The 125,937-nt window shown below is 37.5% G+C and overlaps 4 protein-coding genes and 1 long non-coding RNA gene across 5 annotated transcripts; 4 read left to right on the forward strand and 1 right to left on the reverse strand.

The window, feature by feature from the left end:
* Window positions 1-9,784: 9,784 nt before the first annotated feature.
* LOC129244456 (alpha-tubulin N-acetyltransferase 1-like) lies at window positions 9,785-11,364 on the reverse strand. The gene has a single exon (XM_054882095.1). The coding sequence runs from the start codon at window positions 11,039-11,041 to the stop codon at window positions 10,391-10,393; it is 651 nt and encodes a 216-aa protein (XP_054738070.1). The 5' UTR covers window positions 11,042-11,364; the 3' UTR covers window positions 9,785-10,390.
* A 7,258-nt stretch (window positions 11,365-18,622) lies between these two features.
* LOC129246371 (extracellular serine/threonine protein kinase four-jointed) lies at window positions 18,623-20,791 on the forward strand. The gene is made up of 2 exons (XM_054885130.1): window positions 18,623-20,202; window positions 20,257-20,791. The coding sequence occupies exons 1-2, from the start codon at window positions 18,671-18,673 to the stop codon at window positions 20,789-20,791; spliced, it is 2,067 nt and encodes a 688-aa protein (XP_054741105.1). The 5' UTR covers window positions 18,623-18,670.
* A 44,698-nt stretch (window positions 20,792-65,489) lies between these two features.
* LOC129244457 (uncharacterized) lies at window positions 65,490-66,669 on the forward strand. Its single transcript, XR_008582369.1, has 3 exons — window positions 65,490-66,158; window positions 66,232-66,349; window positions 66,447-66,669. It is a non-coding gene; the product is annotated as an uncharacterized LOC129244457 (long non-coding RNA).
* A 5,750-nt stretch (window positions 66,670-72,419) lies between these two features.
* Window positions 72,420-105,106, forward strand: LOC129246373 (uncharacterized). Its single transcript, XM_054885139.1, has 19 exons — window positions 72,420-72,701; window positions 72,790-72,899; window positions 75,814-75,964; window positions 76,028-76,211; window positions 76,303-76,489; window positions 76,548-76,683; window positions 76,917-77,053; window positions 77,122-77,468; window positions 77,534-77,594; window positions 89,602-89,881; window positions 89,961-90,073; window positions 99,907-100,057; window positions 100,121-100,304; window positions 100,385-100,571; window positions 100,644-100,779; window positions 103,969-104,105; window positions 104,181-104,370; window positions 104,463-104,619; window positions 104,680-105,106. Exons 1-19 carry the CDS (start codon window positions 72,434-72,436, stop codon window positions 104,750-104,752), a joined length of 3,189 nt encoding a protein of 1,062 aa, XP_054741114.1. The 5' UTR covers window positions 72,420-72,433; the 3' UTR covers window positions 104,753-105,106.
* A 6,524-nt stretch (window positions 105,107-111,630) lies between these two features.
* Window positions 111,631-121,068, forward strand: LOC129244455 (proton-coupled folate transporter-like). The gene is made up of 9 exons (XM_054882094.1): window positions 111,631-112,014; window positions 115,941-116,091; window positions 116,158-116,341; window positions 116,415-116,601; window positions 116,678-116,813; window positions 117,620-117,756; window positions 117,842-118,031; window positions 118,084-118,240; window positions 120,948-121,068. Exons 1-9 carry the CDS (start codon window positions 111,631-111,633, stop codon window positions 121,066-121,068), a joined length of 1,647 nt encoding a protein of 548 aa, XP_054738069.1.
* Window positions 121,069-125,937: the final 4,869 nt, after the last annotated feature.

A 125,937-nucleotide genomic window follows, 5' to 3' on the forward strand; every position in this document is an offset into this window, starting at 1 on the left:
AATTGTTGTTTGTGCTTTATCTCATTTTCAACGAGTAGCAAGTACTCAATATTACCAGAGCAAAAAAAAAAAAAAAAAATAACCCAAATATGTGGATGAATTCAAGCAAGCATTAAAGCAAATGGGTTTCTATAGAAAAAAGTTGCATAGTTTGTGCTCAGTACTGTATGCATGTATGCATGTATATGTGCACCTCTTTCGTAATAAGTTGTTATTAAATCAAATTACACATATTCGTCCAATATTCACACATACACATATGAACCCTTTATGTATGTCACTCGCTTAGACTATATTTTATACAATATCTTGACACTAATCGCTACTGCATTGAACGAAATCGAAGTTTAGTAAAATTATTACTATTAGGTTTTTATTTTTGTCTAGTATCTTCATCCGTGTAATATGGTAAAAGTCATATTATTACCACTATTTTTTTTTAATCGTCAATTTCCGTTGCTCGCAGGCAAATAACATCGCTTTCCTTAAATCACAAATTAAAATATTTTTGTAAAATAAACACAAAATTTTCAGAAACTATTGTGTGACCCAGCAGGATTAGTTTATTGAGGTTTGTACAAAGGGTTGAGTTAAAGTTCAGATAATTTCTCTATAAAAATGGAGAGTTTGACTATTTTTATCATCTTCGACTTGCAGATGTTTACGATGACAAAAAGCTTTTTACATTTGATTGCCGAGCGGCAACCGCTGTTTTGATTGGTTACGGCGTAATGTCTTGCATGCCTGGGGGAAGAATTAGATTTTAAATTTGAAGTTTCTCCCTAACCGCTTAGCACATGCGCGGGTAGGGGACGGCGTTAACTTCCTTATGCGTACAAGTTATTTAATTACGATGTCGCAGTGGGCGAGTGAACAACGTGCGTTCGCTATCGAAGCGTATTTCAAGGACATTCATAACTGGTAAGACGGGGAGCGCACGAAGCGGTAGAAATAGGTCGTCCTCTCTCGCTATTTCAAAAGCAGATCATGGATAAATGGACTAACTCAAATACCTGCAAAATAACTAAACAAACGTGGCCCAATTTCAACAAATCCAGAACTGTCGAGTTGTTAACCGGCCACTGGACTTTGGGAGACCATGCCAGGAAAATGGGGAAGATAGATGCAGAAGCTGCAATCAAGAAAAGTCTAAGGAAGCAGTCTTTCACTATCTGTGTGAGAGCCCAAGTATGGGTGTTAACTTGAAATAAATCGCATAAAAGAAAATAGACGACATATGCAAATTCATAGTCAAATCAAGATGGTTCGATTAATAAAAAGTAGTGGTTCAAAAGTACTGTATCACCACTTCCCTTCATTTGTGTGCAACTGCTTGTCGTAGATTTAGTTCACGTTAATTGTAACGAATTCGAAGTTGACGTGAAGTAAAGATTTGATTTATTTCATGGGTGCGAAGGTTCCGGGCAACAACAACCCACGGCCGAGGTCCAGCCGGATAACGAGAACAATTGAAAATATTGAACTCGTCGCTACAAGTTCGCACGGTAATCCGCGTCAGTCCGTGCGCAAGTGGACAAATACCCTCGGACTTCCAAAACTATTGTGCATGAAATATTCCCCTCTTCAAAATTCAAATCATGCAATATCTAGAGACTAACACTTACAATTTGCTTATAAATTTTTGCGAGATAATGTTGGAGCGATTTCGTACGGTAAACACTAACTTTTAGAGCGCTGAAGCCCATTTTATTTTAAATGAAACTTCAGCCACTACAAAGTCCCAAAGAGATGGTTCGGTGTGCCAAGCAGTGGAGTCTCAGTTTTTTTAGTGTGGCCAATGGCTGACATTTCAACGTGTCTTATCAACGCATGCTGAACGATTATTTTTTGCCGATAATGAAAGAGAGAAAACATCATTCCTACAGTACACATGTTTCCTCAAGGTACCACCACGCCGCACACATCCAAAGAGACGATAGCGTTACTACTTAAATTCTTCCCTTCTTCTTAATTGGCGTGATAACCGCTTACTCGATTTTGGCCGAGTTTACCAAAACGCGCCAGTCGTTTCTTTCTCCACCTGATCTTTCCAACGCAGAGGAGGCCTTCCTCTTCCTTTACTACTACCAGCTAGTACCACATCGAATACTTTCAAAGCCGGAGGGTTTGTATCCATTCGGACGACATGACCCAGCCAACGTAGCCGCTGGATCTTTATTCGCTGCGCTATGTCTATGTCGTCGTAAAGCTCATACAGCTCATCGTTCCAACGTCTGCGATATTCGCCGTTGCCGTTGCCAAAAAATCTTACGCAGAATCTTTCTCTCGAACACTCCAAGCGTCGCTTTATCTTCTCTACAAACTAATAAACAGTTTCGGTGGCATATCCGGGGCACTCAGGTCGCCCGATCTTTCTTGTATGGACGTTTTTCTGCGGGGGTACCTCAAAAGTAGTCTCAGCACTAAAAGAAAATATCGTTCGCGAGATTAAGGGCATCCCAACATCATTTCTTCAGCGACGTAACGGTCCCCTTGTTAACCGGAATTCGGAGTATGCGTTTTCTGGGTTTACAGTTTTACGAGGGGTGCCTTTTATATGTCGGGATTAGAGAACAAAAACAAATTTTAATAATCGAAAATCACTTTGTCGAAGCACTTTTGCCACTCTGAATGAGGTACCTTCAAAACATGCATTCTGCATGCCGCAACCGCTTCTTCAGGTGTCGAAAAACGTTGACCTCTCAGTTTGTTTTTTACGTACGGGAATAAAAAGAAGTCATTTGGTGCCAAGTCAGGACTATACGGCGGATGACCCATTAATTCGATGTTTTGGGTGCTCAAAAATGTAGTTGTTTGAGCCGATGTGTGAGAGCTCGCATTGTCCTGGTGAAGAGTAGTCCGTCTTTGGCGATTGGTTTTTCTAATTTCTTGGAAGACAACTGGTAAACAAATGGTTGTGTACCACTCAGAATTTACTGTTCTGCGTTGTTCTAGTGGTACGGTTGCGACATGTCCAGTTTTTCCGAAAAAACAGGCGACCATTTGCTTGGAAGTGCTTCGTGCGCGAACAACTTTTGTTGGATTTGGCTCATCTTGAAACACCCATACAGTCGACTGCTGTTTACTTTCTGGCTCATACGCGTAAATCCATGATTCATCACCTGTCACGATGTCATAGACGTGTATTTTTTGAGCATTTCCTTCGACTAATTGACACAAGCCTTTTTTTGAGCGATTAACAAATTGTGTGGGATCCAACGCGAACAAATTTTTTTGACAGTCAAATGTTTATGCAATATTGAATGTATGCTGGTCCCACTAATGCCTAAGATTGTCCCAATCTCACGATAGGTCACATGACGATCTTGCAATATCAGTTCGCGCACAGCATCAATGGTTTTCGGAACAACAACTGATTTTGGACGACCTTCACAAAATTCGTCTTGGAGTGAACTACGACCACGATTGATTTCACCATACCATCGATAAACACTGGTCCTTGATGGAGCTTCATCGCCAAAAAATGAATTAAATTCATCCATGCAGTGTTGCTGAGTTAATCCACGTCGAAAGTTGTAAAAAATAATCGCACGAAAATGTTCACGATTTAATTCCATTTTTGGACCGAGAGGAATCTTTTAAGTTACTATAAACAACACAAATAGCGCTGGTATTTCAAAACGTTCTGAGTACGTAAAAGCCAAAAAATGTCAAACTTTGCGATACAGCTGACAGTTGCCAAATTGCAACACCAGGGTTGCCAAATCCCGACATATACAAGGCACCCCTCGTATAGGCCACCCATTTCTTTATAACAATTCAATTTTTTCAAGTTTCAAGCGACTTCAAAATAGCGATGATTTTTGCTGAAGTGTCACGTCACGCCTTTTCTTCCATAAAAAGTATTTACTCGATGGCGGGCGATTATTTGCTCATGTAAGATAATCGTCCAGCAGAGTGAACGCCGAGAGCAAACTTGTGCACTTTTATATATCAGCTGCTCTAGGCATACCAAAATTCGATTATCTGCGTACTTTGCCTTACATCGCGCCGCCTGGGTGAAGACATCACTCAGTTAGATAGAGACATCTTCCCCGTTAAATGAGCCAGGCATTATAGGCGTATGGTCTCAAATCATAATTCTTTAAATGCGCTGAGTGGTTCGCGTTTCCAAAAATATAGTTTATTATATACATTTTTTCATTCGGAGATTCGAAGTGCAGTGTGCCGTCAACTGTCGAACAAGCATCCACGGCGCTTTCTCATTATTTGGGCTAAGAAACAGAGCAATGGGAAACAGTTTTCAGGTATTTATTTCTAATACTACAGCTGCAAGACCCTCGAAGTTGTTTGTGTATATTTTAGATTTCTATTTGAAAAAGATTTCTTCGTTTGTTTTTTGTATTATTCGTACATAAAATAATTTAGCAGCAAAATTATTAAAGTAAACTAAGCCTACAATCGGAAGACTTAAAATTTTATCCACATTTGATCCATGTTTATATAAAAAATTTACTAAACATAATTAAAATATGTCGGTACATACATATAAACCATTCTATTCTGATTGTTCCATCCTGTATTTGCATTGTAAAGGGCGCGGTACCTTTCCTAAAGGCTTAGACAGTTATGTTGGGCGTATTAAAATGTAATAACTCACAGATTATTTATTTCACTTTAATTATCTCTCTCAGCAGCTCGATCTTTAAAATGTTATCAGCACGTCCCAGGTTCAACTCGAAATCTCAATTTGGGGTTCTGATTACTTAAATTTTATGGACCTTATAAACTGCGCGTGTAATAAAAGTTATGAATGTGGATTTGGTTGTAGGTACGCGATCTCATTTGAGAAGATGGGCAATATTGCTGTAATTTATAATCTTTCATTAGTACGAGTATCAGCCAGGGTATAGCATACAAGATTACAGGAACACCTCATCATTAGACAAAAATGAAAATTTTATTACATCCCATACACACTCATCAGACATCATAAAAAAGACACCTTTTATATACGTATGCAGTGGACACAGTTCGAGGTTGGTTAGTTGGCTGACTGGTTGATTGTCTGCTCGGCTGTTTGTTTGTTGCCGGTTTGCTCTGTGGCTCACTCGATTGTCACAGCAGTCGCACTCATTTATAAACGCCTCGAAAAACACTTTTGAGTAATCAGCAGTTGCATCGACAGGCGAGTGGCGAGAGGAGACAATCATTTTTATTAAGGTAGCAAAAAAAAAAAATATACACAAATTGTGAGGACACATGAAACTTTTGAAGAGATGCAGTCTACGAGTATGCGAGTAAAGAAAAGGGCTAAAAAGAGCGATTAAATGGCATGCGGCGAGTGTGAAGAGATAAGTCATTGGGTGCTCTTTGTAAGTGGGAGTTATGTCGGGCTCAGAGATAAATAGTGCATATGTATGTATGCACGTATTTATTTGTATTTTACAACTGTAGCATAGCGCGGATTCTCGGAAGTTGATCAGGCCGTACTTAAAGTGTAAGCGAACGGAATAGTTTGAACACAGTAAAATTAGCTTGGAATTTTAATGAGGAAATGTATGATTTTCTATTGTGGAAATGAAAACGGAGTCAGCCAATGAACTGAGCTGACTTTTAGTAAGTGCGGTTAGGGCTAACAAAGTTAGCATCGATTTTATATATATAATTGGCGCTTACACCCTTTTTGTGTGTTTGGCCGAGCTCCTCCTCCTATTTGTGAGCTGCGTCTTGATGTTTGTTTTTAACAAATGGAGGGGCCTACAGTTTTAAGCTGACTCCGCACGGCAGATATTTTTTATGAGGAGCTTTTTTATGGCAGAAATACACTCGGACGCTCGCCATTGCCTGCCGAGTGGCGACCGCTATTATAAAAGACCTTTTCTTCATTTTGGTGTTTCACCGAGTCTCGAATCTACGTTCTCTTCGAATTCCGAATGGTAGTTACGCACCAACCCATTTGGCTACGGCGGCCGCCGTTCGATTAGATATTCCTAATCTGAGAGGGCGATCAGCACAGATTGCGCCCATCATGGAGGCGTGACGTCACACTGGCGTAGGTGGTGATAAGAATGTAAGAAAAAGAAATTACACAAACATCATACGATTAAACTGCTCAAATGTGACGTCATACACGATTCTGTCAAATTAAGAGCCAATTTACACGATAACTTTTTACCCTGGGTGGAAAGTTATGCATGTCGAGCTTGGTGGCAAAAATTGCATTGTCAACTAGGTAGGCATGTACGCATGGTTAGCGAAATCGGGGGGTTTTTTTGACATTTCGTTTTCATTGTATTCTTATTTTCGTATTTTTATTCAAGTACACCAATATTCAAGTGAATGATCAAAGAAAATTGCTTAAACGTCAAAAACACGGAAGAAAAGACGCAAAAAAGTCATCGGGTCAGCCTTGGAATGTAATGGATAACTCTGCCTAAGTGCTTTGGAAAACGCATCAATTGTACATTAAATACCTCTTTAATACTCTCTATAAGTTTTACATAATGCTGGCTTTAAGTAATTCACTCGTTACTGACGAGAATAATGAAAACAGATACCCAATTATTACGTCAACAAAGTTAGCTAAGTCTGTCAAATTCACTGAGAGCGGGAAAGCGGTTCGAGAATGTCTCTCCAGCGCGCATCGAATGTGACATAAAATGCGATCCTTACGCAAATAGTAAATGTAATCCATGAGCGTCATCACGTAAATGGCGGCCAAAGTACCAGGTTTGAGAGTATTTGATGCGGCAATAGCAATTCAAGATTGCTTTGCTGGCTACTACTCAGTGATCTAGTTGACTGTTGAAGTTCCACATATTTTAAAAGGCTTCAGATGTTCGACCTTGAAGTAATAAGATCTTTATTTATTTATATAATGCTCGAATACATATTCTATAAGACAATCTATCATGGCACGCTAATTCTTGGAGTTTTGCCCGAGGGATACCTGTAATAATAATCACCAGTTTCATTTGTCGACTCATTTGTCTCTCTTACCAAAAAGCTCTATTTCCATTTTCACTCGGTACAGTAAAATAATAATATAAAACATAGAGTATTTTTAGAAAACTAAAATGCAAAAGCAAGAAATGGTTTCAAATAATTGTTCAGCGAATAATATTTACATATGGCTTGTAATTGGCGCATATTTGATTCACTAGGTGATTGGCTGGGTTTCTCCCTCATTAGAAAGTTTACTGAAAATGCAGACCCTTGCAATTTTATGATACCTTCTTATGACAAATATATTGCTTTTATCAAAAACTTTTCTAAAGGTCCATTTTGTGACCCTGAATTTGTTTTGGTCAACTAACACAAATGTTTTCAAGAAGTTAATAAAGTTCAAAAAACAAATTATTTTTTTTTATTTTGCAAAAATTGAATTATAGTGTAAGAAATATACAAGGTGGCGCAAAAGTAACCTTGTAACCTTGCGATGTTTTTTGGCTGTAATTAAAAAAAAAATGAAAAACTTTGATTCTTCTTGTGGATTATTTTTATTTGGTCTTTTAATTTTTTTTACATCAAGTCGAGAATATGATGTCATGTAAATGGCCGCCGCCACAGTTGATTTGAGCCCTTTTTATGGCATTTTCCATCACTTTGGCCAAAACTTCCGGCGATAGGTCCTCACAGTCTTGACGGATATTGTCTTTAAGAGCTGCAAGAAACTGAGGCTTGTTGACATAAACCCGCGACTTCAAAAAGCCCCACAAAAAGAAGTCTGGAGCGGTCAAATCAGGCGATCTTGCTGGCCAGTGCAAATCGCCAAAACGGGAGATTAAGCGCCCGGGAAATGCATCCTTCAGCATATCGGTTGTGGCACGTGCAGTGTGTGCCGTTGCACCGTCCTGTTGGAACCACATGTTTTCCAATCCCAATTCATCAAGTTGCGGCAAAAAGAACTCGTTGATCATTGCTCTGTAGCGCTCACCATTCACAGTAACCGTTTGGGCCGCGACGTCTTCGAAGAAAAAAGGTCCGATGACTCCTCCAGCGAAAACAGCACACCATATAGTGACTTTGAGCGGGTGTAATGGCTCTTCGTGGGTTACACGCGGATTTTCAGTGCCCCAGAAGCGTAAATTTTGCTTATTTACGTACCCGCTAAGATGGAAATGGGCCTCATCACTTATGATTATTTTTGATGAAAAATCATCTTCCTCTTGGTCAAATAAATAGTCAGCAATATTCCGCGTTCTGGAGCAGTATAGCGTAACATTGTTTATTAACGTGTATTTCGCATGTGTTTAGTACACAAATGTCAAAACAGAACTGACATTAGGGGCTAATCGCAAAATTTATAGCATTTTCTGATAGGAGGATTACTTTAGCGCCACCTAGTATGTACATATGTACAATATATATAAAGAAAAAACTTCCAATTAATTTTTTTTAACAAACCTTAAATAAGGATTTTCGAATGTTTGTAATCCCCAACTTTCTTCGACAAAAAAGTGGTCCAATTTTTAAATGTGTCCCATATACTAATTTTCTTACATAGCATGAATGTTGTTTTTGCTGTCAAAGTCAAAATAACCACAAACCAACAGGTTTTGAACTAATAAACGTCTTGCACTTACCAATTTTGCACATTTTTTAAACACCGATTTCGCAAAAATAAATACATTTTTACCCATTTCTAAGGTGTCAAAACCCACTACTCAATAAAAAAAATAATACACTCGTTCCCCCTTTTATTTGTGGTGTGCGTCTTGATTTGTTCCACAAATGGAACTTCTCACAACTTACCGAAACTTTTAAAACTGAATCCTCCTTTTGTAATAAATATTGATTTACTTTTTATTTTTTTTATTTATTTGTAAGAGTAATAATTATAAAGAACCTCGTTACTAAGGCCTTCGTCATTAAGTATGCACAACTTGGTGATGTGTCGGATGAAAGGTAACAATAAATTTGTACATTTAGTTTAGCTAAGATTTGAAAGTTTAGCAAAGCGTTAATACTATCTGAGTTTGCTGCTTTCAGATGGTCAGAGGGGTTGCTGCTGCCAAGAACTGTTGTTCGGATCTGACTTAATCCAAAGCATTCCTCCAGGAGAACAAATATTTATTTCGAAAAATTTGTAAACGAACTACAATTAATTAGAGAATTTTTTTTGTACTAACAAATTAAAGCCAAATTTACTTATCCCACTAATTGACTGCACTCACTGCGACTGACTAAAATACCTTGCAACCTAACTTACATGCATACATACATCCATACAAACCTCCCTCTTCGTTTTACATAACTCACCACGTGACTTCCCAACCAAAGCGTTTATATTTGTAAAGCACAAACGCCGCTCAGCCGCTGCTCAGTGCAAGACAGGATTGTTGCAAGCAAACTCATATTTGCTTGTACAAAAACTTGTTCCAACGGACAATTTCAATCTGTGACAAATTATTATTAAACAAAAAACACAGCTAGCAGCCGCCACAGTCGAGTCAATGCGAGTAAAAGCACAGGTTGTGTGTGTGTGCGTGTATGTGTGTGTGTGTTGAAACTGTGCATTGGACTCTTTCGACTGTGTTGTGCTCTCTTTCGGAAGTCGAGATTGAGCTCTTGGTATCTTGGGAGCACTCTTTAGCAATGAAACTATGAGGCTAGCACCGGTCAATGTTAGACTGGTTGGGCTGGCAAAAGGTAAATACAATTGAGTTTGGTTAAGGTTTCTTTTCTATTTTTTGCTTCCTTGTTTCAACAGCTCAATAAATTTTTATGTCTTTATTGTTATTGACTATTGTTTCGCTCTGAGTTTACTAAAAATGTTGTTAACACTTTTCACGGCTACGTAAAGAGTTTTTAAGGAAAGTTGGAATAGAACATTTTTTATTGAACTTTTTCGCTCGAATTCAGTCAAACGACTAACAAAACAAAGAGTCTTTTATAGAAAAAGAAAGCACAGACGCTGTTAACTCTCACATTGTTTTTTAATTATTGTTTGTACATATTCGCATGTTTGGAGTTAGTTAAACACGTATGGACATACAAGCACACATACACGCACACATACATATCAGGTGTTCGCACAAATTTAAAGATTGACTAAATCTACATATAAATATACACAAGTGCTAAAAGGTAAAAAAATGTAAGATGTATGTATGTATGTGTGTATGTGTGCATGCATTTACACTTCGAGCCTCATCAAAAATCAATTCTTCTATTCACATTTGCTTCATTTTGCATATCACTTCGTTATTGGTTCTCATAAAATTTGTTGTACAAAATCTTACAATATCCAGCATTGTGAAAAATTTTACTATAAATATATTTATGTAGATTGTATACGATTGGTTAAAGTTAGTTTTTTTATGTCCGTCGCTTAATTTCGCGACCAAGCGCAGAAGCGATTTTTTTTTTCAATTTTGCTTTTCGATTTCACCTACGCATTTCACACAAACACGTTCAGCCAACTTCATAGATATCTATTGGCCATGAGCATTTTGTGCGACCTTGCCAATTCATTTGGTTTTCCATTGCCTGTCTCGTGCTCGAAGAAGCCGTCATAGAGCACAAAGTGATTGGCCTGTGGTATAATGCGTTCCAAGCCGTAGTGTTTCTTTAGAAAACCCAGCAGTTTTTCCGATGGCCGATCCACCGAACATTTGACGGGCACCCACTTTTCTTCGCTTAACATAGTTTGGAATAGTTCTTTACCCAAACCTGTGCGCTGTCGTGCATCGTGTATGTAAAAGTCCAGTATGCAGGGCGCCTTGTCCACTTTCCGAGTTTGACCCAGTTCATCGAACAAATACAAATCTTTAGTGCCGATCTTAAGCAAACCGATGACCTCATCGCCATGCCCATTGTGTTCGCCCACATCGGCCATTAAATAGACGACTTGATTGTCGGACATGCGGAGTTTTTGTGCAGTCGTGATGGGTTTAGTCAGTTTCTGCGCTTTAGCCGAGAGTTGTCCCAAATGATCGATGATGGCCGACATCTTGGCAGTGGCCTCCATAGCTTGACGTTGATCGCCGCGGAATGTATGCGGCAATAGGGTTGAGTTCACTTTCACAATCGGCTGCGCGAAGAGATTCCGTATGTCGAATTGGAATACCGCCATTATTACTGTTGGATTTGCTTTCAAATTCTATATTGTGGCCAAGTTTTCTAATGGCACAAACATTTGCACAATGCACGTAGCCACCAAATGACAACTAATTTAAAATTTTCCGCTCTCAATCTACGATCTACAATTTTTCGAATTTTAATTTTGATTTTTCAAGCAATACAGTTTGCTATTTTTATTCATGTAAAAATGAAATAGTTTTCCAGATGCGTATAGCAAAGTTACGATTATTTAGACACAAATATTTGTATGAACATAGGTAATTTATGTAGCTTATTATTGTATTCCTTTGATCAACAAAACAAAAAACTGATTTAAAATTGAAAGGACGAACATTTGTGCCAAATTCGTGTACGTTTTGTTTTACGCTATTTTTGTTGTCATGACAACTGATGAATAGCACAACAAGTGTCGAGTGAGTCATTTGATATTATTTGTTTATTTGAATAGTGCGCTGTCCTTGACCGTGACACTTTGTGACAACACCGTTCGAAGAAGATAAATTATTCAAGGCAGGGTTGCATAAATTAGCACAAATCAAAGATTTTCAACCCGAACCTGACCAAGGTTTTCATAATCGTAGTTAGTAATATATCCGGTATAACAACTCTACGGCCATTTTAACCCTCTTGAAAGCACAAAAAGTTCATTTAAAAGGAGGATATACGAAAATATTTGATATAAAATTTCAGTGAAGTTTATCAAAGGCACAGAATCCGCCAATATAAGCGATTTGCCGTAATCGACAGGAATTCTCACCGATAACACTGGCTCAGAACAAAACAAAAACTACTTGCATATTGCGTTTATGCTTCCATATTTACTACATATGAAGCAATAATTAGAGGTCGTGTAAGATGTCTACTTTCCATCCTGTTTCAGCCATCTTGAGCTACTTAATAAATGGTGTCCTCTTGGGATAGCTACTTTTTATTTCAAAGCAAATTCAAAGCAAAAATTACTCACAAGCATAGAAATAAAAAGTTTTGCTAAAAGGGTTAGCAGGCAATACGGTTTTTGTTGTGCCACAAAACGTGCGCAAAAGAGGGCGTTAAGTTTATTCACGTCCCAAAAGACAAAATGAAGAGGAGAGATTGGGTGAAATCTTGCAGTACTTCATGGAAACAAGGTGAAAAGGATTTGGTATCAGGCGGAAGAGCTGGTATCTAGTGATGCTCTTCTGATGCCTATCGAAATTTTGCATTGCTGGATTGAGCCCGGTACGACCACTCTCTTGGTTAACGCTTCTTTGTAAGCAGAGTAAATCCTTTTTAATTTAAGGGGGTAGTGGTAGTGAGAATTAAAAACAAATTGGATTTTTGTTTGCATTTTCTTAAAACATAATATCTTGAAAATATTGTGCGAAAATTTGAAGTGAATCCGACAAATACTTTTCGAGTTATTCAACAATTAACAAAGGGAGCTCGCGAGCTCCGGACGATAACACTCGAGAAGGTAGAATGCTACGTAGGCTACAGCAAATCGATATTTTGGAAGCTGATATGACGGCTGAAGAGCTATTATATAGCCCTGGAAAAGATGACACAGTGTAAGTAATTAAATAATTCGTATAACTCTACATAAATCGATAGCAAAACTTTAAATGCGTTTTTCTCAAAACTATGTTTTTTGAACGTAACTAATTGGTAGATTACAATAAAATGTATACTGCTTTTGAAAAACATAAAAAACTCGTTCCTGATCGAAGAATTTTTTTTCCGAAAATTTCGATTTATTTTTAAACAATTAATTGAATGTTTTTTGTTTCTCGAAAATCTGAAAAATAATTTCCTGAGGCCGCCATATTGTTAATTTTGAAGAAAAAAAGCTTCGATCAGGCACAAGATTATCCATTAATAAAACTAATTTTTCTTGTCCGATTGATTTTAAATGAATTTGCAAGGACTTGTGATGATCACCGCAAGGGACTGGGCTCCTCACAATTATTATTTTTTTTGTTTTTTGAAATTTTGCTAAAGTCAAGTCGAAACATGATGTGTTAATGCTATGTTTTTATTTTTGTAAAATAAAGCAAAAAAACAATATTGAAAATCATAATTTTTCCTCTGACTACCCAACCCAAAACCATTCATTGGGCTTGGGACGATATACCAGATGATATCCAAAACTCGTGCCTGGACTTAGGTCTTCTGAGAATGGCAAAGAGATCTTTTTTGTGGCGAACTTGTAATAGAATTTTTAAAATATAGGTTATCAAAGCTTTTGTGAACAGTACCGAAAGCTGCAGAAATTGTTAAAATCTAGAAACTAAGTTCAAAACACTAAGTTTAGGTGTATTTTATTTCTGTATGATTTTGGTTATCACAAAAAAGCATAGCAGATTTGAGAAAGGTTAGGTTAGGTTAGGTTATAATGGTTGCCCAGAGAGTAGGGCCCACTTGGACGAAATAGTTTGGTTCGTCCTTTGTGATACCATTTAAGGACAGAGAAGGGGGAGGAAGGGAAGGGATGGGGGAGTGGTGAGTGATTGTGGACTACGAACGGTGACTAGTCCGCGGTTGTGTTAACCTCATTATGCTGCTGATGTAGTTCATCAGATTTTTGTTATCAACACCTGCTATATCAGCAGGCGCAGAAAAGAAATGAGAACCAAGATACTTGAATCTTAGTCCCGCGAAGGCAGGGCAGCTAAGGAGCATATGCTGAGATGATTCCACCTCATCCTCCATGCAGCTGTCGCAAAAAGGACTCGAAGTGATTCCGAGTCTCACGGCATGTGTACCTCGCGGACAGTGCCCCGTGATGATGCCCACGAAATTTGAGAGATGACATTTTGTCATTCCCAGGATATCCCTCGAACGCCTCCTATCCAAACGTGGCCAGAAGGACTTCGCGACCCTACACGTTCGTGTACTTGCCCAGCGTTCGCTGAGTTGGTGCATAGCCCAGCCTTCCAGGAGTAGAGCGCAGGTTGTCAAGGGGATCCCGATCCTCTCCTTTCGCGGGCACATTGCCTCACAGGTCCCCTGTCTGGCCAGCTCGTCGGCTTCGCAGTTTCCTTTATGTCGAAGAATTCTGATGCAATCGAGAGTGAGACCAGGCATTCCCTGACCAGCTTCGAATGCACCATAATAGAGCCTAGGGCCCTGATGGCCGCTTGGCTATCGGAGTAAATATTTACCCTCTTAACAGTTGTTACGCAAGTAAGTAGCCAGTCAGCTGCTTCTTTAATTGCGGCCACCTCTGCTTGGAACACACTGCAGTGATCCGGTAGCCTGAATTTGAGTTTGATGGGGAGCTCTTTGCAGAATACTCCTCCTCTAACCCTACCGTCCAACTTTGAGAAAACTTTACAAATAATACACCATGAAATATAAAAGGAGTATATAAAGTCGAAGAAGATATAGACACAAATACATATGCATATGTGTGTATATAAAAAGCTTAGAATGAAGAAAGGAGTCTATTTAGCCATGTCTGTTCATCCGTCCGTGCGCACTGCAGCTCGAGCAAAACTTGGAATATTCCAATGAGACTAAGTACATACATTACCTATTTGTCCCAAGCATATATTATTATAACATATAAAGAGCTCTCCAATAAGAGGTGTTATTTTGATACTCAAAGAAAAATGCTATTTTTTAATGTAAATGATCGGATGTTTATTTCATTATAAAGAGGAAGGTATGCCGTTAATAGTGGAAAATAACATCAAGTAAATCACCACCACGATCACGCTTACAGGACAATATCCTTTTCATGAAATTTTCCATAACCGAATTGCAAAGTGGCTGCCTTATGTCCTCCATAGCCTCACGTATTCCATCTTTGAGGTCTTGAATCGACGCTGGAAAGAAAAAAGGCTTACGGTGTTAAATCACAAGATCTCAGTGGCCAATTGGTATCACCTCTTCGAGAGATAACTCGGTCCGGAAACTTTTCCCTTAACAGATCAATGGCTTCATTGCTTGTGTGGCACGTAGCGCCGTCTTGTTGAAAATAAACGTTGTCCAGATCAAGAGCATCCAATTCTGGCCATACAAAATCGTTAACCATCTCTCGATCGCGATAGATAACACCTTTTATTGGAAAACCTTTTATATTTTGTATCCTTTTATTCCTTTATAGAACCCAGGGCCTCAACAATTGTTTCTGCTTCTCCCGATCTTGCGCTAGTATTTTAACCTCACTCCATGTTTTATTCGTTCTTTCTATCTGTGCCTCAATAGACCTTCTCCGAAAGTGTTAGACGGTCTTCCTCTGCGGCGGCTGTCCTCCATGTTCCATTCAACTGCGGCTCTGGTGGCGTCGCTATTAGGTCATCGTAGTGCGTGCCCAAGCCAGTCCCATTGCCGTTTGGTAATTTTCTGGTACAATAGGTTTCTGCCTTGAAGCTTGCCAAAGCAAAGAGCTTTGAACGGTATTCGGGCAGAATATGTGCATTATTTTACGCAGACAGTAACACATCAAAAGTTCTTACTAAAGAGTAGGGCGGACAGTACGCCTTTTCAGCTCGGACTCTTTCGCTGCCCATCTGCCCCTGAATGACTTTGCACGCCAACCTTATTAGTTTTGTTGTTATGCCTCCCAGTGCTTCCCGAATTGCGCTGAGTTCTACGTCATGAAATGCTTATCAAAATCAATAAATATTAGGTAGAGTGGGGTTCGCCAGTAGTTTGGTGATAAAAATGAGCAAAATAATTCAGTAACCACGCCCTTGCAGCGATGAACATTGAACACTCCATTTTTTGGAGTAAAGATGGGGAAATTAATTCAGCAGAACTTGCGCCAACTTTCAATTCTTTGCACGATTATAGATATGGCATATCAAATTAAAATTTATGCGCTGCAAAACTAAATATTATCGTTTTTTCACATTTTTATACAAATATTTTTTATTTCTTATTTCTTTGAATGAAATCATAAAAGCAAAACAAAACGAGACTGAATTGTTTGCAAACGTCAACAATGCAAAAACTGCCTCGTAGCGGTTCCACCTTCCTATATTTATATCCTGATTTTGTCTTACGTATAAGTATAGGTTTGACAAGAAAGAGTTTTACTTTGAATAAACCAAACATAACCTCAAATATAAAAAAAAATCGTGTTACTTGCACTTAAAGCTAGGATATCGAAAACTCGTAGTGGCGTTCCTGGTGCTAAGTTATCTTTGTCGGATCTCTAACTCTTCTAAGAATCAATTTTTTCAATTAAAGCTTTGTGGCTATAATAAAGTAGTGCCTTCTTATGCATATATATCTATCTGCACAGAAACTCATATGACCTCGCCTTTGAATAGAGAACGTTTTTGCGCTTTTTCTCAACTGGGAGGGAAATTCGTTTAGCGTTACATTTCAAAATAAGTTTAAGTTTTTTAAGTTAATATTTTTAAATACATAAATACGATAAAAAGTGTGCTACTTAGCTCAGCGCATCCGAACTACTGCCACTGTATTTTTGTTCTTGTATTTTGCATCACTTAGAATAATGGAAAATTTTTCTTTGAGTCAACCATTATTTTGCTTCCATGTGCACAAAAGCAAACTTTACAAGACATCAGTAATAGTTTTACGTTTGAAAGTAGATTGAAAAGAAAGATAATTGTTTTATATTCAAAATGATTTAGTGTGCCACCGTCTTAATGGCTTTCGAAACAAAAGACTTAAAACACAAACTTGAAATAAAACTTGGCAAAACACTTGCAATTTCGGTCACTATCGGTACTAAATTTTAGTTCTTAGCACAACTTTTGCATTACACAGTTAAACAATACATGCATACATACGAGTACATGAATGTGCATGCACATTAGACATGTAACCCGCAACGATTTAAATCCAAATTTTAGAATACTTCACGCAACAGCTTAATTAAGTCAGGGAACTTTCAGTGTGAATTGTCTGTTTAAACCCATAAAAATATATTGTATAGCAACAGTTAAACTTACAACAACTAAAGTGGGGGCAAAAACAAGAGCAATTAGTTAATATTTACGGACGTTTATGCTCTTTTTAACACATTCTTAATTGTAGCAGCGACGATCGCGTTCACCGATCTCAATACACCAACACAAGTGCGCTGCGTTGATCTCTCCGTATAGCATGTGCAAATGCGCGTGTGTGTAAGTAAACAGTGGCGCACGTTGCACATATGCACACCCATACATTTTAACAATATTAACAAACAGCAAATATTTGTAACTGTCCCCAGACAGGCAGTGTGGCCCGACTGATTGTGACGCGCAATGTCCTACCTTCTTCAGGTGGCTTGCTTACGTTCAGGTGGTCCATGCTGGTGTTTGTGAGTCAATGAATGAATGAAAGAGCGAATAGGCGAACAAGCGAACGAGCGAGTACAGTGAGCGCTGGTTGGATGTGAGTGAAGAGTGGTGGTGGCGCCCAGTGCTTTAATCTTGTGTTGCGAGCACTTCTAAGTCAGTCTGCAGTTGGATTTCATTGCGTGCGATACACTAAACGGACAAACATTTGTGCGGTGGTAGTTACAAAAATGTATTGGCAGAAATATTGAAAAATTCATGAACTGTTAGTTACTTGATTGTGAGAAACTAATATTGCGAGGCTAAAATAAATTACGAACGGATTTCGTTATAATAAATATTTGTAAAAACAAATGTACGAACAGTCTGCAAGTGCACCGTGGTCGATGCCTGCTTAAGTACTTTGTGTGAGCGATTTGTCTTCTGTGCGAGCTTAGGAAACGTAGACGCGAAAATTGCTGTTGCTGCTAAACTTCAAATACGTGTCGGTATCGGCAATCTTAATGCTATTTTTGCACAGATTAGTGAATGTATGCACGTTCATGCATGCTTACCTACATACGTACGCGGCATAATTTTATACAATTTTAATGATTGTTACATAGCTTGTAAACTGCTGAAGGAAAGAAAAATTGCTTCATAATTCGAAACAATTCTTACCCAAAAAAACGAGGTTCGCCAAAAACAAACCAATAAAAATCAATTTGCGCAGAGCCCCTGAGTTCACTAAAAACCATATGTGAAAAACATTATTTACGGTAGCGGATATCCTTTTATTTGTGAAACTTTGTGACGTATATTGCGAAATGTCGCGCTCGCCGACGGCAAATAGTGAGCATCTGCTGTAAAAATGTCCAAATGCGGTGTTCAATGCTGAGCTGCTAGGTTGGTTGCGCAAAAAGCAATTATTCGTAAATCACCGGCTATATGAATTTCATGCTAAAATTAATGAAAATAGTTACACATTTTAATGCAAAAAGAGTAATAAAAAACAAAAGGCCTTAACGCCAAATCGAAACAAAACAAAACTCAATCCATCCATTCGCTCAGCCAAAACTATATGCAGTGAGAAAGCTGTTAATAACGGCATAGTTTAATGAAAACCTTTCTAACCGCACAGTGAAAAATATATAAATTTTATATGAAAACTAAAATCGGTGTAAACTAACGAAAAAAATTTTACTACAAATTATTTCGCACAAAAACAAATGCCTTTCGTATCATGAAAACTTTTCAAATAAAAGACGTAGTGAAATCTTAATAGCGCATCATAATAAAAATCTGATTAAGTGAAAGGGCCATCTCGCTATTTTCATTTAAAGCATACAAATTCAATCAGCGCAACATTCCCCAAGCGTATCTTAAATTTGCACAATGGCTCCAGCATGGCAAGCTACTCGAAAGCAAATTTAAAGAACATTGAAAGTGCTGGCTTTCATTCAAGTGGTTTTAGAACTTTCACCGAATTCAAAGCCAAAGCTTCCGACCACTTTCAAAACCAATATAAAAACATGAACGACAGATTTAAAATCGACTCAGAAACCAATGAACACTCGTTTAATCGCACCTGCCAAGCATCTAGCGGAATCAACGAAAATCATTTGAATTCGCCGTATTCCAAAGCATATCCCGAAGAACTCGTCATCAATAGCGCCGCCTACATTTCCCACAGTCCACACAACGCAGTCGATCCACCGCTGCAACACAGTCTGAGTGTCATGCCGCCCTACCGCTATGGCAGCAGTGAGTCATCGGCATCTTTATCCCTGTTGCCGCTCAGTCGACGACGTTGGTTCCAGCGCCAGACTTGCTTACTGTGCATAATGGTTGCTTTTATGTTCGGTCTACTGCTGGGTGTCTTCGCTCCAATGCTTGATCTACGTGCTGTATTTGCAAATTTGTCAACCGCGCAAAAAGTTGCACCAGCAGCGATTACGCCTCCAACTTCCGATAGCCGCCTAGCGGCGAGCGTAACTGATTTAGTTTGGAAACCTCTGCAATACGACAAGCCACAGAGAAATCGTACACCGGCAACAGCAACCGGAGACCTTAGCAATGTACCACTCAGCCCGTTCTCGGTAGCCTTCATCAACGAACATCATGCGCGAATCGATGCTGAAGAAATATTGAGCGACAGCGTGCCAAATCCTGCATACGTAGGATACGATGTTGCACCTAACGAGGACTATCGTGCACAGCGCAAAGTGGAAAAGCCATTAGCGCGCACAGCAGAGAGACGTGTCTCAAAAATGTTGCACGAGGAACGCGAGCCGCTCAGACTGCAAGCAAGCCATGCCGGCGCTGCGTTAACAAATATTATACTACAGCGCCCCACAGTGCAGAAGCTACCTAAGACTGAGCCCCGTTTGCCGGGTATCATAAACGCCAACATCTATTGGGGTGATCTGGTAGAGCGCGCACTGCCCAAAGGCTTTGGCGCGGAAGATACACGTGATTGGAATGCCTATGTGGCGTCACAAACAGTAGTACAGCGTCTTGAATCAGGCTGTGGGCGCATGCAAAATCGTCTTGTGGTATTTAGCGATGGCACGCGTGCCTGTGCGCGCTACCGCCAAAACACAGATCAAATACAAGGCGAACTCTTCTCCTTCTATTTGGGACGCTTGCTGAACATGACTAATCTTGCGCCGAGCGCTGTGCTAACTGTAAATGTGGAGTCTGAGAAATGGTCGGAGGTGGTGCGCGACATAACACAAGCGCAATGGAAACAGCAACGTCCTGTGGTCTTGACGCGTTGGCTGCCTAATCTCGAACCCGCCGGTATACCACAACCATTTCAACCGCTCGACCGACATTTAAACAAACACGATGTATGGAATATTACACTGACCTTGACGTCTGCAGCTCTACCTTTGGGGTCCAGTTTATCAGATGGCGCACAGCACACATACAATACGTTGGATTCTGGCAACGCTGCACTTCAAGAACAAAACTCTTCAGGATATATTAGTTCAACATCAAATGACTTAGACTCTTCTCCAGATATAACAATTACGCCCACTTCACTCGCACTTGAACGCTTAGTTGAACTCGCTCAATGGTCGGATTTGATTATTTTCGACTACTTGATAGCGAACCTCGATCGTGTCGTCAACAATCTCTACAACTATCAATGGAATGCGGAAATTATGGCGGCACCTGCGCACAATTTAGCACGCCAATCTAATTCGGACTTACTGATCTTCCTGGATAACGAATCTGGTTTGCTGCACGGCTATAGGCTGCTCAAGAAATACGAAGCCTACCATGGACTCTTGCTGAACAATTTGTGTGTTTTTCGCAAGCCCACCATACGCGCCTTGCGACAGCTACGTGAGGCGGGTGCGGGGCGAAAGCTACGACAGCTTTTCGAGCAAACGGCAAGCGAAGAGGTGCGAGATGTACTGCCCACTTTGCCGGACAAATCAATTAAGATACTCATCGATCGCATTGATCGGGTGCTCGAACAAGTGGATAAATGCAAACAGTTGATGGACGATAGATAGTGACTTCTGCAACTAAATTGTCTTAATATTGCGCGGGGAAGCAAAGTGGTAACCCTTAGGAGGGGTGACTTAAGAATGTTAAAAGAAGATGGGTAGAAAACTTAAATGATTTTTGAGGTGCTCTATGTAAAAATGATTGTAAAATAATTATGCTTTAAATTTTAAATATTTTATGAATAATTGTATTTTGTAGTAAAATAGGCGACCAAGCGAGTCAACGAGGTGGAAAAGTCATTGTAAAGTCATAACTTTTAGTTTCTGCATGTGATGTGATTGCAATGCATTTCGAAGTCCAGTCCAAAAGACATTTGCAAATCAGACTGATAAGAGGTTAACTTGTACAGTAAATATGTAAGTTCAGTGTATAATAGCGTTTGTATAAAATAACTACTAATAACTACTAAGATTTAAGGTATACGAGAGGCACATGGTTCTAATTTCACTTTATGCCACTTTACTTTCTCAATTTTCACTCACCTTTCAATAAAACATTTTTGTAATTACCTCGCAATGGAGCAAATTCCTGGAACTCTTAATGTTAGCCTTGTAATTTATGAATAGTGATAATTTCAAAAAATTTACTGACGTATTCAAATCTGAAATAAGTAAATGAAATAAATTGTTAAACCTAAAGCACTAAGTCTATAAATGTATTTCATGCTAAAATCCTAGTTATGAAGTACGAAATATTAGCGTACCGTAGAAACTCGATTCTTGCACATAATGAAAACGGGGCTCGGTGCAAACTTCGAGATTGTCGCAAGTACTGAGGGGTTTTCCATACAAATTAAAATAGTTTTTTTTAACTGATAGCAATCCAAGTTTATTTGTTTTTATTATATTAATTCAATACACTTTCAAGCGATAAGTTTCTTTTGAGATTAAGAAAATTTTTGTTTTTTTTTTGGTTTTTTAAAGCTCGCTTGTTCAGAACGACACCTTTTCTGAGCCCCTGCAGCGCCACATCGTTTAAGTAAGCATTGCTTTGCTCTGCCCAATCCAAACATATCGCACCCTAAATACAAAAGGGCCACAACTCAAAATGAGCAGAAGCTCAAATATGACCGAGACGTTATCAATAAAACGGTCCGCGGATGACATATGGCAAAAATAAATTTTTTGTTTTTTGGAAGGACTGTTATAAGCTTACATGGCAAATTTCAGCGTGATATGTCACATAGTTTGTTTTCTGTGCTACTGTAAACAAGTCAAGCTCGAGTGTGGAAAATTTTCAGTTGCGCCCCTTTTGTATTTAGGGTGCGATATATTGAATGCTGATATTGCCTCCTCCGATTTAATTTTATTCGTATTTAGCATCACGCCGTTAGTTCCTTCACCGACTGTTTCGTCGTCTTCATTACAGTATTCCTCTTTTAAAGCTGTGTGTTCCGAATGAGGTTCAATAATTCCTTACTTGGTTTCAGATTGGGAGACTCGTTGCGCACAAAGGACCTTTTTTACCTCTTTATTTAAGCAAATTTTGATTAAAATGGGATTCTTTGTTTGCACAATAAGCGAGCATACCGCTGGAATCAGTGTTCTGTGAAACCATATGTGTGAATGTTAAGGTCATCCAGGCACTTTACTTCCGTTGTAGACAACAGACATATCAGTAAACTTTCTTTATGAACACGGATTCGCCGATTTCCCAATAACCATGATTTTTATCAGCATTTGTACAAGCAAGGGGGGTTTTACTGATCTTATGCCCAGGCACCGAGGTTTCATTTGACCTTACAAGAGTTTTATCGGGTAAGGGCTACCAAAATAAGCCAGACTCAGCGGCTTTGTGCATCTGCTATTTTGTCAAAGTTTAATTCATAATTATTTTGTTAAATTTGTCCAAAAATGTTACTCTTATTTGACCATTTTTCTCCTTTTACTACCTCTTTTTAATGTTTGCAACCCAATCATTGCTAGCGTGGAAGCATCCGAACTTTCCCCCATTTTGCCATGTAATAACTTGGTTTCTCTTTTAGCATATCACTTTTGAACCAATTGAACAGCGCCTTTTCCATTTTTGAAAACTCAGAAATCTTAAGAGTTTTCCTTTTACCTGGACCGGATTCAGATCGCGTAACAAACTTCTTTATAGACTGTTCATTTTTTTAATACGAGTTATTGTAGCTCATTATGAGACCACTCCATACAAAAGTTAACGCAAAACGGTCATTTCGCCAGCAAATGAATTAGACGGCACTTCCCTAAATTCATTCAGCTGATTCAATTCAAAAATTGTCATTACCAGAATGACTTTGACGGTACTTCCGCGAGCTTTATTCTCAACGTAATACAGCGTAAAAAGAGCAAAAGCGAAAGACAAAACAAAAAATTTTGCAAGTACTGAGTACGCAATCAAAATAATAATTGTGCCGCAAGTATCGAGATGTGCAAGCATCAAGTTTCTACTGTATGTATATCTACTGATAAACTGGAAATGCAATCATATCGCTTTCTATCTTTTAATATAAGTCAGGAGTAATTCGTTTTATCACAATTTAGCTGACAAATCACTTCTGTAAATATTTTAAATTAAGTTACATTTTTAATAATAATAATAAATATGTTGTGTAATCAGGGTTTCACTAACAATCAATCAAGCAATTTGTAATACCTACGTGCGTATTTAAAATTATACCTAAATATTTAAATAATTATATTTAGTTTAAGAAATCTTCTGAGAGATCTTCTGAGAGCTCAATACGCACAGTTAAATGGTGACTATTAGTAAATAGTTAATTTCTAAAAACTTCCCACTTGGCTGGAACTTTAGCATCACTTAATTTTATGGCGTAATTTACAATCAGTTGAGGAAGTTTATTCTAGGCAAACAATTCCAAAGAGGATTTTATAAACCATTCGGGAGGCGATTTTATTTTTTACTTTTCTTCACAATTGTAGGGTTTTCTTTTCTTGGAAAAAATTCCGTCTCATTACATCACAAAATTAGGAAAAAATTGCCATACGAGCCGCAGAAAATATTGAGTATTTCATATGAGAATAGAAGTAAAAAAAATTAACACAAATTATTTATTGAATATACCAAGTTATTATTATAGGTTTTGTACTTCGATAAGAAAAACACAATTTTATGATTTGAACTGCATTTTATTATTCAGTAAAGTCTCCATGAACATCAATACACTTGTTCCACCGAGATTCCGACTTATGAATTCCAACCTTAAAGTGAGAGTCTGAAAGGCCTGCAAAATACGCTTCCCCAGTTATTTTGACCTGATCATTTGATTAAAAACGCTTTCCACGCATTAATGTTTTTAGGTTTGGAGATAGCTGGAAGTCACTAGGAGCCAAATCTGGTCAATTCAAACTTTAATTCATAGATTTTAGTAATTGTTAAAATGCTCTTGTGGCACGGCGCCTTGTCCTAATTAAAAATAATTTTTTGCTTTTGCATTCGGATCTTTTTCACGAATTTTTTCCTTCAGCTGGTCTAAAATGTTACCATAATATTCAGAATTTATTGTTTTACCAGTTCGCAAGTAATCCACAAACAAAATTCCTTGCGCCTACCAAAAAACTGATGCTTACACCTTCTCGGCCGATTTCTGGACACGAACTCGTTTCGGAGCCGAAAAACCAAGTTCACACCACTTCTAAGTCTCTTGTATTGATTTAGGATCAAAGTGATGGACCCAAGGCTCATCTATAGTGATAAATCGACGCACAAAATCAAATTTATGCTTTAGAAAACTAAATGTTGCTGAGAAAGTCGCATTCGAATGTGTTTTTGCTCCATTGTTAGCGAATGCACAGCTTTCTGAATCCCAAAACTTCAGTCAAAATATTTTGTAGGCTGTTCAATGAGATGCCTAGGAGTTCTGCTAAATCTCTTTCAGTCACTGGACGATTTTTCGATACGATATCTTATATTTTGTCCACGATTTCTGGTGTTGTTGCCGGTTTTGGACGTCCTTGACGTGGATTGTCTTTTAGACTTGTACTACCACGTTTAAATTCAGACACGACTTCAGAAAGATTGGGTTAGTTGATCTGTCACCTTTTTAGTTAAAAAACTTCCATTTAATTCGCAAAAAATCTCAATATAGTTATTAAATCAATGTTTTACATCGTAGTCAAAAGCCAGCTTTGAACGCACAGAGGATATTTATAACTTTTCGAAGCTACTGAAAATCATATTTACCCGTAAACACTTTTGGAAGCGATAGGCGGAAAAAACTGCTCGCATACCAAAGGAAAACAAATATTTCTCATTGAAAATTTTATTTTACCTTTAACTCAATTTTATTCTAAGCTTGAAATTTGTGATTTCGAAAAAATTTAATTATTTTAACTAAAGAATTTTACTGGTCAAAGTCACAAAAGTAAATTTTTACACTATTAAATTGTTCATTGCATCAAATTACGGATATGTACAGTTACAATGTCACAAGTTTTCAATTTTAGCCTGTACTGGTTGTAAAAGGAATTTGTTAGTGTAAAAAATAGTATTTCAAAAATGTTACGTGTAGTTTTGTAAGCGCAGAAGAATAGTAAAATAGTTCTAAAAATCGTAAATGCGTCTAAGAATTTGTGATATAATATTTAAGCATAATTTGTAATTGTTTAATAAATTATTTAAATACTAATCGAAATATATATGGAAAAAATTATTGGAAAAATAAAAACGATGGTTTACATAAATAATCTGTTTGAAAGACTTTTGAATATTGGGAACATAATTTATTTACCAGCTGTGCTAAATTTCTAAACCTGAATACACAGAATAATAAACCTTTTCCCTAACCCCCAAACAAGGGAAAAAGGAGCCGTATTTAAAGATGGAAAGTTCTTTGAGCGAATTGTGTATGGTGAACCAGCTGTGTGTTACAGCATAGCAAAATAAAGGTAAAAAAGAGAAAATTCTTCAGTATCACTACCGCCCAGGTGTAAGGTTAGAGTAGGCGACCAAAACAATCGTCTTCGAACCAATTAGCATGGGCGATTCGGACGTGCATACTGACACCAAAGTAAAATATCTGGGCATTACGATCGACTCAAAATTAAACTGGCAGGAGCACATAAAGAAAAAACGAAATGAAGTTAAAAATCGTTTTCAGAAATTATACTGGCTACTTCGACTCAATCCAAATTATCATTGCAAAATAAATTACTTATAAAGGGTCATCAGATTGGAGGTACTTTTTCCAATAGGGTTTTTTCGACAGATTACGTGTGACTACTGTCAAACTAAATACATCATTTTTTTCAGTATTCATTGTAATTTCATCGTGGAAAGACTTACGCTACAACAACGTTTACAAATCGTAAAATTCTATGACGAAAATCGACGCTCTGTGAAAAGTGTTCATCGCGCGGCTCAGGCCAACTTATGGTGTTGAGTGATGATTTAGACTTAATGACTACGCTAATAAGAAAAATTGCCATATTTGGGCTGAAGAGCAGCCCGAAGTAATTCAAGAACAGCCATTGCATCCATTGAAAATAACCGTTTGGTGCGGCTTACGGGCTTGAGAAATCATCAGCCCATATTTCTTCAAAGACGAGGCTGGCGCCAAGGTAACAGTGAATGGCATGCGCGCCATGATAAACGACTTTTTGATGCCGGAAATTAAAGCTCTTAATCTCCACAACATTTGGTTCCAACAAGACGGCGTTACTTGCCAGACAGCCCGTGAAGCACTGGACTTACTGCGTCGTCGTTGCGGTGAGCAATTTATCTCTCACTCCGGACCAGTGGATTAGCCACCAAGGTCGTGTGGTATCACGCAATCGGACTTTTATTCGTGGAGCTATGTAAAGTCTAAATGCTTTGTAGATAAACCAGCTTCGATTGAGGCATTGGAAGAGCCAACATTACTAAAGTTATTCACGCGATACTGACCGAGGTACTCCAGCGAGTCATTCAAAGTTGGTGTTTACGGATGGCCGAATTAGGGCGTAGTTGCGGCCAACATCGAAAGGGATTATCTTTGAAAAATAAATGTCATGAATGGTTCTACACACAATAAATATTGCCCAATCAATTTGAATTTTCGTTGTTTTATTTCAATGTAAAATCTGATACCTCTAAATTGATTACCCTTTATATAAACTCTGCATTTCTTTTGCCAAAATGTCTATCAGAATTAGTCTTTCAATGACGAAAGAAGCGTAATCGGACATTTATAGAAGCCACAGATAGTCCGCAAGGCTCCTAGCTTTAAGTCGGCTGCTAGTTTTCTTGCGTAGCCATTTATTTTCAATGCAACAGCCCAGACCGATGCGGCGGGCAAAAGCACCGAGCTGACTACTCTACCATATAGGATTATTTTGCTATGGCTAGGCTCATCACTGTTCCGCATTATTTATGACAGGCAGGAGTCCAAGCTCAATGCTTTGTTCACAGCATATTCTAGGTGCGTTTTAAAGTTTAAACGGCTATCAACCATTACTCCTAGGTTTTTGCTAGCGGGTTTTGAATTAATATTTGCACTCCCAAGATTTGCATTCATAGATTCCACTGCATTTCCGCTGCTTGTTAGAACTACATCAGTTTTGTGCTCAGCTAATTCTAGATTCAGGGACATCAACCAAGTTTTGATCCTGATTACTGATTCGATGACGATCCTCTTAATTTCTTGAATATATTTTGCCGCCATTAAGACCGCGATATCATACACGAATTCAATGATTTCGATTCTAGAGCATTGACGTATATTAGAAAGCGACATCGGTCTGTCTGTGGTATACGCACCCGCAATAGCCATGACTCACAATTCCCCAACTTCCCCTACAAATATGGTGTAGGCATTATTGGTTTTGAACCGCAAACAACTTTAGTTACACTGCTGGATATGGCGTGGGAAAGTCTCTAGCCTTACTGAAAAATAGAGTTTTTCTACCACTGCCATCAGCTTAAGCTCTGATCGGGAAACGTCGTTAGCCCAAATACATTGACTTTTATCTCAACTCGGTTCCCCGTTCACCCATGAGTGCTGAAGTAAAGGTAATTTTCGCGTATGGATTAAGTGTCATATGTCAAGGTATTGTCTTTCGTTTTGAACTTTCTTGTGAAAAGTTTGTGGTCTACCATTTCCCTTGGTACTCGCCGCGTACGAGCGCTTACAGAATCAAATATTTATATTGCTTAAATTGGGTGTTGCTCTCAGGAACGCTCTTAATAACTTCTCATCTTTGCAAATGAAGAGAATTTCATGAAATTTTAACACATGTGTTTTCAAGGTGAGTACTAACTGAAAAAGAGGTGAATGTAATAAAACCAGTGCCATCTATGTGTTAAGCCGCGACTTTCAGCGTTATTCTTTATGGAAACTACGTTGATGAATAAAGCTTATTTTGAACAAAAAAAGTGTTTTCTTTGTTAAGCCCGGGACTTTTCAGCCCATGTGTGATAATTAGATGCCTGCATAGCCAGTTTTTCCATTTTCGCAAAATATTGTCAAATATAGAACACTTTACAAAAAAATGGTGTCTGTATCAAATAAGGTGTGAGTGACTGTATACATATTGTACGAAGGTAACGGAATGTATGTGGTTCGTAGTCGGCTTAAACTGTAGGTCCGTCCATTTGTGGAACAACATCAAGACGCACGCCATGAATAGGTGGAGGAGCCCGACCAAATACCTAACAGAAGTGTACGCGTCGGAAAATTCAGCCTGCACAACGAAACATCCGGTAACGGACAGATACTGATCGACTTCGCCGGGGCCCGAAACATGGTAGTCTGCAGCACCAGATTCCAGCATAAGAAGATTCATTAAGCCACCTGGCTGTCTCCTGATCGAAAAACACGAAACCAGATCGATCATGTTGTGATAGATGGAAGACACGCTTCTAGTGTATTAGATGTACGCACGATCCGAGGACCCAACATCGACTCTGATCATTACCTTGTTGCAGCTAAACTGCGCACCCGCCTCTGTGCAGCAAAAAACGTACATCTACCTACGCAAAGAATGTTCGACATCGAAAAGTTGCAATCACAACAGACAGCCAGAATATTCGCCACTCGACTCTCACTCCTGCTCTCTGAGCAATGGAGCAACATTTCTCGTTCCCTACGTACCGCCGCCGAAGAAGAAATCGGATACCGGCGAGCCCAAAAAAACAGTTGGTACGACGAGGAATGTCATGCTGCCGCTGAAAGAAAGAATGCCGCCTATAGAGCCACGATGCGATCGGGCGCAAGGCGAGCCAAAGAAGAAACTACAGACCGAAATACGTGAGTGCGAAGAGCTTGAGACTCTGGCCAACAAGAACAACGCCCGAAAATTCTACCAGAAAGTTCGGCGGCTTACAGAAGGTTTTAGACCGAGGCGTTTTCCTGTAAGAACAAAAACGGTGAACTGGTGACTGACGTACAGAGCAATCTTAAAATATAGAGGGAACACTTCTCGAACCTGTTAAACAGCGACAGCATTAGCTTCTACGCAAAATATGGTCGGATGAAAGCGTGCCTGCAGATTAGAATTTAAATGTGATCTGCCCAATCCATAAGAAGGGCGATCCTGCAATCTGTGGGGATTACCGCGGGATTAGTCTTCTAAATATCGCCTATAAGGTTCTAGCGAGCGTATTGTGTGAAAGGCTGAAGCCCACCGTCAACCAAGTGATTGGACCTTATCAGTGGGGCTTTAGACCTGGAAAGTCTATCATCGACCAATTATTCACAATACGCCAAATCTTGGAAAAGACCCATGAAAGGAGAATCGACACACACCATCTTTTCGTCTATTTCAAAGCTGCATTCGACAGTACGGAAAGGAGTTACTTGTATGCCGCCATGTCTGAATTTGGTATCCCCGCAAAACTAATACGGCTATGTAAGATGACGTTGCTCAACACCAGCTGCGCTGTCAGAATTGGGAAGGACCTCTCCGAGCCGTTTGATACCAAACGAGGTTTCAGACAGGGTGACTCACTGTCGTGTGACTTCTTTAACCTGATTTTGGAGAGCATCGTACGAGCCGCAGGACTTAATCGCTCAGGCACAATATTTTATAAGAGCGTACAATTGCTGGCGTATGCCGATGATATTGACATCATCGGCCTTAACAACCGCGCTGTTAGTTCTGCCTTCTCCAAACTGGATAAAGAGGCAAAGCGAATGGGTCTGGTGATGAACGAGGACGAAACGAAGTACCTCCTGTAATCAAACAAACAGTCGGCGCACTCGCGTATGTCACCCACGTCACTGTTGACAGTTACGATTTCGAGGCTGGAAAAGACTTCGTTTATTTAGGAACCAGCATTAACACCGATAACAATTTCAGCCTTAAAATCCAACGTAGAATCTCTCTTGCCAACAAGTGCTACTTTGGACTAAGTAGGCAACTGAGCAGTAAAGTCCTCTCTCGACGAACAAAACTAACACTCTACTAGGCTCTTATCATGCCCGTCCTAACTTATGACGATGAAACGACGCTTGGAGTGTTTTGAGAGAAAGATTTGGTCATTGGCAACGGCGAATATCGCAGGCGATGGAACGATGAGCTTTACGACGACATAGACATAGCGCAGCAAATAAAGATCCAGCGGCTACGTTGGCTGGTACATGTCGTCCGAATGGATACAAACGCTCCGGCTTTGAAAGTATTCGATGTGGTACCAGCGGTAGTAGTAAAGGAAGAGGAAGGCCTCCTCTGCGTTGGAAAGATCAGGTGGAGAAGGACTTGGCTTCACTTGGTGTGCCCAATTGGCGCCGGTTAGCACGTTAAACTCGTTGTTAAACTCGGCCAAAGTCGCATAAGCAGTTATTGCGCCAATTAAGAAGAAGAAGAAGAAGTGTACGCGTCGTTTATGTCTTTATTTATCTTTTAATGGAATATATACATTTGAGTAAATACATTAAATAAATACATGCACAATAAATATATAATATAATATTAAGTAAATATGTGCATACTAATCGCTTCCAATATTCTCCTCTTATATTCTTTATGCAATAGAGGCAATAACTTATCATCTTCCATCACCGGCTTCACATGCCACTATACATTAGTGAACAAAAATTATGGCCCAACAAGTAGGTGTCAACGCACTGAATGCCATATTGCGTTTGGTACAGTGCTGCCAAGTTTTAATGTCAGAAATACTTTTCCACGTCGTACGCCTCTACAATTCCCCCCCTATTATTTTAAAAATTAGTATTTACATTTTTCTGCCGTTAAGCGCATAAAAAGACATATTTATTTCCTAAATAGTACAACAAATCATCATTTTACCAATTATGAACTAAGACCAACTCACACGGATTTTCTACGCCTTTCATAGCGTTCAACCTATTCTATTTCATGCTTTTTAACGCCAGAGCTGGAGTTCTCTGCGGTTTGTAGGTGAGCTGCGCACAACCTGTGCCATTGTCCTCACCTTTATGGCGCAATCAGTAACACGTCTAACTGGGACCCCACATCGTGTTAATGTTTTATTTTGATATTTGGTAGAATTCTCTTTAGCTGGCCTACGTTCAAATAAGTTATTAAGCTGAGGGAATATAAATTCGAATTTAATGCAAATTAACTAATGCGATTGATTTAAATCAATATCTTGAAATTATTTTGAGTAAATAAAGTGAAAAGAAACAGAACGGTAATCTTAGTGCTTTGTTTAAGAAACTTATGGGAATTGGTAATATGATCGCTTTTGTGCTTAAAACGGCGCTTGCCCACCAATTTGGAATTTGCTTCCTTTGTTAAATTAATTGGAGCCGAAGCACTTTGAATTTTTTTGTAATTTTACTTAAATTTATATAATATGACGTTTGTACAGAATTATAAAGCTGTGAATGTTTTATTGCGGTTGCTGTTATTAATGACCAATTTGCACATTTTGTCCATTAAAGCAGCAACAAGAAAGCCATAAAATATTTGAAGAGTTTGCTAGTGTTGCTACCAACCTACAGCGCTCTAAAATGATTCAATCAGTGTGAATTTAATTCGGCCACAATTAATTTCAAAATTGTGTGCTTGACTTTAATAGGTTAACGTTTTAAAATAATTGAGATATCTAAGTAAAAAATCTACGGGACGTCATTGAATGGAAGAGAAGCATTCAGTAGAGATTGTGAATGCCACGGAATCATTCCCGATTATGAATTATTGCAAATTTAGGTGAATGCAATCACTCATATCTAATACTTACCCACCTAATACTACCCATCTAATATGTACCGAATGGCTGGCTAGCAATCGGTTCCAGATCCGTTGTGGGTGCGAAACAACAAATTGTGCAATAAATATATTTATTCGTTTATGAAAGATTAACTTTTTTAGCAACGCCGTGAAACGAGTAGCTCAATGAATGAACGGTTTTGAATGGACCCAGTAAGTCAAGACGGGAACAAGAATGGGTCAAAGATGATATATTACCAGGTTTGGCCATCCGCGGCTAAATTGTGAGGGCAACTGTGGTTGTAGCACTAAAGCGCCGTTTTGATACCGTTAGGACACCCCCAACGGGCAGATATCTACAGCGAACCAGACCTGTTGACATATTGGAAAAGATTGATGAGATTTATTGTAGCTTGGCGCACTGCTCCAGGCTGTCGAAGAAAGCAGCAACCAGTGACCTTAAGGGGTTATATACCTTGTGCTGGACTAAAAAATCGAAAAATTTGTTATGGCATATTCTAAAAGTCATCATCTTAAAAATATAAATTCAAAAAATCATAAAGATCGGAGCACTAGAGCGAAAATTACAGACCGTGGAAGCACGCGACCTTATCCATCAATGAAGTGCACGCAAAACTTTAGACGCGATAATCTCGAAATCGTGTTTTTTGAAAATTACCGTCGCGGTGATCATTATTTATCGAAAACTATTTGACCGATTTGCGTAAACTTTTTTTTTAATTACAAGTTACAACCTCGTGAATCGGAACGGTTCACTTTTTATAAATATTTGCATAGTTCACTGGAATTAGTTTTTTTTTTTAATTTTTCAACCTCTCAAAAATCGTTTTTTTTTGATGCAAAGCGGTTTTCATATCGAGAAAAAATTTTTTTGGGTAAATAAACCGTTCAGATTCACTAAAAACATTTTTCTACATACAATAATCATTTAATTTTTTTGATTTCAGTTGAGCTGCTCATGCGCTACGGTGATCACAGCAAGCCTCTTCTCAAAAACGGCGATTCGGGGGAGGGGCGATATCAACAATTAATAATAACATTTTTTAAAATAAAAATACCAAGATGTATTCTTCGAGAGTTATCTTTCAGTGGGATATATGCCTCATTTGAGTAAAAGTTCTAAAACATATTTAAAAACAATTATGACAATCGTCCATTTTTTCGGGCTCACAAAGTACATAACTCCTTAATCGTATAGCTACCAAACCCGGGCATTTACAGAGAAAGTGCTTAACTGTGTCCTTCACTAATTTATTTTCCTTACTAAATTTGCTTGTCTTTTTTTATTGAAAAATTCCTGGAACTTAACTGCCACGTCTCGTTCTGCAAAAACGAAGTCTTCGAGACGTAATCAATGATTCTTCAATGGCAAACTAAGGCTCTGGCGGTATGGTTCTGCTTACTGTACGGCTCTCGAAGTGCAAGAAGTGTTCAGCGTATTGATTATATCCAGAAATGGGCCGAGTAATTAACCTAAAAAGTTATGCGATTTCACGTTTTTGGGCTATTCTGTTGTTGTTGTTTTCAGTTTTCGGTCTACGCAAACAAGTCAACAACTTCTTCAGTCTTGGACACCTTAGTGCACACCATTCAGTCTCAAATGCTCCAAGAAAAATTTTTGACTATTAGCCACATACTCGAAATAATTATCCATTTTTATAACTTAAATGAATTAGGATTTAAAAAATTATCTCTCATACCTAACCTTTGCGTAATTTATTTCGATTTGCCATTCTAATCCTCTTGAAAAACACCCTTTACAATAAAAATTAATTTTGGTCACCTTGAAAAAAATCTCAGAGAATAATATTAACGCTAGAACTCGTCTATGTAAATATGTGCTTACTTTTTTTTAAATTTGGCAATACGTGTAACATAAATATCTGATTTACTTAGCAATTCGACGTATTTTCATTTAATATTTCGTAATCATCGGGTGTCGATTGGCGGCCTTGAAATCCAACGAAGGATCTCCCTTGCCAACAAAAGCTACTCTGGACTAAGTAGACGTTGAGTAGTAAAGTCCTCTCTCGACGAACAAAATCAACACTATACAAGACCTTCATCATGCCCGTCCTAACGTATGGCGCAGAAGCTTGGACAATGACATCCTCCGATGCGGTGTCCTTTGTAGTGTTTGAGAAAAAGATTCTGCGGAAGATTTTTGGACCTTTGCCCGTTGGTGACGGCGAGTATCGCAGTCTTTCTTCAAGTTCATAAGCTAAAGAGTCGAGTGGATGTCATTCCGCTCGTCAAGCAATGTCTGCGCCATCGAATGGGTCATACTACTCTCTATTCCAGTCCAGGCAATCATCAATGAACAGATCTTTGTGGTCATCCATAGTACGAATGATTTTTTTTTATATAAATATTAGTACATACATAATTGAAATAAAAGTAACCACACCTGTCAAGGGTTAATGCACCCAACATTTCATTGTCACCAAAATAATTCTAAATATGGGGAGCCAACAATTTGACTCGCCGCCTTTGCTGTCAGTCAACTGTTGTCAGTCAAGATTTTATCACCGTTTCTTTTACTTGTACCAGTATTTGTTGTTTGTATTTGGTTGTTATTTTTCTCTTGCCGGCGCTTAACATTTGCGGTGACTCTTCTGATTGGTCCATACAAAACTATACATATGTCTGTATGTAAGAATGTGGCATTCTTTCGACGAAATGATTGGACTGGCAGTGACTTAACGACGTTGAACTTTGCTTGTTTTATTTCTTTTGCTTTTGACTCTTGCCGTTGGCGGGCCAAGGTTTAGCAACATAATGGCCATTGCGGACGAATGTTACCTAATAAGAAGATACATTGTGAATTATTACTTGTTTAGCTGAAAAAATGCATATCGCAAAAGTTAATGTGCAAATACACCCTCATATTTTCATTATTATTGATACTTTTTATCGAGTTATGACTAAATCGAATAATGACTAAACAAACCCGCACGCATACATACATGTTAGACAAAAACAAATTTATGGAAATAAACTTCGTCGTTAACGACTTTATAGCATTTGCGAAAATGAAGCTCAGCCGTAGCCATTTAGGAACTATTTCACACATTGCTTCACATTATTATCTCATCAAAAGTGAATCCAGTATATGACTGCTTCCAACTAATCTTTGCATGTTTGTACAGTGACATTTGACATTTGATATTTCATGAGCATTTTCCACATTCATCGAGAGATGTCGAGGTTCCTTTAGGCTATGACAAATCATCATACAGATCTCTTGCCTACTAAAAAATTGCATTTTGTAATAATGCCCAGAATTTATGGGTAATATGATACGTCTGAAAAAATAATTTATGTGATCGTGCATGCTTTTCCAGCTCGCATATTAACCCCCTTAACATTTAACTTATCAACTCCCTGCTCTCTCGAGTTGCTTACTCTAATCACTCATGAAGTAAACATTTGCCACTCTGTTAAATCAAAGGGAAATTTATAAAGATGCAAACAGATAAAGAAATCATAAGAAACCTGTTTCCTATCTTCCTGAACTAAAATTGTATTATCAAAGGGGGAAATGTAATGTTGCGAAATATTTCTATTTTTCCTGTTTAGCAAAATCTAAACCACTACTAATTGTCTTCAGCAGAAATCATGAATAGACAACCAGTTTCTTGAAGCCCATTCTTCATTTCATACTTTTATACACAGCTCTGGACAGAGAAAAAGCGCACTTCCCAACAGTAGCATTATAAGATGACTATTTTTATTGGATGACGTAGTAAAGCAGTTAGTTTTGCACAGATTATTACTGCAATCTCTGTATCAACAAAAAAAAAAACCGCTAAACTAAATAACAACTCAATAGCTATTGGGTTGGCAACTAAGTAATTGCGGATTTTTTAGAAAATCAAAAACCATTTTTTCATGGAACTAAATAACTTTACTCTGTAATGTATTGCCCATTTTGACCAATGACATTTTGGCATCATAATCCCACGTTCATAAAACTTCTGGTTTTTATTAGCGAAAAACTGAATCAGGTACGATTTGACATCATCATCGATTTGTCAATTCGGGCCGATTTTCTACAACTGCATTGTTTAATTTCGTTAATTGTTTGCATTGCTGTTTTCATTGTTTGTTTTCATTAGTTGTTGTTGTAAGAGTTCGAAGTAGACCATTCCTTTGTAATCTCACCAAACTGATAACAGAACCTTCTTTTGATGAATATCAGCTTTTGATGTTGTTTGAGTTGGTTCACCTGGCCTGCTCCACGATCTTTTCCACTTGATATTGTTGTTAACAACCCATTTTCCATCAGCAGTTATCAGTCGTTTTAAAAATGGACAATTTACATTACGTTACTTTAGCAAATCGCAGTTGTTTTAAGTGATTTTCAACGCATGTATAGTATGTGATCCATAAAGCTTCTCTGCAATCTCACGTGTTGTATTGTGACGATCCGAATCGATTATTGTTTTGATTAGGGCGTCATCAGCTTCAACTGGACGACCAGAGTGTTTTTCATCTTTGAGTGAAAACCCACCAGAACGAAATTTGGCACTGCCGTTCTTTTAAGGCTTCGTCACCATAAAGAGCGCATAACTTTTTATGAGCTTGCGATGCGGTTTTCCCTTTGCGGAAATAAAAAAGCAAAATGTAACGTAAATGTTTCTTTTGATTTTCCATTTTTATACGAACGCCAACGTAAACTACGCAACCGGTCAAAAAACTTTTTTTACCGATTGACAGCTGAGTTGCCAACTATCAAATAACAAAATGTGTTCTACATTTGTACTACGTCTGCAAACCTAAAAATTCAACCATCTATGAGTGAAATCCGCAATTACTTAGTTGTCAACCCAATACAATTATAAGGAGCTCGAAAAATCGAAATTTATCACCTTCACACTTTATTAGCGCACTTCCATAGATCTGCAAGAAAAACAAAAAAAAAAAAATTATATATAGATATTCTGTTAAATTCGTTAAATTTGTTTATTTAAATTTGCTTGGTTTGTAAGACTGCTTCCCACCTGCGAGGTAAACTTTCTATTATTCCAAGATGGAATCGGGAGTCGGAGCAGGGGTTTTCTCTAAATCAGCCAAGTTATCTGTCTCCTTTAAACTGCCAAACACTGCTAGTGTTTTTCAAGCAGAAGTCTTTGCGATCTTGCAGGCATGCAAAATGCTTAGGGAAGCGGGAGCGAGGGAGATATTAACATTTTTAACACTCCGATAGTCAAGCCGCGATTAAGACTCTGACGAAGCCATGGTGCAGAACGAAATTAGTAAACTCCTGTAAGGAGGAGATCAAATCTCTTGGCTGTGCAGGTCATATTTCTCTGATCTGGGTTCCAGAAAGGGAACTGAATTGGCATCCCCCTGACAGTTATTAAAAGGGAACTGCACAAATTATTTCACAGGAAAGCGCAGAAAAGATGGAGCTCCATTTCTTTATGTACTATTTCGAAAACCCTTTGGCCCAATACGATATACGAAGGTCTCAGAAAGTCTTTTGGACTTCTCGCCATTCAATTTCCAAACTCGTAGCTGCGTTTACCGGTCACTCGACGATCGGCATACACGCGGAAAAGCTAGGGTTAGCATTTAACCCGTATTGCTAAAGCTGTGGGGACCCTTCAAAGAAGGAGACTGTAGAGCATTTTCTCCGTAAATGTCCGGGTTTGGCAGCTAGACGACTAAGGTCACTGGGCGCTCCTTCTTTCGACAGCCTGGGGCTGTGCGCTCACCTAAATCCCATCAATCTTCTCCATCTCTGGATGGCTGTAGATATCTGCCTGTTGGAGGTCTCATAATGGCATCAAAACTGCGCTTTAGCAAATTTGACAATTTAATCAAATGAGTAGCAAAAATCAAATGAGCTGCTCTGCTGACACTGCCTGTTCAAGATGCTTGATACAAATACATATATACCTATTACAACTATTTTTCTAGTATTTAACAATTTAGAGTAATTAAAACAACTCAACCGCGTCATATATTTTATATTGTATCTGAGATATGTGCCAAGTTCAAAATTTCAAATCCTTAGCTAATTGGGAAGCTCTCTTAAAATCGATTACAAAATGGAACAGATGAGTCCGAAAGTAACTTAAGGAAAGATTTTAAACGTATTCACCAGTTCTGAACTCGTGTGACCCTTTCATTTTCACAAAAGTAAATCTACTGAGCACATAAAATATACTTTATAAATTATAATAAATTGAATACTTTTCCGGAAAACGAATATAAAAAATATTTCAAAACGCAAAGATACTTTGAAGGTGGCAATAAAATTATGATTTTCTAAAGATTAGCTAAAAATTGGTAAACTTTATGTAAAATTCATTTATTACGTTTTTTGAACATAGACATTTTTGAAATAGAGCGAGTGCAACTTTGAATCGTCCGGTTGTATCCAGAATATAATTAATTCGCGCGTTAGTTAGGCAATTGTCGATATTCTTCTTGAAAAGTTACCTAACTTTCAAAGTAAGCCATAAAGTGTATACATTTCCATAGAAATGGAAACGGTAATCAGCCAAATTCATTTGCATGTTCTGGTGCAATCAATAATCGGATTAGAAGACGAATAGGATGCTGAAGGTGGTGTCTTTCCAAAACAGTTACTTTATTTTCCCCGATTTGGCAAGTCTGCCGTCAGGCTCCTTTCCAATAAAAAACTCACAAAAGGAGGAGAAATTACATGTTTGTGGGAATTCAATGAATGGCTGGTAATATTGTGATTTATGAGATTTAAACTAAACAAACTAACGGAAACGAAGTGCTGCGTGCGAAATTGTGAAAGTGCAATAGCCTTCAAATGCAGTTTTTTGTGTTTTTCTATGCGTATAAGACCTTGGCAAGAAAGTGTAATTTAATGTATAATTTCTTGTATTTGGTAGTTTATATTGCTTTTGACTACTCTTCTTCTTCATAAGCAAGTAATTCTTCTTATTTTTGTTTGTTCATTCATGGGGCCTGACGACACACTTGGAAGGCGCAACCTTGTATTCTATCATCCTTGGCAACGTTCTGTATTCTCTCAACTCTCAACTCCATCTGTTTTGAAACCGTGACACTACTTTAATATTTGAATATTCCTTCGTAAATATAATATTTATTATTCGATGTAGGACGTTTTTTAAGCCTGGTGAGAATGGTTGGTCATTTGAAATCCTTTTTTTAAGTAACATAGTTTTATTAACTTAATCGGTGATAACTAAATTTAAGCCCCCAGAGTAAGTTTTTAAATCTTAATAGACTTCATATGCTTGTTAGCGCGTTGCGTGAGCTCTTTTCAAACTATTGTACGTACATCCGTCTAACTCGCGGTGGCCGATTCGTTCTAGGCGGGATATGCCGAGGGTTCGGGAGGGTCTGTAATTTTTTTTTTTAGCCATGGATATTTGAAGATATCTGTATAAGTTTCCGGTTTTGTCGGACCACGGCACTGCTGAGCCTTTTGAGCTTTTTCTAAGTGTCGTGAATTGTACACTTTCTATAATAGCGATGTTAGTAGAACAGGTGGTGCGACACAGCTGTACACTTTATTGACTTCATAATCGCATTTTATACTGAGACTTGAGGTGAAGAATAAAATTCTGTTTGCATACACGAACGGCAGGGCTTAAATATCCCTTAACCGCCCAATTATTTAAAATGTAATTTAGCGTCATCAGCTACGAAAGCAACTCATCCATATGTATGTGTGTACTATATGTACAGGGTGGTCTATACAGTGTTATTTTTTTTAATCAAGTGCTATTTTGACAGTGACAACTCTCTCCTACTGGATATTTTAACAAAAAGTCAGTAGCATATCTCCGCGGTACGAAATAAATCGCTTTCCGCGAGAACAACATTGGAAAATATTGCACACTTATTTCATAAGTCAATTTTGTGTAGCCCAAACAGTGCGTTTATTCAAAAGAATGCGCCTAACAAGCAAAACTCCCACATCTGATGATCAGAAAACCCGCACGTGATCATCGAGAAGCCAATGCATCCTCAGAGGGTGACAGTTTCGTGTGAATTTTGCAGCGGTGGTATAATTACTCATTTTTCTTTGAAAATGCCGCTGGAAACGCCACTTTGGTCAACGGTGAGCGCTACAGAAACATGATAACCGTTTGTTATGACCGATCCTTGTTTTCAGAAGGATAGCGTGCCATGCCACAATCGATATTTTGCCCGCCAAGTTCCATAATAGTGTTATCAGCCGTCTCGGTGATGCCAGTTGATTACCTCGGAGCTGCGGTTTTTTTTGGTTGGGTTGCCGTGAAGGACCGATGTTATGCAAACAAACTGTCTACGATTGAGGTCCTTAAGGCGAATATCGAAGAAGCCATTCATGAGATACAATACAACCAGAAGCGACACCAAGGTAGTGGAAAACTTTCTGGCGCAAACAAACAGAGGCAGTCACATTAATAATAGAAATGTTTGCCCTTTCAAATAATAAATACAAGTAAATAAATAATTGGCGCATACACTTTTGTTAGCTGTTTGGTCGAGCTGCGTGCGTCTTGATGTTGTTCCACAAATGGATGGACCTACAGTTTTAAGCCGACTCCCAACGGCAAATGGTTTTTCAAGAGACGATTTTTCATGGTGGAAACACACTCGGAGGTTTACCATTGCCTGCCGAGGGGCAACCGCGATTAGAAAAACCTTTATCTAACATTTTGCTGTTTCATGCATGGAGATTCGAACCTACGCACTCCCGAATGGCAGCCACGCACCAACCCATTCGGCTAGAGTGGTCGAACAAACCAGAATTATATCGAAAGAAATTGAATTTTGTAATTTTTTTTCTAATTTTTAAAAATAAACCAGCATGTGGACCATCCTGTATGCAAACATTTTATGCTCCATTTCAACAGTATTAAACAAAGAATTCCATTACTTCCGTTCATATGGGCGATATTTAAAAATGGCTTGTTTATTACACGGCTACAAATTTACACTCGTGTATGCATACACACTGGCGCATACATACATACATACGCTAGTACATGTGTGCCACATCATATCCACAATCAACAAACTGCTCGTACAACATACCTACTTACATGCGTTGCAAAGATACTCGTTAACATAACTGCCAACAATGATGTGAATGACGGTGCCCGTTCTTATGCGCTGTGTATGCGTTGATGATGGAGGTGCTCATTCGTAACTATCAGAGTCAGTGGATAAATGTAATGACGGTAATACGGCAATGGCGGCGACGGTAGCAGTGACCACAACCTCTTTTGCTGGCTGGCGCTGCCAAAGCGACAAAGTGGCCGCGGCCAACGCTGCTAATTGCACTAATATCCAGCGCAGCGGCAGCCAATCGAAAGCTCTGGCAGCGATGGAAAATGCAAAAACTACAATAACATCACGGGTAAATTGCTCTTGCCACAAGTGCCACAAGTGGCAGCGAGAAACAAAAAGAAGCCAGTTGCAAAACATGGTTGCGGCGCGGCGCTTAATTATGCATTTATGAACAGGAACAGCGGCTGACACAATCGCAGCAAAATGAGCGGCAAGAGAAAGCTGCAGTCGAGTCGACAACTAGTAAGTAGCAAACGGCAAACAAGCAGACAGACCAGCTGCTTGGAAAAAGAAAAAAAAACACCGATCAAACGAAGCAACTGAAGAGGAAAAGGCAAAATGACGAAGACAAAATGGGAATCTAGGAGCGATTATAAAAATTGCAAGCGGACCGCGAGTTTAATGTTGTTAAGTATGTGGCTATGGAGTAATGGTATAATGGCCTAGTGGAAGGAGTTCATCTGTATGGCGGTCGTTTGTAGAAATTCTTGCATGTAATCTTATGTGCCTAAGAGTATGAGTACGATGAGCTTGTGTTTGTACTGCGTAAATGTGTGTGTGTGTATATATATAAGCGAGATTTCGCCCAGCCAACCACGGCACAGCAAAAGTTCTTCAGACAGGTGGTTGAAGTGCTGATGACTGACGACAAGGCGGATATCGTCGCGGCCATTTTATCGACACTGACATTTTTTCCACGGCTGTCGGTGTGTGGATATCTTTTCTACATACTTGTAATAGCTGCTTTCGATTCGCCACTTCTCTACGCGCGGAACGCAAATTTTTATGGGAAAGCAACAAAAAAATTAACTCAACGGTAGCGACCTTAAGCTAGTTTGTTCATAGCTGGGGAATATTGCACGAGTTTTGTTTCTTGTGAGAAGTATTTATTCATCATCTCAAATATCAGTATGCATGTGCGCTTTCGCTTCGGTAATACTCCGGATGCCCTTCTACAAATCAGTTAGGGACTCCAATTTATGCCTAAGTGAGACACTGCCACAGATTTTCGTGACCACAACCAAATTTGGTATTGTTCTAGCATGCCAATCTTTGCCTTGCCAAACGTGGGCCTGGTAAGGTAATAGTGAGCCGTGCCTCAGTAAGGTCTGCCTAATTCGGGACTAACTGATTCTTCGGCATGCCTCACTGTAATTTTAGTCAGGTAAGACTCACGTCTCTTTTATTTATCAGAACACTCGATTATTAGTCGATTTGCATGTATAGCAACTGCACAACTCTTATATTAGTTTGGGGAAAAAGAAATCCATTCTTTTTGCGTAACATTTTTTACGCAAATGGCTTAAAACTGTTTTATGGTCGATCTTTTCGAAATGGAGCAGGAGGATTAAACTTATTTTGAAAATATAGCACCAGAAATAAATTAAGAAGATGGACGAAGTAGGATGCGCGAGGAGTCCGAAACGTGTTATCTCGAAAAGCTGAATATGAACACCTAAAACAAAATAGCAGCACACATATGCCACTGTGTTGGAGATCATAGTGTCCTTGAGCCTTCTTTTTTTGCATTTGAAAATAACTTCCTTATGTTCAAGGATGAAACTGTACATCAGCATTTTTTTCATTAAGGCCCTAACTTGCATGTTTTTCTCGAAATATTTAATCAATCAATCATTCATAGCCGCAGATTGAGTCACCACATTAATAAAAGTTGAAGAAATTACTAAATTTTTCTATGATAGATCAGAATTTCTTGTCCTTAACCTCTTCAGGGACATCGGCACATAGGTATGTGTACGTTTAGGTTTTTTGAAATCTTTCTATTCATAGATGAACTCTACGCTAAATGGCCACATATGTGGACATTATTTTTTTTTTGTAAAAATTACTATTTTCTAATTTTTCTTATCTTACTGAATTGTTATAAATGTAAGCTGAATAATTCGTAATAAAATGAAAAATAAAATTAATGTTTTTTCACTTTAAAAAATTCGTCCCTGAAGAGGTTAACGCAAAACCTGACTTATGTCAGTGGTCAGGTTTTGCAAAAATGCCACATAAATAATTACTAAATTTTCAATAGAATTATTGATTTTGTTTAGTTTCCCGCCAATTACATTTTGCTAATCCAAAATCGAATAATCGTTCGAGACGGAGATGTCAACTGGCCGCATATAAGCTGGGATTGGGCTCCTCTATTAGACTCTTTTGTGGCCCGCATTAAGAATAAATGATATGCCTACCATTCAGAGGCAAACTACGAGTTGAAGCATGAAATCGAAATTGCCATGAGTGAGATAAATGCCGAAACTTCTGAAACAACTTTTTAATTCAGAGATAAACGGTCAGATCTGCAATCAAATTTGGACCAGCTCAGTGCTGTCGCAAGCGAAGTTGGCTTTAAAATAAACGTAGCAAACTGCAATTCATTTGCACGCAAAACGAGGTCCCCCCATCTAATGTGTATGTGTCTTAAGACGCAATTTTACTACCTCAGGAGTAAAATAGCACCAGCAGGTGGAACGATTCAATACACCGTATTAACAAAGCTCGTACAGCGTTTTCCCAGTTGTACAACATATGGATTCCAAACTCCATATCAGTCAAAACTAAAACGTATGAACTTTTAATTCCAACGGTGTTGCTATATGGCTCGCTTACATCCACGCATATCCGAATGCTGCAAACATTCGTGAAATATCTGCTTTCGCTAAATTTTGAAAATATGGTGGCCTCAAGCTATATCAAACCATAATTTGCTTAATTCAACCAACGAACTCCCAATCGAGCTCATCATGCAACGCAGACGATTTGGCTGGATATGCCACATTTTCTATAGTAGAATTCGCAAGGTGTTGGGGCCCGTGGAAGACTAAAAACCTTCTGGCGACGGATGTTGGATACAGACTTATCAAACTCAAATACAACCTGGAATTCTTTAAAACAACTTACTCACAATCGAAATGACTTCTTTTTGTCTGGTTCTACGCTCCAACCGCAGTTATATTTTATTTTCATTTTTTAATTCTTCAAATCAAACAATTTAAAGTTTATACTCTTTGTCACGGTGACATTTCACACTAAAAAATTACTTTGTTACTTTTTCTTTGTTCCATTCAGTTGTGAGTTACAGGGGGTTAAAAAGTCAAGGAACTCAACAAAGATAAAATTCGGATATACAACTCGCAATACTTAAAATTGGATTGGCGCTGTAAATGGGCCGTCGAGGTAATAGGTAGTCGCGTTTTCCGAGCTTGTTTTAAGTAGGCCAAATAATTTGCTGTAGCTTTCCCATACAAATCAGTTCGTTACTCTTTGCTCGCTTAGCAAAAAATTTTTATGAGAAATTGAGAAGAAGGGATCGTACTGTATTATTTCTTTTTTGGTTAGAATTTAAATTTTTTTGACTATTCTTTTTTATTTTTATTTAATTGTTTTTTTATATTTCATTTAATTTTAACCGTAGCATTTTATTTCATTTTTGGTTTTTCATTTATATTTTATTTTTTTCTTACTATTATTTTTTATTTGTTTGCTTATTTTATTTAAGTTTTACCTCATTATTATTTTAGTTTTGGTCTTTATGAATTTTTAATTTTTTAATTTTTATTTTTTATTATTATTTTTTTTTTGTTTTGATATTTCATTTAATTTTTACTTATTTTCATTTTTGGTTTTTATTTATTTTTTTTCTTATTTTATTTAAGTTTTATTTCATTTTTAATCTTTAAGAATTTTTTATTTTTTTAATGTTATTTTCTATTTTTATTTTAACTTCTTTTAAAATTCAATTTAACATATATGTAATACAATTTTTTTTTTAATTCACTTAGCCTACACGTTTTACTTCTTTATTAATTTCTATGACTGAAAACACTTCTAACTTTCTATGAAAATTTCATGTCAGCGCATACGCACATAAATACATATGTATGTATGTATGCCCAAGTCTTTACTTTTGTCCCTTCAACCTGTTTCAATTTGCATTTCTTCGACATTAAAATTCTTAATATTTTTTATTTTTGTGCATTCTTAAGATGTCTCTTCCGTTGTTTTTTTTTTTGTTTTTTTTTTTTTGTTCTCCATGTCCCCGCGTCGCGTTTGACATTCTCATTTCGATTCTTTAGCTTTTCAAAGCATTTTCTACAGAAATCATCAATATCGCTTTTCATATGGTAATGAGTACTTCCACGAGTAAACAAATTACAAATAAACCGTGAAACCACTTCTCTTCTCTCTATTCAATTCAGATTTAACTGATGGGCTTAACATTTGTTTGGTCATCTCAATTGGACGCACCTCGATTGGTAACGCGTTGGTATTTTGACGAAATCTATTCGTATCGTTGAAGAATTCATAATTTTTTCACTTTTCTGAGGAGGTTTGAGAGATTTAAATAATTAATCATAATCTATTGTGCCCGTTTTATTACAAAAGAATATTTTTGAGATTTACGTTAAAGTAGCGAGCTTAACTGGAAAGTGAAAAATATGATTAATTTCAAAATTTATTGAAGCGAATAAAGCAGAGAGAACTAAAGTCCATTAATTTTGGTTTGTTTAATTTAAAATTTTTGGACACCGAAAAATAAATTGAAGCTCTTTTTCATCGATTGTCAATCCGATTTCGTTTTTTTCTTTTTGTCGAAATATTTGTCTATGTATAAAATATAACACCAAATGCGCAGCAAGACAAGTGGAATTGATGTAGCGATGTATATACATATGTCTATCTTGAACACGAAAATTCGACCAAAAAGTTAGACGCAATACAATGCTGCTGTGGTAGTTTGTGTGAAATTAGACACCTTCTATTGATAATTTTCTAAATTGCAAAAATTCTGCATTTCGGTATTTAATAAAGAAAATTTTTACGAGAATTGTTCTCTGTATAGAAAACCGAAAGTAGATTCGAATCTCGGTGAAACACCAAATTAAGAAAAACCTTTTTCTAATAGCGGTCGCCCCTCGGCAGGCATTGGCAAACCTCCGAGTGCATTTCTGCCATGAAAAAGCTCCTCATAAAAATATCTGCCATTCGGAGTCGGCTTGAAACTGTAGGTCCCTGCATTTGTGGAACAACATCAAGACGCGTACCACAAATAAGAGGAGGGGCTCGGCCAAACACCCAAAAAAAGGGTGTACGCTCTATATATAAACAAATATATAGAAACCCGACAATTTTAAAAATTTTAGAATCAAAAAATGTAGTTACTCAAAACCACTTTATCAAATTAGACAAGCATTCGTTTTAATTAAACCAAGGCGAAAATCTCTTGTGGATCGCGTTGATCCTGCCCTCGTAAACCACTCCATGAGTGGTCAATCAAGGGAGCTTTTCCGCATCTTTTACATAGACACGAGTGGTCGACATAGTTGTTGTATTTGTACACGTTTTACAATATCTGTGTATGTCTTATAAAGCTTGTTCATCTTTCCATCTTTTTCGGTAGCTCGTCACCCACGCAGACAGCACCATAGTTCTTTCAAACGCTCGCTCTTAGCTGCTTCATATTTGTGTTTGGAATCGTTCCCTTTTCTATGCGATCTAAAAGGATGAGTGACTTGCAGAGAGTGGCATTTTTTCTTGAATTTAAAAGCAGCCCAATTATTAATCACTTCATCTCAAAGCCTAGACTAATTTAACAAAATCTATAATATTTTCGAAGTTTTAGCTGACAACAGTGGACCCTCTTCCGATATCTAGGGACTGCTTGCGTATTGCTTAAAGAAAGTAGCTCCTTTCTTTTCCCCGCATTATTGTCACAACGAACGCTTTCGAAGAACAAATTGAAGAAGTGCCACGGTTGGGAGTATCCTTGTCTAAAATAGATTCAAATGGCTTCGTATTTCTAAATTCTAACGACGCTGATTGTTTCCCAAATAGTATCATTTTATATAAGCGAATGAGTTTCACGTGATACCAAGCTTAGAAATTTCATCATATAGACAGATTACTTTCATGATATAATAGTATAAGCAATCCAACGGAGACTATGGGACGCTGGCTGTCGGTTCATTTTGCTAGGGTTTTTTCTCGGATTAGACATACTGTGAATATCTAGCCTACAATGAGCTTACCAGATCTGAAGAAATTTTATAAGGCTCAATAACTTGGTTTTTGGCTGGCCAATGCTTTTTGAATATTACTATCGATAAGATTGGGCTAGCGATATTGAGATGGCGAGATCATAATGCAAATATAACTTATGACATCACTCTTCTTATGAATTAGAAAGATTGCATTTAGATTTCAATTGGTAATCCGACCAAATCACGCTTAACAGCTGGTGTGCTGTCGGCCTTCTTTTCGTTCTAGAAAGACTAATCTTTAATGAGTTGGAAGACCTTAGCACTTTGGAATTTAGGGATCTTCTAGGATTGTTGATCAGTTCTCATTGGCCTTAGGAGAGTTAGGAACAAGTTCTTCATGCGGCACTACAACCTAATATAACCTACACCCGTCAGATGTCGCTGATTGGATTTAGCATAAATTTGGCAGATACATACAATATTAGCTTGGTGAAAATACATACAAATTACACCCTTTTTGGGTATTTGCCGAGCTCCTCCTCCTATTTGTGCTGTGCGCCTTGATGTTGTTCCACAAATGGAGGGACCGACTCCGAACGGCAGATATTTTTATGAGGAGCTTTTTCATGGCAGAAATACACTCGGAGGTTTGCCATTGCCTGCCGAGGGGCGACCGCTATTAGAAAAATGTTTTTCTCAATTTGGAGTTTCACCGAGATTCGAACCTACGTTCTCTCTATGAATTCCGAATGGTAGTCATGCACCAACCCATTCGGCTACGGCGACGGCCGATACCTAGTCGAATTTTTTTCAACATCGAGAATGGCACTGAAACTGTGGTCCTCAAAATACTGTAACGTCTCGTTTTATGCAGTGGATACCTTCTATAGAAAAGCGCTTATAAAAAATTCGCATTAAAAAGACTTTGCTTGCCTTGAAAAAGCAGGGTACGTTCCGTAATTTTTTAAAATCGCATAAAACTAAAACAAGGAGTTAAAATTAACTTAGAACCACATAAACACGTTTGCAGAAATTAAAAGAAATAGACTACTTAATAAATTACTTCGAATGTCCGAAAGAATTTCATATAAAAGCTTCTACTAAACTTGAATTCAGAGTTAGTTTTACATTTTTTAATCATTATCGCTATTTGGTAATGGTTTGCACCGTTTTCGAAGTGGTTCCACATCACCTTCGTCGTCAGAAGAGACTGTATCTGCAATATATATTTGCGGTAAGACCGATGGATTTTCAGAAACTTTATTCTCTTTCTTTTGATTGTCCAAGGAATTTTTGGATGAAATACAAGCCACATGCCTTCATTAATCGCATTAAAATAATCCGCATAAAACGAGACTTTACAGTAAATGCAGAAAAAACTAAAATATCTGAAGATTTCACGCATGATGGAGAGAAGACAGCCATGGACACATGGTAATCGGCACTTACCGCTTCGAGAGCGTACATTCGTTGAAGTATCTGGGTGGCCCGATGCAAAACAACAATAGCTCACACAGAAAACAAAGCAGATTTCGCTCATTCCAAACTAATAGGACTATGAATAAGTTCGTGCGGTTTTACAACAGATGGCGTAACTTGATTATTATTCCATCGATCCACATTTCCAAACATTCATTGGAGAGCTACTGTCGTAAGGCACAAACGTCAGTATAAGTTTTTTATTTGAAGCGTAAACAACAATATTTTTACCACACTTGAAAATGTCGAATTTCGTGCCAAATAATGTGTTTTTGCGGGGAATTCTTCTTCATTATTTTAATATGAAGAAAAAAGCAGCCGAAAGTCATCGTATCTTGGTGGAAGTTTATGGTGAGCATGCTCTAGCTGAGCGAACGTGCCAGAAGTGGTTTGCACGCTTTAAAAGTGGAGATTTTGGCTTGGAAGACGAAGAACGCGAGGGTGCGCCGCCAAAGTTCATGGATACCGAATTGGAGGAATTGCTCGATCAAGATCCGGCTCAAACGCAAGAAGAGGTTGCAAAAACTTTGGGAGTTGATCAATCAACCATTTCCAAACGTTTAAAAGCCATGGGAATGATCCGAAAGGTAGGCCATTGGGTGCCGTATGAATTGAAGCCAAGAGACGTTGAACGCCGTTTTATGGCATGCGAACAACTGCTTCAACGGCACAAAAGAAAGGGTTTTTTGCATCGAATTGTGACTGGCGATGAAAAGTGGGTCCATTACGACAATCCAAAACGTCGGGCAACGTATGAATACCCTGGCCATGCTTCAACATCGACGTCGACGCAGAATATTCATGGCCTGAAGGTTATGCTGTGTATCTGGTGGGACCAGCTGGGTGTTGTGTATTATGAGCTACTGAAACCGAATGAAACGATTACGGGGGATGTCTACCGACGACAATTGATGCGTTTGAGCCGAGCACTGCGAGAAAAACGGCCGCAATACGCCGATAGACACGACAAAGTTATTTTGCAACATGACAATGCTCGGCCACATGTTGCACAAGTGGTCAAAACATACTTAGAAACGCTCAAATGGGATGTCCTACCCCACCCGCCGTATAGTCCAGACCTTGCGCCATCCGATTACTATCTCTTCCGATCGATGCAACATGGCCTGGCTGACCAGCACTTCCGTAATTACGATGAAGTCAAAAAATGGATCGATTCGTGGATTGCGGCAAAACCGACCGAATTTTTCACAAAGGGAATCCGTGAATTGCCAGAAAGATGGGAAAAAGTAGTAGTAAGCGATGGACAATACTTTGAATATTAAATTTGTAACCATTTTACGTCAATGGAAAAAACCGCACGAACTTATTCATAGTCCTATTATTCAAATCTAAACTTCTTATGGGAGACTGCAAACTACGTCTATACCAGTCAACAATACGGCCAGTTCTTGCATACGGCTGTGAATGCTGGACAATGACTTCTAAAGGTGAATCGTGTCTAAGCGTATTCGAGCGAAAAGTGCTGCGATGGGTGTTTGGTCTGCTACGACAGCAAGATGGTATCTATCGGACACGTTACAATGAAGAATTCCTGCAGCTATATAGTGCCGAGGACATCGTGCAATATTTCAAGTCGCAAAGACTTGCTTTGGTTGGGTCATATTAGGCGCATAAGAGATGACCACCCGCAGAAATTAATCGTGTCATTCAAACCTGTAGCGCCCGAAGCAGGAAGATGTCCAAGACTAACATGGTTTGGACAAGTTCTAATGGACTTGAGAAGCCTGGGTGTTAGAAGCTGGAGAACTGTTACCGAGGACCCAGCTGCATAGAATCGAATCATAAACTGTTGAGTCCAATTTAGTATTAGTTTAAAGTACTTTAATGTTTTTCAACTCTTGTTATTCGTTATAATTTTCTGTGAAAATAAGTAGGTTTTGTTTGAAATAAAAGTGTATATATAGCGAATATTTTGTAATAAATTGTGTGTGAGAAAAATTGTAATTTTGAATATGAAACAACTAGTTTTAAATTGGGAATTTTGCCGCAACATCATCGCTACAATAACCAACAGGAATTTGTGTTCATCATTAGTGAGGCTGGATAATTTATTGCTTCTATCAACTTGGTCCTCTTGCAACATATTAAGGATTCTGCCCGCAACATAATCGAAGCTAATACTCTCCCCGAGCTTTAAAGCTGCCCAATGATGATGATGTATTTGTAATCCGTTTTTTCTTAAATTTACAATAGGAATTTTATGTTACTTGAAGAAAATTAATAATTGACGCTAGATGGCACTGGTACTGCAATATTTCGGAAAACTGTATGATGTGCTTCGTCAGACCTGAGAGCATAAAATCTTGTCCAGTTGTAATGCAAATACGAACAAAAAAAGGTGGAGTGTGCAGTTATAGTGTCTAAATGACGGTTTATTTAAATCGAAAAGTATTTTTTGTTAAGAAATAACACATAGGCTGAAGAGTTCCGGGCCTAATAAAGAAAACACGTCTTGGTTTTTGTTCAAAATTAGCTTTATTCATCAACGTAATTTCCATCAAGAACTACGTAATCATTCCAGCGCCGCTCTTACATTTCAATACCACTTTTTTAGAACGATTTATACTTTGCCTCAAAATAGGCCACAGTTTCAGCGATGACTTCTTCATTCGAACGAAATTTCTTACCGGCGAGCATTTTTTAGGCCTGCGAATAGCCAGTAGTTGCTGAGAGGCAGATCTGGAGAATACGGTGGATGTGGGAGCCATTCGAAGTTCAATTCATGTAGTTTTGCCATTGTTATGAATCATAAGAACGTTCTTGTTTTTGGTCAGCAGTGAACAAACGCGGCACTCATTTTGAAAAGAGCTTTCTCATAGTCAAACGCTCATGCAATATAAACCCAACACATTCTTCGATATCTTTAAGATGTCAGCTAACTCACGCATTTTCACTTTTCGATCGTTCAAAACGATTTTGTGAATTGTTTTGATATTTTCTGGTATTACCGCCTCATTTGAACACATCATCGGTGTCTCTAATCGTTTTATTGTGGTTTCTGATGAAGCGGAGTCCCTATAACACTTTTCAAGCCATTGCTTCGCTTCAAAGGTATTTTTCCCCATCAAGAAGCAGTGTAAAATTAAAAAACGAAGTCTATTTGATCCATTGTTTTGAAAACAGCAAAAGTAGCGTCACTCTTAGCACAATAACTCACGACCTAAAGAATAGAATATCATGAAATTTTAACAGCTGTCTTTTTAAAGTTAGTACCAACTGAAAAAGAGGTGAATGCAATAAAACCAGTGCCATCTTTGCAATAGGCTCGGGACTTTTCAGTTCATGTGTTACACTCTTGGTTTATATGCTAAAATTTTATTTCGTTCTTCGCACTCGCATTCGGCTTTAACCACAAAATTTACACCTTTATTCTGATCATAATCAAATTTTGCACACTTGACTCTTATTGTTTTCACTCACTCCCATTAAGGCAAGATTTCATTCAGAATTTTTCACTTATGAGGCGCCCCAAAGTATAGCTTCTGCCTTCACACTTCATCTGCAATATTTCTTCTACAAATTGGAAACTTGAAGCCATTAAATCAAATATGTAGTATGCAAAGGAGTAGGCAAATAATCTATACAAATGTACATATATCCCATTTCATACTTTTCTGTTGAAGCAGAACCAACATTTATCACCGCCTGTGCAGCCACCTCATCCTCCTCTGGTATATTACCCCGTGGCAATGGGAAACAGAAAATCAAGCAAATTACACGTAAAGCCATTACAGGGTATAACTTCATTAGAAAACCGCCAGCACATTGTTAGAAAATGACACGTCAGCAGAAGCATTTGTTCAAGTTCAAACATAAAATTACGCGCACACACACACACACACACTCACGCGCACAACATAAATACAAATACTAAAAATCATAATTCACTCGCATTTGCAAAAGGCAAAATGCATAAGCGACGAATTTTATGCGCACAAAAGGAGTAAATTCAGGAGAACGCAAGGAACAACGCAACGCCTGTGCATTGTGCATTGCCTCCGACAGCATCAGAAGCTGCTCCAACGCATAGGTACTGGAAGTTTTGTCTGCGTTGCTGCTGCTGCCGCTGCTGCTGCTGCTTTTTGTGGCTTAATTCATAAACTCAACAATGTTGCTGCAACAGTTGCAGCGGCCGTTAAAACTTGGCCAAAGTTATTAGCATGGCAGGCAGTGGCGGTTGGCTGTGGTTAGCGGAGCGGAGTTGTGCTTAGCCGTTGTGACGCGCCGCTCCAACTCATAATGCGTGCATTGTTGTTGCTGTTGCATATTTACATAGGTGCATACGTAGATATATAATTTTGCTATTGCTGTTGTTGTACGAGGTGGCACATGCATCTGCATATACATACACACATATGCATGTATGCATACATGAAAAGTGCATGTGCCCAGCAATCGGTGTTCTGCAATTGTGCCGCGGCACTGTTCGAAGGCAGTCGAGTAGGCACTGCGAAGGACATTATGGAAATTATGCCCGACGGTGATGAAGCCATTACTCAGTTGAACCGCGGTGGCTACGCCCAATCGATCAATGTTAGCGATACAAGCAACTGTTGCAGCTTCAACTTTTGATGCTCCTGCTGCTGCTGCTGCTTGCCGTTTCCAACCGCCATCGCAACCACCGTCGTCGTTGCTCGCATATTGGCGGCTGCACTGCTACGTGTTATTGTTTAGCAACCATCTGGTATTGCAGTCAGTTGAAGAGAGGCGGAGAGGAAGAGAGTGCGCGCGCTGCCTAAGCTCGCTCGATTGTTCGCCAAAAACGAAAAAAGCGAAACGCATTCTAAAAATATGAGTAAATTGAAAATAAGTTACTCGCGTTGAAGTTTGTCGTTCGTTGTGCCTCTGTGAGCGCGAACTGCGACAGTTCCTGATTGACGCACATGCGTTTATTCCAGCTGCTGTCACAGCAGGGCGAACTGGCAGCGGCGGCAACGGCGGCACCGATATGTGGGAGACCACCGCGGTTATGCTATGATATTTATTTTGACAATATAGCAATAATTATGAATCGCTGTAGCCAATTTCGCACACAACGCAACTCATATTCGCAATCTACTTAGATTCCACTCACGGAGCCGCTCTGCCCGCGCGGCTATTGCACCCAAGCGCGTATGTGCTACCACTCATAATTGTTTCATAGCGCATGTATGTGCGCGCGCGTGTGTGTGTATGTGTGCAATACTCGCATGTGTGCTTGAAGTATGAGCGTGCTGAAAATACGATATAGATGATTGTGATCTTCAAAACAAAACTATTTTGCATAGCTTGGAGGGATGGCAAAGCAGCAACAGTCACCGTCGAAACGGCAGCTGCTGCTGCTGATTCCGCCAATATTGGCTGCCACGGCAGTAACGACAAATCATGGTGGCGCAAAGGAGCAACAGAAATTCGCAAACTACATGCGCACACATAAAAGTGTACGCATACGTAGGTATATGTGCGTGCGTATTCACACAATGCCATTTCACACTCGTGTGTACGTACGCATATATATGAATGTGAGTTAGCGCTTCTATTTGCCAGCTACTAGCAAAACCCATTGCAGTCCCTACAGCCGATCGAACGCTGAGTCGCACCACAACGTTGAAGAACAATTTATGAATGACATTTACGGCGAAGATTTTATTTCACCAGAATAAAATACAACAACGAGCTGCAGACCAAGTCGGCAAGCAACCACCAACCGCTAGCCGCCAACAACTAACAGCCTTCGGAAGAGCGCATGTGCGAAAGCGCTCCCGATAAGCCCGATAGGGTGGTAGTGAACTCACAAAAACAGGATTGACGACAACACTAAAACTAAATTCAATTGCGCACTGCGCCCCGCACGCTGTGCCATGCTATGCTACGTATACATACTGCATAACGCGGCCAAGGCAATGCGGCAGCCGCTTCGGATGGCAGATGAAAGCTCGACGCACTCAGCAGACAATAACTACAGCGAGCGCCACGCCTAGTTTTTACACTATCAGTCATAAAAAGGCGAAATTTATGCAAATAGCAGACGATCCCAACCGTGCGAACATTGTATTATTGTTTTTGAGAGGCAGGAGTGGAAGAGCACCTTGTTGCGCATAGGAAAAGTGTAAAGAACGGAACGGCAAGTGGCAAGTGGCAAGCAGCAAGCGGCGGCCTGTCGCATTTTGCGGTACGCAGTAATTGTATGAGTGCGTTTGTCGCGATGCGTACGTTGCACTGCGTTGTGATTTGCCGTTTCTGACCATCCTCCAGCCGCAGCCGCTATGGCAATGCACGGCAGATCAACTTAAGAATAGGCGTTTATATTTACATGTATGTATGTATGTATGTGCTGTATGTAAGAAGTCACATTATTCGCATGCATAGATGCATTATTGGCTAATTTTTCTCTTACTTTCGAAAGATGTTGCTTTTTGCCTCGCTCAGCAACGAGCAGTTCTATTTTCCAGCTTTCAATGACGATCTCCCCATATTCATGTCAATTTGACTTTAATATCATGACAGTTACAAGTTTTTATAATATCAAAGAAATCCGGAAATATAGAGATTCTCATTTTTTAGTCTTAAGTTCTTAATCGCATAGTTGTTGTTCAAGAAGTTTGTGGCTGTGTGAATGAAAAACTTTGTGCAAATATTTACAATTATCTAATCTTTATTTCTCTTTTGCAATTAGGTTCTTGACTTGGATTTACCGAATCTCCTATGAATCGTGTTGACCGAAAGAAATCTGACTACGATACTCGTCGTCGCCAACATGCAAAAGGCCAAAACAGAAGAGGAAGGGGAGGGCCTGCTCTACGTTGGAAAGATCCGGTGGAGAAGGACTTGGCTTCACTTGGAAATTGGCGCTGGCTAGCATGATCGCGTAAGCGATCACCAAAATCGCGTAAGCGGTTATGGCGCCAATCAGGATGAAGAAGAAAGAAATCTGCTCTGGCATATATTCAACGGGTCAATCAACTAAATTTCATAGTTTATATATAGGCTTTACTGCATAAATTGATGCCTGTCCATCTCTCTTTCGGCCCTTGCATTCAACTTCCGAGAGAGTTTGTCAAATATCCGAACTTACTATTCTTATGCGGCTCTATATTCGTTGTCGGTTTGGTCCAAAATCAAATCTCCTTTTGCGAAGTTGCAATTATCTATTCAAACCCACCCACAATTCATCAAGGGAGGAGAGGACTCGGTGCAACATTTGGTGAACTTGTTCACGGATGGCTCGAAGTTGGACGGAAGGGTTGGCGAAGGAGTATTCTGCGAAGAGCTCCTCTTCAGACTCGAATTCAGGTTACCGGATCACTGCAGTGTGTTCCAAGCAGAAGTAGCCGCAATCAAATAATCAACTGATTGGCTACTCACTTGCGTAATAACTGTCGAGAAAGTAAATATTTACTCCGAAACTGGTGCATTCGGTGCATTCGAAACTGGTCAGGGAATGCCTGGTTTCACTTTCGATCGCCTCTGAATTCTTTGATATAAGGCTCATCGGGGTGCCTAGTCATGGCGACTTTGCGGGAATGAGCTGGCCAGACAAGAGACCTATGAGGTAGATTCTTCGCGAAGGGAGAGAATGGGATCCCCTTGACAACCTGCCCTCTACTCCTGGGACGATGGGTTTCGCGTCAATTCAGCTAGCGCAGGGAAATGCACGAACGTGTAAGTTCGCGAAATTTTTCTGGTCACATGTGGATCGGAGGCATTCAAGGGTTCTTCTGAGGATAAGAAAGTCTCAGCTCTCAAATTTCGCATGCCCTGAGACTTGGAATTACTTCGAGTCCTTTTTGCGTCAGCTGTATGGATGAGGTGGAATAATCTCAGCACCTTCTCCTTAGATGCCCTAATGTCGCGGGTTCTCACATCTTTTCTACGCCTTTGGATATAGCAGGCCTTGATCTCAAAAATCTGATGAACTTCAATCACCGTTCGTAATCCACAAACACTCTTTTCCTTTTTCCTTGTCTTTGCCATTGCATAACTCGTATAGAAGCTTAGTATATCAACCAGATAGGCGTTTTTTTGCATCAGTACTTCGCTGCTGTGACTGCAGCCCCTTCCACAATCCTGCCCCCTATTTACATGTAAACTCCACTAAAGTGATTACAATTTTCTGTTAGATCAGTAAATTAGCAGACTCATCAAATACAGGTAAAGTTTTTCATAGGGTTTATATATCAAAGCGTTACCTATCCCTATTGATTCCTATATTTTTAAGCTCCTGTACTTCCAGGTGAACTCGTGTATCCTCATTCAATTTTGATCTATAGGTAGCAAATATCTCGCTTAGCTAATTGCTCAGAAAAGGGCAAATGTGCGGTAACAGCTAACAGTCCATACAACCTTGTTCTTCATTAATGTCCTCTGTTCTTCTGCAAATTAGTGATCGTACTTGATTCGAAGTGTACATTTATTCATCTTGAAGCCAGCCGCTCCTTTCTATAATAGAAGCCGAGTTCAAATTAATAGACTGTATAGACTTTTTCTCAGAGCCCTAAAATTCCGAATAGAAGTTTTAAATTAAAAATTCGAATAGCAACACAAATTATGATAGTATGGATATCACTTACATTTACATTTAAAAAGGGAGCCCTTTTAAAGATTCGTTAATTGACATAGCCCAAAATGGTGATGGGAAAACTTATTCATAAGTAATCAATGGAAGAATCGTTGGGAAGCTTGGATCATGATTGACTCAACATTGAGTGACATTTGTAACGCCATAAGAATAGGCGACAGCTTTTAGGTAATACACTGGTGGTATTGAGATACCGCATTTTTAGAAAATGTAAGCTTTAAGCATACGAACGGGTGGGCACAACTTTTATTCCCAAGGAAAAGAATAACCGCAGAATTGCCTGAAAGTTGTGAAGCCTGTGAGGGTAGGTAGGCAGGTGAAATTTTTGAGGTACCACTCTGGCACTTCCCAAGTAGCACTAAAGCGTCGTTTTCGTACCACTTTGAGACCTTCAACAGGCAGATATTTACAGCTAGCCAGAGCTTTTGATGTAATGGAGAAGATTGATGGGATTTAGGTTGGCGCACTGCACTAGAAGAAAGAAGAACCCAGTGACCTCAATCGTCGCCAATCCCGGATATTTACACAGAAAGTTCGCAACAGTCTCCTTCTCCGAAAGGTCCCACAGCTTCTGCAATGGGGATTAAATGGTAAACCTAGCTTTTCCGCGTGTGTGGCGATTGTCCAATGACCGGCAAACACAGCTATGAGTTTGGAAATTGAATGACGTGGAGTCCCCAGGAAGCATGTGAAGTTCGCAAAGAGATGCACCGACGGCGGACACTTTTCATGCGCTCAGTAATCGCATTGAGAGAAAATTTTCCTATATGGAACTTATGCTTAAAATATTGGGATGCCGAAAGTCTCTCTCTTCTGTTATTTTTCTCTTAATAATAAAAAATTATCAAATATTTGGCACTTCGAGTTATATTTCAGCGCAGGCGCCAATCACCAATCAAAACTTCGACGTGCAAAAAAAGTGCGTAATAGAACTGATCCAATTCATCAAAAAAAATGTAGAGCCGCAATAAGCCTTTATTTTTCATATTTGCGTAGATATGTATGCCCGAGATTTAATTTTTTTATTTAAGATTTTAAATAACCATAGGAACATACATATCTGCATACATTAGGGTGGGCCAATTTGAATGGAACGATTTTTCGCGACATCGATCGTAGCAAATTCTACTTCTACAAAGAATTCTAGGAAAATACAACCATTTGTGCTTTGCGTCTCCTATTTGTGGAGTGCGTCTTGATGAAGATAGTTGCAAAAAAATTCACTACTTCTTGAGAGTAAAAGGACTTAAGACCAAAATAATTGTAAAAAAAATCATGTTTAGAAAAAAAAAATATTTTAAATGAATTTTTAAACATTGTAAAGTGTAATTGTTTTTTCGTTTTTTGCGAATTTTATTTTGATTTGCAGGTAAAAAGAGAAATGCGATACAGTCACTTTTCCTATTATAATATTAAAAAATCAAACAATTTGAAGCTTATGCTCGTTGCCAAGGTGACATTTCACACTAAACATTTTTTTTTTGCTGAGTTTTGGTTCTTCCATTCAATTGTGAGTTACAGGGTGTTAACAATGGAAGTCAAAAAAGAGAAAATTCGGTATATTTTACAGTTTTTCTTTAATAGAGAGGAAAATGCAAGCCAGACCGCTGAAATTGTAAAGGGTGTTTATGGCGGCCGCCGTAGCCGAATGGGTTGGTGCGTGATTACCATTCGGAATTCACAGAGAGGTCGTTGGTTCGAATCTCGGTGAAAGCAAAATTAATAAAAAACAAAAAAAAAAAAAACAAAAACAATTTTCTAATAGCGGTCGCCCCTCGGCAGGCAATGGCAAACCTCCGATTGTATTTCTGCCATGAAAAAGCTCCTCATAAAAATATCTGCCGTTCGGAGTCGGCTTGAAACTGTAGGTCCCTCCATTTGTGAAACAACATCAAGACGCACACCACAAATAGGAGGAGGAGCTCGGCCAAACACCTAACAGAAGTGTTCGCGCCAATTATTTATTTTTTTTTTGTTTATGGTGTCTATATTGTAACAGGTAATTACGTGCAATTTTGGTTTCGTCTATTCCATTCAGACATTTTTGATGTTAAAGGAAATATCGAAAATGTCGCAAACATTTTAGGCAAAATTAAAGGACTTCTTTTTCGCCAAAGAATATGAATCTTCATAGCTACTTTGCATTAATTAAAGATGGCTTCTTTTCAAATTTGGGGTAATCGAAATCGACTTTAGCACTATGCTCTAGTGGAGTTTTTTCTTAGAATATTATGTACATAGATTCCAAATCAGCTGGGAGCAATGTCGAAGAAAATTGGCCCAGCCTAATATGCATATCTCTTCGTATGTATGTAAAAAAACCTTTTGTGCTCTACTTCTTCATTTTGCCCGTAAACACGGTCTGCTATTATCACCTATTGATTTGTGCCCGAGCTACAACATATAATATATGTGTATGTATGTATGTATGTATGTATGTATGCATTTGGACATACCATGAAATACCACGCAAGGCACCAATATGCCATGCCGAGGTAAAGTAGTCGTCTTAATAGAAAATATTTAATCCTATTAAAGCACATTCTATTCGATTTTAGGGCACAATTTCATTGGCACTGCTTAATCACTGCACCAATATTGTAGCTAATCGGACGCAGACAAGGTGTGACAAAATTGAGCTTTTGTGATGGACCTTACGCCGCTTACATTTCAAATATAATTTATTAAAATACTTTATAACCGCATTTATGGTGCGGTGCCAAGTGGTGTGTAAAACCAACACAAAAAATTAAAATCAAAATCAATGATGAATATTCAAATTATAAGTATAAACACTCCAGCGAGTTGTTAAGCTGAAAAGTAAGAAGGAAATCACATCGAAAGAGAAATGAAAAAATCAATTATTTATATATTTCTTAATCCAATCTAACGCGGATTGTCATTTATTTCAAGGGTTTACTAAACATGCACTTACGTTAGGGCGGGTTAATCTTTTTTAAGAAAACTCAATTTCGAACCGCCTAAATTTGTAAAGAAGCAATCTTTATTTAATACGAAATTAATATGAATTTTACTTACCATTTAAGCTATGGAGAGCAACGAATGAGGAACTCATCCCATGGCAAACCCAGCACAGAAAGTGGCAATGCATAGAAAACCACCAGACAGCATCACGAGAATGGCACTGGACTGGAACCCGCAAGGGAGCAGAGATCGCGGTGGGCCAGAGATTACTTGGAGAAGGTCGATGTTGCGCAAGCCAGCAGATGTCGACATTACATGGGACGGCGCAAAAGCAACAGCCTAGAACCGTGTACAATGGAATAGTCTTGATGGGACCGTATACCGCCGAGCAGAGTGAACAAGGAAAAAAAACTCACCATTTACAGCAAGTTTAAAAAAGTATACTTTTTCTTTACTTCTGTACTATGTATATTTGAACTGTCTTTTCGAAAAGAATTTGGAAAATATTGGCAATAACTTAAACATGGTTTTCAGTGCCGAAAAAAAAAATACCGAATGATGGTTCCAAGAGTAAAGCTGATACTTTAAGAGTATTTCCTTTTGTGTAATTAGTGATAGAAAAGAAGAAATCGCGATATTTTGTTTTCCAAGTTTTCACTTTTTATGAAAATAATGATTTATCGAAGGCCAAAGGTTAGTTTAACTCTTTTAAAAACTACCGAGTTCTATCGAACCTGAATGTTGGTTGACTGGGCTTTTCGGTTTCGCTTTATTCTTTTCTCACCATCGTTCCTTTGGCAGTTCATTCCGCATATTTATTTTACACGGCATTACAAACATTTAGAAGAACATTTGTAATAAGAGAATTTTAATAACTAAAAATAGCTTTAACTCAAATCTTGAATTAATAAAGAGTGTTTATAAGGGAATATTGTTACTTTTCTGTGTTTGTATTTATAAGTAATATAAGCGCCTGTAATGGGGAATTTTTTCAAGCTTATGCAAAAATTATGCATTCTTATGCATTAAATATTGCGATTAATTCTTAATGATAATTTATAAAAAGTACTATAAATCAAAAGGCTGATATAATGCCTACATTTGTGTATTATAATTTTTAAATTCAATCAGCGCACTTACTCATTATAAGCAAATTTATCGTGGTAGCAATGGAAAGCCAACCCAAAAAAAAAACAAAATCACTTTGCTCCATCGACCAATTTTGAAATTTTTACAACGAGTTAAATAATTACCGAATTGAGTTTATAATCGCGTCTTAGTATTTCTGTTTAGATTGTTGCGGTGTCTGGGTTGTTTTTTGTGTAATATTCGGCTTCCGTGAGCTTCACAAAAACTTTTATAATGCCAACAAATTCTACTATATATTTTTTATTTTCTTAGAACTCACGGACGGATTTTTTAATATGCATAGAAATATGTTTATACATTGATTTCACCATTTCTAGCAGGAATTAAAAAGACTTCAACGCTTATTTACCATCTATTTGACAATTTGAATTGCACAACTTAACGGAACCTGTATATGAGAGTTTTGCGAAAATAGAACATTAATATCCGCATTTCTTTCAAATAAGATTTTGACAGTACATTCTGTCAAAAAATATCGGGAATTGTTCATTTAAAAAGCGCGCGTTATACATACATATGTCTAAATTTTTTTTGCTGGAATGTTGGTACAACTGCCTTCGATAGTGTCGCAGAGTTTGAGCGTGAGCTGTCAATTACCTTGTTTTTGGCATTTAATTATACATATATATTAGTCAACCAGAGGTGTGCTCTGCGATTTTTACTAGGGATAAAAGTATCGAACAAAGAATTCGTCTTAAATGTTGTGTTTTGAACGGAATTTCGTGTGCCGAATCACTGGAAATGTTACAGAAAGCGTATGGCGAGTGAGCTTTATCAAAAACACGGATTTACGAGTGGTTTAAGGCTTTTACAGAGGACCGAGAAGTCGTGGAAGATTTTGCCCGATCTAGTCGCCCATCAACGTCTTCTACGGATGAAAACGTCGATAAAGTCTAGGGAATGGTGCTGGGAAACCATAATTTAAGTTCGAGGAAGGTAGCTCGTGACCTTAGCCTGTCTCACGAATCAATTCGCAACATTTTACACCATCAATTGGGCATGAGACGCGTGGCTGCTCGACTCGTTCCTAGAGAGTTGAAATTCTTTCAAAAAATTCATTGGAAGAAGGTGACGGAAGACATGTTTGAGCAAGTGAATTCGGACCTAACGTTTATCCAGCACATCATAACAGGTCATGAGTCATGGGAGTTTGACATGCAAACCGTTCAACAGGCGCGTGAATGGCGCTATCCACATGAGCCGAAACCCAAAAACCACGTCAAAGTCGGTCAAAAGTGACGGTCAGGCTACTCGTTTCCTTTGATTATCATGGTGTTGTGCCCTCGGAATTCATTCCAAATGGTTCTAGAGTAAATAAAGAATATTATTTGGAAGTTATGCGACGTTTGAGAGAGAATATGCGTAGGAAACGGCCCGTCCTGTGGAAAGAAAACTCATAAATCTTGCACCAAGACAACGCACCGTCTCACAAGGCGCATATTGTGAACTCTTTTTTGACCAAAAGCTCGACAAATATCATCGAACAACCACCGTCTTCACCGGATGTACCCAATGTGACTTTTTTCTTTTCCCAAAACTTAAATTGTCACTCCGCGGACCCCGCTTTGAGTCGATAGAGGCCATTGAGGAGAATTCGCTGAAGGAACTGAAGTAGATCTCGCGAAGAGCACGCGTTTAAAAGGTGCTTTGATGACTGAACTAATCCTTGGAATATGTGTATTGCCTCAAATGGAGCCCATTTTGAAGACGACAAAATAAATTTTGATGATGACGTCAAATTATTTTGTGTTTTATTAAACAATTCCCGATACTTTTTTGACAGAATGTATAAAATCTCATTCGAGACGAAAGCTGTATTTCACAAAGAATAATTATTAAAAAAATTTACTGCTTTTTGCTACTAAGGGCTTCCTTTGAATTGTTAATAATTTCGTAATTTTTTTTACGAGCTTAAACGTTCTTGCATTGGTACAATTTAAAGTTGCTTTATTTGCACTTAATCCTATATTCCGTGCTGTTGCTACAATTCGATTGTGTGACAATTAAAGCTCGTAATATAGCAATTTTGGTAAAAATTAAAAAATTTGAGAAAAAGAGGTTGTCTGTAAAGTCGGTTTACTGACGATGGCTTAACGTGATAACGTCATAAGAAAATACTGATTGAATGGTTGCATTTTTCAAAAGAAAATTTTAATTTTATTTGTTTGATAGATATTTTGTATGGATATAGAGAATGAGTTAACATTAACATAACATAACATAACATAACATAACATAACATAACATAACATAACATAACATAACATAACATAACATAACATAACATAATATAACATAACATAACATAACATAACATAACATAACATAACATAACACTACATAACACAACATAACATAACATAACATAACATAACATAACATAACATAACATAACATAACATAACATAACATAACATAACATAACATAACATAACATAACATAACATAACATAACATAACATAACATAACATAACATAACATAACATAACATAACATAACATAACATAACATAACATAACATAACATAACATAACATAACATAACATAACATAACATAACATAACATAACATAACATAACATAACATAACATAACATAACATAACATAACAAAACAAAACATAACATAACATAACATAACATAACATGCTGTTCAAGCAAGGTAACGACGCATGAGCAAGATAACGACGCATTTTTTGGTGCGTGCAGCCGGCTACATAGAATTATAAGACGTTATCACGTCAAAAAATAATAATAACATTAAAACAACAGGTATTATTAAAAAACTTGGTTTTATTTTAAATTCTTCAAGTAAATCAAATTAATAATAATCAATAAGAAGGCATATGCAAATACAAATACGTGAATTTATATATGTACATATGCGCATATACATACACATATACGCTCACTTAAGTAGGAGAGAGCAAGATGTCAAACGTTGCCGTTCGTTTGCTTTGTTTGCTTTGTCGTTCGTTCCGCGCTTTCGCTTGCAGTTCATTCAAGGTAACGGCAATGAGCAAGGTAACGACAAATGAGCAAGTTAACACTAATGAGCAAGGTAACGACACATTTTTTCGTGCGTGCAGCCCGTTAAATCGAATTATAAGACGTTATCACGTCAAAATTCTAATCTCCACCAATCTACTGTTAACGGCTGTAATATTGATGGTTTTATTTGCTTAGCTGATCAGCTGTACACGCAAAGGTTTAGGGCACATTGTAAATATTTGTGTTGTTGCTAACAATCGGCCAACAAAGGTAACGAAAGTAATAAAAAATTCAAAATGCAAAACTCGAAGGTAAGTAAGCATTTTCGAAACTCGACAGATTAGGAGACGGATCTGTGATTCTTCGGAGCCGAGTTAATACGCCCATTTCATACCATCACTCATGAAAATCACAACTTTTCTTAAAATTACACAAATCGAAGTAAGCTATAAGAGAGAACTGAAGATAATATGTCAAAATAGCCAACACTTGTAAACAAACTTCAGACAGGTTATACTAATGTAAAGACGAAATATACTTGAAAATTTATTAAAAAGAGTTACATGTAAAAACAATTTCGCAATATGCGAACCCTGTAGTTTTATAACTATGAAGCTATCCACATATGTATATATAATTTTTTCACTTATTTTTTAGCTTTACTTTATTGTACTTAAACTTATTTTATTATATTACTTCATCAATATTTTTGTCTACTACGACAAAAGACTTCGTTATGAATAGGCTTAAGAGATTTCACAAATCCACTGCTCCATATGCTTTTAATTTCCCTTAAATGGCAGCACGATTGGCATACATTTTTCCCTCTATTTCAATGATGAATAGCGGGAACACGTGTCATCGCATTCTTTTACAATTACTTAACTCTCAAATCTATTACGTGTGATGAACAGCTGTTTCTTAATTTAGGTTGTTGGTTTTGTTTATTCCCATTTATCAAATATATTTAAAAGTCGGTCGCCCCTTGGCAGGCAATAGCAAACCTCCGAGTGTATTTCTGCCATGAGAAAGCTCCTCATAAAAATATCTGCCTTACGGAGTCGGCTTGAAACTGTGGGTCCCTCTATTTGTGAAACAATATCAAGACGCACACCACAAATAAGAGGAGGAGCTCGGCCAAACACCCAAAAAGGGTGTACGCGCCAATTATATATAGAATGTATAGAGCAAAAGAAGAACTGAAACCGCAGAATTATCAATATGAAACAAAAAGAGCAGCAATTGTTCACCCCATTGCAAAATAGTGGTGAAAAATAACTCAATTCAAATCGGTTAAAGTTCAAAATGGTGCTAGAAGCAACAAGTCTCCGCCGTATCTGGAAGAATTGTGATTGCCTGTATAGATACGTTCCATCGAAATGAGAGTTTTTTCTCACAAGAGTAGTATCGGGTAAAAAGGTTTGAGCCAAGGCGCATTTATTAAAAGTTGTGACATAGACCAACAAAAATGAGCACAATACAAATTTTTTTCTTGCAAGCACTTAAACAACAAATGATTTGTTTACAAAATTCTTCAGTTTTTTAACACAAAACTACTAATGTGTCTAAGGTAATTATCCAGTTTGAGGGTCACATGAAAAAATTGGTCACGAAGAGTCAAGAGACATACCAATCCATGCGTATTAAACCCATTATGAATAATGTGAAGGAGCAAAACGACTTTTTCCGTTCAAAAATTATTAATAAAATAAATAATAATAAAATAATGTATAATGTTGCTCTTATCTATAACTAAGTACATGAAAGTAAATACACTTAGAGGTCAAACTTCACTTTCTAAAAACTAATTCAAAAACGGATTGAGCCAAGCTAATTTACCCATATCAACTGTGAGTTTTAAAAATGCTTTGGTTGCATGAAAAAACAGTTTTTAATCTTTTTCTCTTTTTAATAAACTGTAAGCTGGGCGAAATTTTTAAAGCAAAAAGGTCAATTGACTCAGAGGTTGTCTTTGATAATGAAACTTTGAATGATATCAGCGATTTAGTAGATGGCATAGAATTAACACCAGCTACCCCAGGTAACTTGTAAATTTAAATACTCCTTTCTTATACTTATCTTTATTTCATCCGCGGGTATTTAAAAGAAATGATTTCATTTGCATCTTCAAATTCCAGATGAAGGAGTACGGCACTGGACTTGAACGGCACTATATTGATGGGAAAAAGAGTTCCGATGCACAATTTTATAAAATGCTGAGGAAAATATGAAAAAAGAAGAAAACACAGAACAGAAAAAGCAAGCGGAACCTAAACTAAATAATATTTCATAAAAAATTAAAGTATTAAAATTGAACATACACATATGCATATTTCTTTACCAATTGCTTAGGGATATATGTATGATACATTGAAAAATTTGCTTGATTCGCATTTCTTCTGTTATATAGGCCATTAAATTTGGTGTCTCTCTGAAGTACTACGCAAGTGGTAGTGAAGTACTACCCTGCGAAAGGTTAAATCGGTCAGCTATATCTCTGTAGCAGCATGCTTCGTATGGTGCGAACCACAGAAACACCAGCCAGTGTAGCTTATTGGAAAGTCAGCTGTCATTTCTTAAGTTCTTATAGATAATAATCCGAGAGGGAGAACTTCCGACTTAAACTTCCAAACAATGATCTTCATATTTGGAAATGGGTGTAAAACTCTCACACACCAAGAATGTTATTACTTGTAATTTTGTACAATGATTGCGAATAAGGTTCGGTATTTGGCCTCCATACCTTGTTGATGAAACTTTTCTATTAATAAGAAATCAATTTTTAATAATTCCATGATTTTTTGTATATATGATGAAAATGACCGCCAATTAGCAACTTAAACCAAACAGTCAATTAAACAAACCATTTAAATTGAATAGCAACAAACAACGAATAAAATCCATCATGAGCAAAAGCAGAAGATAACAAAAATTCCAAGCAAAAAATAACAACTCAAAAAAAAACCAAATAGATATTTACGAAAAGTACCCAAACTTAAGTCAGTGTGCAAGAAAGAGATAACTAGACAGCATCAGGCGTGACTGTACTGGCGAAATTGAACAAATTCACTACGATAACAGAAACTGTTATTTTATTATCGTTTCACACTCCGTGCGCGTTTTATATATATTTACACACATACATACATATTTATATACTGCATGTGATGGAGAAAATGACTCATATTTGCCACATTTAAACACGTTGCGAATATCTGAAATGGCCGTTATATTTTAAATTGACACGCAACATGCAATCTGAACACAAAGGTTCAGATGGAATTATATTCATGTTGCGAAGAAAGCATTTGGTAACCATTTTCGTTATTACTAATTAGTCATACCTTTGCATGTGCATACCATATATGTGCATATATAAGTACACTTTTAACAAAATAAGTTAGCGGTTCTTACCCTCAAAATGCCAAATTACTGGGGCTTAACCTATAATATTAATCATTCATATTCGTAGCAAAAGAATTAATCGCAATAAAAAATTAATGTTTCTATAAAAATCAGAATACATTCAACTAAAGCATCATCACCTAATTATTTTTTTCGCATGATTTGTATATAGTTGCACAAATATATGTACCTATGTACATACTTTGAACGATTAATATTTCTTTATTATTAAATATGAACATAATTTATTTGTTATATTTAGTTATACATGTATGTATATAAAAAGATGAAAAATTGTCTAATATTTAATCAAAACTGCAGTAATAACTTTTGGAATTGAATGCCGAAAAAGTCAAGGCAACAAAGAAACCATTCACTGTTGTTGTTTGCGCTCAGAGTCTGCTTTGCTGTTTTGAATCTCAAGTTATTGATGTACTGTCTGAGTCTTTTTAGGCATTTTTAAGATGATTTTTTAGTGACCTTATCTAAAGTATATATTTTTTTAATACATGTACATATATTGTTTTCCTATAAAAGACTTATAAATATTAATCCTTAAGCCTGGAGTCAACTGAAGAAGATCATTTTTCGTAGACAAATTTTGCTTATTTTAGAAAGAGATCTTCTTTATTGGGTATTTACATAAATAATCAAGAAAAAGCGGCCGCCGTAGCCGAATGGGTTGGTGCGTGATTACCATTCGCAATTCACAGAGAGGTCGTTAGTTCGAATCTCGGTGAAAGCAAAATTAATAAAAACATTTTTCTAATAGCGGTCGCCCCTCGGCAGGCAATGGCAAACCTCCGAGTGTATTTCTGCCATGAAAAAGCTCCTCATAAAAATATCTGCCGTTCGGAGTCGGCTTGAAACTGTAAGTCCCTCCATTTGTGGAACAACACCAAGACGCACACCACAAATAGGAGGAGGAGCTCGGCCAAACACCTAACAGAAGTGTACGCGCCAATTATTTAATTATTTTTTTATTTTTTTTTTTAATCAAGAAAAAGTGGTCGAAGCTGGTTTCCGCTTGCCAGTAATATTTTTTTTTTTTTCAATTCGGCAGTTAAGAGGAACTAAGCAATATTTCTATTTATTGTTGTTATTTCTTAAGGCAAAAACTAGATACTGTATGTATTAAAAAATAAAATTTTATATAATAATTTAAATAAAAAACGTGTGAGGTGTGCTTTGATGTTTTTCCACAAATGGAGGGCCGACCCCGAACGGCAAATGGTTTTTATGAGGAACTTTTTCATCGCAGAAATACGCTCAGAGGTTTTCCATTGCCTGCCGAGGGGCAACCGCTATTAGAAAAAATTGTTTCTATCATTTTGCTGTTGCATGCACAAAGATTCAAACTAACACACTTCGGAATAGTAGGCATGCACCAACCTATTGGGCTAGGAAATTAAACAATATTTATATAAAATTTCTTGTACATATTGATAGATTCAACAGTATAAGTAAGTTGACAGATACCTGTAAAATTTCGAAAAAAAATTTTTCTTTTTTTTTCATAAAATGTTAATATCATATAATCCTTTAAGAATATGTCATATATTTCTTATATTATAGATCGTCAACCGAGACGACTCTATTCTTTGCGTTCGAGCGCTGGGAGAGGTATAGTTACGTTGTATTCAAACTTTAGACGCGTTTTTCTCAAAACTATATTTTTCGATAACTCTAAAAGTTATTTACCGATTTCCCTGAATCTATGTGTTTCAAGTTTTCGAAAATTTTCAAAAAAAAAATTTTTTCGAAGGAAAAACAGTAGGAAAATTCGTCCCAAAATTCATTTTTTTTTCAAGCATTTTATTCCGCGAATTTTTGTTTTTTCCATTTCATTTAAATTCATATAGAAATTATGACATTAATAAACAAAACAATTTTTGATTTTTTGTATTCAGGTCAATGACGCCGATGCTACAATACCCGCCCATTGAGAAGCCCCGCTACGACCTTCCTGGATATTATATTATTTTAATGTATAAATAAACAGTATGCCAATTAAAAAAAAAATATATATTGAATTCTTCATTTTAAATAATTTTAATGAAAATCAGGGAAAATATGGCCGTTTACAGGTATCTGTCCCCTTAACAGAAGGTAAAAAACTTTCAGCAAACATTATCATTTTGGATATTTAATACTTACTTATGTGGCGCCAAAACCGTGTGTCGGTCTTGACCGAATCCAAAATAGCGTGCTAGCTGGATCTGTTCTGCGCCCACTGGTGCCAGTTAGAAATATCGAGTACTGACAGGTCTTGCAGCACTTGGTCTTCCTTCTTGAGGTACCGTGTCGTAGATTCGCCTTGCTGGAGCGTCTTTTTTCATACGCGTGACATGGCCAAGCCAACGTAACTGCTGTATTTTTATACGCTTAAGTATATCCATGTCCCTATATAGGTCATACAACTCGCTGTTCCGCCGTACGCGGTACACCTCATTAACACGGAGGACATTTGATACTGGACATTTAATACTCAACTAAAAAATCTGCTAGCGCACCTTTTAAAAAGTAAAATACAAATATAAAAAATCACTTACGTCGGTACACAAGTACGAATACTAAGACTTTATTAGAGAAAGCAAATGGCTCCATTTCTTTATTTCACGTATTTATGTGACTAGTTTAGCTGGGTTCGTAGTAGTGCATCCTGACACCTCATTTTATGAACGACTCGGATTTAGATCGTTTCTGGACTGTCTAAAGTCTTAGATCACCCCAAAAGTCGTATTATTTTCAGTGGGGTGTACCGGATGTGATGTGCGTATAACCTCTTCATTCAAATACTAACCTCACCTGTTCGTGGTGCATTAATGCATTTAATTTCGCAAGCGTGGCTCTAGTGAACAAGAAAAGGCAGAATAACCTTAACAGCTGCGCAGAGGAACTCCTGATGTAATAGCCTGCTTTGAGACTAGATTAGATTAGATTAGATTAGATTTGTGGTGGTTGAACAAGTCCAAGCATTCAGTCAGGAGACCATTGTACTTCACCCGGATAGATTTCAGTAGAAAGAGTAGAGATAGGAAAGATAAAAAGTGGGTGGTAAGACGGATAAATTAGTTTGAGGTCACTCTTCCACAAATCTCTTGGATTCATTGATGAATCTTAAGAGATCCGGAAGAGGAAGAGTATGGACTTTATATCGGGCTGTCGACGACCCCCATAGCAGCCATATGCTGATCACAGGCGTTGTGCCCTGTGATTACACCCACCAGTACTCCCTTGCAGAGTCTCCATTAACCAGTTTATCAGCAAACTCGTTCCCTGTAATACCACAATGTCCAGGCAATGTGTTTTGCACCACAGTTCAGTTTTGTCTTACATTCAGCGACTAACTTCGAAGAGCAGCGTGGGTTAGCAAGGGCTTTCAGTGCAGCTTGACTGTCACTACCAATACTGCTACCGCGCCACTTTTTCTCAATTAGCCAGTATGCCACATTCAAGATGACATAGCTTTCAGACTAACTGGCCAGTACTAGGATCGAATGCAGAGGTCTAAACTGTCCCTCATCTTGAAAAATGCAATTAACGAAATCGAAGCTTCGGTCCTTTGCACCTGGTCTATGAAAAGGTAACTTACGTGTCAAAAAATTGTTTTTCTCTTTTTTATTGATTCGAATAGTGTGTGAAGGGCTCTTTAAAATGGTGAAAACCAGAAAGTCATAATTTGTTTAAAAGTTTGTTAAAAGTAAAAAAAAAGAAAAGTACAAATACGAAAAAGACTGATTTTTTTGTCATGATACAAATTAGAATAACGAAGACAATAATTTGTGCAAATTAAAAACTGAACCATTCCTGGACAGTCTGAGGTGTAATGAATGCGATACTGAAGTCTGTTTTCAAAAAATTTTTGTCACCGGCTCTTATAAGTTTTTTTTGGCATAGATGTCGGTACAAAAGCTAACTTATTTTTTAAAACGATTTCTGCGATTTGCATTAACTTTTTCTTATTTATTTATATATAAAAAAATGTTTTTCACTCCTTCTGTGATTTTATTGATACTGTGATCTATGCTGAAGAAAATAAGCCAGACCGGATTGAAAAATATTAATATTTAAAAAAGTTACAAGGGTTTTTAGAAGTTTAAACTTTAACTGCTGTTTTCTCGAAAACTTGTTTTCGCACGTAAGGTAGCTTTTCGTAGACCAGGTCACATATAAGTATATAAATAGTCATATATTATTTTCAGTGCAAAATTTTATATGATTTTCTTCTTAAATTTTCTAAAAGTACCAACTTTTGTTATACATTCCCTAAAATCCTTACCCGCCCAACTGATTGAAATTTTACTTCCCCTGGCATTAGCTATTCTTTCGCATTGGCGCTATAAATTTCTTATCGAATATTTGCGTAAGGGAATCACCTTCAGAAAGTGCGCTTTTACGCTGACCATAAAGTAATTCGATATAAGTGGTGCGGGTGTTGTTATCAATACCAGTTGGACATTGATTTTTATGATAGTCGGTTGTGTTTTCCATCTTTTTATTGTGGCGCTCGAGTCGGCAAACAAGAACCAAAATATTAAATTGCATATATAAATAAAACATAATAATTAAATGGTAATCGGGTGATACAAACACAAAAACAAAACAAAATCAAAACGACACTCGCATACATACATACACATACATACTCGTATACTCATCCATACATAAGTAGCACCTGTTGCGACTAAGTGAAAGGCGATAAATAAACGAACGAAATATGGGTAGAAACGAGTTCGAAAATAATGTTTACATTGCACAAAATAGCGGCAACGAGCCACGCTACCCTGACTATGCACCAAATTCAGTTAGCGATCCCGCACTCGATCCATACCAGCACGTAGAGGTGGAAGAAGTGAATAGCAGCCAGGCCATTGTGGCCAATTCGGATGCAGGAAGTAGTGCAACACAGCAGTTGAATCCGCTCAGACGACATTTTATATTAGAACCACCAATATTTCTAATCTATTTCGCGCAATCTTTAGCATGTACGTATGTTTGCTTTTTGAATTATTTAAGATTGTGCAGCTGTCAAACAGTAAACGGAAATAATGTATTCGTTTTTTCTACCTCCAGCGGTGGTCTTCACCAATCAATTGCTTTATCAATCTTGTAAGGTTATATTTGGATATGCCGAAGCAGAATGTCAGCCAATGTTGGGCATTACGAATGCAACTACAAATTCGGTAAGTGCACAAAACGAACCGTAAAGTGGTGGTGGCGAAATTATTTGTTGTTATTAATAAAAAAAATTGTTCATTATTATTTATCCCACTACTAATTTTGCATTAAATTTGTTTGTATAGGGTCCGCCATATAACTTTACGGAATTAAAAATGCTATAAAAAAGAAACTACTCAATATTTTTCCAAACTGTTTTTTTTTATTTTGAAGTACAATCCTTCCGGTTAATGATGGAACACAATTTCGTTCATATGGCTGCCTTGGCTAGCCATGCACCATCCCATACGATCGATCCAATTTTTCAACACATTTTCGATTGTATGCGGCTGTATTTCAGCTATGACATCGCGTATGTTGGTCTTCAGTGCATTAATTGTTGCTGGTTTGTTGGCATAACACAGGTCTTTGATGGCACCTCAAAGATAATAATCGAACGGCGTCAAATCGCTTGTTTGTCAATAAGCAACGCAGTTTCTCTTACTTTTTTCGCAAAGTAACGCACATACGCTTCATTCGGTGCTTTTCTTCTTCCCATTGCCGTACGTAAATTTCGTACACATTCTGCAACATTATCATGATTTTCTAAGTAATGTCGCAATATTTCCCGGCGTTCTTTGAGCGTATACACAACCATTTTCGTTCAGCTGAAGAATAAAACTAATTTTCTGTCAAATCAGATGACTATTAAGTGTTGCCATTCTTCAAATAATATTATACAATACCTAGTTCAAATCCGTAACGATAGATGGCGGGCCCTGTATTTATTTAATTTTATCTTTATTTTATTTTTTTTTTTTTATTTAATGTTGTTATTACTGTAGGGAATCGCCTTTGGAATATTGAAGGGCTATTAAGCGATTAACACATGTCCCATACTTATCTTTAGTGGCATGAACATACATATATTCATATTAATGCATATACCACCTTGATCAAAAAGTTCACAGAATATATTCAGAAAATTCAAACACAAGTTTATTTCTCAAAAGTGATATTATCGCCCTCAGAGTACTTCCCATTAACTGCAACGCCAGCGTTTGATCCAGCACGCGAAAGATTTCTGGAACTCTACTAGAGCTGTCTTCGATTTTTCTATTACTTCCTTTTGGCTGTTAAAAGGCGTTCTCTCTAGTATGTTTTTGATTCGATCAAACAGAAAAAATCGCAAGAAGCCATATCAGGTGAATTCGATGGCTGTTGGATGGTATTCATTTCGTTCTTGGTAAAAAATTCACGGATAATGATGGCACTTTGCGTCGGTGGGTTATTTGGTGCACAATCCACGAATTGTTTTCCCACAAATCCTTTCTTTTTTGGCGTATTGCTTACCTAGACGTCTCATAACGCTTAAATAGTAGTCCTTATTAACTGTCTGACTTCTGACAAAATTTCAGAGTATACAATGCCGTTATAATCCATAGAAATCGTGAGCATCGGTTTCTTTTATGACAGAAAATGACGTGGTTTTTTGGTCTTGGTTCCTTTGGGGGCCTCCACACACTCGTTTGGTGTCTAAATTGAGTTTCGTACTTATAAACTCATGTCTCGTCTCCAGTAATGATGCGCAGTAATGAATATTAGGTCGGATTCAGTCTTGGACATCATATATTTAGCGATATCAACGCGGCCCCTTTTTTGCATTTAGCATGAAATTTAACAACACAGCGCAAACTCAATTCATAAGCAATGTTCAAGTCCTCTGCAAGCTCTCTGATGGTTAATTTGCGGTTGTTGATCAACTTTTCTTTCACTTTATTGATGTTTTCATCAGTTTTCGGTGTTGATGGACTGCCATTATATTCGTCTTCCTCGATAGACTCATGATTTCTTCTGAAGCGCTCATGCCACTCGTAAACGGCTGGTTTCTTTCATTACAGAAACAGTTTCCCAACATTTTTAAGTTTTTCGCACCATTGAGTCCATTTTTAACGCAAAATTTAATACAAACTCATTGTTGCAAATTCAAAATCAAATCCATTTTTAAAACTGTCAAAATCGAAAACACGTGCAGAATTAGATTTACTCAAGACGGCGTAACTTTTACAACTATCAAGCAATGGCGATAAAATGTTAGTAGGAATGTTAATCCCATATGTGGCTGCCTCGAATTAGTTGATCAGGTATTGCTATGGACCAACATGTTCTCTGCGTGGCCTCGACCAGCCAGTATAACCCAATCTAAACTAAATGAGTTTAATTTAGAGCGCCTCCTGGCAGTTGTTTCGGGAACTTTTTGATCAAGGTCGTATTTATGCACTGTTTTTAATAGTAATTGATGAGAAATTTCGCATATGTTACTGCAAATATTGATAACATTGTAGTCTGCCCCTCCTTATATTTAATTACCCCCTTCTCGAGTCGGCCCATTCCAAAGCACGACGAAGTATTTCATGCACCAATTATCTGCATACATATACGATAGGGCGGGTCGATTTAAAAATCGCTCATTGCTCTGTGAAAATCGTATTCTAGGGATCAAAATAAGAAACTTTGCCGAAGGAACCATACCTCTAAAACGAATTCTGATGTCCCCCAATTTGGGGGAAACGAACGAAAAATCCCACTTTGACCCATTTAGAGTGCTCCAATCGAGTCCAAATGTATGACCGACCCCCACTAACTTTGGACAGCCGATTCACCCATGCCAGTGGCACACCCCCTGGAACTCCCCGGGGGGGTTCCCCATACAATCATTTCAAAATATCACCATTTTGGGCCTTTACATGAGAAAAGAAACTAAAAAGTTCGACCCAACATCAGAATTCGTTTTAGAGGTATGGTTCATTCGGCAAGTTTCTTATTTTGATCTCTAGAATATGATTTTCACAAAGCAATGGGCGATTTTTTTTTGCCTCCCCACAAATCGACCCGGCCTAATATACGAGTATAATATTTAATTTCTGTTAATTTTTACAGCAAATCGAAAAGCAAGTGCAACCCTACGTTTCGCGCATAATATTAGCCAATTCGTTGATCTCCAGCATCATCCCTGCCATATTGGCGCTCTTTATTGGCGCTTGGTCTGATCGTTTTGGCCGTCGACCGGTGCTGATAATTTCACTAATCGGTATGTAAATACTTGACCAAACAGCTGGTAAATTATATATTTATATTCCCACTTATTTCTTAGGTATGTGCGTGGGCTACTTTATCGGTTTCATTTTGGCTATGGTATCCGCGAACTCTCCCACGAATCCTTGGCTGTATGTTATTGCTCAAATCCCAGCTGCGGTGACTGGATCAACCTGCGCTTTCTCGATTGTATGTTACTGTTATATAGCTGACGTGGCACCACCACAATTGAAAGCTCTAAAGTGAGTGGCTTCACTAAACAAAAAACCTAAGAAAAGAATTTCTACATTCTTACTTACTAATCACTAAATTTTCCTTAATTTTCCTACATAGAATGGTTTTGAATGACGCCGCTGATGGTGCTGGCTCTGTTATCGGCACACTGGCTGGCAGTGCGCTCTTCGCGAAAACTAGCATGCAAGTCGTATTTGCGGTGTCGGCATTGGCGTTGCTGGTAGCTACGCTCTATGTTTACTTTGTGAACGAGGAGAGTCTGAAGGTCGAGCACACCTCACTGGGAGTAAGTTGACATGCTTGCGGAATTTGAACCATTTCTAATCGTCTCTAAATACTTGCAGCATAAACTATGTCAGTTCTTCAGCCTTAGCCATGTTGTTGAGTTAGTGCGCACCTGCGCTGCCAAACGGGCCAACCACATGCGCACTTTCATCTGGCTTACTATGATTGCGCTGGTTATTACCAATTTCACAACGGGTAAATATGCTTCTCGGCTTTATTAGTAATTTGTGTGTAATTGTTGAAAAAGGTGTGTAACATCTCATGAGGTTATGCAATAATTCCGACCTTTCATTGTATGCGAAATTTTGATGATCAGTTTGAGATTTTTGTCTCAAAGAAGCCTACATTTTCATATTACACAGAAAATACATATGTATACATATATGCAGTCGTATTTTTAACCGTTAACATATGTACATATATTACAGCTGGCGAAAGTAATGTCTTCTACTTGTTCGTACGCGCCAAATTCAATGCGACAGTCAGTCAGTACAGTGATTACAATTCTATCAGCGACGCCATTCAAATCGTTGGTGGCATTATTGCAATTGTGGCATTTAGAAAGGTATGCAACGCAATTTTTTTAACGAAATTATTTTATCTAATAATTGTTTATTATTTTCCGAAATTTAGTATTTGCAATTCTCCTTCGTTACCATGGCTATGCTCACGCTGCTCTCTGCCGTTTTCGAGAGCACAGTGCGCGCTGCCGCGCAACAGTTCTGGCAAATGTACCTGGGTACAGCGCTTGGCTTCATGTCTGGCATCATTACTCCGATGTTGCTGACAATTCTCGCCTTTGTTACACCTACAAATGAAACTGGGAAGGTTTTCTCAGTAAGCACTTCCCTCTCCACAATCACTCCATTGGGTGCGTCACCACTTTACACCTCCGTTTATGATGCCACGCTCTCCTATTATCCGGGCATGTTTAATATTATCAGCGCGGTGCTTTATTTCATTAGTTTTGTTCTTGTTTTGTAAGTCCATCCTTATGATAAATGTGTGCCTGTACTAATATATTTCACAATATATTTATTTACAGTGTCGTATTCTTCGTATCGAAACGCAAGGCGATAACTGTTAGTCCACCAAGCCCAGCTAGAGCATGATTGTATCTACGAACGAATTCGGCGTATCGACGAAACTTAACGAATGCATTAGAAATGCTAAAAAAGAAAAAACCCACGTACACAGCATTACGAGACATTTGTTGTAGTAATGCCTGAACTGATACAGTTTTTAGTAAAGTTTCTAATGGATAGCATGAATTGCAAGTTTGTATATCTGTGCATGCATTTTTGTATGAATAAATATGAGCACAAAATCTAATTATATGTACTTGAAATAGTTGAATTTGCGGTACATTCTACAAATATACTTAACTTATTCTGACGCGATATTTTTAAAAGTAGTTGAAAAGGTAGTCATAGAAGTATAAAATTTGTTTAATACTTAATGATACAATTACTTGCTACGAAAAGGAAAACCTTATTTTGTACTGGCGAGATGAGAATAAAATAAAAGAAAGAAAAAATAGATAATATACTTCTTACTATTCTTTAATATTTTGATAGCAGGGTTCCCTCTTGCATAGAGATGAAAATAAATTAAATTCTAAAAACGCATTCGCTTACTCTGCTAATTTATAAAATTAAAAAATTATTTAATGGATAGAAAAAACTTTATCTAATGGCGGTCGCTCCTCAACAGCAATAATATGCCCCCGGACAAATTTCCGCCCTGACAACGCATATCGTAAAAACAATCAGCTGATCGGAAGCGGGTTAAAACTATAAAAACGAATCCATACAAGGTGATAGTAGTAGTACAAACACCAAACTTGCATGTGTTTTGCGATTGGTGATTTGAATGTCAATATTTCAATCGGAATGTAAACAAACAAAATAGCAACAAGAAAAAATACGAGGTGTGCTCAAAAAATATCGCGAATTTTGAATTTTCGCAGGTTACGTATATTCGAATTTCAATTTTTTTTTTTGTTGATATGTTGGTACTCATGTCTCTCACGAGTTCGGCCATTTTGAATGTTCAGTTAATTGTTGGCAGCTGCTTTGCTTGCACGTGTTTCGGCTCGTCTTCGATTTTTACCTATTCAAAAAGATGGATCAAAGAATCTGTATCAAATTTTGTGTGAAAAACGAAATTGAGTGCGCGGATGCATTACGAATGTTGACTGTGTCATACGGCGAAGCTACTTTGGACCAAAGCAACGTTTATCAGTGCAACGCAAAATTCGTACCAAAACTGCTCAACTTCGACCAAAAGCAGCATCGCATGAACATTGCTAATGAGATGTTGGACTCTGTCCGCGACTACCCAAATTTACTCCAGAAGCAATCCGCCAGAAACGCCCGGATTTGTGAAAGAACAAAAATTGGCTCCTGCATCACCATAACGCCCCTGCTCACACATCATTGCTTGTGCGCCACTTTTTGGCCAAAAACAACACACTAATGATGTCACAGCCACCGTATCCCCCAGACCTGGCATCCTGTGACTTTTTCTTGTTCCCGAAACTGAAGAGGCCCATGAAAGGGCCACGCCACGCTACGATTGACAAGAGAAAGACGGCATCGAAGGAGGAGCTGAACAAGATAAAAAAAATTAATTTTTTGAAGTACTTCGAAGGTTGGAAAAATGTTGGCACAAGTGCATACTATCTCGTGGGGTTAACTTTGAAGGGGGCAAAATAGATATTAATGAATAAATAAATAATTTTTATAAATAAAGTCCACTTCCAATTTGTTGACGCCAATCTACTGCTATATAACTCGTACACGGACTCAATTTTAAGCCAAAAAGTTGTTGGATGGTACTTAGATTGAATAAGGAAATGAGTGCTCATCTTAATATGAAGGAATGTCTGCAGGAATGTCTGGGGTAAATTTATGAGCATACGAGTAAATTTTATGGCAAATGGCTTTAATACCAGCGGCTAGAAAAATTAGTTTTGTGTATACATGTGTATATGCATTTTATATATAGGTGCATTAGTGTGTTGCGTGCATGTGTTTATTAGGATGTACTGCCTGAAAGTATGCTAAGATTTGATTAAACATTTGCAACCAGAGGGTCTGCTCTGTAACCAGAGAATGTTAACAGAGAATGTTAATGGAATGCGAAGGAGCAAATGTTATTGCTAACTATTTTTAGTACAATTGAGATTTTAAAGGTTTGTAATAAGGGATTTTAGAGCACCGACTCTATAGACACCACACCGAGTTTTGCCCACACAAAAATTGAAAACACAACACATTTCTCGACATTAAACCAATTAAATTTTTACTATTTTCTTATTTTTGAAATAATAAGCAAATGCGTAAAATTTATTACACACTTTTTTTCGATTACATTAAAAAAAAAAGATTTATTTAAAAAAAAAATTAAAAAAAAAATGTGGCATTTAGAAAGGTATGCATGCAATTTTTTTAACGAAATTATTTAAAAAAAAAAAATGCCGCCGAGAGTTGATGTCAAGTCATACATTTAGCGAGGAAAAATACGCGATGTGTTTATTTCTGCGACCGCTTATTTTTTTACTATTTTGTTATTTTTGAAATAATAAGCGAATACGTAAAATTTATTACACCAAATTATTTTCGATTACATTAAAAAAAGAATAAATAAAACAAAAAATTGAACATTCTCTGATTTATACGCTGACGGCATCATCGGTCCTTAATTCTTCCGAAATGGGGAAGGAGCTGCCGTTACGGTATATGGCGAGCGCTATCAATCCATGCGATTGAATTTTGTTTTCCAAAAATTAATCAGCTAAACATCGACGACATTATCACCCCGCAAGAAGTGATAAAAAACGTCACCATAACCTTCTAAGTGTATGTAAGTGTACGAGTATGTGTGGATAGTTTTGATTAAGGGGGGATTCTACTGTAAAAATCAAATTTTTATGGATTTTGTTTTCATACTTGTATTAATTTATTTAGTAAAAAAAAGTTTAGGGTTACATAAACACAGGTCTTGAGTGTACAAAAAAATTTTTTTAATTTATTTTCATTTCAAAATGGCAGCTGTACAGCCGCTCCCCCGAAACGCCTTTTGAAATCTGCCCACACTGTCGCGCATTTAAAAAAAATCTGAAATGAAAAAAACCAAATTTTTTTTATTATATATCATTATTTTTAGTTGTTAAGCCTATTACTTGCAAAAAAAAAATTTTTTTGTAAAATTTTTGAAGTTTTTTAAAAAATCGACATTTTTTTGTTGTCATTTTGTTATTAAAAAAGGGGTTATAAATAATAAATTTTTTCCCACCATAGCTTTAAAAACTAGTAAATATTGTTAAAAATATACTATCAAAGTTTGAGCTTGATATGTTAATTTTTCACGGAGCTGTGATGTGGGCAATTTTGAAAACGTGGTTTCGAGAAAAACACGCATATGACCGTAAACCGCTCGAGCGCTCAGTTTATACCTGCTTTGCTAAAATTTTTATAACTTGAAAACTATTCAAGATTTCTTTTTAAGATTTTCATGGAACATTCTGGAGTTGTTTCTGAGTATGTTTCAACAAAAAGTAAAAAATCGATTTTTTTTAAGTTTTACAGTAGAGTCCCCCCTTAAACGAATTCGGATATTAAAACATTTGGTAGAGATGGAGACAATATTGCTTCAATCCATTTGTTCTGAAATAGAATGAAACTAATTCTTTGGCCTTTTTTTGGTAGGTTACTAAAAACCAACTTTGACGCTTCAGCAAAATTGAAAGAATAAAGAGGATTTTGTGCATCGATTCATCACTACGGATGAGACTTGGGTCTATCACCATGATCCTAAATCAAAACAAGGGACTAAATACTGGTGTTAAATTGGTTCTTCGGCTCCAAAACTGGTACGACAATAAATTCTTAATATTATTGTAACCTTTTAAATCAGTTGAAGGAAAAAACTCTTGAAAAAGACCCAGTGTAAAAGAAAAAAAATCTTTTTCATCAGGACAAGGCATCGTGTCACAAGAGCATTTTGACAATGCCTAAAATCCACGAATTAAAGTTCGAATTGTTGGAATGATGCTCCCCTAGCGACTTCCACCAGATTCCAGACCTAAAAAAGTGCATACGTGGAAAGCATTTTTCATTAAATTATTTCAGCGATGGGTTTCATAAATTGGACTCTCGTCGGGAGATATTATATTGATGATCAGGGAGACTATACTGAATAATAAAGTATATTGCAAACCATAAAGTCATGTTTTTCTTATCGAACCGTGAAACTTATTAAACAACCTAGTAAGTTTAGGCAAAGCAAGAAGCGCTACGCATGTAAAATTAGTCTCACGCATTATTTTGTTTAACGAATGCATGAGAGCATCATTTATTTTTTTTTATTGCGTCCTCTGGTGTACCCCAGGGAAGTATACTGGGTCCCTTACTTTTTATACTTTTTGTTAATGACATTTCTAGTTATTTTAATAACGCAAATTTTCTCTTGTATGCCGATGATGTAAAAATATACTCCGGCATTGCAAGTACAGTGGACTCTTTAAACCTTCAATCTGATTTAGATAACATTTTAGCTTGGTATAAAAGAAATAAGTTAGATTTAAATATAAGCAAGTATTTTCATGTCTCCTATTCTAAATCTTGTTCTCTTATACCCACTTGATACCACATTTGTGGTTCTAGTTTATCCAATCGAAGTGAAATTATTGATCTTGGTATGACATTTGATTATAAATTCTTTTTCAAAAACATTTAAACTACACCATTTCAAAGTCTTATTCCGTACTTGCGTTTATTCGACGTTTTAGTTCGTACTTTGTTGATCCATATACTATAAAGTTGTTATATACGTCTCTGGTGCGTTCATATTAGTAGGCTTGAATGTGTCCAGAAAGCTTTTGTGAGTTATTCTTTGCGTTCTTTAAATTTCAGTGATCCAATTCCATCCTATAAAAGTCGGTGCTTGCTCATAAATCTAAAATCACTAGATATTAGAAGGACTATTACTTTCCTTTTCGATTTGATAAATTGGGTCATTGACTCCCCAGTGGTACTCGAGAAAATAATTTCAATATTCCTCAGCGAAGTTTACGGAATCATGAATTTTTCTGGTTAGGAATAATAGAACTAATTATGCATCCAATGTTCCGATTTCTAGAACTCTGGGAGAATTTAATTCGCTTTCAAATCATACTGGCCTGGATTTTTCTTCCACAAAGAACCACTTCAAATTAGTACTAAATGAATTGTTGAACTAAATTCTTAGAATTATCTAATAGTCTCCCTCTGTAAATTATAAGAAACGTTATCATTTTCTTTCACTCACTACAATTGAAACTATGTAGTTAATTATAAGTTCAATATTATTTTGATTAATTTATTTACCATTAATCAGTTTTCGTAGTCTGTAATAAATACTGTATTTTTTACACTATTAATTAAATAAATAAATATAAAAATATTTCATATATTTTAGTAGCTAATAAGGACCCTGGCTTCGAAAGTATTCGATACAATGGCCAAGAGTGAACGAAGAGGAAGCGAAAAGTCTTCACTGCGTTGGAAGGACCAAGTGGAGAAAGACTTGGCTTCACTTGACAACTTGACACTTTTAATTGGCGTCGGTTAGCGCGTGAAAGAAACGACTGGCGCGCTTTGTTGAACTCGGCCGAAATCGCTTAGGCGGCTACTGAGCCAATAAACAGAACAAGAATGAGGAATATTTATTCTACTTTGGTGTAAGGGGTGATATAAAAAAAAGTAATATTTACGATTCAATAAAACATATAAAATTTACGTCCGACCCAACTAAGACATAATTTCTTATATCAAGCGAGATAATCAAGCAAAAATCACACAGTAAAAATGGCTTCTAACTTTCGACAGATTACTCAAATAAATACATACATACATAAATATTATATTTATAGCACTTAAGCAAATGTGTATGTATGTCCTCGGCTATTATCTATGATACGTTTCATTAATTACTACTTAAGTGCGTAGGTATGTGCAGGAAAATTAGTGAAACCACCGCCGAGTTTTATATGGTCTGATGTGAGTCACCTAAGAATTCGATTTTTTCTATTATTTATCGAACTGCTGAATAAGGGTGTGAAATTTTTGACATTGTACGTATTTACATTAAAATTACGATAAATTTGTTGTGCTATTATTCAATTTGTTCAGTTTTTGTTACCGAAAAATAATTAAACAATTTTGCACCCATGTCGAACTTTCACAAATTTTAATACAATGTTTGTGCCCACCAAATGGCACTAGATTCAAAGTTTACGTCAGGCCTTGGCTCGAATCGTTACATCCGTGTTCGTATCGGCAACGAAATTACGTGAAACGTCAATCGTATTATTATCTGAATCCCATTCCCATGGCACAGGAATGCAAACGCATCGTAATGTCTTTTCAACTCACAATTATTTTTACGTTTCACTGCGTTTTGGACTCTACTTCTGAATTACAACAAATATGGCATTGTCAAAATACCATCTTAATCAAAAAGTTCCTCGAATATGTTCAGAAAATTCAAAGATGAGTTTATTTTTCAAAAGTGATATTATAGCCCCAGACTACTTCCCATCAACCGCAACGCACTTATGCCAGCGTTTGATCCAGCTCTCGAAGCATTTCTGTAAATCTTTTTCGGTATAGAAATCTTCTATTTGTCCATTACTGCCATTCGCCTGTTGAAACGCGTTCCCCGTGATGGTTTTTTGACTCGATCAAAATCACAGGGAGCCTCATGAGGTGAATTCGTTGATTGTTCGATGGTATTCGTTTCGTTCTTGGTCTCATAACGCTCTACGCAGCCTTATTAAGTGGCTGAGCTTCTGGCAAAAATCCATTAAAGCTTTTTTTGTGACTGAAAACGACGTAACTTTTTTGTTCTTGGTTAATTCGGAGCTCTCCACTCACTCGCCTGAAACCTAGATTGCTTGTCGTACCCATAAGCCCACGTATCGTCTCCAGTAATGATGCGTTTGGTGAATGTTGGGTCGCCTGATGAATGTACTTATTTTATCTCTTTAAGTGCAACTGATAGTGAAGGATATGCAAAAATAATGAGGCAGAAGCTTAGACAGTCTTTATAAACTATTTATTACATATTTGCAACACGTTTTGACCCTTTGACTGAAGAGTCTAAGGAGAGTACATTCTGAAGGAATTAAATTAGAAACATGTAAATGCGCAAGCAAATCTGCTCAAATTGCCACGGGATAAGCCTGCTTTACATCGCATATAAGGTCCTGTCGAGCGTATTGTGTGAAAGAATGAAGTCCATCGTCAACAAACTGATTGAACCCTATCAGTGCGGCTTCATACCTGGTAAGTTCGCCATAGCCCAAATCTTGACAATACGCCAAATCCTGGAGAAAATCTACGAAAAATACTCGACACGCACCACCTCTTCGCCGATTTTGAGTCCGCCTTTGATAGCACGGACAGAAATTACCTCTAAGCCGCTATGGTTGAGTTTGGTATCCCCGCAAAACTAATACGGCTGTGTAAGATTGCGCGCTACCACAAGCGCCGTCAGAACTAGAAGTAACCTCTCAGAGCCGTTCGATACCAAGCGAGGAATCAGACAAGGTGATTCTCTATCTTGTGACTGAATTTTTCAACCTCTTGATGGGAAAAATTTTTCGCGCTGCCGAGCTGAACCGCACTGGTACTATCTTTCATAACAGTACCATGCTACTAGCATATGCCGACGACGTCGACATTATCGGCGAAACCAACCGCGCTGTATGCTCGGCATACTCCAATTCAAAGAGAGAGGCGAACAATGTGGGTCGTGCGGTGAATAAGGGTACAACAAAGTACCAGCTGTCAACACACAACCAACCATTCATTCACAACCAACAAAAGTTGTGAAGGACTTTGTCTACCTTGGGACCAGTATTAATAACAGAAATGACGTCAGCCTGAAGATCAAACGGATAATAACTCTTGTCAATAGGTGTTACTTTGGGCTCAATAGCCAACAGAAAAGTAGAGCTCTCTCTCTCGAAGGACTAAACTGGCACTCTATAAAACGCTCATCCTTTCCGCTCTGATATATGGCGCAGATATATATATGGACGATGTCAATAGCGGGTGAAAGTTTTGGGAGCCTTCTTTGGCGCCCTCCGCGTTAGTGAGGAGTACCGTGTGCGGTGGAACAGCGAGTTGTATGAGCTATGTAGGGACATGGACATAATTAAGCGTATAAAAATACACCGGCTACGCTGGCTTGGCCATGTCACCCGTATGAAAGAAGATGCTCCAGCAAGGCGAATTTACGACATGGATTCGGCCAAAACCGATACACGATTGTAGTGTCACATAAGTAAGTAAGTAAATGCGAAAGCCGCGCGTCCGGTACTACGAGTACAATTAACAGCCATTAAGTGGGAAGTGACTCCTTCCTTGGAATGGAACCGAGCTTAGTCTGTGGAATAATATCGACCGTTCTGCAACTCGTTTTCCAAATTAATTTTAAATTTAATTTTATTTGTTTGCATTAATTTCAGTTAACTTAGATTTTTTCCGCCTTAATTGTGTATAACTTTAGTTCCGATAAGTGCCAAACTTTTAAATTTGACAACTTTTGCATCCACCTGACCTGAACTCAATTTTGCAAATAGATGACAGTGAGAAGCATACATTCAATGATATGATCACGGATGTGGTAATACCGAAACTGGTGAGTACTTCCGCTTGGAAGACGCTGCTGGTATTAGGGAGACGCACAGATTTTTCAATTCCAAGTCTATGAGAATACCATGCCATCTGTATAGACTGTGGTATCGAAGTTGTTTAGAGAGAACACAAGCAATACAACAACACAACGGTTCGACAGATCCAGACGAAGAATTAGTTCTCTCCCTAGTGACGATTCCGGAAGAGTCCAAATCAACCATGCTCACGACATTGCCTCAAAAATACTCGAATCTCAACAAGCTATTGGCAGTCACATCTTGGTGTCAGCGTTTTCTTGCCGCACTGATGAAGCGACCCCATGAAACAACTCTATGGTGCACTGTGACTGAAAGAACCACGGCCTTGCAATTCTGGATAAGGTATGTTCAGCAGATTCATTTCGCTAATGAGATCTCCTGTCTTCGTTCTAGCAAACCGATTTGCCAGAAGAGCAAGCTCCTCAAATTGAACCCAGTTTTGGATGACGATGGCATTTTGCGTTTAAACGGTCGGTTGAAGAACGCAAACATGCCTTTCTATGAACAGTTTCCATGCTTGTTACCGAAACAGGATCCTCTGTGCACGTTACTGATCAGTCAAGCGCATGACTATACGTTGCATGGCGGCGTTTAATCGACTCTCAACTTTATAAGAAGAATATACTGGATTATTGACGCTCGTTCGTCAATCAGACGATTCATTCATCGTTGTATAAAATGTTTTCGTCACCGAGGTGTTCCCTCGACCCAAATCATGGGAAGTCTTCCCACGCATCGCTGCAACGCAGCAAAACCTTTTAGCCATTGTGGTCTCGATTACGGTGGACCGTACCAAATTCGCAGCGCGAAAGGCAGAGGCCATCACAGTTACAAGGGCTATGTTGCCCTATTCGTATGCTTCAGCACCCGAGCAATTCATCTGGAGCTGGTTAGCGACTTGAGCACTGCAGCGTTTCTAGCAGCCCTTCGAAGATTCTTTGCACACCGTGGATACAGTTCGGACATATACAGCGACTGTGCTACAACGTTCGTAGGAGCCGATGCGGAACTAAAAGCAGATCTGGCCAGCTTTCGACAACAGCTTGAGGCGGCAGCACGGTACGTGCCAACTTGGGGAGTAACATGGCATTTCATACCACCTGGATCTCCAAATTTCGGAGGCATCTGGGAGGCGGGTATAAAAAGCATGAAACATCATTTAAAGCGCATAATTGGCAGCGCGAAGCTAACCTTTGAAGAATTTTATACTCTTTTAAAGCAAGTGGAAGCAGTGCTTAACTCGAGGCCGATCTCGGCACTAACAGAAGACGCAACGGACTTAGCTGCGTTGACCCCTGGCCATTTTTTGGTGGGCGGTCCGTTAGTCGCTACTCCCGAACCAAGTTTACTCCCACTCAGTGGACGTTGGGTCGTATAATAGACGTGCATCCAGAAACTGACGACGTTGTCAGAGTGGCAACCATTCGTACGCCAACTTCCATTATCAAGCGAGCCATATGAAAGTTAGTACTGCTGCCTATGGAGGACACCTGATGTCTTTACGGTGGGCGGCTGGTCCCTTATTTCGTCGCAGGACCTGGACGAGGTGGGCGGAATGTTACGACTGAATGCAAAGCTGGTCAATAAAATGCTAATATGGCAACCCCGTTAATTTGACATTTGCTTTTTCCCATATTTTGCGCACCCTCATTTTCCCTCTTTTTTTTTCTTTGACTTTTGCGTGAACGGATGTGCCGCTGCAGCGATATTGACAACATACAAAATTATATACTCTACAGTAAAATAAAATAAATTAAAATAAAATTAAATTTGAAGAATATACTTTGAGCAATCCCTTATTCCATTCTTTTTTAGATGGAAAGAGTGTGGCAAAATTCCTATTGAACGTTACCATCGGGACGATGTAGTCAGTCCTCACCGAGGTTAACTGAGTTTGTCGCAATAATAGACTAGCGTGACCATCAGTTTTTCCTTTCCAGCGACCCGCTTCATTTAACCTAAATGCACTCATGGGTGTCGTCTCCTTTATATGTAGGTCTATTGGAGTAACGTGTGTCAGTGCATTGAGAGCCTCTCTCGGACATGATCTGATAGCACCGACCGTTATTGCACAGGCTGATCTTTGTATTCTACCGAGTAATTTGATATTGTCCTCTCTCCCTAGAGCTTTCCACCAAACTACCGAACCATATGATAAAATGGGTCGTATAACCGCCTTATACAGCCATAATGTATGCTTAGGTTGAAAACCCCATCTCTTTCCAAGCATACATTTGCAGGCATACAAAGCAATTTCTGCTTTCCTTACCCGTTCTTCGACGTTTACTTCCAGCTAAGTTTGGAGTCCAGAATTACCCCTAAAGTGCATAGAAAGGGAATATTATTAGATAGCCAAAGAAGTAAAAAGTAGACCAAATAATTTGTTACCATCAGAAGATTTACAACATCGACTTCTTAATTTAGATAGAGAGGACGGTTGTTATCTCAGTCAATTCACCTGTTCTATAATTTTACCGCACTCAAGATATAAGAGCATATCGGAAAAAAGAACAAATGTTTCATGTATGGCGTTCTGCCAACTCTGAAATACCACTGGAGTGTCCGTTTACAAGACGCTGGAGTGGACGAGCTGGGTAACATGGTACACCACAAATCCTCATAGTGGATTGGATCTTTTATGGGATCCAGTACATCCAGTGCCTGTTTAGATTGTACCAGTTCAAACAGAGCAATGGCTCAGGTATCTGAACAGGAGGGCCACTGGAATACACAGAATGTAAAGCGACCAAGATTTATATTTTTACCCATAATTTAGTTTGATTGAACGACAATTTAATAAAAGAACACTTAAGAGATGCACAGTTTTTATTATGAAAAAAAAATCGATAACTGGAATCGAAATGAAGAAAATACTTTTATATACACAAACAATTTCGTTCAGCATTTATTTAATGTGTTTTTCATTATCCTGTGATTTTTTCTTTTGTAGATAAGTTGGGTTTTTCAAATGCTTATGCTTGAAAGGCATTTGCTATTTTTGATAAACACCAACACTTATGTCCCATACATAAATAGCCATAGCTATAGTTTGTACATGAAATTAGTTCAATCTTACAGTGAATGAGACGCCCAAAAAGTACCTGCCGATAGTGACTCAACACATTGACTATTCCGTATGCTAGCAGCGGCTGAAATCGTGCTGCCTATTGACTGAGGCATCGTTATCTCCTCTTATGTTTGAGCAGAGCAGAACTTAATTGTTTACTACTTATATTTAACTCAAAAAGACGTTCAAAATGATATAGTATCACTTAGGATGTGAACCGGAACGGATTGTGTCTAAGGAATCGAAAGTTTTTATGTGCAAAAAATCATAAAAAAATTATATTGAATATTTTTAATTAAATTGATAAAAAAACTAATAACTTAATTTAAATAATAAAAAAAGAATAAAAATAGAAATGGTTTCTTTTGAAATGAAAACACCACCTGCTCAGGACAAGTCGTCCATACAACACACTTCACAAGCCGTCGAAAATGTTATTGCCGAAAAACCAGCCGAAGGTCCCGCACCGTTCCCTTCCAACAATGCAATGCAGGAAACTGATTCGGAAGATTTAAGTAACAAAACAGTTTCAGCGATATCACAAAAAAGGACTATTGTGGAACCCGCAGTGTTTCTGATATATGTTGCTACAACAATTGCTAGTGAGGCATTTTACTCATACATACAAATATCTTTTAAATGCCTCACATAAAATATTCCTTTCTTCATTTTCTAAAAAAGGTGCCGTTTTGCAAAATCAACTACTTTTCCAAACCTGCGTCGCCGTTTACGATTACGATGAACAAGTCTGTGAGCCACTCCTGGGCGTTAAGTCAAAAAATGAAGAGGCTATTGTAAGTAACTTTAATTGTTTATTGCTTATTTAAAAAATCAAAAGACGCAATTTCGGGCAATTCGATAAAGTTTCAAGCGTTGAATTACATTTCGGGAACTGACAACACTGCATCGTTCGCAAATGCGTTCGATGTTTGGAAAGCGGGTACCTTTCTTTAGTTCCAGTCGTAGAGTGAAGTCAATAGTGCTGTGGTTTGTGTTTTTCGAAAGTAACTTTTCTGGTGGCATCGTGAAAATGAGTGAACCACATTGTCAAAAACGTGTTGTGATACAATTTTAGTCAAATTTGGCGGAAAACTCACAGAAATTCTCGGGAGCTTCAAATCTTAAAAGCATAATAAGAAATAGAAATAGGTTGAAAAGAACTTTTTTTTATTAAAATCAGGTAGATAATTGAATGGCATTTTTGAATATAACGATAAAATAAAAATGTTTATGTTATATTTTAAGTTTAGCCAAAGTCAATTCATTTCATTTGGAATAACAGATAAATATATTTATATATAATTGGCGCATACACCCCTTTTTGGGTGTTTGGCCGAGCTCCTCCTCCTATTTGTGGTGTGCGTCTTGATATTGTTCCACAAATGGAGGGATCTACAGTTTCAAGTCGATTCCGAACGGCAGATATTTTTATGAGGAGCTTTTCCATGGCAGAAATACGCTCGAAGGTTTGCCATTGCCTGCCGAGGGGCGACCGCTATTAGAAAAATATTTATCGTAATTTGATGTTTCACCGAGATTCGAACCTATGTTCTTTCTGTGAATTCCGAATGGTAGTCACGCACCAATCCATTTGACTACGGTGGCCACCAATAACAAAATAACAGCTAAAGCTAGGTTTAATTTTCAGCACTCAAATGTTTACTTTCAAAACAGCAGCTTATTATTTTTAATATATAATATTTAGCACTGCGACCTGAAAGATCCTTGTGCCCCTTTAATGAATTCAGAGCAGCATAACTTAAGACTACACAAGGAATAAGAGCTAAAGTCGAGATAGGAAAGCAAAAAATGATTGACTCTTTGTTTTGTTCACTCTCATAACTGTTGTTTCACGCATTTAATTGCAAATTAAAGTATTAGACAATTGCTAATTGAGCATACAAATATTTACTTAACCGAAATTCCCTGATTTTAGGCAAATACTTAACATTTCGAATGCTCTGATGAGCACTTGCCGAAAACGAGTTTACTTGTTATTTCTTATGGGCACAGAAAATTGTGAATATTGCAAAAAGATGAAGTTACATATTTATTTTTAATAGAACAACATACTTGGGGCCAATTTTTTTCGTACAAAATATGTATATAAATAGAAACATATTTATTCACACCAATGTAAGGGGTGTTTTAGTTTTGTCCATTGAATTTTTTGCAACTATGAACTACTTTGTATTAAACTTTTGAAAAAATAGGTCAGTGAATATATAGACAAAAATGAAATGTAAACAATTTTTAATTCTGATTTCATTGTTTTGAGAAAATCTGCAATCACAGAACCCACACTAGGGCAGTGCTATAGTTTTGACCAATAATGGAATAGGGAATACAGAAATCGGAAACAAAAAATAGAAAATTAAGTCGAAAGCAGAAGTACAACAAATAACAAAATAAATAAAAGCATTGCCTATCTGCACAAATAAATAAAAGTACCTAATATGCTAATGGTAATTAATGAGATACCAACGCCGGCTTGTAAACAATGAAATGAATGAGAAATGCACAATTTTGTTTATCTCCTAATCCTCGATTGCTGAGAACAAACAACGCAGATAAGCGAAATGACTCAATGATTCATTGACGCCAAATATTTTCTCTTCTTATATGCAGTTGTATATACAGTGAACTTGCGATATAATGAACCTTGACAAAACGAAAAACTGCATACAATGTAATTAGGGCTGAGTGCCATAAAATACTGTCATTATTATGCAATTTTCCATACAAAAATGCCTTAATGAAGAAATTTTGAGCATGAAAACCTTCGGAATATATTGACGGTTAGAGTCGTGATAGCAGGAACTTGTGCATAACGAAGTGTAGTGTATGAAGTGCACATTGTTAGTCTTGTTTTGGTTGTTGTCAAATTGAATCAATGATAATAGATTACCAGGTTCGGCCATCTGCTATGGTGAAAAACAAAATTGTAAAAGTAACTTCTACTGCCAGGTCATCGGGCAAGATGATAGATTACCAGGTTTCCTATTTCGCTATGGTGAAAAAAAAAATTGTAAAAGTAACTTCTACTGCCAGGTCACCGGGAAAAGATGATAGATTAGTAAGTTTGCTATTTAGCTATGGTGAAAAAAAATTGTGAGCGGATCTTCAGCTGCCACATCCCGAGAGATTCTGCACGATCATTTTACATGTATTCGCACACTCATCCAATGAGCCGCTGTTCAGATGGCAAGTAACATTAACGAAGGTAGTGTTGATTATTTTCGCATATCACCAACACAATCTCAGTTTTTTCGTGACCAAACCATTCTCATGACAACGGTTACATCAGCCAATCAACTGATTCCTTCAAAATTGCTGAGAGCCGTTTAACGGTCTGATATTTGTCACCTTCTGAATTATTTTCACTATGAAATTGAGTTCTCCTAAAGCGTAATAGACCCGTCACATCACAATGGGTCTGTTGTGTCCGTTGCGGCAACGAATTTGACTGACAACTAAATTCATATGTATGTGTTTTAGAGTCGAAAGCGCCACATAGCGGTATGCGCAAAATCTGACAACTTTCTACTTTTGCCGTACGGCGTTTTTTTGGTATTTTTGTATAAATAGAATTTAAGTTAACTGTGTCACAGCACCCTTATATTTTCGATAAAAGCTTGAAAGAGAATAGAGCAGTCCGGACTTAACCAAGTTGAGAGGCGAAATCCAAAATTTGTCCATAAAAAATCCATATTTAAATTATTATTATCCACTTCGATACAATACTCAGTTAAATTAAAATTTCCTAATCATTTTGCACCTTGTTTATAGATAAAAGCAAAGCCTGCGAAATTTACTGCAATAATAACCTTTCTGATTCATTCAAACTTTCCTGACTCGTAGTTAAAATGTGCAAATACCTAATGACTGCCTCTTCGTGGCACCCCAATTAAGAAACTACTGAATTACTTATTCGAATTCAAAGGTAAATTCCCCGAGAGTCTTTCATATACGTCCAGTGCACTTTCAATAACTAATTGATAAGCACCCCATTGAGTTCTAATGTTAGGTGTCAACACTACAAGTGATTCAGTTGAATTTCGATTGCGCAGCGCACGCCAGCACCACTCAATACGACGCGAAAATAAATTATTTCACTCGTAAACGAATTTTAATTGAATCAAAACTGGAAATTGTGTAGAATCAAAGCGATTGTGCGAATAAATGCGAGTATTGCTCGCTCGTGATAATTAAGTTTTTGAGCAACAAATAAATTGAAAACACAAATATGCAGCAGCAGAACAATGAAGAAAGACAAATTTTATTTTCGCCTTCAAATGAGGATAACAGTATTTTTAATACGCCTACACTTGTGCCGAGTAAGTGTAGGCGCTTGACAATCATTGAACCGGCAATTTTCTTAATATTTACTGCCTATATTCTTGCCGGTAAGTTTGTTTCTAAAAAAATTAAATCCACATTTGAAAGAACAATTCGACAAAGTATGCACAAACGCGTATATTTTCCCAAAAAGGAGCAGTACTGCAAAATCAGATGCTTTATCAGGCTTGCACAGTGGTTTACGAACACAATGACACCGAGTGCCAGCCGCTGATTGGCATTATTCCGAAAACTAATCATTCCAATGTGAGTACAGTATTTACAAAGATTGACGTAATGAATATTAAGCTTTTATTTTTTGAAAAGTAAAGATTTTATCATCATTTTTACATTATTTATTATATCATGGAATTGTTTGCTCTCATTTATTGTCATGCAATTCTTTAAAAGCAAATTAGGAAAAAAAATTGGGCAATGGGCTAGCGAGCTTTGATTATACCTACCTCTTAAAACTGGTGTAACTCACTATTTTACAAACAAATGCAATTTACCAATTTACGCTGCCAATAAACACATCGCTCATAAAGTCTGCGCACACCTTACAAATATTTTTAAACTGATTAAAAGCACAAAAAAATTATAGGACTGTTTTGAGCTATTTTAGAGCGTTGCATGACAGCCAAAGCTTAAGGGGTTAGGAGTAGTCAGAGGCCCGAAAAAATTATGATTTTCAATAATTTTTTATTGCTAGTCAATTGCTGTATTTTACAAAAATAAAAACATATTATTAATACATCATGCTTCGACTTGACTTAAGCAAAATTTCAAAAAAAAAAAAAAAATAAAATGTATAATTGTAAAAGTTATCGTTGTTTGCGAGGAGCCCGTTTCGCCAGAAGTCCCTTGCGGTGATCACATTCCCGGACACTCGGACCACATTCCCGAGGACAGCCGCCGCAAGTATAAATACATATCTTTACATTGTAGAATGGAATTTTCGCTTCTTAAACAAATTTTATTGCCAACTACTTTTCACCACACTCCATACCCTCATAGACGCACAAACAAGCCTCGAACGCTCACACCACGTTTTGTAAATCGCTCCGTTGGTTTGCGAACTATGACTTTCACTAGACTGGCACTTCGTGTGGCACTAGCCCAAAAACCAGACAAAGTGGCCGGTCAAGTCACGAACGTTGGAATGAAAATCAAAGGAATTAAGGGGGGGTAGGGTTAATTTCACTAAAAATATGCACTTATTTATGAATTTTTTTTTGGAAAGATGATTCATGTAAATTTAATATTTATCCAATTAGTATACTGTGGACTCATATTTCAAAAATATTTTCAAAAATTTTCACAAGAAAATATACAAAATTGAGCCGTTGACAGCAGATCTACGCAGACGTCTTGAAAAAAAGGCAATTTGCCGTGGACAGTTTTTCTCAGCATTGGATCATCTGAAATCAAAAAATCAAAGAGTTTTCATTAGGTAATCAATTGTCCGAGGTAACCCTGTCGAGTTTTTATTAAAAAAAAATTTTTTTTCAATTTTTTTTTTAATTTTTTTTAACATTTGAAGTAGAAGTGCGATTTTTAGACGATAAATCGCATAATATTGTTTATTGTAAAATAAATAAAAATTGAAAAAAACCTCCCAGGGTTACCTCGGTAATTATGTAGAGAAAGTGTGTACAAAATTTCAGGAAGATCGGTCGAGTAGATTCAGAGAAAAAGTGTCCACCGACTTGAAAAACGTCGTTTTCCAAAAAATCGATTTAAAGTTTTCTATAGCAGGTAGCCGAGTCGAGTTTTGCACCGATTGACTTAAAATTTGGACACAACATTCTTGAGATTATGTACATTCATTTTCTCAAATAAACCAAAATCGATTTTTTTTGGTAAAAAGTAGACAAAAGCGGTAAACAATAATGATTGAAAGAGAAAACAATCATCTAAAATCCATCGGACAAGAGAAATTATATTAATAGATAATCTTGTGCCTAATCCAAGCTTTTTTTTGCTTTCAAAATTAACAATATGGCGGCCTCAGGAAATATTTTTCAGATTTTCGAGCAAAAAACCGACATTTAATTGTTAAAAAAAAATCCTTTGATCAGGCACGAGTTTTTTATGTTTTTCAAAAGCAGTATAAATTTTATTGAAATCTACCAAGCGGTTTTTAAGTTACAGTGATCACCAGTTCAAAAAACATAGTTTTGAGAAAAACGCATTTAAAGTTTTGCTATCGATTTATGTAGAGTTATGCGAATTATTTGATTACTTACACTGTGTCACATATTCCTGGGCCATATAATATTATATCATAGTTCTTCAGCCGTCATGGCAGCTTCCAAAATTTCGATTTGTTGTTGCCTACGTAGCATTCTACCTTCTCAGTGTTATCGTTAGCGCGCTTATCTGCCACTTTCATACGTGCAGCATTGGTCGATTGCTTGCAGCTACTAGCTCTCGAACCCTTCGGAGCGCCCGAGCGCCTTTTGTTAATTGTTGAATAACTCGAAAAGTATTTGTCAGATTCACTTCCAATTTTCACACAATATTTTTAAGTTATTATATTATACTTTAAGAAAATGCAAAAAAAAAAATGTTTAATTCTGACTACCCCTACCCTTTAACATTGTCGGATGTGGGTATTTGGTGATTATCTTGTTGGAATCAAAATGTTCTTGGTAATCCAAGATTGTGCGGCACTCTGCTTCAAATTAGCTTTTAAAATGTTGAAATATCCCCATTTATCCATTGTCGATTCAATGCATGCATCCCCACACCATAATTCCCCCACCGTCGTGTTTGACTGTACCAACATGATTTTGTTTCGCAAGAGCAAAATTTACTAGCGTCTGAAAAAATGTCTAGTTATTTATATCATCATCATCATTCACAGCATTAACACGCGGGGTGCGTCAAAGCTTCCTTCACAAAACTGCTCCAAAGTGTTCTATCGCTTGCTTTTCCTTCGCAGTTGCGAATTCCCATTGCTGTGAGATCGCTTCCTACTGCGTCTATCCATCGGTTCCTCGGTCTTCCCTTCGCCTTCGCACCAATTATCTTTCCAGTCATGGCTTTCCTTACAGCGGATTCAGCAGTCATACGGAGCACGTGACCTAGCCACCGCATACGCTGCGCCTTTACAAAATGCACAGCTGTCTCGTCTTGGATAAGTTCGTTCAATTCCGAGTTGTACATAATTCTGTAGCTGCCATTTATATAATTATTAGTAAATGCAATGCGCTTTCTTCTGTTCAAAAGTGAAATAAACGGCTTTCTTCGAGTGACTCTACCATAATATTCAGTTTTATGTAAACTTTTTCTAGCACTTTCCGCACAAATACCTTTTTTAAATGTTTGGTTAACGTTTTTAACATTTTTTTTAAGAAATAATTCCGGAGTTAACTTTTGCCATATTCATTATACTGCGTTCTTCACGGACCGATAGTGTTCTTGGACGCCCAGACCTGGGCTTAGATGTCAAAATTCCTGTTTGCTTGCGTTGAGCAGAGGAAAACGTTATCCTAATAGTTGCTCCAATATTTCAGAAACTATTTCGACGGTGGCCACCGTAGCCGAATGGGTTGGTGCGTGATTACCATTCGGAATTCACAGAGAGGTCGTTGGTTCGAATCTCGGTGAAAGCAAAATTAATAAAAAAAAAACATTTTTCTAATAGCGGTCGCCCCTCGGCAGGCAATGGCAAACCTTCGAGCGTATTTCTGTCATGGAAAAGCTCCTCATAAAAATATCTGCCGTTCGGAGTCGGCTTGAAACTGTAGCTCCCTCCATTTGTGGAACAACAACACCACAAATAGAAGGAGGAGCTCGGCCAAACACCTAACAGAAGTGTACGCGCCAATTATTTATTTTTTATTTCGATCTTTCTACAATTTTATAATTATTTTTCTTCCCGACACACTAATTTATTTTCCTTTGGTTTCCGTGTTTTCTAATTATTACCACTTTTAATTGATATAAATATAAAATGTGCAACTGGGTGCTATGGGATGATTTTGTTTTTTTGTTTTTTGTTTTTTCCTTGTGCACTCCTCTCGGGACAAGGGTGTCGACAAGACATTTCTCTTGCGTTGGTTACGTTAATCTATTTGATTTCTGACAGGGTAAGTCATTAGACTGCCGCTTTGAGGTATGAGATGTAGGACCTACTATTAAGAATATTTGTCGAAATAAAGTAAAGGTCGATGTTAAATTGAAAATGAATCGAATGCTCTGTTAACTAATACTCCCCTGATAAATTATGAGATTTTAATTTTGTAGTTAATTATAATCAATAAAATAAATTGAAAATTCTAAACAAGAGAAGGCACGCGTCTCAAGAAATCCAATCAACCTGAAAAATCCATTGGTGAACAAATGCGAGAGCAACAAATTTATTATAAACAAAACACTAAAAAAAAAACATGGACGCGAATGGCACCTATCAGTGTTTTTTTATTCTATTATTATTATTGTTTTAAATTATTCATTGTTTAGAAACAGTGCAAGCAATGATGATTAGCAATGCGATCGTTGATATCAAGTCGCTTGACTTACATTTTGTAGACTGATTAGAAAATGCTGTGTAATGGTGATTTAGGCAACATTATTCATACTTTTAGATATACTAAATGAGAGGCAAGATAAGTGGGTGGTACATTTAGCAATGGAGCACATTGGACTTTGGTTTGTTTATCACAAACGGGGCGTTGTTGTAAAAGAGGGTGCTCGAGAACGCACCTATTTTCAAATCAGTATAACGCTATTTAAGTTGAAAATTCTATTTATATATTTCGGTCTCAGAAAGGCATCAAAAAACCACCTTTAAATTTTTAAATTTACTTCGCTGTAAAATAAAGATACATCATTTTCCCCTAACGAGATACCCGTTGATAGATATTTATTTCGATTTGAACTTTCCGTTTAGCAGGGTTAACTAATGTCAGATGTTCACTACATTAAGGACTCGTTTTTAAACGAATTAACTTTAAACTTTTATGGCATTTGATTTCTTCATTTTTGTACAAATAAAAATAAATATTGTTCGTCTGCAGTAGATATTTTCCGCGAAACTCAAAGCATATTCGTTCAAATGAATGCGCCACTGATAGTATTGCGCGCCTTTTTTCTATATATAAAAATATTGGGCATTTGTTATATGCGGAAAATGCACAAGACCGGCGAATTATAAATATTTTAGTTTTCTCCGTAACGAAAGTGGAACTATGCTTTTGTACCGAAAGCTTTAGACCAAAACCATATTCGTTTGTATAAAAAATAAATTCTTTTAGTGGAACAAACGCCAGCAAAAATTTCAAAAGTTTCAACGCAAAACTAGCCCCGCATTCAACAAAATGCCGTAGTCGTTTCCTGCTCATTCTTACTGACGCACACCAAGTCAATACAAATCATTCTCCACTTGATATTTGCAACCCAAATGGTAGGAACAGAAAGACTAAAGGACTTTGAGAACCCACATAACAGTGTCAATAAATATGGTAGTAAATAAAGCAATATATCCGCCGTAACAGAATGTTTTGGTGCGTGACTACCATTCGAAAGTACGCAGGTTCGAGTCTGCGTGCATGAAACACCAAATTATAGAAACAGTTTTTCTATTAGTCGTCCCTCAGCAGGCAATATCAAACCATCGAGTGATTTCTGCCATGAAAAAATCCTCCTCCTCATAAAAAAATATCTCTCGTTCGGAGTCGGCTTAAAACTGTAGGCCCCACCATTTGTAAAACAACATCAAGACGCATACCACAAATACGAAAAGGAGCTTCTATGAAAAATTACATCATTTAAATGTTCACCATGAGCACGTCTACAGGTAGAATCCGCCAAACAGTGATATATCGCTGTTGAAGGTTGTTCAGCAAGTCTTTGCGCTACAGCAGCAAAATTCTCAACAGAACGTCCAGCTTTTGGTCTGCTAGTTCTTTTTCTATCCTCGACGAACCAGTTTCTTAAAATTTATTCACCAACTTTTGAACTGCCGACCCATTCAGACGATTATTTACACCAAAAAAATCACGAATTTGCCGATATGTTGTCCTTAAAGACCGACCGCGTTCGTTCTATCGTGTAAATTTGTATATCTGCTAACTTGACAAATGTCGGAAAAGGAAAACGTACCGTCTCGAATTCATTCACTACTGACATCTAGACGTCACTTTGAAAGGATCTTTATTAGAATAGTCGGTTTTATAGTATTTCTAATAAATAATTTTATATATATTTTATTTCAAGGGGTACTAGTTTTATTTATTCCATAAGCATATAAATATTTGAATTTGTTTTAATTTTTTTTTAGGTCATCGAAACTAAAGTGCAACCGTATGTGGCTCGCATTATAATGGCAAACTCATTGATCAACAGTATTTTACCTGCACAGCTTTGCTTATTTATTGGGGCTTGGTCTGATAAATTTGGGCGTCGACCCATACTCATAGCAACTTTTTCAGGTATTTATGCGCAAATATAATTTAAAATGCATATTAATTAGTTACCAAATTCTCGCCTATTAGCTGCGTTACTGGGGCATATTATAATGGCATTCCTAGCCGGCATCTCAGTGGCGACGCCAATAAATCCCTGGGTTTACATTATATCGAGCATACCGTTGGCAGTGACTGGAGGCACATGTGCCTTAATAACAATGGTGTTTTGCCTAGTTTCCGACGTGTCTGACGAAGTGGGCAAAGCTAGACGGTAAGGCGGTTATTTGCATATAAATCTCTTAAAAGATTTTTAATTTCTTAAAAATCATAAAATCGTCATTTTGCCAACAGGATGTTCCTTGTGGATGGAGCTTTGGGCATTGGCACACTTGCCGGCAATCTAATTAGCAGTTACATTTTGTCCGCAACCGGTACCATCGGCGTTTTTGGCATAGCCGCCGGGCTCGACTTGGTTGCGTTACTGTATTTGCTGATATTTGTTGGAGAAAGTCTGAAGTTGAAACACGAACGAAAGGAAGTGAGTATTTTTGCATTTTAAAAAATTGTGAGAGCAGAGTTGTAACGCATGTTTTTTTTCTTTGCTCATCAGTCGAAAGTACGAGAATTCTTCAAATTCGATTTAATAAAGGACCTGGTAAAGAGTTGTATAAGACGCAGACCACACTTTGATCGTGGCGTAATTTGGTGTATAATTTTCACCTTAGTCAGCACAACTTTCGTTACGCGTGAGTATATATTCATTCACACCTATTTTTTCTTGAATTCCTTCGAAAGTATGATTCACATAGCCATCTGTCATTTTGGTAATTTCTCCGGTTGGTCATTTTGTCTTGGTCAAACCTTTCTTCGTCAAAAAAAACCATAATGTCTCAGGCGCTTTAGGGTGTTTAATTTTGTTTAGAAGGCGTTTTGATCAGATAACTCGTTGTTTTCGTTTTTGCTCCGCCATAAACTGTCTTCTGCGCATAACGTAGGATATATAGCGGGGATCTTAATGGACAACTCGACGGATAAGACCCTCAAAACATTAAGCTCCCTAGCAAGAATCCTCATTGATTTTGAAGGGCTCACTTCAATGATCGCTAGCACCTGTTGAATAAATCCTGCAGATCGTACAATGTCAGAACATTCCTTGTAGTTTCGCGTTTTGCAATAGATTCTGCACAGCTCCCCGACGCTTCCAATTTACGGCGAATCTTATGAACTAATAAACGGACGGACTTGGGAAAATTAGAGATTTTTAAAGCGGTGTGATTTGTAAAGATAGCGACTATAACTGCATGTCTCTTCATTTCTTGAGTTAAGTTTTAGTTCTCCATGTCTTATCTGAAAAGGAGCAAAAAAAAAAAATAATGGTTTCGTGAAGTTGTAGCCACATATACGCACGTCCTCAAATACCGTATGCACCCGGAATTGCTAACTTTTCTCAAAACTGTATTATTATTTAAAGAAGACAAGCAAAAAATAAAAGAACCAAAAACTCTCTTCTCCTTCACTTCCTTCCTAGAAGGTCTAGCGATCGCCTATATCCGAAGTTTTTATGAATTGTGAACAAATAATCTCCTGCCATGTTTCTTGTTTCGAAGTACTCGTTCATACTTTTCTTCACAGTCTGGGGAAGCCTCGCTCTTTTCGGTTTGCTACCCAAACTGCTTAGGTTCCATCGCTTAATTTTGGCAATCTGGCTCTCTATATCTTAGATGGAATTTAAACTTTGAAGATCTCATCCTAGACTGATGTGGACTGGACCGCCTTTCGATACATTTTTAAGAAGTGTCCCATCATAGCAACTCCACTAAAAATTATTTTTGATGAATCACTCGCAGCCGGAGTCTTCATTTATGTTTGGAAAGTGACAACACTTACTCCAATTCTTTAAAGTGGCTATAAGAATGATGTGAGTAGGTAGGTAGGTAGGTAAGATGGCAAGAGTACCCCAGGCACACTTCAAGTAGCACTTACGTGCCGTTTTGATACCAAAATGTGGACCCACTACCTGTGCAAAGAAAAGTTTTGGGAAGAGAAAACCTTCTACAGCCATCCAGTGCTGTTGATGTAGTGGAGGAGAGAAAAGGGATCTAGGCTGGAGAATTTGATGTGAATAGTTATAGACCAAATCCAAGGCTGTCCACAACTTCCAAATTATTTGAAACTATTATTAAAGAAAAAATTATTCTTTGTACGAAGTGTCTAATTTCTTTTAACCAGCGTGGTCTTGTAATGCGTAGATCCATTTTTCCAACCTGACTTCAGTGAATATTGGATTGAATCATTTTTGTGTGGGCTTCAAGTTGATTGCATCTACCCTACTTTATCCAAGGCCTTGGACACTGTGTCACATAGAATTCATTTGTGTAAACATTGACTCTTGGCTTTCACTCGAATTACCTTTTATGGTTAAAATCATATCGAAATGAAAGAAATTGTGTTGCTACAATTGAGAGTGAATCTTCTGCCTTTTTCATCGCCACTTCAGGGGTAACTCAAGGTAGTTTTCTGGGCCTCCTACTATTCGCTTACTTAGCAGATGCTTTTCATTTCTCAGGCACCTATTATACGCAAACGACTTTAAAATTTGTGTCTCAATAATAAGCACAGAGGCTGTGCTTATGCTCCAGGTAGACCTTAATGAACTCGTTTGTTGGTGTACATGTTCATGTACATATCTCTTTAAATTAAATTAAAAATGTTTTCAAGTTACTTACTCTAAATCTTTTTATATTCTTCAATCGTCGTATTATATCAATAATAATGTCCGTCCTCCAATCTGTGGATGAGATTAAAGACCTTGGAGTAATTTTTGACACGAACTTTTCATTCTCAAGTCATACCAATTATATTATCTCAAAATCATACTCGATCTTGGGCTTTTCTAGACGTAATAGTACAAACTTCTCAGACTCTTACACGATGAAATTACTGTTTACCGCGCTTGTTCGATCTAGATTCGAATTTGCTTCTTTTATTTGGAGACTTATCACCAATTTGCTATCAGAAGAATAGAACGGGTAAAAAAGATGTTTCTTAAATATGCCCTAAGATCTCTCAATCGTTCGATTAAAGTCGCTTAAGTGCGGAAGAACGATTATATCGCTTTCTTTTGTGTTTAATTTAATTCAATACGGCATTGATTGTGCGTTTCTTTTGCAACGCATTCATTTTCTTATTCCGGCGAGAACTTTACAAAGCCCTTACCTCAAGATATTCAAAAAGAATTTCAAGTCCAATGCACCTATTGCTCGGACTCTGCGCGCATTTAATGAGATCTCGTTAGATTTTACAATAACTCTAAATCAATTCTTCTCTTTGTTGCATCATTCAATTCGCCAATATAATCGTATTATTTTTAATCAGGTTGTATTTTAGTTTTAGCTCGTTTTTTTTGTTATTCTTTCAATGTATATGTCCGGGCGAGCTCCTCCTCCTATTTTTGATGTGCGTCTTGCTATTTTTCCACAAATGGAGGGACCTACAGTTTTAAGCCGACTCCCAACGGCAGATATTTTTTGTGAGGAGCTTTTTTACGGCAGAAATACATTCGGAGGTTTGCATTGCCTGCCCAGGGCCGACCGCTATTGGAAAAAACTTTTTCTTAATTTTTGGTGCTACACGGAGATTCGAACCTACTTTATTCGAATGGTAGCCACGCACCAACCCATTCTTCGACTCCGGCGGCCGCGAATAGAATATTAATTCTATTAATATATATTTATATTAGCACTAAGTAAGCTTTGTGTTTTTTGACTAAAATTAAATAAATAAATAAAGTTGTGTGATGTGTCGAATGTGGAGCTTATTTGCCACTCATAAAACATCAATATGTATTAAAACATTCAAAGCCTGTAAGCTAAAGATTTGCATAGCTGGTTACTGACTTTTAAAATCCGCTCAAATATAATTTCTTATTTTCCTAGAGGGTGAAACGAATGTGTTCTATCTTTTTCTGCGCAACAAATTCAACGTCACTCTACAGGACTTCACCACCTTTAACGCTGTCGCGATCGTCATCAAAATGGTTGGATGTGCCATCGTTTTAGTTTTACTGCGCGTGGTGAGTGTCTACCCAAAATTCATTCATTCAAACAAAACAACACTATTCACTAATTGACACATCCGTTATTTTCAGTTATTTAAGGTGCCAATAACAGTAGTGTCCATGTTGGGCTTAGCTGGTTGCTTTCTGGATAGTGCAACACGCGCACTCGCACAGCAGTTTTGGGAAATGTATTTGGCCGCCTTAATGGGTTTTATGGGTGGAATTAATAGTCCTATGCTGCAAGCGGTGCTTGCGGGTTTGGTAGACGCTACTGAAATCGGTGAGTTGAATCGACAATTTCACTGTTAAGCCAATATTGTATAAATCACATTTGTGAGTGAATTCTATTATTATTTAATTATTCCATTTCAGGTAAAATTTATGCAGTCATCTCTTCCTTGCAAACACTTTCACCTCTGTTATCGGCACCAGTTTACACTGGCATTTACAATGCCTCGCTGGAAACATATCCGGGTGCCTTTTTCGTTCTGAGCAGCGGGATTTATTTGATATGCTTCTTGCTTATTACGTGAGTGTGGAGATGAAATATTTTGAAATGTATTCGCAAAAAATATTCATATCATTTCAGTGGCATGACCATTATGCAGCGATATGGCGCTAGAGCACACAGATCCCAATCAGCCGCTGCAGTGCAAATTTGAGAGAATCACTGCTAATTGAATTTATGTAGCTAATCGTATTATACACTTTACAGTTATCAAATCGAGTGACCTGCAACGAAAAGCAACTATGTTGTGAGAAATTACGTATCTGATATATTTGGATGCTGTTGAGCCTAGAAAATTTAGAATAAATGTTAAGCATGATTTTGTTGTTTGGTTGCAACATGATTGATTTGGCTAACGAGTAGAATAATTATGCAGTAATATTTGTATTTAGCAGTTAGTCTTAGCTCATATTTGAACACAGAAATTGTATGTAGATGTATGTACAGTTGCGAACAAGAAAATAGAAATACCAAAGAAATATTAGATTTTTTCCAAAAAAATTTTATATATGATGTGGTTAGAAAGTTTTTATTATTATTTTGAAATATTATTCTTTTCTTAAACTGAACACATATTGAAATCAATTTTATAACGAAAAACAGAAATTCTTATAACAAAAGTTTAACATTAAGATTAAAATAGCAGTGGTCATATAAGTAACGTATTCTGACTAAGTTTATAGAAAATAAAGAAAAACTGCATTAACAAAGATTTGCAGATACAAAGTTTAAACTAATATTTTTTTGAATTCCCCAAATTTTCTATTACGGCATTACAACGGTAAGGCATTCAGCCCTCGCTGCTTACATCCCTGCTTCGGAATCTTCAGCCGCGCATGTTTAACAATCTCCCAGAGTTGTTCTTTGTAAGTCCGACAAGAGATTTTCTATAAGATCGAGGGCGAGAGACTGAATATTTGCGCGAAACCAATCCTTGGCCTATAGACCCGTATGTTTATGATCATTATTTCCATTTTGTTGGCATTTTCTCTCTGCAATACGGCAACATAACATTCTGCATTATTTCCATATAAATATTGGTATCTATTATGCCATCAATTTTGTGGATGCGCCATAATATGAGAAACATCCCCATACGATTATTTTTGAGCTACATTCATTCGGAGCTCTCCACTCACTCACCTGATGTCTGGATTGCGTGTCATATTCATCAGCCCACGCCTCGTCTCCAGTCTATACGTTTGATGAATTTTGGGTCGGAATCAGCCCTGGAAATCATGTCTTTGGCGATATAAACGTGATCCCGTTGCGTGCCCCCCGCCGGTAACGGACGAAGTTTCCTTTAAGGGTCTTTATTGTTTTTGGACTACCTGAATCTTCTTTCGTGTGCTATTTCGAAAACCCTTCAGCTCCAATACAATAGACGAAGGACTCAAAAAGTCCTGTGTACTCCCCATCACTCAATTTCCACACTCGTAACCCGTTTACCGCTTATTAGTCGATCGGCACATATGTAACTTCTGCTCAAATATGAGCGAAACTTTATCAATAAAACGGTCCGCGGATGATAAATTTTTTGTTAGATGGTGGGACTGTTATAAGCTTACATGGCAAATTTCAGCTTGATATGTCACATAGTTTGTTTTCTGTGCTACTGTAAACAAGTCAAGCTCGAGGGTGTTTTTCGAATTTAACGATGGAAATTCAAGTTGAACAAAGAATTTGTTTGAAATTTTGTTATTCCAACAAAATTTCGGCTTCAGACGCCATAAAAATGTTGCAGACAACTTATGGGGTACTCTGCTCTATCGCGTGCACGTGTTTTCCAGTGGTACAAATCGTTCAAAGAGAGCCGTACATCAACCCAAAAAACCATGCCAAAGCCGCTCAAAAATTAAAATTAAAATTATGCTGACTGTTTTTTTCGTTTACGAAGGTGTGGTGCACTCGGAGTTCCTTCCGCAAGGCCGATCGGTTAACGCTGAATATTATTTAGACGTTTTAAAGCGTTTGCGCGAGAACATTCGTCTTAAAAGGAAGGAATTGTGGGACAACAAGTCATGGTTCTTGCATCACGATAATGCACCAGCTCACACATCACGTCTTGTTCGCGATTATTGGAACAAAAATAATGTTAATATCGTTCCGCAAGCACCGTATTCGCCTGATATGGCTCCATGTGACTTTTTCCTGTTTCCCAAGCTCAAGTTGCCGCTCCGTGGAAAACATTTTGAGACAAAAGAGAATTCGAAGAAGGCACTGAAATCCATACCGAAATCGGCCTTCCAGAAATTCTATGACGATTGGAAAAAACGTTGGCATATGTGTATCGCCTCCAATGGTAATTACTTTGAAGGAGATAAAATAAAAATTGAACAATAATTAACCGTTTGGGTTTTATTAAATCAGTCTCGTTCATATTTGAGCAGAAGGTATGCCTAAAAGCTAGGTTTACCATTTGGATCATTGTAGAAGTTGTGGGGACCTCCATTACATCAACAACTCCGGCTGGCTGCAGATATCTGCCTGTTGGAGCTCTCATAATGGTATCAAAACGGCACCTAAATGGCCTTACAGCAACGTATTTGTAAACACATTTATGACTACATTGGCTGCTCAAAAGTTATTTAGCCGCACCCGGCAATCGGCGGAAATGCGTGTTTTATCGATAACTTCATTTCAATAAGCACATAATTTTCCCCACACATCATCCACCTTGGACGATATTGGCAGATGGAAGATACCCGTATCTTTCGTCCTGCGGAGATATGGCATGATACTAAGTTTTTGAGTCGTCAGTGTCAAACCAAATTGTTCAGATTTGATTCGACAGCTTCGAAATTTGGAACACCAGAGGAGTTCCAAATGATGCTAAATGTAAATCACCTCTTTTTCGCAAGTTTAATGGAAATCACCAACTTGAGCGCAAGTGCGGTGTAATTTTTTCGCATACGAAAAAGTTTAAAGATTTGACTCTTCTTAAGTTTATATATTTAAGTATGTCTTTTAAACTCCACCAAAAGTTTTAAGAGCCATTTCATATGAAATAAAACCCTAACCCCATGCCCATTATATTGTGGGTCAATACTTACCGCTGATAAGAGATTCTTATTTATTAAGAAATTATTACCGAAAAAGGAAAAAATGTTATCTGCAACCTGAAATGACTACCGGGATGGATCAGCAACCATTTAAAATATTTACTTATGCAAATAAAACAATTAAAAACAAAATTGAATGTGTTTTCTATTTACTTTAATTTAAAGCCAGTTGAAGAGTTGTTTGCATGCCATTAAAATACAGTTGTGGCCAGAAGGAAGTTTCCTCTAGTAGATTTTATTATTTATTTTAAGAAGTGAAGAAAACTTAGTTCCACACTAGCTACTAAAATTAAAGAATAATGAAAATATACTCGTATATATAATTCCATTATAAACTGAAAGAGAGCTCAATAGCACAGAAAATGCTTTCTTAGATTGTGAGAAATCTAGAAAGTTAAAATTGGAGATCTCATTAAAATCACGAAGAGCACGTTCAATAGGAGTAGTGCGAGCATAATTTGTATTAAACTTATTTTTAATAGAGAGGAAGAGCATTACCAAGAGTTCTGAGAGGTGTAAGAAAACTAATTCTTTGAAGCAGAAATGGGCAATCAATGTCGCCTGTAATAACATTGAAAACAAACGAGAGAGCAAGATGAGCAATAGCAAACGTCATATGTAAGATGGAGCGAACGAATGCAGTAAATAGCAATTTCAGAGTATAAGGGTCCTTAAAATTTAAGCTATTCCGTCGTACAGAGTCTTGGTTAGGTTAGGTTAGGTTGAAGCGGTTGTCCTGTGGGACACACGCAGACTCATAGCCCATTGTGATGCCGCGTGGGGAGCTTGCCCCTATCTCTCCTAAAACCAGTGTGTGCTTTTCAAAAATTTTAGGATATCTCTGATTTCTGTAGAACTGAGATCTTCCAACTCATTAAAAAATTGTTTACCCAGAATAGTAAACCTGCGTCGAGAGCAGGACAGTCGCACAGTAGGTGCGAGATTGTCTCTTCCTCGTCCTCATCTAGACAACTTCTACAGAGTCATGTGTTTGCACACCCATCCTTTGGGCGTGCCTACCTTTGGGCGTTATGACTGAGATCAATGTGCTAAGACTGGGTTTTTTTTGGCTTAGCAGAGATTCTGTGCGTTTAGCATTTAGAGTCGGTCACAGTTGACGGGCGATTTTGCAGGCGGCTTCATTACGCCATCTTTCGTTTGCTTCCTTACAATTTCTTCAAGGATGAGTAGCTTACATGTTTGTAAGGGTATCTCTATGTCATTATCTATGTACTCATCAGTCAATTTGGTGTCGAGTCTCGCTAGTTCATCGGCTCTACAGTTACCCTCAATGTCGCGATGGCCAGGAACCCATGTTACCTTTAGGTGAAATGACTCAGCCATCTCGTTAAGAGATGTGCGGCATTTCATGGCTACCTCAGGGAAAATGTAGATTTCATTTCCCGATATTGCATCACACTGTAGCAGTGTCGCGGCCTTTATATTATTGACATGAGTTCAGAAGACAGAATATGATTTTGATAAGATGAAATTAATGCGACTATTGAATGAAAACGACTATCAAAAATTACACCTCAATCTTTACATAGTTTAACAGATTGAAGTACAATATTAGATATACTATAAGAAGTGCGAAAGACAATAGAGATTTTGGAAAAAGTTACATGGTAGCATTTTTTGATATTTAAGGAAAGTTGAGATTTTTGACACCACATAATAAATTTGTCTCTATCTGCTTGAAGCCTGCATACGCCAGTTGTATTATTTCTGACAGAAAATATATTTAAGGCGTCAGCATATAACAGAAAATTAGCAATCGAGAAGCAACATGCAGGAAATCAACAACTATTTTAATACCATTCGTTTTTACCAGTCATTTTGATAAAAAGAAATTCTTTCTATCGCTTAATATGTAAGTATACGAGTACGTATCAGGGATTGTAAATTTCAATTTTGTTTAGTGCGTTGAATGGCGAACAAGTGCTTGCAAGTTGTTATATTCTCCCTCTCTTGATAAACATTATTTAGTTGAGAACTCTGAACTTTTTTTTTATGAAAATAATGGGTCTCATCTTAAGGGTTTTTAATTCAATCATTATGCCGCCTTGTGTTGTGAAAATTATTAGTAGGGATTCCAGTGGGTCAGACCAATATGGTGTATTTGATAATCGAACCCTGATATGTAGATAGTTAGTACATTTAAGCAAAATCTATTATATCAGATGTATAATTAGCAATAAAAGCAAAATAGGATGACTCACCGTAAGATACTCGTATATTTACATTTATGATTCGGCTTTAATGACAAGCAATTGTTTGAGACATTGAAGAAAGATCTAGCAACTATATTGGTTAAGTTGTGTTAGCCCAATGAATCCTTTGATTTCGCCCAGGCTGGACAACCAATGTTGGGCGAAAGAGTTGTGCTTCCAATTGATTCCGTATGTGCAAAACATAACTGTCCGGAAATATCAAAACCAACACCAATTCGAATTAATACCCACTAGGTATATATGGTAAAATCGCTACTTCCCGCTTGTATTACTTATTTACTTAGATGGCACTACAGCCGTATGTCGGTTTTGACCGAATCTAAAACACTGCGCCCTCTAGCTCGGTTCGCTGCTTGCTGGCACCAGTTGGTAACTCCGAGTGCTGCCACGCTCTGCCTCACTTGGTCTTCGTAGCGTAGATTAGGTCTACCTCTTCCTCGTCGTCAACCAGTGGGTTCCCTCTTAAAGGACTGCCGTGCCGAAGCTCTTTTGTTCATTCTCGAGACATGGCCAAGCCAACGCTGCCACTGTACTTTAATCCAGATAATTGTAGGTACATAGGTATAGCGACGATAACTGCATGCCTCTTCATATCTTGAGTTAAGTTGTAGTCCTCAAATACTGTAAGCACCCTGTATTTTTTATTTTTATCAATATGCATACATCCCTCCACTATCCTTACAGTGCTTCATGCGAATCGTACATTCTTTGGAAGCGCTGAAAATCTTATTCCCCCCAACTTCTTCAAGACACCGACTAAAAACTTTGGACGGCTAACAACTTTTTGGCAAGCAACGCGAAATGAGCCGGAGAAGAGTCTTGGCCGAAAGTCCAGGCCTTTTCCTTCCAAAATCCCTGTCGTTTTCCTTGTACTCTTACACGGAGTCCAACAAGAATATTAAGATAGTTACCAAAATTCGTAGTTTGATTTCCAAAAATCATTGCCACGAAACAAAGGTACTCTTCCAATACCAACGGCGACTATGGCTATACTAATTCATTTACTGAAGCGACGGGTACTGCACATGAAGGAGAAGGCTTCATGCTAAACAGCCATCGGCTAGGGCATTTGGTGCATGCCAGGAGGGTTCCCACTTTGTTTAGATTCAAAACATAAAATATATATTTTTATAAGTTTAATAAATAAACTAATCTGGCGCTACGTTTGCTCGGTTGGGCGTAGGAAGACTGCCGCCAAAATCAATACAAGCTTAGCCAACATCAAAGATCCATTAGAATAAACTTAAATTAGCATTTTAATAAAATGAATAGGAAACAAATCTCACATCTCCAATAACTGTGGGCATTCCGTGTAGGGGAACAGAGTAAATAATCAAATGTGCATACCCACATATATTTTTATCGTCCACAATAACTTGGTCGCGCGACTGATTGTAAGTTAAAATAACATCCCCACCTGCTAACCGAGGAGTTGAAAAGCTGCAAAATGGCATTTAACTAGCCAGTATATTTTTAAAGGTAATCGCTCACACAAGTCTGCCGGTGAAGATCAAATTTTTTATCTTTCAACATTTTGTGAAATCGCGCGTGTGTACATACATACATACATGTGTACAAATATATTCGTGCATACCCACATCACGACGAATTCCTGCAAATCACTCAACCGAAATCAAATGAAACGAAAAATAAAAATTAGTACCACAAATTTATAATGGACCTAAAGTCTCATTAAGTTGACTAAAGTTTGAAAGCAGTTATCCAAAAAAATATAGATGGTAGCTTCAGAAATGACAGACCAAGATGAGAAACATATCCTGCAGACACCTTCTAATACCCGCATGTCGTTTGAACAACTCACCTTCGATCCGGAGGGAAATTCCTTAACGCCTCCTTACTTGCCGACCAGAATAATCAATAAAGTGCATCCAGATGCATCTTCAGCGGAGGAACCACTTACAACGCAAGCGAATCGTCCTTTGCGCAGACGGATTATGTCCTTAGAATTGCCGGTGTTTTTGCTCTTCCTCTCTATGATGCTATCGCATCCTGTAATGCTGAATCAGGAACTTTACCAAACCTGTGTAGCTGTATATCATTACAACGAGAGTAGCTGCGAACCTCTACGCGGTATTATTCCCAAGACGGAGGAGGCGAAAGTGAGTGTTTTGTTTTTTGCTATTTTTTTTTTATATATTTAACGTCGTTCATGAACTATAAGCAGAAATCATAAAGATAATAATGATGTTGCAATTTATTTGTTTGATTCGTTTTTATTGCACCGGAATATAGTTTTCCCTTTTGTTTTCGAAAAACAATAACAATAACAATATCTTTATTTTATTTTTTCTTAATGAATACAATTTTTTATTTCACAATCACTTTCAGGGTTTAATTTTTTGACCTAAAAATTCTGTTAATTTTAATTCGTTTGCTTTTTAAAGATGACAATTTATTATATTTACTTTTTGCTCTTACTTCAATTGTATGAAAGAATCGAATCAGTGAAGTTTAACCCTTTCGGTACGGAAAGCCGCTAACGGAAATACAAATTATTTTATATGTTTAATAGTTGCAATGGGTGAAATAAAAGTCTTTTGTCCCATCAAAATTGTAGGTATCTTCAAACATTGCCGGGACATATAAGTCCCGTTCGGACCGAAAGGGTTAAAGATCTGAGTGCAAAACAAAGAAATTTCTTTGGAATGCGTTCAAGTTTACTGATGTGCCACTGATGATATGGCCTTTAAATAAAGATGGCATACTCCAGCTTAGATTGTACGAGGGAAGTAAATAGTGACTTTTAAGTGTAAGGATCCGTAAAATCGAACCGAAACGCCGACCGAATAAAGGCAAGTATAGAATTCGGTTTGGTGAAGACAAAATCGAAATGACTAAGAAACTGGAAAGTGGAATCAAAGACCATTCCCAAGAGTTCTTTATAAAATATGACGTGGAGATTAAATGCTTAGACTTAGACAATGACACATGAGAACATTTCTTAATATTTAGTTGGAGGAGATTCCTATCACACCATCCATGACGTTGTTGAGGTCTGATTGAAGATTGTGTGAATCAGATAGGGTTAAAACAGTTTTACAAATTGTTAAGTCATCTGCATATAAAATAAATGCAGAGAAATAGAAACATTCAGATATGTCATTAATAAAAATTACAAACAACAAGCGCCTAAAATGATGCCCAGGGGGAAGATGCAATAAAAGAATGAGAAAATAGTATGCGTTATCGACAACGACTAAACATTCACGATTGAAAGCGTATGACTTTATTTCTTCTTCTTGATTGGCACCATAACTACTCGAGGGATTTCGGCCAAATTTAGTTCTGGGGATTTTGGCAGAGTTTTGCGCCAGTCGCTTCTTTCTCATGCTAACCGGCGCCAGTTGGGCACACCAAGTGAAGCCAAGTCCTGCTTCACATGATCTTCCCAACGCAGAGTAGGCCCACCTCTTCCTCTGCTACCACCCGCTGGTACCGCATGCAATACTTTATTCGCTGCGCTAGAGTGAAACCCAAATTTGATGAATTATGGAGATCAAGATTGAGTGGCAGACTTTATCGAAAGCCTTGGAAAACTCCGTATAAACCGCATCAACCTAAAGAGCATTGTCGTTTTTATTCTTAAGTTTGAATATATGTGCGATAAAAGTAACTTTCCAAACATCTATGGAGAAGCTACTTTGGACCAACGGTGGTACAAAATGTTCCCAGAAGGAAGAAAAGATGTGTACGACGAAAAGCGTGCCGGACGCCCGAGCACTTCAACAATAGACGAAAAAATTGATGAAGTGAAGAAAATGGTCGAATGTAAAAGTTTGGCTTACCGTTTTCTTCGATTGCAGGGGCGTTGTGCATCGTAAGTTCTTGCCACACGGTAAAACTGTCAATAAGAAATATTACCTGTAAGTTATGCGCAATTTGTGCTAAGCAATCCGCCAGAAACGTCCGGATTTGTGGAAGAACAAAAATTAGTTCTTGCATCACGATAACGCTCCTGCTCACACACACAAAAACAACACACTAATGATGTCACAGCCACCGTATTCCCCATATCTGGCCCCTGTGACTTTTTCTTGTTCCCTAAACTGAAGAGGCCTATGAAAGGATGACGCTACGGTACGATTCACGAGATAAAGACGGCATCGAAGGAGGAGCTGAACAAGATAAAAAAAATATGTTTTCAAGTGCTTCGAAGATTGGGGTTAACTTTGAAGGGGACAAAATAGATATTAATGAATAAATAATAATTTTTGAAAAACACAAAATTCGCGATACTTTCCGAACACACCTCGTACATGTACATATATTTAAAAATAAAACGGTAAATCAATTAATTTTGCTTTTAACTTATTTTTATTTAATAAAATTCCATGGAAACTTTCATGGAATTTCTTTAATAAAATTTAATCCTCAAAACTATTTTGCTAATTTTCATATTTCGGCTTCGGGATTGGCAATTTCTGGTTGTCCGTTTCACCGAGATTGCACTGTACTTTATTAAATTCTTTTCATATAAATTAATTTCACCTGCTTTCACATATACACTCAGCGATATAATGATAGGGCCAATCATGAAGTACTATTTCTCGCCTATATGCGGCAAAAAATTTTACTTTTTATTACAACAACAGTTGTTGGGCTAGTTGTTGTTTCTAAAAGGGTTGAGTGCTTCTATACCCATATTTATTTTATTTTATCATTATAAACATAGACCTATTGAAAAACAGTTTAGTTTATTCAAAATTTATATTGGACAGAGATATTTCAATAATAGGTCGTGGAAGGCAGCTAACGGAAAAAGAATGCGAAAAAGTGCTAACTTATTATGAAAATGGGTTGTCAGCACGTAAATGGATACACTGAGAAAATAAATGGATACAGAAATATTGCTTCATTATTTAAAATTAGGTGAAAATTATGGAAAGAAGAAAACTTCTAGGACAAAACCAATACTTTCTCAATGCGACTTTTGAGAAATATGTCGCCTTGCCGTAACTAAAATGCATAGCCCGTGGGAAATTCGGCGCTCACTTAACCTTAAAGTTTCCGTGAGACGTATTCAGCAAAATCTAAAAGCAGATAATCACCTTGAGTACGTCATTGCACTCCTAAACTAATGCTGAAAATTTGCCATAAAAAAGCGAGGCTTAAATTTGCAGAAGTTTTGCCTTGATGGTCTCGATAATTATAAAAAATATGGGCGCGACAAACAGAAAACTAAAGAAACGCGAATGACTCGAAACTTCGACGATGGCTCGCTTATAATTTGGGCTGCTATTGGATGTCATGGTAAGACCCCAATTTTCGTTATTCTGCAGAAATGATGCCGAAATATACATACATAGAACTGTTGGTTGAGGTCCTTATTGATTTCACAGATGAAGTAAGGGATATCGAATGGATAACAGAGCAGTTCACAGTGCGAAAAGATCTAAGGAGTTTTTTAAGTTATAGTCCAGTCCTCAAACCGATATAGAATCTTTGGATAATTTCTATCAAAAACAAGTTTTCAACAATGGGCGACAGTTTGACAAGGCTAAACAATTGAAATAGTAAACCGAGCTGAATGGGGTCGAATTAATCACAACACCATCAGGAAACTGATTGATTCAATGCTACTACGACTGCAGCAAGCCATAGCTAACAAGGGTTCATCCACAAAATATTAAAATTCTGACGTTAATTTTAATCGGTTAATTTTTATAAAATTTGCTAATTTCTTGTATTTGGCCCAACCAATATTTCGTTCCGTGAAATTATTTAATTACTTTTTATTGGTTAAGTACACTCTGAAACCAATTTGGTTGGTTATAGTACATCGAAAACTAAGATAAGCTGCATATAGAAAATATGAGCCGTTCGGAGTCGGCTTGAAACTGTAGGTCCCTCCATTTTTGGAACAAAATCAAGACACACACCACAAATAGGAGGAGGAGTTCGGCCAAACACCCAAAGAGGGTGTACGCGCCAATTATATATATATATATATAAACATTTCTGTAAGAAATACAAAATACGAATTTTTTTTTACTTCATTTGTATCTAAACTAATTTTTATTTTTAGGTTATCGAAAAACATCTCCAGCCTTATGTGGCCCAAATCACTATGACCAACTCTATACTACATAATGTATGGCCGGGAATTCTCGTTCTCTTCATCGGGCCATGGTCAGATAAATTTGGGCGACGACCAGTGATGTTGGCAGCATTTACAAGTAAAGAAAATTATTAAAGTCGAATTCAAACTCCTTTCTGTTGACTGAATATTTAAAAATTCTTAGGCTCACTTCTCGGTCACATCATCACCGCAACATTGGTCAGCATTTCTAAGCTGGTGTCGCTTAATCCTTGGTTTTACTTATTAGGCGGTATTCCATCCGCACTTGTTGGCGGTGCCAACTCATTGATTACCGTCGTCTTCTGTTATATATCTGATGTCTCTGATATGGAAAGTAAACCAAAGCGGTTAGCAATTGAGCTGAATGATCGTCCATTCAACTAGACGCATTTTTTATTTATTCCCTTTTCTCTCTTGAAGGGTGTTCTATATTGATATGGTTATGGGTGTGGGTGTAGTACTTGGCAATGTGTTGAGCAGTTACTTGTTGCGGCTCACGAGCGTTGCTATGGTGTGTGCCACGGCTGCCACACTTGTGTTTATCGCTTTACTCTACATTTTATTTTTTATTGGAGAAAGTTTGGATGTTGAGGAAACAAGCTTTGCGGTAAAGAAGACAGCTTCCTGTATTTTAATTTTTAAATTGAATAAGAATTGATTCATATTTAATATTTTTATTCCAGCATAAAGCAAAACGCTTCTTTGATGTCCAACTTATCAAGGACCTAGTGAAGACTTGTGTGGCACGACGTCCAAACTATGGACGCGCCATAATCGGTTGCACAATTTCCGTTTTAATGACAACGAGCTTCATACTTCGTGAGTATTTCATGTACACTTCGTAAATAACGGTTATTTCAATAACAGGTTGCATTCCGAAGTATTCGAAAATTCCTAATTGATGTTTCAATTCGTATTTGGTTGGCAAATGAGTTTAATTATAAAGCACACAAACAATTTTCCAAATAACTCTCTGGTATAATTTTTTGGAGTTTTACAGCCTTGGCCAAAAGTGTTAGGCACCTCAATAATTACAAAATTTTTTTTTTAAATAGTGAAGTAATGGGTTTTTATTAATAAATCAGTACAAATAAATGGAATTCGTGAAAAAAACATTAATATTTAGTGCGTCAACACTTTTCTTTAATAATAGCAAAAATCTTCTGGTGCAAGCTGCGTACAAGCTTTTCACATTCGGCCGTAATGGCGCTACACTCGTGAATTAAAGCATTTTTCAGGGCTGTCTGCGATGTTAAGCTGTGCTCCTTTATCTTACGCTTTCAAATAGCTTACATGTACCCAATGGTACTTAAGACCGGAGACTATGCGGTCAATCTAACAAAACAATGTTATTGTGTCTAAACCAACGCATCGCAGCCGCTGATGTGTGACAAAGAGCTTTCTGTCTTGTTGGAATTAAACTCTATCTAAATTAGCCGAAAATGCGCGTTAATGAAGGCAAAAGTGAATTTTCACTATTATTGTGATCAATAGCAGATCGCAGATCGCTGAAAGTCCTCACTACTGAGAAGTGTATTTTTGCCACATGGAAAACTATGCGACCTCTTGTTGAAACAAATCAAAGTCACTTATTTTTGTGGAATGCATTTAATATTATCTTACAGACGGTGAACTCGGTGTATTCTACTTGTTTTTACGTAACAAATTCAATGTCACTTTGCAACAGTTCACATATTATAATGCCACTGTAATCACAATTAAAATGACAGGATGTTGTGTTGCTTTTGCGGTATTCAGAAAGGTAAATGGCGCGTGTACTGTTACGCTCTGTACATAAATCCTCTCAACTTCTGCAAAATACAGTTATCTTAATTTCATAATTTCAGCTCTTCAAAATATCTTTTGCCGCGATTGCTATGATGGGTCTGGCTGGTTGTATTATGGACAGTTTAACGCGGGCTTTGGCGCAGAGTTTCTGGCAAATGTATATGGCATCCGCCTTTGGACTTATGTCAGGCATTACCACGCCCATGTTACAGGCAATCGTTTCGTTAGCAGTGCCATCAAATGAGATTGGTAACAAAATACATAAAACAACTAACTGTACAAATTATTATGTATTTTCCAGGCAAAGTTTACTCCTTAGCTTCGTGTTTTCAAACGCTCTCACCCTTGGTTTCCGCTCCATTATATACACTCGTCTACAATGGAACTCTGAATTTTTATCCTGGATTCTTCAATTTTATCAGCACGTCTCTATTTGTGGTGTGCTTTATTGTAATGATGTAAGTTGGAACAAGATTAGTATGTTTCCAAGATTTTCTACACCTTTCTTAACCTCACTTTTCATTATTTTTACAACTAAAATTCATAACTCTAAATAACAATTTCATTTTTAGCGTGGTTAGTTCAGGTTAGTTCGATCATTGTCAAACAAAAGAACACTCCATAACCCATTGCGAATTCTTCTTCTTTAATCTAGCCTTATCCTATTTCGGGTCGGCGCTCCTTGTGCGAAATCTTCAGGTCTCGTGGTTGAATCGTCTTTTTGCTCACATTTCTGCATCGCATGCCATTTTCGATAGTGTTTTTCCAGGTTTTTGGTGGCCTGCCTGGCGCTCTTTTCACTACGTCCATGTGCAACACTTATCTCACTGCGTGATCTTTGGTCTTCTTATTACATGACCGCACCAGCGCATGTGGTTTTCCTGGAGCTTAGTGCTGATGGAAGCATTTCTATTGCTACCAAGAATAAAAGTGTTTTGAATCTTGTCCAGCAGTGTAACGTCGCTGGCCCACCTCAGCATCCGCATTTCTGCCGCGAGCAGTTTCAACTCTAAATCACGTGGTACAGCCCAACATTCGGATGCATATGTCATTGCCGGCCTGATCATGCTTCTGTAGATTTTACCTTTTAATTTTTGTGGAATTCTCTTGTTGCACAGGACACCTGAGGCTGCTCTCCAGCTTTGCCATCCACATTGAATTCGGTGAGCAATTTCTCGTTCGAAGGTGCCATCTTCGCTGGCATGCGGGCTCATGTATTTAAAGCTATCAAATATTTTGAGGGGGGCATTATTTATTGTAAGAGCTGGACTCTCACAACTCGCTGTGGTAAAATAAAACTCGATTGATTCGGTCTTTGTGCGGCTTACTCGTATACCATTCGATTCCAGGATGGATGGTCTTGTCGCGCGCGGGAAGGACTACATCGTCACCATGCAACAGTGTCCAAAGCAGGTTGCCATGGATTTCAAACGTAAAGAAGTCCACCACCAGACTAAATAGAAGAGTGGTTCAAGCTGAGCCTTGATGTACGCCCACATTGACGTTGAAGCTTTGAGTCAGCCCACTCGCACATTTTACCTGAGTAGTTACTTGATAGTAGGTGTCAATGACGTGCTTAATGATGGTTTCCGTGATCAGGTACTTTCTTAATGCCGTTTCTTTGTTTAGTCGGTGTTTTTCTATGACCGTAGGAAGAATGTGGTAAGTATTTGTTTTTTTTTTAATTGGTATTCCTTATAATTTATTTTAATAGTAAAAGATAAAATAAGAAATCGGCTACCAAATTCAGAAGTTATTGTTAGGGTTGTTATGACCTTGCTTGTGCTTGACCGCACTCCTCTCCAATTTGTGGTGTACGTTTTGATGTTTTGCCACAGATGGAGAGTTCTACATTTTTACTCCGCCATCGAACGGCAAATAGGTTTCTATGAGAACATTTTTCATGCAAAAGTACACTCGGAAATTTTCCATTACCTGGGCAGGGTCGACCGATATTGAAAAAAAACGCCCGAACTTTCGAGCTTGTGTACTCCCGATTACCATCCGCTCCAGCCCATTCGGCTACAGCGGCAACAAGGTGAAATATTATTTATTATTTTCATTACAACTAACCGACAGTTCATCCTCCGAAATCAGGCCCTTAGTATTTAGTCCTTCATATATCTAACCTCAAAAGCATCACTGCCCAAAGTATGATACTTTTTATTCAAATCATATCGTAGAAATTTATGCAACCATTATTTATTTTCAACTCCATTATCACAACATTCATCCACTCAAAGCATAGGGAATCGCAATAACTCGTAATCCAAGGCACACCAAAATATTACGATTTATAGCGATGCTCAAGTTAGCAGAATTACGTGTTATAGGGAGCATCGACTGAGACTTTGAATTATAAAGCACCTTGGGAAAATAGAAAACAAAAGTAATGTTTAAAATTGACTTGTGACTGTTTACTATTTCGGAAGTTACGAATTATAAAGATTTTTTCCAGACACGAACGACTAGAAAAAATTTAAGAAGTTGCTCGGCTACGAACGGCTATACATACATACATACATTTTGTACGAGTTAAGCTACAATTAGGGGTGCCGTAGCTATAACGTAACAGCCGTAACCATAACCAGGCAGCAACATTACAGTATTTATCGATTAGTCTTGCCGTAACCATAAACAGCTGATATTGAAGTAGAATTAATGACAACTTTCGCATTTTTTCTTAAAAACACAGATAATTTTCCACTAAGTCAATTAACTTTTCGCCGTTAATTTATAATATGCAAATTTGTATCGCAAATAGCAAAGCAAATGACAAGTATTTCACAACTGCTTACGGTTACGAGGGGAAAACCAAAATTCAATAGATACGTACGGCTAGGGATATGGTTACGGCGTTATGGTGCGGCACCTACTATATAATCGTTTAAAGTGATGCAGTGATGTTTGATCAGAACATCTGATTGCTATGGTTACGGTTATAGCTACGGTACGGCACCACTAATTGCAGCTTTTTATAATGAACGGAATTTTGTTACGAATTATTTCAATTTTCGAGGTAATCGAGCTTGTGAGTTACTGCGATTCCACTATGTGTACGACTCTCTTTGAGTTCATCTTCAGCTCATCTGATTTTCAAAAGTATTGCAAGTGTCTGTTTAATATAATTATTTCTTTTTTATTTTAATAATTTCTCCCCAATAGTGTGATAAACATTTTTGAGCGAAGAGTTGCAAACAGACCAAATGTACCTGAAACAGAAAAGGGCGAAATGGAAAATCTCAAAAGTGAAAAACCGAGGACCGAATCAGCTAACACATCTTAGAATCTAAGAAAAATGTTTGTATATTTTTTTTTTTATAAATTTCTTAGGATTTTAAACAACCCCAAAAAGTGTTTGTTTTTGTATTTGATACTTATATTTAATAATTCACACCACACTTGGTGAGCGAATCATCACCACAAGAAACTGGCTCTTCTGTTATATGCCTAAGTAATCTGATTTTGCCACTTGGACTACTTTCAAGTCGTGCACGCCAAATAACCGGTCCAAGCTGATAAGCCAACTACTGCTGAGGAACCTACATTCGACACATTACTAGCAAGATAAGACTAATTATGCTGATAAAAAAGGCATATAACTTGGCCAAGCATATCAGATCAGTCTCCGAAGAACAAAAGGCGCAAAAAGCGATAAGCTTTGCTAATAAATCTGAAATAATGGCAATTTTATTGAACTTCTTGTGTTTACTATAAAAAAGAGCTGGATATCTTTAAATAACAACAGTTACTTAACTGAAGACCAATTCAGTAAATTTGTATATCTGCACACAATATGTACTTACATACGCACATACTCGATTAAAAGTAACGAAGTTTTCATATACATACAAACACACATACACAGTGTATATATTGACAATTGCCGAAGAAGTTTGGTATTCGGTTGAACAGCAAAGAAAAAAACAAATTGGGGAATTTAGAAAACATATTAATTAGGTCGGGTCGATTTGTGGGGAGGCAAAAAAATCGCCCATTGCTCTGCGAAAATCATATTCTAGGGATCAAAATAAGAAACTTTACCGAAGGAACTATACCTCTAAAACGAATTCTGATGTCCCCCAATTTGGGTCGAACTTTTTAGTTTCTTTTCTATAACTCACTTAAATTAATTTTTTCATTTACATATCTTCTGACTAAATAAATTTCTTAAGAGAAAAAATAGATATTATTATAAGTAAATAATAAATAATATATTATTATAAATAAATAAAAATAAAGAAAAAACATAGCTATTTAGCTGATTTTTTCATGTAAAGGCCAAAAATGGTGATATTTTGAAATTGGCACTACCCATAACTGACCCATGAACAAATATTGTTTACCTTAAAAATTTTTTAATAGCTGTCGAATTATTTGCAAATTGGTTCGTTTTTCACGGTTCATGTGATGACTTCGCAAAATCAAATTTGTCAACAGTTGTTGTGTATAATAGCAGAATACAGTAGGAACTGGTACTTAGATTCATTCTGAAAAGATTTTTAGAGGTGTACTACGTAACAGACCGTTATTCGGATTTGAGAGAATTTGACAGATGAGCTGACGTCACTTGGGATAAAAATTCACACAGACAATGTTCATGCCATGGCAGCGGTTTGTTTACGAATAGGGTGAATACAAATATGCGAAAGTGCATAGTTTTACTGTGCGTTATTTAAATTGAGTTTTTGTTTTATTAAAGTTGATATTTTTATCCAAAAGAAGATCGCGGTTTTAATTGGTGATAGCGTAAAAACCGTAGGCAACCAATCTTTACGTTTTCTCAGTTTCCCACGCATTCTCATATATTCACATTTAGCTCTTGCACCAGTATCTCTTACGTCTAACTCAAATATGACTGCAAAATCATTCGCGTATCATTTTGGAGCTATATTTGAGTTAGACGCAAGGGCTACACGTGCACGTTCTAAGACTTGATAACGTCTTATAATTCGATTTAGCCGGCTGCACGCACGAAAAAATGTGTCGTTACCTTGCTCATTTGTCGTTACCTTGCTCATTAGTGTTACCTTGCTCATTAATGTTACCTTGCTCATTTGTCGTTATCTTGCTCATTTGCCGTTACCTTGCTCATTTGTCGTTACCTTGCTCATTGTCGTTACCTTGAATGAACTACAAGCGAAAGCGCGGAACGAACAAAGCAAACGAACGGCAACGTTCGACATCTAGCTCTCTCCTACTTAAGGGGTAACACCACTGTACACGCGTAAAATAAACACGATTTTTAAAGAATTTTTTTGTATAGAAGGAAAGGGGAAACAATCACTCTGATTTGGGAAGTTACTACTTTTATACTAAAATACAAAACTACAAAGTTTGATCGAAAAATTTTACAAAATGGCGGCATTGGAGACATTTTTGTAATGTGGTTTCTCTTGAAGGAGCTCCGCGGCACGCAGCACAGAGGGTGCAAATTTTAATCTGGAACAAAGAAACATTTTTTTTTCTTAATCTAGATAAGAATAGCTAGAGAAACACGTAGGGGATTTAAAAAATATTTATTTTTGTGGAATTAGCAAGCATTTGAAGGAAAAAACTCTATTTTGGACTAAAAAAACGGCACTTAAATAATTACAACAATCGTTTAAATTAATATATCGAAAATCCCCTACGCTCTTCTCTTAAGAAGGTTATTATACAGACGTAGTGAAAAACCTGATTAAAAATATTTAAAATTGTTTGAGTTATGCTGCGTGCCAATTTCAGAAAACGTGTTTTGAGAAAAACGCGTTTAAAGTTTGGAAATTTGGAGAAGTCGTTAGGTAGCAGTCACTAACGCTTGGTTAAAAGCTTAAAATATTTATGAAATAGACTTCGGTAACGTATAAAACTTTTTGTTCTGTATTTTAAAAGGTTCAAAGAATTTTTTAAGCTTATACAAAAAAATTAATTTTTTGAAATTTCTACAGTGGTGTTACCCCTTAATATGCGCATATGCACATATATAAATTCACGTATTTGTATTTGCATATGCCTTCTTATTGATTATTATTAATTTGATTTACTTGAAGAATTTAAAATAAAACCAAGTTTGTTAATAATACCTGTTGTTTTAATGTTATTATTATTAATTTTTTTATTATATATATAGGAAAAAATGTATGGTAATATTTACCATATACCTTATAAGATATGTTGTATACTAATATATGTATATAAACATGCATATACATATACAATTTCGTCCAATTTTCAAAAAGAACAAATCTATATGTAAAGATGCATTCAAGTCATATGGACATATCAAATATACGAATCTATTCCGTACGCAAGCAAATGTAAGCTAATGTGCTTGAACTGCAAGCGAGAGCGCGGAACGAACGACAAAGAGGCACAATCGGCCCCCGCGTTCGGCAACGTTCGACATCTAGTTCTCTCCTACTTGAGTGAGCATATATATGTATGTATGTATGTATATGTATGTATATGCGCATATGTGTATAAATTCACATATTTGTATTTGAATATGCCTTCTTCCTGTGTGCATGGTAATGAACCATTTCTCTGTTGAGAATAGGACGATGATAGAAAAAGTAGGAAATGAAAGGGAGTGTTTCGAGTGTAAAGTGTCTTGAAAAAGGCAAATCAATGATGGTGCCTCTTAGTGTTGTTGACTTATTAACGTCTGGTGCACAATCGAAATTGAAGATATCTTTCATGAATTTGATAAATGTTTCGTCATTTTTCACGTTTGTGTAAATGTAACTTGACCTATTCCATTGCAATTCCATTTACCTCCTCCTCTATATCCATACAAAATATCTATCAAACAAATAAAATTAAAATTTTGTTTTGAAAATTACAACCATTCCATCAATATTTTCTAATGACGTTGTCACGTTAAACTATCGTCAGTAAACCGACTTTACAGATAACCTCTTTTTTTGCTCTATATAACAACCTTTTGCCTTGACTATGGCCTTGAGACGGTCCAGAAGCGAATCGCAAGCTGCCCGAATGTGACTTGCAGTTATTTTGGCCCCCTCGCGGACAATGGCTCTTTTCAGCGCCTCGAGACTGGTGAATCTTTTAGTTCGGACTTTGCCCTCCAAAATGGCCCAAAGAGAATAATCTATCGGATTCGCGACTGGTGAATTTGAGAGCCTTTGTGTAGACGTTATGAAGTTCGGAACGTTGTTTTTTAGTCATTCTTGGTTCACTCGAGCTTTGTGAGACGGTCGAGTCCTGTTGAAACGTCCATGGTCAGCCACCGGAATGTTTGTCTGTCTACGGCTTCAAAGCAACCTCCAGAATACTTTCCCGATAATATTTCGCATTTACCTTGACGCCAGATTCGATGAAAATGATTGGAGAGCGCCCATCTGCAGTTACAGTGGCCCAAACCGTTACCTGTAGCGGGTGCTGCCTCCTCGTGGCCAATCGACCACTCAAAGAGTCGTATGAACGGTCGGTCAAATAGACCCTATCGTTTTAGGAATTTACGAATTGCTCAATTTGAAACATTTTCCTCGTCAGAAAACACAATCTTCGGAAATTGACGGCTTTCGGTCAAACGAAGCAACTCCTTCGCTCTCTCAAGTCTGACTCGTTGCTGCTTTGGTGTGAATCCATACACCTTTAGGGTCTTGTAAGGCTTGAGTTTGAAATCATTTTTCAGTATGTAGCGGATGCTACGACAGATATTTTCAGTTCTTTCAGGGATTTCGCTCAAGTCGCTTCTTCACTTTTTGAACAATTTCACGTGATGTTGCAGTCGTTTTATGACCACCTCCATGACGTTTCACGATGCTACCTGTATCATTATAACGAGTAATGACGAGTAATGGTACGATAAACAAAAACTTGATTTAAAAACTTTGATTTCACGAATCGCTGGTTGTGATTATGAAGCGAAATAAAATGCAATCACACTATTACACTTGAAATCCATTACTGATTTTCTTTTTTCGCGTTTTGTCTCGGCAAAATGCTTCCGCGCGCTTGTAAACAATACTCTTGACTGTCATTTAGTTAACAGACAGCTGACGCATGGGCAATCTGAAGTTCGTTACACTTCGAGTGCCGGGCCCTATATTGTGCACTTACGTTTATATTCCCTTGAAAAAAATGTATACACACACATATATATGTACATAGATCACACCTAAACACCTGCGAATATCGCAAAGAAAGC

This window comes from Anastrepha obliqua, chromosome 4 (genome assembly GCF_027943255.1).
Source record: "Anastrepha obliqua isolate idAnaObli1 chromosome 4, idAnaObli1_1.0, whole genome shotgun sequence".
NCBI classification, from domain to species: Eukaryota; Metazoa; Arthropoda; class Insecta; order Diptera; family Tephritidae; genus Anastrepha; species Anastrepha obliqua.

Coding starts and splice junctions, on each gene's coding strand:
- LOC129244456 (XM_054882095.1), bottom strand. CDS start 11,041: ATGGCGGTATTCCAATTCGACATACGGAATCTCTTCGCGCAGCCGATT.
- LOC129246371 (XM_054885130.1), top strand. CDS start 18,671: ATGGCAAGCTACTCGAAAGCAAATTTAAAGAACATTGAAAGTGCTGGC. Junction 20,203..20,256: donor GCACAGCACACATACAATAC/GTTGGATTCTGG, acceptor AGGATATATTAG/TTCAACATCAAATGACTTAG.
- LOC129246373 (XM_054885139.1), top strand. CDS start 72,434: ATGGGTAGAAACGAGTTCGAAAATAATGTTTACATTGCACAAAATAGC. Junction 77,054..77,121: donor CAATTGTGGCATTTAGAAAG/GTATGCAACGCA, acceptor TCCGAAATTTAG/TATTTGCAATTCTCCTTCGT. Junction 77,469..77,533: donor ATTAGTTTTGTTCTTGTTTT/GTAAGTCCATCC, acceptor ATTTATTTACAG/TGTCGTATTCTTCGTATCGA.
- LOC129244455 (XM_054882094.1), top strand. CDS start 111,631: ATGGTAGCTTCAGAAATGACAGACCAAGATGAGAAACATATCCTGCAG. Junction 117,757..117,841: donor CTTTTGCGGTATTCAGAAAG/GTAAATGGCGCG, acceptor TCATAATTTCAG/CTCTTCAAAATATCTTTTGC. Junction 118,241..120,947: donor GTGTGCTTTATTGTAATGAT/GTAAGTTGGAAC, acceptor TCTCCCCAATAG/TGTGATAAACATTTTTGAGC.